The 144,179-nt window shown below is 36.8% G+C and overlaps 1 protein-coding gene and 1 long non-coding RNA gene across 3 annotated transcripts; both read left to right on the forward strand.

Moving 5' to 3' along the window:
- The first annotated feature begins 16,717 nt into the window (after nt 1-16,717).
- Nucleotides 16,718-95,053, forward strand: LOC149828770 (ninja-family protein 4-like). Of its 2 annotated transcripts, XM_090017717.1 has the most exons (4): nt 16,718-16,931; nt 83,878-85,112; nt 94,330-94,428; nt 94,728-95,053. In XM_090017717.1, exons 2-4 carry the CDS (start codon nt 83,960-83,962, stop codon nt 94,739-94,741), a joined length of 1,266 nt encoding a protein of 421 aa, XP_089873843.1. In that variant the 5' UTR covers nt 16,718-16,931; nt 83,878-83,959; the 3' UTR covers nt 94,742-95,053. The 2 variants fall into 2 exon arrangements, with proteins under 2 accessions (XP_089873843.1, XP_089873842.1); XM_090017716.1 differs by having other exon boundaries at nt 94,330-95,053.
- Nucleotides 95,054-109,925: 14,872 nt separating this feature from the next.
- On the forward strand, nt 109,926-110,650 carry LOC149828771 (uncharacterized). Its single transcript, XR_016434324.1, has 2 exons — nt 109,926-110,025; nt 110,325-110,650. It is a non-coding gene; the product is annotated as an uncharacterized LOC149828771 (long non-coding RNA).
- Nucleotides 110,651-144,179: the final 33,529 nt, after the last annotated feature.

Raw genomic sequence — 144,179 nt, forward strand, 5'->3', positions numbered from 1 at the left:
CTATGAGCTCAAACAAGCTTGAAATGATTGATATTCTAACTGTTCTGAACTGACCAACGAGCTTGGTTGACTCCGACTGACTGGGGTCTGGGATGACCTAGGGGTAAAATAGTAATTTTCCTAATGAAAATGGGTAAAGTGGTGATTTTTTTAAACTGACTCAGGGTTTGACTCCTACACTGACCTAACAGGGTTGGCACTGCACGAGGAGGGTTGTTTCAGAATGGATGAGGAAAATTTGGGGTGTTTACAGACGGAAAATACCTCATGTAGAAACGAGGCTCAGGCTTGACCCTTAACCTGATCGGGAAATGAAATACCTCTTCAGAATGAGGCTCAGGTTTAACCTCTTAACCTGATCGAGAATTAAAATAATGGAATCTTCGACTGAAGAATCCATGATGAGACCTTCTGACTTCCGCACAATGAATCCAATAGGAGTTTTGCAAAAAAAATGAAAATGGGAGTCCCTAAAGCTTGAAAATGGGTTTGATTTTGGGCGCCTCATTGCTGAGACTAAATAACTTTTGAAATTGATGACCTTTTGCGAAAAAATGATTGGTGGCTTAACCTCGAGTCAAAATTGGACTGTCTATGGTGGGACAGTGGGGACACAGGGAAGTGTGCGAATCTGAAATACTGGACGCTCAGATTATACCAAAGAAGGGAAGGAGTATTGAAAACTCCCATTATCAAGTCCTAATAAGGGATCACAAATGGTGCTAGGATGTGTCAAAGCGGACAACAAGCTCTCACTTCATGCTAGGATAGCAAGAAAATATTGTCAAAATGTTGAAAATTATTGTTGATTTCAAAATAATTAAAAATGATGCACATTGGCGCAAAAATATTCCCTTTTTTCACCTGAAGTATTACCTCTGATTGGGCTTAACTCCGTAGAATCAAGATTCAAATTCAAATTGCTTGCAATTGACTTTCTTTCAAGGAGGCTATCAGTTTCCTTGATATGAACGGAAAAGAAAGAATTCTCATTGTGAAAGCCATTGGTGAAAGGATATTGATAAAAGAATTTCACAAAATTAAAGAAGATTCTTGGCAGATTTGGCAGTTTGATATCTTGGGATTTTTTTCTTATGATGATCTTTTTGTACTCTTTATTTTTTTTTGACAGAATTGTAGCTCTTTTGGGTTTTTGGGAAATACATCATCCTTCATTTTGGAGATGTTCTGACTTTTCTCTCTCTTTTTATTTTGTGAAGGGTACGTCACAAACTCTTTCAACTTGAAGATGTTCTGATCCTTCTTTATTTCAGGAATTATACAGATGATATTGTCTCTTTGGTTGGGAAATATCTTGATGATAGCAAAAATTAAATATCTTTTAGGGTTTGTCGGGAGATTCATCGCATCCGCCTTCAACTTGGTGGTGATTTGAACTTTCTCTTGAAGGATCCATCACAAACTCCTTCATCTTGAAGATGATTCAAATTTTCTTTGGCCCCGGGGGTCTAACTCATCCACTTGCCTTCAACTTGACGATGATTGAGAGATCTCTTTTGCAAATATTTAATTGTAGTTTAAATGATTGAGGAGATATAGAAATTGAGTGAATTTTTTTGTATCACCCAGGATATTTCGATTATCTTATTTGCACAAGAATGATCTTTAAAAATGTGCCATTGATTGCGATCAATATCGATCACTTATGGCTTTGCAACAACATTGAATTTTCTTTGTGGCCATATCGAGGATTTATTCTTCATTCTTTTGTTTGGCCAATAGAAAGATTTCGAATTTTGAATCCTTCTTCGTGAAAGCTTTGCTCTTTCAGAAGTAATGCTTAAGGTAGTCTAACATAATTCTTTTGTGTAATAAAGGTTTTGAAATCAACAAGTATTTGACGACAAATTGATAAAATGTTCTTGAAATTCTGTGTGAAAGCGAGCATTTGGAGTTTGACTTAACGTATTCATGGCAAAAATTCTCTTCTTCTTTCCCCAAAGGAGAAGATTCAGAAATGGAAAATAGAAAATACTCCTCTCTTCCCTGAAGAGGAGGTGTTTGCAAAACGAACTTTCGAAGAGAAATTAAGCTTTCGTCAAAACTTCCTAACATTAGGCTTCTCTTATGAAAAGGGGGCCGGTAATGGTGCGCTCGATGAATTGGTCATGAAGGAGCAAGTCCATCATACTTTCCCTAAAAAGCGGGTCCTTCATGATAAAATTGCCTAGTATAGAAATTGGGGGCCACAAGGAAAGCGAGCCTTCGTCAAAGCTCTCCCTAAAATAAGGGTTCCTTGTATGAAATTGGAAATTTGTTTTGCAAATGGTTCACAAAGACACGAGTCCTTTCAAACTCTCCCTGATAAGGGACTAAGTGAACAAAGGATATCATGCAAAAAGAACGAGCTCCATCGAACTCTCCCTGTAAAAAGGGTCTCTCGCAAGAGAAAATGATTGAAACTGATATTGGGTGACCAGAAGGTCAAAATTGGAAGTTGAAAAATTGAAATTTGAAATTAAAAATTGAAAATTAGAAAGTGAATGACCCAAAGATCAAAATTGGAAATTGATTGACCCAAAGATCGAAATTGGAAATTGATTGACCCAAAGATCGAAATTGGAAATTGATTGACCCGAAAGTCGAAATTGGAAATTGGAAATTGGAAATTGGAAATTGAATGACTCGAAGGTCGAAATTGGAAATTGATTGACCCGAAGGTCAAAATTGGAAATTGATTGACCCAAAGATTGAAATTGAAATTGGAAATTGAAATTGGAAATTGAAAATTGGAAATTGAATGACTCGAAGGTCAAAATTGGAAATTGATTGACCCAAAGGTCGAAATTGGAAATTGAAAATTGAAAATTGAAAATTGGAAATTGGAAATTGAAAATTGAAAATTGGAAATTGGAAATTGGAAATTGGAAATTGGAAATTGGAAATTGGAAATTGGAAATTGGAAATTGGAAATTGGAAATTGGAAATTGGAAATTGGATGACCCGAAGGTCGAAATTGGTAGAGCTTGAATTTTGATGAATAATCAACACGAAGACTGAACCCAAGAGGTCGACCGACACGACCAACCAGTGAGACACTAACACGAGTGCTAAATTTTGAAAGAATGCCAGTATCAGTATTGGGTTTTGAAAATGTATCAATATAAGCATTGGATTTTGAAAATGTATTAGCACGAACACTGGATTTTGGAATTGAACCAGTGTAAAAATTAGATTTTGAAAATCGACATTATTTTTTAATCAAGACCTGAATTTTTGGAAAGAGACCAGCTCTCTAAAAATATTTGGGAATTATGATAAGAATGATTGTCGGGGTCTCAGGATTATCCCTTATCTTGAATGAGTAATGAATTTGATGCAAATGGATGCAAATGCAAATGAATGCAGGTGTATGCAAATATGAATGCAAAATGATGTAAATGAGTGCACATGCGTGCAAAATGAGAGATTTGTTTATCCTACTTGCATATAAGATATTTGTAGATAAAAATGAAATTTCAAAATGCCCCAGTGTAATTGGGAAAGGAGAATTTGACCATTATTGAAGAAAATTTTAGAAATTACAAAGAATAAGATAGAAGTATAGAATTTTTTCAAATGTCGAGCATTGATGGGATCTGGCAGTTCCACTCCGTTGGCATTGATGAGCCGATATGAATTGCGGGGTAATGTCTCTTTGACAACATAGGGACCTTCCCAATTTGGTGACCACTTGCCACCTGTGCGGTGCTTGAGATAGGCAGTTGATCTGAGCACTAGATCGTTGACTCAGAATTTTCTTTCAATGACAGATTTTGCATATTCTCTGGCTATTCTTTGACGATATGATTAAGCATGTTTCGCTTCTTTGAGCCTTTTCTCATCAAGTAAATCAAGTTATACCAGTCATTGCTGCTGATATTGATTAAGAGGCAGCTCCAAAAGTGATGCGAATTTCAGGGCGGGCTTCTGAACATGCAGAGGCAGTACTACTTCAGTTCTGTAGACAAGTTCTGACGGAGTAGCATTAGTTAGAGTTCGAATGGTGGTTCTATATGCCCACAATGCATCATGATTTTTTTCATGCCAATCACGACCTGTTTTCAAAGCTCGCTCTAGGAGCGGAGAAACGATGATGAATTCTAAACTTTGAGCAAAATGCCCTCATTCTTTCATTCTTGAAATGGTTGTCATTGTTCGAAACGATGTCGTGTGGTATGCTGAAACGACAAAGGATACTCTTGTGGATGAATAAGACCACATGTCGACCTTCTGTCGTGCGTAGAGTGACAACTTTCACCCATTTGGTGAAGTATTCTATTGCGGCAAGAAAATATTTGTGGTCATTTAAAGCAAAAAGAGTGATGGGGCCCACAACATCAAAGGCCCACATAGAAAATGGCCATGGAGAGACGACAAATTGTATATATGTCTTTGGTGCATGAATAGAAGGTGCATGCATCTTGCGTTGAACGCACTTCTTCACAAAACGGTAACAATCTTGCTGCATAGTCTTCCAATAATATATTGCTTGGATGATTTGCTTGACAAGAGTTTGGTAGCCAACGTGACCACCGCAAATGCCTTCGTGTACCTCTCACACAACTTCTTTGGCTTCTTTTTCGTTCAAACATCTGGAATACTCAAAACTGAATCAACGATGATAGAGGACATCGACAAGAAAAAAATATCGAGCGGACATGTGTTGAATCGCTCACTGCTCTTTCTTTAAGAGTTCTAGAAAAAAATCGCCAATTTTAATGAAATTCTTGATGTTTTGGTACCAGGGATTCTTTTTTTGCTTAGCCTAGTTTATCTGCTCTACTAAGATGAAGGCAGGTTGATCAAGTCTGCCGATTTCAAAGGAACGACAAGATTCACTACTCTTGAAAGACATGATGGAACTCAGATTGGCTAAACTATCAACTACTTGATTGAAATCTCTCTTGAAGTTGAAATTCTTCGAAATTGTTGGTAAGAGCTGAGACGATCTTTTGATAGGGAAGTAATTTCTGGTCTTTCACTTGCCATTCGGCTAGGACTTGATTGACGACGAGCAAAGAGTCACCATAGGCATGCACTCTCTTGACATTGAAGTCTTGTAGAATTTTCAGACCTTATATCAAAGCTTCATACTCGACCATATTGTGAGTGCACTGAAAATCCAGTTTGAGAAAAAAGGAGATCATCTCTTTCTCAGGTGTGATTAGCAAAATTCTGATTCCTATGCCTGTCATATTTTTGGAACCGTAGAAGAATAAATTCCAAACTAGACATTGCTGAATATTACAGATCCGCTCATCGAGAAAATCATCATCGGCTTTAACCTTATCTGCTAAAGGAAAGTCTGCTAATTGGTCTGCAATTGCTTGGCCTTTGATAGATTGTTGAGAGACATACTCCAAATCATACTAAATCAATAGGACTTGTCATTTGACAATCCGTCTACTGAGAAAAGGTTGCTCTAGGATATATTTGAGAGGGTTTAGCTTTGATAAAATCTTGACTTCAAATGCCAACAAATAATGTCGTAACTTCTAACACATTCATACCAGAGCTAGACATGTCTTCTCTATCTGAGAATACTTCTTCTCATAATCAATGAAGGTCTTACTCATATAGTAAATGACATGTTCTATCAAGCTGCCTTCTTCATATTGTGCCAAGAATCTGTCGCAAGCAACTTGGTTAACTGAGATATATAGCAAAAGGGGTTTCCCCAATTCTGGTTGTTTTAAGACAGAAGGATTGAGCAGATACTTCTTGATACGCTCAAATGATTGCTGGCACTCTGGTGCCCATTCAAACTTTACTTCTTTTCTGAGCAAATGATTAAAAGGCTCGTATCTCATGGCCAAATTGGATATGAATCACCAGATTGATTGCATGTGTCGCTGAAGGCTACACAATTCTTTGAGATTTTTTGGGGGCGGCATGTCAATGATGGCCTTTGCCTTAGCGGGATCCACTTCTATCCCCTTTTTGCTGACCAGAAAGCCTAGCACCTTGCTTTATTTGACTCCGAAGACACACTTCTGAGGGTTGAGTCTTAACTTATAGAGAATGAGCCACTTAAAAACTTGATCGAGAGCTTCCTTGGATTTCACCAGAATATCATCAACATATGCATCCATGATTTTGCGCATCTGATCATGGAAAATGATGGCCATAGCGCGCTGATAAGTTGCTTCAACATTCTTGAGCCCAAATGGCATGACAGTATAACAGAAAGTGCCCCAAAGAGTAGTGAAAGATGTCTTGGACTGATCACGAGCGACCAACTTGATTTGATTGTATCCAAAATATCCATCTATAAAAAAAACATAGCGTGACCCGTCGTGCTATCAATCAAAAGATCAATATTGGGAAGTGAGTAATCATCTTTGGTAGTCGCTTTGTTGAGATCTTTGAAGTTGATGCAGATTCAAACTTTGCCATTCTTTTTTGAAACAACGACAATATTTGCTAGCCAAACTGGATAATCAATGGTTCGAATGAACCCTGCTTTGAGTAAGTCTTCAAGTCCTTCCTTAACTTGTTGTTCCACTTGAGGATCTATCTTTCTTAATTTCTACTTAACTGGCCTGACATCCAATTTCAGAACAAGATGATGCTTAATCAATTTGGTATCCAGACCCGGCATGTCTTCATAAGTCCATGCAAACACTTCTTCATGCTGTTTAAGAAAATTGGTGAGCCTTTCTTTCTCTTTCGGGCTCAAATTGCTGCCGATCTTGAGAATTTTGGGATTATCCTCCAATCCAATATTGATGTCCACAGTCGGATCTTGAACTAAGGATGATGGCTCATCTTGTTTTTGAATTGATGCAAACTGAGGTAATTCTTGAAGAGTTGAATTAAACTTTGTGGATTCTTCTGACTGCTTTGTAGCCTGACTGCATTCTGCTCTTCCTTTGACCTGATGAATCACTGTTGGCTTCCAAAAGGGATTTAGATTAAGAACGAGCTTCTTGATAGATTGGGAAGACATTCTGAAAATTGGAGAATAAATTGTATTCAGGGAAATCACCCAACATAAAACAAATTGCTTTTGCTGAGAAAATAATTAGAAAAATAAAAGAGTAAATTAATGACAAAATTGCAAAGATTTGATAACAAGAAGTAAGAAGATAGATGGCATCTAGATAGATGAAGAAAACTTGCAACTTTATTAAAAAACTGAATTGATCAAATGACAATGATTAAAATAAAATAGGATATCATCTCAGCGCGAAAACAAAAAGAATAGAAATGAAAAGACAACAGATGCCCTAAGTGTGCTCCTTTGACAAAAACGGTGCTCTTCTGTGATCTTTTGCCAGTAAAACCCAATCATGCTCTACGAGAATGATGCTCAAAGATTACTGGCTCCAAATGACCATCTTCTTTCTTGCCCAAGCCTCTGAAGGGCTGATAATCATGTTTCAGCAATAGATCAAATCCCTTTTTGGCCTTCATGAATTGCAGAAACAGGGGATGATCTTTGAATATGCTGTAATCCAGTTGACCACCAATCTTGAAGAACTGTGGACCCTGCCACTGAACCCTGGCCACGATATGCTCTGACAATTTTGTCATTTGCAGTATTTCTAGATTTGCTCTAAGGCTGACTTCATAAATTTCCCTAATGCTGGGGATTTTTGTAGTAAAAAAAGGTCTAGGGATCATGGGGTGTGCAAGTCTTTCTTCAGAATCTTCTCTCAGAATTATTGTAATCATACCACTCTTAGACCATTTGATGCACTGATGCAGAGTGGATGGCACTACGTTCGCATTATGGATCCATGTGCGGCCTAGCAACAGATTGTATGAAGGTGACACATTGACCACGTGAAAAAGGACTGAATGGATTGAATAATTGATAAAGATTGCCAGGAAGATCTTTCCTTTTGCGGTATGCCCGTGATTATCGAACCCGTAGAAGATAATCGGGTTCAGGATGTACTCTTCTTCTTTGATGCCCAAAACTTTAGTTGTTATTTCAGGACATATATTGAGGTTGCTACCTCCATCAACTAACACATGGGGGACAGTCATTCCCCTGGTTCGGATGACAATGTACAAAGCATTGTTGTGAAAAGCGTGAGGCTTCGGGAGATCCTCATCTGAAAAAGTGATCCGAGCATTTGTCATGGCCTGGTTGACAATCTGAGTCATATCTTCGAGAGTAGTACTCGACTTCACTTTGATTTTCCGTAGTAGGTCATCCAACACCTGGTGATGTTTGGCGGAACCCTAGGCTAGATCCAGAATCGAGACATTGGATAAGGCGGTTATCGGTTTTTGTGCAAATGTCTCACTTTTCTCTAGGGCGGGCTTGATGAAGTGCTTCAGAAATCCGGGAATTTCTTTGGTAGCCTCAGAGGATGCCTTAGCAGGTTTGACAGATACCTTCATCTTGCTGAAGGCTGAAATAAGGTCCATCTTTTGAGCATTGAACTGAGCTTGCTGTAGCACAAGGACCCGATGTTAAACTTGCATATCTCTGCTAGAGCATGGTTTGATGTGGTTCTGCGACTGAAATGGTCGTTTAGAAATAACTGCCACAGAATGATAAAGAAATGGTTGTTTCAGAATTTCCAGATTTCCATCTTCAGCACCCTCTATCAAAAGATTTGTGTCAATAAAGTCTTGGACAATGTTCTTGAGAACAAAGCAGTTCTCAGTGTTATGCCCCAACATTCTGTGGAATTTGCAGAATTGATCTTTGAATTTTCCCATGAGCACAGGGGGATTGGCCAATCTAGACAATTTGACCATCTCCTTGGTCAACATGTACTCGAGCACAGTCTCGAGTGATTGGTCCAGCAGAGTGAACTTTCTGTCGTAGCTCCACCGTTCACATTTCACTTTCTCACAGGATTTCGGTCCCTGCTCTAGTTGAAGTGACTTACTGTATTGAGGAACCGACTTGCTTTTCTGATCATTCTTGTGGGGATTTGAATCCCCTGCACCATAGCAGAAGTCTATGTTCTGCCCCTTGGGGTGATTCCAATTGCTATTTCTGACAGAGTGGGTGAAATGAGCCTTCTTCTTCTGCTTATTCTGACTGTTGTTCTTAGTAAATGTGAAGCCTTCATAGACTTCATTCTTCATACTCAACTCGAGCCATTTGGCTCGCTCTGTTAACTCGATGAATGTTCTTGACGGTGCAATAGAAATGAGGCCTCTCAGAGGCTGTGAAAAATTGCTCAAGATCAAAGACAAAGTGTGCCCCTCTAATATGGGATCTCTCATCTTATTACAAGCCGACCTCCATCAGTGAATGAAATCTCTGCTCTTCTCATTTTCTTTTTGCTTAAGGCCGCAGAGGTGACTGAGAGTCGGAAGTGCCTCAGCATTAAACATAAATCTCTTGATGAAAAGATTCACCACTTTGTCGAACTCTTTCAGTTCGATGGGATTAACATGCTCTCAATACCACTTAGTTGTGGTTCCCTCCAGTCTATGAGGGAAACAAAGGAAAAGAGCCTGATTGTCTCACTTGAATTTGACATATTTAGCGAAGAACATGGCGAGATGTGCCTTGGGGTCGCCAGAACCATCGAATTTAATGAACTTCCTGGAGAGATTTTCATCCCCATCCAGACCATCATAAAAGTCTTTGCTTGTGAAGACTTTCTTGCCCTTGTTGCGGGCCTGCAGATCTTTCATCATCTTAACCACATCCCTGAGTTGTGGTTGATCATAATCATTCACAGATTGTTCCTTGAATTTATGGGCTGACCTCTGCCCCTAAGTTGTCTTGCGGACTATCTGCTGAGTCTCATACTCTTTATCAATATCATCCATGAACTCTAATTCATTAGATGTATCCTTATGCTGGATACGCTTCTTGGGTATCTTCACAAGCTTTCTGACTGTGCGGCTCTTAGCCGTTTCCTTGGTTTCCTCTGAACTGGCCCTTGTTTGCTCACTTATCATTTTCTTCATCATTTTTTTGAATAGGGCATACATCTGAGGATCGATGTCGTTCTTGTCCTGCTGACCCTGACTCCTGACTGATCGGGGGGAGTCCATCTCTTCTTCTGATGCGATTAAGTACACTATACCCTCGATTGATGTGGTTTTCTTTCCTGACCTCGTCTGAATCATTAATTTATCACGAACGCTCTCTGTAGGGTAAAACTGAGGGTTAGGTTCTGAGAATGATTTTGAATAGGAAGAAAATATTTGCTGGAAATTTGGCAGACAGTTGGAAAAGATATCTCATTACTAGGGATTGAGTCATCGTTGGAGTTACGACAATTGTGTTGCTATTCTCTGCAAAAAGAACTAACAACTGAAAATATGCCTTGTTACCTAGGTGAGGTCGTCAAACTATAAAAAAAAATGGAAGGAATTTTATTGAAGAAAACATGATTTAATAATAAAATTGGCAGAGAGAAGAGGGACAAACATTTTTTTCACCACTCCTGATAATCATTAGACACACAAGGACCCGGAAAAAGAGTCAGAGTAACAAAGGAATCCCAGTCATATCTGGCAGAATGGTATGCTCTGGACCACTGTGATGATGTGAGATCGAACTCTAGCATGATCTCTGAAAGTAGATAAGCTTCTACGCGCTTCTACCTCTGAGAAAACTGTCTGACACAACACTCTGGATGATAGTAAGTGCAGAAGAATGGGCCAAGTAGTTTGAATCGCTTGCCATACGCATAAATATATCTGAGAGGTGTTTCCTGACGATCAAAGTAGTCCCACACGACTTCTTCCTTCTGAAAGTTGTCGATCAAGAATCTATAACGTGCAACTGAAAGAAGCTTCTCACCATTGTATTTGAATGAACTGGCTCTGGTCGGCACATGTCGGAGGAACCAAGACTGAAAGGCATAAATGCACCCTTCGACTAGAATTGATTCTTCGAGTGTGAAGCGAGTCAACCCTCGGAACAAAAAAGCGAGTGCAACATGGCTATAGAGAGACGGCTGGTTTGTCGACTTCCCCACCTTTGTAGGAGCTGAACTATTCTAACATCCACATAATTATGTCCGTCCGGGAAGAAAGCATGTCCTACAGTGCACAGAACCATCACACGTTAAATTCTCTCTTGAGCTGTTCTGAATAACGAGCTGACTTCTGTGAATGCCTCATACTGCTGGTAGTTCTTAAGCAAATCTACATATTCATTTACATCTGCTTCAATCAGTGACCAAGATTTTCGTCTCGTTATATGAGCTAAAGCATCTTTGGGGTCCAGACCATTGACATTGATAAAAAACTGTTGCTCTAATGGATCTCCAGGTTGACCGGCTGGCTCGGGCAATCCCATAATCTTTGAGAACTCATCCATCAACATGGTCATCTCTCCCCACGGGAACCAGAAAGTACATGTGCGCAGGTTCTACCGCTTTGTAAGAGCATGGATCAAATTGCTGTTGACTGTCAACTTTCCCACTGCGGATGTCAGTTTCAATCCACAATCACTCAAATGGTCCAGAAACATACGAGAGAAATTATTATGCCATAAATAATACCACCGGGGAATGAAGGATCCGGTGTTGAGAACTCGATGCTTGGGAAGACTTTGTTGCACCTCGTAGGAGATGTGGCCCTCAAGAAAAACATAATCGAGCTGACTGAATGCTATCAGACTAGAAAACAGGAAAAATTGGAATAAGACTTGTAAAAATACAGAAATTTTGAAAAATTGCAGGCAGGAAAAAAATGAAGCTGGGAATCTAAGATCCAGAAGAACGAGAGGATGAAAAATCACCTGGAGTTTTGAAGAAAAAGTAGATAATTTGAGAAAATCGTCTAGGCTTTTTGAGAAAATGATATATTTCATAAAAGATGGAAAATGAGATATTTTGAGAAATTGTCCAATATTTTTGAAAAATTGGGAAAATATGGGAAAATAAAAAAGAAAATAATTATAATACATTCAATCATGTCCTATATAAATAATTATACACATACAACATTCTCTAAGAAGCTGACTCTACATGCATCAACTTTGGAAGAGTTGTAGGTCCCTAATCCTGACTCTAGGCTTAGATCAATTGTGTTCAATCATGCTATGCTGATATACTTGAATCAAAACCCGGAGTACATGGCATAAAAGATTCATCTTCGGTTTTAGGCTTGTTTTTTCCCAACATCCTTGAGCGCCTGTCGATATACGTTGGACTATGGCCCTTGATACGTGGCAGGGGGTGTTAGCCCAAATAAGTGGCCCAGTTGTGAGGCTTTGTCCCGAACTATGGTTTTAGAAGAAAGCCCAACAACGTGAAGACCGAGTAGACATAGGTGGGGTGGTTTTTGAAAAATGATCACATGCAGACAAACAGAGGGCACTAAATCCTTAAGATATAGATTTCTGAAAATTTTGAAGAAGCAAACATTGTTTTTATACAAATCCTAGATTGAGGAGTGTTGCATTAGACCTGTGTCTATGTGAGCATAAAATTTTTTTCCTCAATATGGTTCTACCAAACCATGCCTAGTCTACATGCAATCCATGTCAGCTAGGTTCAAGTCTAGGCTCCTAGGTTCACGTGATATCAGAAAGTAAAAGCTGACATTCCATAGAATATGATTTTGATAATTAAGCTAAGTCAAAGCACAGAGTTGATTAGACGAAGACAAGTTCTATCACGGTCGCCAAGCCTATTATCATCACAAATTTTTTCCCTCCCTCTGCGAGAGAGAGAAATGGTTCTGCGAGTCAAACTCAACCAAACTTTTGAAAATGGTTTTGAAAATTACTCGCCTCCATTTTGAAAATTTATGGGAAAATTCTGTGAAATGGGATCTGCCTATCAGTGCAAGGTTCAACCATTCCTGACGCCTTTACCACAGGTAATTGAATGAAGGATCAAATGTGTGCTTTGACTAAGTTTAATTATCTAAATCATGCTCTATTTTTCTAGAATGCACAGAGAATCAGGCTTGTGTTATGAGATTTTGAAAAATGCATATTTTGATAAATATGATGTTTGCTTGGAAAACACTTAAAAATACTTGGGAAAAGTGACAATTCTGGAAAAATCAGGAATTTCATTGAAAAATGACTTTTGGATGGAAAATGGATTCTCAGAAAAACTTGGACTTTGAGAAAATCAATTTTGAGACTTGGATTCTTGAGGAAATCGATGTCTAAAATAGATTTGAGAATTGTGAGAAAAATCAATTTCATAAGTAATTCAGGGACTTTGGAAAATTTGATTTTGGGATTTGGAAATGAAATTAAGAATGTGGAAACCTTGGGAAATCATGATTTGAACTTGGAAAATACTTTGAAATGCCATTTGAAAACTCAAAGTTTTTGAGAAAATCAAATCCTGAGAAAGACTTAGAAAGTTCTAAGAAAATCAATTTCTCTGAAATGGAATTGGGAAATGAGTTTGAAAATGATGCAAATTGAATGAATGAATAAGAATGTGAAAGATAATTCTTTGAGGAATTGGGAAAATCCATTTAAATTTTTGAGAAATGCAGTATATTTTTGAAGTTAGCCTAAGAGTGTAGGCTGAATATGGCTAATACGACGATCACAAATCTGAGTTTCATTCGTATTCTGACTATGGTCATAAATATGAATTCCACCGAGTTTGTGAACTTCCTAAGAGCTTGTGCACGTGTCATTCATGTCAACCATAGTGGATTTGGGAAAATGTGCATGAATGATACATCAAGTATTGAAATTTGCAGAAATTAAACTATATGCAATGTGGTCCTATTCTAAGCAGAAAATCTAAATCTTATTCCAAATATTACAATTTTGATATTACATTGAATTAAATAAAATAAATAAATAAAAGTCTTCTTGAATATTTCTGCAAAACTAGAAAACATGTTAGCACAAAAATGTAGGTTTATCGAGATTTATCCAAAAATATTAGAAATTATCGGATATTATTCAAATATAAACCCAATTCATACCTCCCTGATATAAACATAAATGATAAAATTGGATTGGAAATACAAAAATGATATTTAGAAATTCGAAATTAAGGTCAAAATGATCAAAATGCCCCTAATAACAAGACTATGGCCTTGAAATCAGGGTTTTTTTCAGAAAGATATTTTTTAAAAATGGGATTTTGAAACCCAAATAAAAATAAATCAAACATAATATGATATGACATGATTGAAGATGAGCAAATCAAAGTTTGGAATTTCAAAATTGAGGTCAAATGACCAAAATGCCCCTGATAGCAAGACTATGGCCTTGAAATCAAAGTTTTCTGAAATAAATTTTGTAAAAATGCAAACTTTGAAATTTAAATGAATGAAAATGATATGAAAATCAACTATAACATGATATTAAATGATGATATGCATATTAAAACCCTAAAAATGCAAAAATATCACAAAATATTGAATTTCGCCTGAGTTTCACCTTTAATTTTAAAAATTAACTAACACAAAAGGCAAATGAGTTTGGAATTCACTCAAATTTGGCATGAACACCTAGATTAACCCTAAAAATAGAATAGAATAGAATCCAAAAATATATTTTTTTGATATTTTTTTAATATGAAAATTAATCTTAAACCTTAAAAATCAAGATTTTTGCCTAAAACCCTAGATTTGTCGTAATGAAAACTAAATTTCGGATATTAACCTACCATAGAAATTCCTCAAATTTTATGGGGTGACATAGGACAGTTAGACAAAGTTTTTTGCTTTTTACAGATTTTGGTTTTGAATCTGGATTAGAGATTTTGAAAACATGAATGTTGGATCTTGATAATGAGATGCAATGACATGCAATGCCATGCAATGCAATGAAATGTCATGCAATAACATACAATGATGCGAGATGATACGAAATGACATGCAAAAGGCAAACCTTGGCTAAGGGATTTGAAGTCCTAGACGTTTGGCAGAAGCAAGGATTGGTGATTGAAATTGAGCTCGACAGGAGATTGAAATCCAAAACATTCAAATTTGAAGTAGAATTTAGGCTCTGAATGACCCTGGCTTAGATATCAACCAACTAGCTCCCTGAAGGGTTTAGAGAATGAGTCCGAGTGGTAGGAGGTAGGTGTTTGTGAATGGGGGTGAAAATTTGGGATGTTTACACTCATGCTTCATAAACAAGCGAAAAACTTTCTTTTGAAAAACTTCTCTTATAGGCAAAACTTTCTTTTCCAATACAAATTATTCTTTATGCCAAACGTGCCCTTAATAAGAGAAAGGCGTGGAGCTGCCCTCTTAATGAAAGGGACAACCACTACGTGACACTAACGTTGTTGAGGGTATTGAGATAACGAGGACACCTTCACAATCTTCTCCCTTTTGTCCCGTGTGGAAGGTAGGGCAGTTCGCTTGAGTTGCTCAACCGCCCCTACTTTGCCCGATGCTCATGACGTGCTACGAAACCTCCACCATGTCGGGGGGACCAAGCAGGGCATAACTAGCGGCATACGAGCCGACTCGACGGCAGCAGCTTCGTGCCACACTGGAGTGATCCAATATGCGGTTCCGCACGTTCCACCACTTCGTTCATTTCCAATGATGAAACCAGTCTGAGCGAAAACCTATGAGTTACTGAAACGACGACAAGAGGTGCACTCGAAGGGTAAACTTGGTTAACTTCTACCAAGGAGGCATGATGGGGAGCGAAGCTTCCTTCGAAAGCTTTTCAAATCACATAAGACAGATCCGGTAACATTAGAGTTGATAAAGTGAGTTCCGCATCATACGGCTCCGTCCCGATCTTCTGTCGTCGGCCCTTTAGACCATTATCTATGCATGTATTTTCCGCCTTGACTCTCGAATCTTTTGCTTCTCGGGTGGTGTCGAACAATGCAGCTTGCGTTGTAGAAGATGCCCGCCCTACGGGCCCAGCCTGCTTCCCGCCCGCAAGAACCGCTCACTAGCTAACCCATCATCAAGAATGAGGGCAGATCAAGTGCAGTCGCATTTCACACCAAAAGTGCGCTGCTACATTTGACCACCCTCTATCCTACTATCGATTGGGCCCATAGCTGACAAACTGTACCAAAAGTGTGCCCGATCGCCCTCTATCTCCCTGTCGGGCCCACAGACCCGATCTGACTGTCCTCCAACGCACTATTGGGTCCCACAGCTGACAGGCTGTACCCAGAGAGATGGAGGGAGTGAGGTGCAGCAGGACACACTTATGTGGTATGCAATGTGATTGCACCTCTTCGTGTCCTTCGTTACCACGTATGCAATGTGATTGCACCTCTTCGTGTCCTTCGTTACCACGTATTTTTGTCCTTTCACATTTTAGGGTGATATCAATGTATTAGGGTGGGCTCCACTGTTTGGCGTGGTCATTTCAAAGCGTTTAATGTTTTGTGTTTTGGCATATATCAAGTTAAACGCAAAACCTTGATCGAGGCAAAAAAATATCACGGTGAAGGTGCATCCGCACGCAAATACTACTGCAGTGCTACGACCACAACAAGTAGGCCGTGCATGGGCCGGGTCCGGACTCTGCCAGCCCACTCCCACTTACCAAACAGGATCCCAATTGAGCTCGGCACCGCCAACCGCTTGAGTGTCATCAACCAGCCAAGTACAAGCCAACGTGGCCAAGCTTAGTCCCCCCTGGAGCTAGAGCTCAAGACCCTTTTGGTCCAAACTGGGTCCTTTGGATCCAAAAACTCAGGCCCGACCCCAAACCTAGCCCACGTGCGACCCGCGGAGTCCACAAGCTCGTCCCACTATTTATAGAGGTGTGCACGAGCGTCACATGCTAAAAACAAAAAAGAAAAAAAAATCAAAAGAAAATTTAATAAAATATTTGCTTTTTGGGGAGCTCGAAATTCACACCATCCACGTTTCGATCGACCCAGGATCGAAACCCCTCATCTCTTTCTTCTTCTTATTCTCTGCGTGAGCTCTTGTAGGGCAAAACCAGAAATCTGTGATCCTCTCTCTATAGAATTGGGGCAACGGGGAGTGCGATCTGAGGGATTTGATATGTGATCAAATGGAAGAAGATGGAGACTGAGATGAGATTGTGAAGGGATTCGTTGCGATATCGGGTTTTTTTCCCTCTCTTTTTTCATCCAGTTTCTTGCCTCTTTATGTACTCTCTTGCTATAAAAATTCGTTCTTTTTCGTGATTTTTTGTCATTGATTTTTTGTGAGATGCAAGGGAGGATAAATTAGTGGTGGTTTTTGTGCATTTATGTGTGGATTTCTGTTGTCTTTTTTTTTTTTAAATCCCCTTACGCATTCGTGTTAATCTCTCTAACAATTGGAAATTCGGTGGACGGACGAGATGGTAGTTGAGTTTGAGGGTTGTAAGTTTAGGTTTTCGAATCGGATTTTCTACTCGAATCTTACTCTGGTACGATCTTTATTAGTTGATTTTTTGTTTATGTTTTGCAAAATTTTGTGGGGAAGTTCCAGAAAGGTTTGTGGTTTATGTTTTCTGGCGAAGTTTATGTTTGAATTTCTCTGCCCGTTTTTTGAAAAAGCTCTTGCTATTCCTCATCTCCTTAATGTTTGGGTATTTAATATGTTTGATGAAAAAAAATCACGTGTTTGTGTGGTTGGTTTGTATGATTAGATGGTGGTAGACGATTTTTACATGCTTTCGTGTTTGGTATGTCAACTGATAAATTTTTTGAATGATATGTATTTCTTTGCTGGTTTTAGTAGTAGTGATTTTACTGATAGCAGGATTGCTTAGAAACTATGATGGGGGATGGAGAGACGGTAATTCTCATGTGCCAGTTAGCGATGAACTACAATCTAACCCTCAGACACGGGAAGGTGGGGCTGCCGGTGGATGTTGAGTAGTTGATGGCTGAACCAATTTTTAGAGGATGTTGAGTGCTTGATGGCTGAACCATTTTTTAGAGAAACTTTTGATATAGGGAAAAAACAGTTTGGAGGATCTTTATTGTGAATTTACATCTTAGCAAGCTTGGCAATCAATGCGTCTAACATGAAAGAAATGCAGCCCGTGGCAAATAAATGTTAAGGATTATTCATTCTCATTGCGCGCTTCACTCTGTTCATGAAATGTAAGGATATGGTAGAATCCTTTCCCAAATAAAGGAACTGAGGAAGTTTCTTAGAGACATCATGACTGTGGAATATGAGGTCCGATAAGTACTGAACAGTTCTGTCTCCTGATTGGTCGTAATGATTAAAAATTGAGCCAAAATTGTTGATGACTCATCAAATTTTGGAGTAATTCAAGCATCTGAAGATCATATTCTTATTGATATTTGCAATTTTGGTATGAGAACTTGATGCTGTTGTTGTCATGTGGTGGATGTTGGTCTCTTAGGATGGAGAAGTTAAAATGAATGTATCGAAGTAGGTTAACTGTTGATTTCTCTGATCATATGTTTGTTCAGTAAAAAACGAAAATATAACAACAAATGACATGGTATTAAATGACAGTATCCTCTTATTACTCAGGCAATAGCTTTGATTGATGGTTGCACTTGGATAGTGAATATATTGGCAGGAGGGATTTCAACTCGTTTGTTTTTAGAGGAAACACTGGAGACATCACTCCTGAATCTATTGAGAAGATAAAAAGAAATTACAAACAATCATCCCTGCTGGGAGCCAATCCAGAGGTTTCTCTTTTCAGTACAATGGCTCATGACTACATAACAAGAGAAAAACATGGCACATGGCCAATGAGGGTCCTCTACAATGAGCCCTTCTAACATCAAAATAAGACGTGAAAAGACTAAGATGCTGCTGCTTCCTATGCCCTTCAAGAGCCGCTGAGAGAGATGAACACCATCTCTTGTTGCTGACCGAGACAATGATGCTGGTACCCTGATGACAACCGTCCATGAAGACCTGCATACACTCCGATTCCGGGATTCCAGCATTCCTAAGCTTCTTGAATCCACCAATAAGTAGCATCTTTTGGGAAGAATAGACAGCATAAGTGACCAGAAAGAATGACCCATAAACATAAGAAGCAACACCGAGGACAATGCATCTCGAATCAGCCTGAAGAGGGGGTTGGCCAATAGGTCCACCTGCTGCAAATATTTTCACCATTGGCATGCAGCCGAAAAACACTCAGCACAAGCATGCTACACAGATCAAACGATCTGGTCCTTCAAATACACTTTGTCCTCATGAAGTATGCTATTTTGAATGGACCATAGTTTCCACAAAAAACATGAAAAATCAGACCCCAGCACTTCTGAACCCAAACCTGCTCAACCTTGATTGATGCTCACCATAGAAGCTCTGCAATAATGTTGGAGTGTGGAATACGCCACTTACCAAACTTGCCACAAATAAAATGCCACACGGCTTGTGAGACATGACAAGAAAAAAAGGTGATGGTGATCTTCCTCCGCCTTACAACACAAGAAGCAATGATAAGGAAAAATCAACCCAAACCGCTTCAGCCTATCCTAGGTACCTATTATAACAAGCCAAATTTACCACCCAGCAAGCTCTAGACAACACTCCCTTGCGCCACACAAGACTATACCAATATTGATGAACACCATCCTTCCGAACTGAATTCCAAATAGTCCTACGGGAGACCTCATCTCCATTCAAGCGTCCATTCCACAATATAGTTTCTCGGCCATCCAAAAGCAAAACTAAACACACATTGTTCCAAACATTATTAAGAGAAGTGAAAGGAGGACCAGATGTCTAGAACATACATAACCCTTCTTTTAGCGTCAAAGATTTATATCTACGGAGCTTTGATCTCTCATCAAAATCAAGATAGGAGATAAGAGGTGCACCGGCCCAAGGATCTGTCCAAAATCTAATGCTAGATCCCCCCTACTATATATATATATATTAGTATATATATTTTTATGTAAACTAAAATACCCATTAGGGGTATTTTGGTCATTTCACTATAATAGGCATCAGCCCATTAGGGGCTGACCACCTTTTTACCTTTTTTTATTTTTCCTTTTATTTATTTGTTGTACTCTTTTTTGCAACGACGGGGCAGCTCCAACTAGCTGTTGGAGTTGCTCCCTTTGTGGCCTCTTGTATTATAAATAGGCCCTTAAGGCCTTTGTATTCTTATCTCTTAAGAGAGTTTTTTTTCTATGTAATAACAAGAATATTTTGACCCTTGTGAGGGTGGTGTGGCTTATTCAATCAAGTGTTTTTCTTAATTGAAATGTGTTCTTCCAAGTTTATAAGTGACGTATCTTTGGATTTAATCCATTTCATTACATGGTATCAGAGCTTTGGTGCTCTTGAAGTATTATTCAGATAATATTAAGAGGAGCTCTTGAAGTATTATTCGGATAAATATCAAGAGCTGGATCGTGAGCTTGGTGAAGCATCGGATTGTGGATCGTTGCATCGGGAAGCACACTATCAAAGAGCCTCTCAAACAAATCTTGAATTATCTTCCATTCTCTCTCTCTCTTCTCCTTATTGTAAAGACACAGAGAATGAAAGAGAAGTAATCGTCTCCATTCCCGTGCGATTCAATGATACGAACTATGTAATGTGGGCATCCATAGTGAAGCACAAAATATGGGAAAGGGGTCTATGGGGTTTGGTTGATGATACCGAAAGAGAGCTTAAACTCATTCTTACCAAAATTGAGAATGAAAAGGAAGTTGCTCTTCAAGGAGAAGATATTGTTGAGAAATTCGGTTTTGATGTCACATAATATGATACACTGTCTTATTTGATTTTGTATGATATGATAACATGTTCTCTTGAAATAATGTTATATTATGACTGAATATGTTTTGCCTTACATCTAACGAGTATTTGATGCAAGGATATCTCACCCAATAAGGATGGAGACTTCCTGTTCAAGTACAACTATGGTGCAATCATACTCCTTGAAGAAAAAGCTTGATGAGCCATGCTTTCCTAAAGTTCAAATGAAGATATCGGCTACCTCAAAATGAAGATTTTTTCTTCTTTAGAGTCATATGTAACAGAACCTTCAGGAACTTGCATATTGCATATTACATACTCATTCATACATACTATATCACAAAAGTATACGATAGTTTCAAAAAGGTTCTTTTTTTTGAAAACCAACAAGTGTACCTTCTTACAACCTTTTATGAAAAAGATATTTTGTCATATAATAATTGTACCTTCTTACAACCTTTTATGAAAAAGACCTTTTGTCATTATACCTTACACTATATACAAGACAACATAAAATCGGCTACATAAGAAAAACAAATAAAATATGTTTTTGAAAAGACTTAAGATATCTTCTTTAAAATATTTCTTAATACAAGAAGAAGACAAAAACATAAATCGGCTACACAAAAGAAAAACAAATAAAATATGTTTTTAAAGGACTCTAGTTACTTTTTCTCATAACTATAGAATGTCGACTTACTTGAAGTCATCATTCTCTTTACAAAGCATTAAATACCTTCTGTAACAAATCCCTTCTAAATATCCTTCCCAAAGAATGTCGACCTTCTTTTTGGATCCTCATTCTCTCTGGAGACTTTAAAATACACTACATAAAGAACATACTTGACATGACTATGTACAGATAAATATCTCAAAGCACTCATAGTACTTACACTCATTTAAAGTAAAGAAGTACTAATGTACCTCATCATTAATTAGAATAAAAACAAAACTACAACCCAACGTTCAAATGTACTATTGTAAGAAATAGACTTTCTTACATAAAATATGTATTACCTAAAACACTACAACGACTAGTGTACCCTCTATCTTACTCTTCTAGAAAAAGGCATTCTCGATCTTCTCTAAAAGATATTTTTGAAAAGACATAACATTTCATATTTCAAAAAGTTACAATTCCAAAATGTAACGACTACTTTTTATGAGCTATATAAACACACACACATAAACTATTCAAAGAAGAGGAATGAAATAGACGTGTGAGCTTACAAAGAGAAAAATATTCTATTCGTGATTTGAAAAAGAGAGCCTTGAAAAAGAAAGAGAAAAAGAAAAAGAAAAAGAAAGAAAAGAGAAAAAGTCAAGTCCAGCTCTTTGACAAAGAGTATCCTCTGAGTGACAAAACAGAACATTCTTAGAATCCTTCATTCGTGCATTCATATCATTCTGAAGGTTCTATAGGAAGTATTGTAACTCTGTTATTCACTGTATTCCTTCTTTGTTTAAAGAAGTAGACCTCTGTGAAAGAGGGTGTTGCCCTTCTCTGTTGAGAGAAGAAGACCTCTTGGGAAGAGGGTGTGCCCCTTCTCTGTTGAGAGAAGAAGACCTCTTGGGAAGAGGGTGTTGTACTATTTATCCGGTAACTCGGATGTTATAGTGGAATCTCAAGTGGTTTGCTTGGGGACTGGATGTAGGTCTGGATATTGACCGAACCAGTATAACTTCTGTGTTTTATGTGTTGTGCCTTATTGCTTAATTATTTTATTTTATCGATCATAATCATATTTCACTATTCACCCCCCCTCTAGTGGAATTTCATTTGGTATCAGAGCAGGTTTGCTGGTTTCGACGTAACAAGTCTCCCAGCACAAATGGCATCTACCTCTTATGCTCGTGATATTGAAGGTCAACACGCATCTCGTCCTCCCTTCTTCAATGGCTCCAACTATGGATATTGGAAGTGCAGAATGGCTATCTTTCTCAAATCCATAGACTTTGCTGTATGGAAAATTGTTGAGCATCCATACACATCTCCATCCGCAGACTATAACTTATGGTCTGATGAAGAAAAGAAAATGGCAAACTTAAATGCAAAGGCTATGAATGCCTTATATTGTGCCATTGATCAAAATGAATTCAACAGAATATCTATATGTGAATCTGCATATGACATTTGGCATTCTTTGGAGGTGATTCATGAAGGAACCAACAAAGTTAAAGAAGCCAAAATATCATCTCTTGTTAGAAAATATGAGTTGTTCAAAATGAACAAAGATGAACTCATCACAGAGATGTTTACCAGATTCACCAACATCACCAACGATCTCAAATCTCTGGGTGTAACATATTCCCAGACTGAAAAGGTGAAGAAAATCTTGAGATCTCTCACAACTGATTGGGAGAGAAAGACCACTGCTATTGAAGAAGCTCAAGATTTATCTAAGCTTACATTGGACGACTTAATAGGCAATCTTATGGCCTATGAAGTCCACATGAAAGAAAGAAGGGAAGAAGAGCAACCAGTAAAGAAAACTCTAGCTTTCCCAGCCCTATCTGAGAATGAAGACTCAGATAAAGAATCAGAAATTGCGCTGCTTACCAGAAAATTCCAGCGCTTCATGAGAAGGAACCGACTTCCAAATAGGCACAAGGAAAGAAAAGATCTTAAAGAAGATCCCATGTGCTTTCAGTGTAATAAGCCAGGGCACTTAAAACGTGACTGTCCCCTTCTCAAAAGAAAGTCCAAGACTGAGGAACCAAAGAAGATGTTCTTCAAGAAAAAGGCTCTGCATGCTCAATGGGATGATTCAGAACCATCCACTAGTGAAGAGTCAAGTGATGATGAAGCCGAAACTGCAAATATGTGCTTCATGGCAAACGAAAGTTCGGTAAGTGAAATCTCTGATTTTTCCTTTGAAGAACTTCTAGATGCTTTTCAAGAACTATTTGAAGAATCTAGAAAATTGAGTTTCAAAAATAAAGCTTTAAAATCTGAAAATTTAGAGCTTTCTCAAAAGAATGAAAAGCTCAGCAGTGAAAATTCTGAGTTGAAAAAGAAAAATCTTTTGCTTATATCTGAAATTTCTTCTACTAGCTCCAAAACTAAAGATATGCAAGTAGAAATTTCAGAGCTAAAAAGTAAAACTGAGAACCTCATGAAAACGGTTTTCAAGTTTACTAAAGGTAAAGAGAACTTGGATAAACTCTTAACCTCTCAGAAGGTCTCCTTTTACAAGAATGGGATTGGCTATTCTCATTTCAAAAAACCTTCTTGTATAAATCAAAAGACCACATTTGTGAAAAGTTCATCTGAACCAAATAAGGAGTATTATATTGATAATCTTTTTAACTCCTCTAAAGAGATAGACAAACCCAAATCCAAATGGATATGGGTTCCAAAGTCTAACAAAAAAGGACCCGATTGGGTACCAAAAAGAAGATTTACTTAATGTTTTGCAGGCTCCAAAGAAGAACAGATGGATACTAGATAGTGGATGTTCAAAGCACATGACAGGACATCCAGACCTTTTTGCTGTTCTTCATCATAAAGAAGGAGGAACCGTCACCTTTGGAGATAACAACAAAGGTTTGATAATTGGTATTGGAAATATTGGTAACATAGACAAACCTCTTATCAAAGATGTTCTCCTTGTTAAAGGCTTAAAACATAACCTACTAAGTATCAGTCAAATGTGTGACACAGGTTATAATGTTAGCTTTAATCATGATGCATGCCTCATAGCTGACACAAATGAAAACATCATCTTAAAAGGTATAAGAAAGAATAATATATACGAACTATACCTAGAAAACATCACAGAACATTGTCTTATAGCTAATAATGACACTCAACATCTATGGCACATGAGAATGGGCCATGTCAATTCAAAATACATGTCCAAACTAGCTAAAAATAAATTAGTACGTGGGTTACCCAACATATCTTTTAAAAAGGATTATTTTTGTGATGCATGTCAATTAGGAAAATTGTCAAAATCTCCTTTCAAATAAAAAAATGTCATCTCAAGTAAAAGACCTTTAGAGCTTCTCCACCTGGACCTTTTTGGTCCTTCTAGGGTAGCTAGCCTTAATCATAATAGATATGTTTTTGTCATTGTAGATGATTACTCAAGATTTACTTGGGTAATATTTTTGAAAAACAAAAGTGACACGTTTTGTAAGTTTGAAATCTTATGTAAAAAATTACAAAATGAAAAATCATGTTCTATTGTTAAAATCCGTAGTGACCATGGAGGAGAATTTGAAAATGAACTCTTTGAAATTTTTTTTAACTTGCATGGTATTTCTCATAACTTTGCCTTCCCTAGAGCTGCACCTCAAAATGGTGTAGTAGAAAGAAAGAATAGAACCCTTCAGGAATCTGCCAGGACTATGCTCCAACAAAATAATCTTGTAAAATCTTTTTGGGCAGAAGCTGTTAATACTGCATGCTATATAACAAATAGAGTTCTCATTAGACCCTTATTAAATAAAACTCCCTATGAACTATTCTATGACAGAACTCCAAGAATAGACTACTTCAAAGTCTTTGGATGTAAATGCTTTATCCTAAACACAAAAGATAGCCTGGATAAGTTTGATGCTAAATCTGTTGAAGGCATATTCTTAGGATATTCAAGTCATAGTAAAGCATACAGAGTTTTCAATAAGTGTCATAATACTATTGAAGAATCTATGCATGTTAGTTTTTGTGAATCTATTGATCAATCTGTTCATATACAAACTAATGATGATGTTGAAAGTACAGATTTATTTTTAGATAACACAGCTAAGTCTAATGAAGATGATCACCAAAGAACCTTTGTCGATATCAAAGATCATCCTCAAAAGCAGATTTTGGGAGAACTAACAAAGGGGGTTCAAACTAGAGCTCAGCTAGAACGGATTGCAAACATGGCATTCATTTCTCAACTTGAACCAAAGAAGATTGATGAAGCCATCATTGATGAGTTCTGGATGCTAGCCATGACTGAAGAACTGAATCAATTCCAAAGAAATGACGTTTGGGATCTTGTGCCGAGACCAAAGGATCATCCAATCATTGGGACAAGATGGATCTTCAGAAACAAGCTAGACGAAACAGGTAATGTTATAAGAAACAAGGCCAGACTAGTAGCTCAAGGATACAACCAGGAGGAAGGTATTGACTTTGATGAAACATTTGCTCCTGTTGCTAGACTTGAATCTATTAGAATGCTCTTAGCATATGCAAGCTATATGGATTTCAAATTATTTCAAATGGATGTTAAAAGTGCTTTCTTAAATGGTTTTATAAATGAAGAAGTCTATGTAAAACAACCTCCAGGATTTGAAAATGAACAATACCCAGATCATGTTTTTAAACTCAAACGTGCTTTGTATGGTTTGAAACAAGCACCTCGTGCTTGGTACGAAAGACTTAAAACTTTTTTATTAAAAACTGGTTTTTCTGTTGGCAAAGCAGATTCTACACTATTTGTCAAAGTAGTGGATAATCATACCCTAATTGTTCAAATCTATGTCGACGACATCATCTTTGAATCTTCTAACAGCACTCTCTGTGAAGATTTTTCTAAGTCCATGCAGAAGGAATTCGAAATGAGTATGATGGGAGAACTCACCTACTTTCTTGGACTGCATATTAAGCAAACCAAGGATGGAGTTTTCATCAACCAATCTAAGTATGCTCATGAACTTCTGAAGAGGTTCAACATGAACTCAACTGCTTCAAAATCCACTCCTATGAGCACTACTACTGTGTTGGACAAAGATGAAGATGGTAAGACTGTTGATACAAAGGTATACCGAGGTATGATAGGATCACTTCTTTATTTAACTGCTAGCCGTCCAGATATAATGTTTAGTGTTTGCTTGTGTGCTAGATTCCAGTCAAACCCAAAAGAATCACATCTTAAAGCTGTAAAAAGAATAATGAGATATTTAAAAGACACAGTTGATTTTGGATTATTCTATTCAAAATCCTCTACATTTGATCTAATCTCATACAGTGATGCTGACTTTGCTGGAAGTAAATCTGACAGAAAAAGCACAAGTGGAACATGTCACATGCTAGGGCACTCACTGGTATCATGGTTCAGTAAGAAACAGAATTGTGTATCATTATCAACTACTGAAGCCGAATACATTGCTGCTAGCCTAGCTTGTACTCAAGTTATCTGGATGAAACAAACATTAAAAGATTTTGATTTAAATTTTGAAAACACAACTATTTTTTGTGATAATACAAGTGCTATAAACCTATCTAAGAATCCTATTTTACACTCACGAACTAAGCACATTCAAATAAGACACCACTTCTTAAGAGAACAAGTCTTAAACAACATAATTAAACTAGAATTCATACCCACTAATCAACAGTTAGCAGACATATTCACTAAACCATTAAGACATGAAGACTTCACACGAATTAGAAGAGAACTAGGAATATGTAAACTAAGTGACTTATAAATTAATCACACTTAATATAATACTTCTTATAAGTTTTGTTAAAATCTTATTTTAAAAGTCTTTTTCTTCTTATCGATTTTTGTTAGTCAAACTAGGTTTCCATATTCACGTATACTCTAAACTCTTATAAGACACATTCTTTATGTCTTTCAACTTGTCATCTTTCAAGTACACATCCATAATGATTCCTTGTCCTATCTCCTTTCACTCATATCCATAAGAACTAATTATATTCAAAGCTATCATGACATTGTTCACATCACTCATCTCATATCTCCTTTATTATTTGTTGTCCTTTTGTGAAAACTTCTCTTACGATAAGTTGATTCACCTTCAACATGATAACATATTATTTTATGAGAAATCTTACTTTTCAATTTTTAGTCAAAATCGAATGATTTTTTTTTGTGGTTCTTTTTACCTTCTTCTTCTAAAGATCTAGTTGCTATGTTTTTTTTTTTCGTATAAATGTTACTATATCATTTGTTATATCCTATAGTATGTACACTCTATTTTTATCATGTCTTCTTTTCCTCTTATCAACACTTCACTAAGACATTAATGCCCTTCATGAAAAATTCAAATGATTATCCTCTCGTACCACCTTTTAAGTTATTATATTTCACATAAATTTTTACTATATCATCTATTATATCATAGCCTAAGAACAATCTATTATCATCTCTTCATGGTTTACATCTTTTACGAAAAAGTACTGTAAAATTCTCTTTTCAAAAACTTGTACGTTTTGTATCACCATTTTATCTCTCTCTCTACATTATACGAAGTTCCTTTTCATCCGTGACCATGACTCTCTCATATATTTTATATCTCTCTCCAATCGAGATTCATTAAAACCTTGTCCTTCACTCCACCTTTTGTCATACAATTTCTATCCAACTTCAAGTGATTGGTGTCCTTTATGACCACTCTCATTTCTTTTACATATCCGTATCACCCTCCTTTATATCTATTCACACTCCTTTCACGTATATCAAAATATACACTTCTTAAATAAGAAATCATTGCATTTCCTCATACTCTCATGTTTGTCCTATTCCAAACTCCCTCTTCACGATTTTGGAAAGCTTTCACATAAAGTAAATTCTTGAAAAAGTTGTTTGTTCTTATTAGGCCATTATTCACTCTCTATTCCTCATGATCTTCACGAAACACTTTAAAAACTCTTGAATCATTCTTTCTCTTACGTTTAATATGACACTCCATACTCAATTCATGACTCTTCTCACTATCCAACAGGATTGCCCATAGTAAATTTGTTACATATATATAGAAAAATTATTTCGAAACTATGTCCTTCTTAATATCTATGCTAATATAATACACTTTCTTCCAAAATTGATTTGATTTGTCATTCACGAGTCTCTTATTTTACAACTCACGCATTTCCTCATTTCATATCAACAATTATTTTCTTCCTTCTATTTAATCAATTGGTTCATCTCTTACCATTCCATTCGATCTTTTCTATCCTTATACAAATTTTCTCTCGATTCTTGCTCCTTTCTCTCCTAGTCCTTTATTTTCAAGATACTCGAAAATGACTTCCTCTTCTACCAATGTGATCACCTCCGCCGATCTAAGGTATCCTGATTTGTTTCACACCTACACCTCACTCTGCTCTCGCCCCATTCATGAAGGAAAATTGATCAACTTTGACGACTTCATGTTCTTCGACTTAGACACCTATCTCCCCGAACTCAAACCTCTCATAGGATCTTCATCCCCAGCCGCCTATTATCCTGAACTAGTTCGACTGTTTTATACCAACTTCTCTTCTGATCATGAACAAACCTCAATCACCAGCAAAGTCCGAGGACAGCTGATGATTTTCAATGCTTCCGACCTAGGTAGAATTCTAAATCTACCTTCCACCGGTACCGACCTTAACGCCATAGTACCAATCGACCGATCGGTACTTCGAAAAATACTTCTTTGCACCAACTGCTACCAACTTCCGTGGCACATGAGGAATCTCCAACCTCAAGCTCAGCTACTTGCCCAGATTCTTCTCCACAACCTCTATCCCAAGCATCCCCGCCAGGGATTAGTTCCTCGAAAAATCTCTCTTCTTATCTACGCAATCCTTTCTTCTCTTTCGATAAATTGGTCATCCATTATTTTCGACCTTTTTATTCGTTATCAGAAATTTGAGCCTCTTCTTTTTGGGTGTTTTATAACTCCCATTCTCAAACACTTCCAAGTACCACTTCACAACGAAGTCATCCTCCGACCCTCTCACGTCCTCGATGCTACCACCTTCAATCTAAGGTCCCTGCACATGCCCGGCTCTGATGAAGCAGATCCACTGTCCTCCTTCAATTACTTTTCTGCTATGATGGATATCGAGCAAACTCAAGATCGAATCCTTCGTAATCAAGCCCTGTTGCAGCAGACTCGCAAGCGGAATCGTGCCAACCGGACAACTTCACCTTCTCCACCTTCGAGCTAGACGCATTTTTTTTAGTCTGTAATAACTTTTTTACTCTGATCCCTCCTTTTTGTCCCTGACAAAGGGGGAGAAAACCTGCCTCCATTATTGGAAAAACATTATTTCACATTTTTATCATATTATTATTTCTATGCATAATGTCTTTTGGACAGGGGGAGCATATTTTGTCATCATCAAAAAGGGGGAGAATGTTGAGAAATTCGGTTTTGATGTCACATAATATGATACACTGTCTTATTTGATTTTGTATGATATGATAACATGTTCTCTTGAAATAATGTTATATTATGACTGAATATGTTTTGCCTTACATCTAACGAGTATTTGATGCAAGGATATCTCACCCAATAAGGATGGAGACTTCCTGTTCAAGTACAACTATGGTGCAATCATACTCCTTGAAGAAAAAGCTTGATGAGCCATGCTTTCCTAAAGTTCAAATGAAGATATCGGCTACCTCAAAATGAAGATTTTTTCTTCTTTAGAGTCATATGTAACAGAACCTTCAGGAACTTGCATATTGCATATTACATACTCATTCATACATACTATATCACAAAAGTATACGATAGTTTCAAAAAGGTTCTTTTTTTTGAAAACCAACAAGTGTACCTTCTTACAACCTTTTATGAAAAAGATATTTTGTCATATAATAATTGTACCTTCTTACAACCTTTTATGAAAAAGATATTTTGTCATATAATAATTGTACCTTCTTACAACCTTTTATGAAAAAGACCTTTTGTCATTATACCTTACACTATATACAAGACAACATAAAATCGGCTACATAAGAAAAACAAATAAAATATGTTTTTGAAAAGACTTAAGATATCTTCTTTAAAATATTTCTTAATACAAGAAGAAGACAAAAACATAAATCGGCTACACAAAAGAAAAACAAATAAAATATGTTTTTAAAGGACTCTAGTTACTTTTTCTCATAACTATAGAATGTCGACTTACTTGAAGTCATCATTCTCTTTACAAAGCATTAAATACCTTCTGTAACAAATCCCTTCTAAATATCCTTCCCAAAGAATGTCGACCTTCTTTTTGGATCCTCATTCTCTCTGGAGACTTTAAAATACACTACATAAAGAACATACTTGACATGACTATGTACAGATAAATATCTCAAAGCACTCATAGTACTTACACTCATTTAAAGTAAAGAAGTACTAATGTACCTCATCATTAATTAGAATAAAAACAAAACTACAACCCAACGTTCAAATGTACTATTGTAAGAAATAGACTTTCTTACATAAAATATGTATTACCTAAAACACTACAACGACTAGTGTACCCTCTATCTTACTCTTCTAGAAAAAGGCATTCTCGATCTTCTCTAAAAGATATTTTTGAAAAGACATAACATTTCATATTTCAAAAAGTTACAATTCCAAAATGTAACGACTACTTTTTATGAGCTATATAAACACACACACATAAACTATTCAAAGAAGAGGAATGAAATAGACGTGTGAGCTTACAAAGAGAAAAATATTCTATTCGTGATTTGAAAAAGAGAGCCTTGAAAAAGAAAGAGAAAAAGAAAAAGAAAAAGAAAGAAAAGAGAAAAAGTCAAGTCCAGCTCTTTGACAAAGAGTATCCTCTGAGTGACAAAACAGAACATTCTTAGAATCCTTCATTCGTGCATTCATATCATTCTGAAGGTTCTATAGGAAGTATTGTAACTCTGTTATTCACTGTATTCCTTCTTTGTTTAAAGAAGTAGACCTCTGTGAAAGAGGGTGTTGCCCTTCTCTGTTGAGAGAAGAAGACCTCTTGAGAAGAGGGTGTGCCCCTTCTCTGTTGAGAGAAGAAGACCTCTTGGGAAGAGGGTGTTGTACTATTTATCCGGTAACTCGGATGTTATAGTGGAATCTCAAGTGGTTTGCTTGGGGACTGGATGTAGGTCTGGATATTGACCGAACCAGTATAACTTCTGTGTTTTATGTGTTGTGCCTTATTGCTTAATTATTTTATTTTATCGATCATAATCATATTTCACTATTCACCCCCCCTCTAGTGGAATTTCATTTGGTATCAGAGCAGGTTTGCTGGTTTCGACGTAACAAGTCTCCCAGCACAAATGGCATCTACCTCTTATGCTCGTGATATTGAAGGTCAACACGCATCTCGTCCTCCCTTCTTCAATGGCTCCAACTATGGATATTGGAAGTGCAGAATGGCTATCTTTCTCAAATCCATAGACTTTGCTGTATGGAAAATTGTTGAGCATCCATACACATCTCCATCCGCAGACTATAACTTATGGTCTGATGAAGAAAAGAAAATGGCAAACTTAAATGCAAAGGCTATGAATGCCTTATATTGTGCCATTGATCAAAATGAATTCAACAGAATATCTATATGTGAATCTGCATATGACATTTGGCATTCTTTGGAGGTGATTCATGAAGGAACCAACAAAGTTAAAGAAGCCAAAATATCATCTCTTGTTAGAAAATATGAGTTGTTCAAAATGAACAAAGATGAACTCATCACAGAGATGTTTACCAGATTCACCAACATCACCAACGATCTCAAATCTCTGGGTGTAACATATTCCCAGACTGAAAAGGTGAAGAAAATCTTGAGATCTCTCACAACTGATTGGGAGAGAAAGACCACTGCTATTGAAGAAGCTCAAGATTTATCTAAGCTTACATTGGACGACTTAATAGGCAATCTTATGGCCTATGAAGTCCACATGAAAGAAAGAAGGGAAGAAGAGCAACCAGTAAAGAAAACTCTAGCTTTCCCAGCCCTATCTGAGAATGAAGACTCAGATAAAGAATCAGAAATTGCGCTGCTTACCAGAAAATTCCAGCGCTTCATGAGAAGGAACCGACTTCCAAATAGGCACAAGGAAAGAAAAGATCTTAAAGAAGATCCCATGTGCTTTCAGTGTAATAAGCCAGGGCACTTAAAACGTGACTGTCCCCTTCTCAAAAGAAAGTCCAAGACTGAGGAACCAAAGAAGAGGTTCTTCAAGAAAAAGGCTCTGCATGCTCAATGGGATGATTCAGAACCATCCACTAGTGAAGAGTCAAGTGATGATGAAGCCGAAACTGCAAATATGTGCTTCATGGCAAACGAAAGTTCGGTAAGTGAAATCTCTGATTTTTCCTTTGAAGAACTTCTAGATGCTTTTCAAGAACTATTTGAAGAATCTAGAAAATTGAGTTTCAAAAATAAAGCTTTAAAATCTGAAAATTTAGAGCTTTCTCAAAAGAATGAAAAGCTCAGCAGTGAAAATTCTGAGTTGAAAAAGAAAAATCTTTTGCTTATATCTGAAATTTCTTCTACTAGCTCCAAAACTAAAGATATGCAAGTAGAAATTTCAGAGCTAAAAAGTAAAACTGAGAACCTCATGAAAACGGTTTTCAAGTTTACTAAAGGTAAAGAGAACTTGGATAAACTCTTAACCTCTCAGAAGGTCTCCTTTTACAAGAATGGGATTGGCTATTCTCATTTCAAAAAACCTTCTTGTATAAATCAAAAGACCACATTTGTGAAAAGTTCATCTGAACCAAATAAGGAGTATTATATTGATAATCTTTTTAACTCCTCTAAAGAGATAGACAAACCCAAATCCAAATGGATATGGGTTCCAAAGTCTAACAAAAAAGGACCCGATTGGGTACCAAAAAGAAGATTTACTTAATGTTTTGCAGGCTCCAAAGAAGAACAGATGGATACTAGATAGTGGATGTTCAAAGCACATGACAGGACATCCAGACCTTTTTGCTGTTCTTCATCATAAAGAAGGAGGAACCGTCACCTTTGGAGATAACAACAAAGGTTTGATAATTGGTATTGGAAATATTGGTAACATAGACAAACCTCTTATCAAAGATGTTCTCCTTGTTAAAGGCTTAAAACATAACCTACTAAGTATCAGTCAAATGTGTGACACAGGTTATAATGTTAGCTTTAATCATGATGCATGCCTCATAGCTGACACAAATGAAAACATCATCTTAAAAGGTATAAGAAAGAATAATATATACGAACTATACCTAGAAAACATCACAGAACATTGTCTTATAGCTAATAATGACACTCAACATCTATGGCACATGAGAATGGGCCATGTCAATTCAAAATACATGTCCAAACTAGCTAAAAATAAATTAGTACGTGGGTTACCCAACATATCTTTTAAAAAGGATTATTTTTGTGATGCATGTCAATTAGGAAAATTGTCAAAATCTCCTTTCAAATAAAAAAATGTCATCTCAAGTAAAAGACCTTTAGAGCTTCTCCACCTGGACCTTTTTGGTCCTTCTAGGGTAGCTAGCCTTAATCATAATAGATATGTTTTTGTCATTGTAGATGATTACTCAAGATTTACTTGGGTAATATTTTTGAAAAACAAAAGTGACACGTTTTGTAAGTTTGAAATCTTATGTAAAAAATTACAAAATGAAAAATCATGTTCTATTGTTAAAATCCGTAGTGACCATGGAGGAGAATTTGAAAATGAACTCTTTGAAATTTTTTTTAACTTGCATGGTATTTCTCATAACTTTGCCTTCCCTAGAGCTGCACCTCAAAATGGTGTAGTAGAAAGAAAGAATAGAACCCTTCAGGAATCTGCCAGGACTATGCTCCAACAAAATAATCTTGTAAAATCTTTTTGGGCAGAAGCTGTTAATACTGCATGCTATATAACAAATAGAGTTCTCATTAGACCCTTATTAAATAAAACTCCCTATGAACTATTCTATGACAGAACTCCAAGAATAGACTACTTCAAAGTCTTTGGATGTAAATGCTTTATCCTAAACACAAAAGATAGCCTGGATAAGTTTGATGCTAAATCTGTTGAAGGCATATTCTTAGGATATTCAAGTCATAGTAAAGCATACAGAGTTTTCAATAAGTGTCATAATACTATTGAAGAATCTATGCATGTTAGTTTTTGTGAATCTATTGATCAATCTGTTCATATACAAACTAATGATGATGTTGAAAGTACAGATTTATTTTTAGATAACACAGCTAAGTCTAATGAAGATGATCACCAAAGAACCTTTGTCGATATCAAAGATCATCCTCAAAAGCAGATTTTGGGAGAACTAACAAAGGGGGTTCAAACTAGAGCTCAGCTAGAACGGATTGCAAACATGGCATTCATTTCTCAACTTGAACCAAAGAAGATTGATGAAGCCATCATTGATGAGTTCTGGATGCTAGCCATGACTGAAGAACTGAATCAATTCCAAAGAAATGACGTTTGGGATCTTGTGCCGAGACCAAAGGATCATCCAATCATTGGGACAAGATGGATCTTCAGAAACAAGCTAGACGAAACAGGTAATGTTATAAGAAACAAGGCCAGACTAGTAGCTCAAGGATACAACCAGGAGGAAGGTATTGACTTTGATGAAACATTTGCTCCTGTTGCTAGACTTGAATCTATTAGAATGCTCTTAGCATATGCAAGCTATATGGATTTCAAATTATTTCAAATGGATGTTAAAAGTGCTTTCTTAAATGGTTTTATAAATGAAGAAGTCTATGTAAAACAACCTCCAGGATTTGAAAATGAACAATACCCAGATCATGTTTTTAAACTCAAACGTGCTTTGTATGGTTTGAAACAAGCACCTCGTGCTTGGTACGAAAGACTTAAAACCTTTTTATTAAAAACTGGTTTTTCTGTTGGCAAAGCAGATTCTACACTATTTGTCAAAGTAGTGGATAATCATACCCTAATTGTTCAAATCTATGTCGACGACATCATCTTTGGATCTTCTAACAGCACTCTCTGTGAAGATTTTTCTAAGTCCATGCAGAAGGAATTCGAAATGAGTATGATGGGAGAACTCACCTACTTTCTTGGACTGCATATTAAGCAAACCAAGGATGGAGTTTTCATCAACCAATCTAAGTATGCTCATGAACTTCTGAAGAGGTTCAACATGAACTCAACTGCTTCAAAATCCACTCCTATGAGCACTACTACTGTGTTGGACAAAGATGAAGATGGTAAGACTGTTGATACAAAGGTATACCGAGGTATGATAGGATCACTTCTTTATTTAACTGCTAGCCGTCCAGATATAATGTTTAGTGTTTGCTTGTGTGCTAGATTCCAGTCAAACCCAAAAGAATCACATCTTAAAGCTGTAAAAAGAATAATGAGATATTTAAAAGACACAGTTGATTTTGGATTATTCTATTCAAAATCCTCTACATTTGATCTAATCTCATACAGTGATGCTGACTTTGCTGGAAGTAAATCTGACAGAAAAAGCACAAGTGGAACATGTCACATGCTAGGGCACTCACTGGTATCATGGTTCAGTAAGAAACAGAATTGTGTATCATTATCAACTACTGAAGCCGAATACATTGCTGCTAGCCTAGCTTGTACTCAAGTTATCTGGATGAAACAAACATTAAAAGATTTTGATTTAAATTTTGAAAACACAACTATTTTTTGTGATAATACAAGTGCTATAAACCTATCTAAGAATCCTATTTTACACTCACGAACTAAGCACATTCAAATAAGACACCACTTCTTAAGAGAACAAGTCTTAAACAACATAATTAAACTAGAATTCATACCCACTAATCAACAGTTAGCAGACATATTCACTAAACCATTAAGACATGAAGACTTCACACGAATTAGAAGAGAACTAGGAATATGTAAACTAAGTGACTTATAAATTAATCACACTTAATATAATACTTCTTATAAGTTTTGTTAAAATCTTATTTTAAAAGTCTTTTTCTTCTTATCGATTTTTGTTAGTCAAACTAGGTTTCCATATTCACGTATACTCTAAACTCTTATAAGACACATTCTTTATGTCTTTCAACTTGTCATCTTTCAAGTACACATCCATAATGATTCCTTGTCCTATCTCCTTTCACTCATATCCATAAGAACTAATTATATTCAAAGCTATCATGACATTGTTCACATCACTCATCTCATATCTCCTTTATTATTTGTTGTCCTTTTGTGAAAACTTCTCTTACGATAAGTTGATTCACCTTCAACATGATAACATATTATTTTATGAGAAATCTTACTTTTCAATTTTTAGTCAAAATCGAATGATTTTTTTTTGTGGTTCTTTTTACCTTCTTCTTCTAAAGATCTAGTTGCTATGTTTTTTTTTTTCGTATAAATGTTACTATATCATTTGTTATATCCTATAGTATGTACACTCTATTTTTATCATGTCTTCTTTTCCTCTTATCAACACTTCACTAAGACATTAATGCCCTTCATGAAAAATTCAAATGATTATCCTCTCGTACCACCTTTTAAGTTATTATATTTCACATAAATTTTTACTATATCATCTATTATATCATAGCCTAAGAACAATCTATTATCATCTCTTCATGATTTACATCTTTTACGAAAAAGTACTGTAAAATTCTCTTTTCAAAAACTTGTACGTTTTGTATCACCATTTTATCTCTCTCTCTACATTATACGAAGTTCCTTTTCATCCGTGACCATGACTCTCTCATATATTTTATATCTCTCTCCAATCGAGATTCATTAAAACCTTGTCCTTCACTCCACCTTTTGTCATACAATTTCTATCCAACTTCAAGTGATTGGTGTCCTTTATGACCACTCTCATTTCTTTTACATATCCGTATCACCCTCCTTTATATCTATTCACACTCCTTTCACGTATATCAAAATATACACTTCTTAAATAAGAAATCATTGCATTTCCTCATACGCTCATGTTTGTCCTATTCCAAACTCCCTCTTCACGATTTTGGAAAGCTTTCACATAAAGTAAATTCTTGAAAAAGTTGTTTGTTCTTATTAGGCCATTATTCACTCTCTATTCCTCATGATCTTCACGAAACACTTTAAAAACTCTTGAATCATTCTTTCTCTTACGTTTAATATGACACTCCATACTCAATTCATGACTCTTCTCACTATCCAACAGGATTGCCCATAGTAAATTTGTTACATATATATAGAAAAATTATTTCGAAACTATGTCCTTCTTAATATCTATGCTAATATAATACACTTTCTTCCAAAATTGATTTGATTTGTCATTCACGAGTCTCTTATTTTACAACTCACGCATTTCCTCATTTCATATCAACAATTATTTTCTTCCTTCTATTTAATCAATTGGTTCATCTCTTACCATTCCATTCGATCTTTTCTATCCTTATACAAATTTTCTCTCGATTCTTGCTCCTTTCTCTCCTAGTCCTTTATTTTCAAGATACTCGAAAATGACTTCCTCTTCTACCAATGTGATCACCTCCGCCGATCTAAGGTATCCTGATTTGTTTCACACCTACACCTCACTCTGCTCTCGCCCCATTCATGAAGGAAAATTGATCAACTTTGACGACTTCATGTTCTTCGACTTAGACACCTATCTCCCCGAACTCAAACCTCTCATAGGATCTTCATCCCCAGCCGCCTATTATCCTGAACTAGTTCGACTGTTTTATACCAACTTCTCTTCTGATCATGAACAAACCTCAATCACCAGCAAAGTCCGAGGACAGCTGATGATTTTCAATGCTTCCGACCTAGGTAGAATTCTAAATCTACCTTCCACCGGTACCGACCTTAACGCCATAGTACCAATCGACCGATCGGTACTTCGAAAAATACTTCTTTGCACCAACTGCTACCAACTTCCGTGGCACATGAGGAATCTCCAACCTCAAGCTCAGCTACTTGCCCAGATTCTTCTCCACAACCTCTATCCCAAGCATCCCCGCCAGGGATTAGTTCCTCGAAAAATCTCTCTTCTTATCTACGCAATCCTTTCTTCTCTTTCGATAAATTGGTCATCCATTATTTTCGACCTTTTTATTCGTTATCAGAAATTTGAGCCTCTTCTTTTTGGGTGTTTTATAACTCCCATTCTCAAACACTTCCAAGTACCACTTCACAACGAAGTCATCCTCCGACCCTCTCACGTCCTCGATGCTACCACCTTCAATCTAAGGTCCCTGCACATGCCCGGCTCTGATGAAGCAGATCCACTGTCCTCCTTCAATTACTTTTCTGCTATGATGGATATCGAGCAAACTCAAGATCGAATCCTTCGTAATCAAGCCCTGTTGCAGCAGACTCGCAAGCGGAATCGTGCCAACCGGACAACTTCACCTTCTCCACCTTCGAGCTAGACGCATTTTTTTTAGTCTGTAATAACTTTTTTACTCTGATCCCTCCTTTTTGTCCCTGACAAAGGGGGAGAAAACCTGCCTCCATTATTGGAAAAACATTATTTCACATTTTTATCATATTATTATTTCTATGCATAATGTCTTTTGGACAGGGGGAGCATATTTTGTCATCATCAAAAAGGGGGAGAATGTTGAGAAATTCGGTTTTGATGTCACATAATATGATACACTGTCTTATTTGATTTTGTATGATATGATAACATGTTCTCTTGAAATAATGTTATATTATGACTGAATATGTTTTGCCTTACATCTAACGAGTATTTGATGCAAGGATATCTCACCCAATAAGGATGGAGACTTCCTGTTCAAGTACAACTATGGTGCAATCATACTCCTTGAAGAAAAAGCTTGATGAGCCATGCTTTCCTAAAGTTCAAATGAAGATATCGGCTACCTCAAAATGAAGATTTTTTCTTCTTTAGAGTCATATGTAACAGAACCTTCAGGAACTTGCATATTGCATATTACATACTCATTCATACATACTATATCACAAAAGTATACGATAGTTTCAAAAAGGTTCTTTTTTTTGAAAACCAACAAGTGTACCTTCTTACAACCTTTTATGAAAAAGATATTTTGCATATAATAATTGTACCTTCTTACAACCTTTTATGAAAAAGATATTTTGTCATATAATAATTGTACCTTCTTACAACCTTTTATGAAAAAGACCTTTTGTCATTATACCTTACACTATATACAAGACAACATAAAATCGGCTACATAAGAAAAACAAATAAAATATGTTTTTGAAAAGACTTAAGATATCTTCTTTAAAATATTTCTTAATACAAGAAGAAGACAAAAACATAAATCGGCTACACAAAAGAAAAACAAATAAAATATGTTTTTAAAGGACTCTAGTTACTTTTTCTCATAACTATAGAATGTCGACTTACTTGAAGTCATCATTCTCTTTACAAAGCATTAAATACCTTCTGTAACAAATCCCTTCTAAATATCCTTCCCAAAGAATGTCGACCTTCTTTTTGGATCCTCATTCTCTCTGGAGACTTTAAAATACACTACATAAAGAACATACTTGACATGACTATGTACAGATAAATATCTCAAAGCACTCATAGTACTTACACTCATTTAAAGTAAAGAAGTACTAATGTACCTCATCATTAATTAGAATAAAAACAAAACTACAACCCAACGTTCAAATGTACTATTGTAAGAAATAGACTTTCTTACATAAAATATGTATTACCTAAAACACTACAACGACTAGTGTACCCTCTATCTTACTCTTCTAGAAAAAGGCATTCTCGATCTTCTCTAAAAGATATTTTTGAAAAGACATAACATTTCATATTTCAAAAAGTTACAATTCCAAAATGTAACGACTACTTTTTATGAGCTATATAAACACACACACATAAACTATTCAAAGAAGAGGAATGAAATAGACGTGTGAGCTTACAAAGAGAAAAATATTCTATTCGTGATTTGAAAAAGAGAGCCTTGAAAAAGAAAGAGAAAAAGAAAAAGAAAAAGAAAGAAAAGAGAAAAAGTCAAGTCCAGCTCTTTGACAAAGAGTATCCTCTGAGTGACAAAACAGAACATTCTTAGAATCCTTCATTCGTGCATTCATATCATTCTGAAGGTTCTATAGGAAGTATTGTAACTCTGTTATTCACTGTATTCCTTCTTTGTTTAAAGAAGTAGACCTCTGTGAAAGAGGGTGTTGCCCTTCTCTGTTGAGAGAAGAAGACCTCTTGGGAAGAGGGTGTGCCCCTTCTCTGTTGAGAGAAGAAGACCTCTTGGGAAGAGGGTGTTGTACTATTTATCCGGTAACTCGGATGTTATAGTGGAATCTCAAGTGGTTTGCTTGGGGACTGGATGTAGGTCTGGATATTGACCGAACCAGTATAACTTCTGTGTTTTATGTGTTGTGCCTTATTGCTTAATTATTTTATTTTATCGATCATAATCATATTTCACTATTCACCCCCCCTCTAGTGGAATTTCATTTGGTATCAGAGCAGGTTTGCTGGTTTCGACGTAACAAGTCTCCCAGCACAAATGGCATCTACCTCTTATGCTCGTGATATTGAAGGTCAACACGCATCTCGTCCTCCCTTCTTCAATGGCTCCAACTATGGATATTGGAAGTGCAGAATGGCTATCTTTCTCAAATCCATAGACTTTGTTGTATGGAAAATTGTTGAGCATCCATACACATCTCCATCCGCAGACTATAACTTATGGTCTGATGAAGAAAAGAAAATGGCAAACTTAAATGCAAAGGCTATGAATGCCTTATATTGTGCCATTGATCAAAATGAATTCAACAGAATATCTATATGTGAATCTGCATATGACATTTGGCATTCTTTGGAGGTGATTCATGAAGGAACCAACAAAGTTAAAGAAGCCAAAATATCATCTCTTGTTAGAAAATATGAGTTGTTCAAAATGAACAAAGATGAACTCATCACAGAGATGTTTACCAGATTCACCAACATCACCAACGATCTCAAATCTCTGGGTGTAACATATTCCCAGACTGAAAAGGTGAAGAAAATCTTGAGATTTCTCACAACTGATTGGGAGAGAAAGACCACTGCTATTGAAGAAGCTCAAGATTTATCTAAGCTTACATTGGACGACTTAATAGGCAATCTTATGGCCTATGAAGTCCACATGAAAGAAAGAAGGGAAGAAGAGCAACCAGTAAAGAAAACTCTAGCTTTCCCAGCCCTATCTGAGAATGAAGACTCAGATAAAGAATCAGAAATTGCGCTGCTTACCAGAAAATTCCAGCGCTTCATGAGAAGGAACCGACTTCCAAATAGGCACAAGGAAAGAAAAGATCTTAAAGAAGATCCCATGTGCTTTCAGTGTAATAAGCCAGGGCACTTAAAACGTGACTGTCCCCTTCTCAAAAGAAAGTCCAAGACTGAGGAACCAAAGAAGAGGTTCTTCAAGAAAAAGGCTCTGCATGCTCAATGGGATGATTCAGAACCATCCACTAGTGAAGAGTCAAGTGATGATGAAGCCGAAACTGCAAATATGTGCTTCATGGCAAACGAAAGTTCGGTAAGTGAAATCTCTGATTTTTCCTTTGAAGAACTTCTAGATGCTTTTCAAGAACTATTTGAAGAATCTAGAAAATTGAGTTTCAAAAATAAAGCTTTAAAATCTGAAAATTTAGAGCTTTCTCAAAAGAATGAAAAGCTCAGCAGTGAAAATTCTGAGTTGAAAAAGAAAAATCTTTTGCTTATATCTGAAATTTCTTCTACTAGCTCCAAAACTAAAGATATGCAAGTAGAAATTTCAGAGCTAAAAAGTAAAACTGAGAACCTCATGAAAACGGTTTTCAAGTTTACTAAAGGTAAAGAGAACTTGGATAAACTCTTAACCTCTCAGAAGGTCTCCTTTTACAAGAATGGGATTGGCTATTCTCATTTCAAAAAACCTTCTTGTATAAATCAAAAGACCACATTTGTGAAAAGTTCATCTGAACCAAATAAGGAGTATTATATTGATAATCTTTTTAACTCCTCTAAAGAGATAGACAAACCCAAATCCAAATGGATATGGGTTCCAAAGTCTAACAAAAAAGGACCCGATTGGGTACCAAAAAGAAGATTTACTTAATGTTTTGCAGGCTCCAAAGAAGAACAGATGGATACTAGATAGTGGATGTTCAAAGCACATGACAGGACATCCAGACCTTTTTGCTGTTCTTCATCATAAAGAAGGAGGAACCGTCACCTTTGGAGATAACAACAAAGGTTTGATAATTGGTATTGGAAATATTGGTAACATAGACAAACCTCTTATCAAAGATGTTCTCCTTGTTAAAGGCTTAAAACATAACCTACTAAGTATCAGTCAAATGTGTGACACAGGTTATAATGTTAGCTTTAATCATGATGCATGCCTCATAGCTGACACAAATGAAAACATCATCTTAAAAGGTATAAGAAAGAATAATATATACGAACTATACCTAGAAAACATCACAGAACATTGTCTTATAGCTAATAATGACACTCAACATCTATGGCACATGAGAATGGGCCATGTCAATTCAAAATACATGTCCAAACTAGCTAAAAATAAATTAGTACGTGGGTTACCCAACATATCTTTTAAAAAGGATTATTTTTGTGATGCATGTCAATTAGGAAAATTGTCAAAATCTCCTTTCAAATAAAAAAATGTCATCTCAAGTAAAAGACCTTTAGAGCTTCTCCACCTGGACCTTTTTGGTCCTTCTAGGGTAGCTAGCCTTAATCATAATAGATATGTTTTTGTCATTGTAGATGATTACTCAAGATTTACTTGGGTAATATTTTTGAAAAACAAAAGTGACACGTTTTGTAAGTTTGAAATCTTATGTAAAAAATTACAAAATGAAAAATCATGTTCTATTGTTAAAATCCGTAGTGACCATGGAGGAGAATTTGAAAATGAACTCTTTGAATTTTTTTTTAACTTGCATGGTATTTCTCATAACTTTGCCTTCCCTAGAGCTGCACCTCAAAATGGTGTAGTAGAAAGAAAGAATAGAACCCTTCAGGAATCTGCCAGGACTATGCTCCAACAAAATAATCTTGTAAAATCTTTTTGGGCAGAAGCTGTTAATACTGCATGCTATATAACAAATAGAGTTCTCATTAGACCCTTATTAAATAAAACTCCCTATGAACTATTCTATGACAGAACTCCAAGAATAGACTACTTCAAAGTCTTTGGATGTAAATGCTTTATCCTAAACACAAAAGATAGCCTGGATAAGTTTGATGCTAAATCTGTTGAAGGCATATTCTTAGGATATTCAAGTCATAGTAAAGCATACAGAGTTTTCAATAAGTGTCATAATACTATTGAAGAATCTATGCATGTTAGTTTTTGTGAATCTATTGATCAATCTGTTCATATACAAACTAATGATGATGTTGAAAGTACAGATTTATTTTTAGATAACACAGCTAAGTCTAATGAAGATGATCACCAAAGAACCTTTGTCGATATCAAAGATCATCCTCAAAAGCAGATTTTGGGAGAACTAACAAAGGGGGTTCAAACTAGAGCTCAGCTAGAACGGATTGCAAACATGGCATTCATTTCTCAACTTGAACCAAAGAAGATTGATGAAGCCATCATTGATGAGTTCTGGATGCTAGCCATGACTGAAGAACTGAATCAATTCCAAAGAAATGACGTTTGGGATCTTGTGCCGAGACCAAAGGATCATCCAATCATTGGGACAAGATGGATCTTCAGAAACAAGCTAGACGAAACAGGTAATGTTATAAGAAACAAGGCCAGACTAGTAGCTCAAGGATACAACCAGGAGGAAGGTATTGACTTTGATGAAACATTTGCTCCTGTTGCTAGACTTGAATCTATTAGAATGCTCTTAGCATATGCAAGCTATATGGATTTCAAATTATTTCAAATGGATGTTAAAAGTGCTTTCTTAAATGGTTTTATAAATGAAGAAGTCTATGTAAAACAACCTCCAGGATTTGAAAATGAACAATACCCAGATCATGTTTTTAAACTCAAACGTGCTTTGTATGGTTTGAAACAAGCACCTCGTGCTTGGTACGAAAGACTTAAAACCTTTTTATTAAAAACTGGTTTTTCTGTTGGCAAAGCAGATTCTACACTATTTGTCAAAGTAGTGGATAATCATACCCTAATTGTTCAAATCTATGTCGACGACATCATCTTTGGATCTTCTAACAGCACTCTCTGTGAAGATTTTTCTAAGTCCATGCAGAAGGAATTCGAAATGAGTATGATGGGAGAACTCACCTACTTTCTTGGACTGCATATTAAGCAAACCAAGGATGGAGTTTTCATCAACCAATCTAAGTATGCTCATGAACTTCTGAAGAGGTTCAACATGAACTCAACTGCTTCAAAATCCACTCCTATGAGCACTACTACTGTGTTGGACAAAGATGAAGATGGTAAGACTGTTGATACAAAGGTATACCGAGGTATGATAGGATCACTTCTTTATTTAACTGCTAGCCGTCCAGATATAATGTTTAGTGTTTGCTTGTGTGCTAGATTCCAGTCAAACCCAAAAGAATCACATCTTAAAGCTGTAAAAAGAATAATGAGATATTTAAAAGACACAGTTGATTTTGGATTATTCTATTCAAAATCCTCTACATTTGATCTAATCTCATACAGTGATGCTGACTTTGCTGGAAGTAAATCTGACAGAAAAAGCACAAGTGGAACATGTCACATGCTAGGGCACTCACTGGTATCATGGTTCAGTAAGAAACAGAATTGTGTATCATTATCAACTACTGAAGCCGAATACATTGCTGCTAGCCTAGCTTGTACTCAAGTTATCTGGATGAAACAAACATTAAAAGATTTTGATTTAAATTTTGAAAACACAACTATTTTTTGTGATAATACAAGTGCTATAAACCTATCTAAGAATCCTATTTTACACTCACGAACTAAGCACATTCAAATAAGACACCACTTCTTAAGAGAACAAGTCTTAAACAACATAATTAAACTAGAATTCATACCCACTAATCAACAGTTAGCAGACATATTCACTAAACCATTAAGACATGAAGATTTCACACGAATTAGAAGAGAACTAGGAATATGTAAACTAAGTGACTTATAAATTAATCACACTTAATATAATACTTCTTATAAGTTTTGTTAAAATCTTATTTTAAAAGTCTTTTTCTTCTTATCGATTTTTGTTAGTCAAACTAGGTTTCCATATTCACGTATACTCTAAACTCTTATAAGACACATTCTTTATGTCTTTCAACTTGTCATCTTTCAAGTACACATCCATAATGATTCCTTGTCCTATCTCCTTTCACTCATATCCATAAGAACTAATTATATTCAAAGCTATCATGACATTGTTCACATCACTCATCTCATATCTCCTTTATTATTTGTTGTCCTTTTGTGAAAACTTCTCTTACGATAAGTTGATTCACCTTCAACATGATAACATATTATTTTATGAGAAATCTTACTTTTCAATTTTTAGTCAAAATCGAATGATTTTTTTTTGTGGTTCTTTTTACCTTCTTCTTCTAAAGATCTAGTTGCTATGTTTTTTTTTTTCGTATAAATGTTACTATATCATTTGTTATATCCTATAGTATGTACACTCTATTTTTATCATGTCTTCTTTTCCTCTTATCAACACTTCACTAAGACATTAATGCCCTTCATGAAAAATTCAAATGATTATCCTCTCGTACCACCTTTTAAGTTATTATATTTCACATAAATTTTTACTATATCATCTATTATATCATAGCCTAAGAACAATCTATTATCATCTCTTCATGGTTTACATCTTTTACGAAAAAGTACTGTAAAATTCTCTTTTCAAAAACTTGTACGTTTTGTATCACCATTTTATCTCTCTCTCTACATTATACGAAGTTCCTTTTCATCCGTGACCATGACTCTCTCATATATTTTATATCTCTCTCCAATCGAGATTCATTAAAACCTTGTCCTTCACTCCACCTTTTGTCATACAATTTCTATCCAACTTCAAGTGATTGGTGTCCTTTATGACCACTCTCATTTCTTTTACATATCCGTATCACCCTCCTTTATATCTATTCACACTCCTTTCACGTATATCAAAATATACACTTCTTAAATAAGAAATCATTGCATTTCCTCATACTCTCATGTTTGTCCTATTCCAAACTCCCTCTTCACGATTTTGGAAAGCTTTCACATAAAGTAAATTCTTGAAAAAGTTGTTTGTTCTTATTAGGCCATTATTCACTCTCTATTCCTCATGATCTTCACGAAACACTTTAAAAACTCTTGAATCATTCTTTCTCTTACGTTTAATATGACACTCCATACTCAATTCATGACTCTTCTCACTATCCAACAGGATTGCCCATAGTAAATTTGTTACATATATATAGAAAAATTATTTCGAAACTATGTCCTTCTTAATATCTATGCTAATATAATACACTTTCTTCCAAAATTGATTTGATTTGTCATTCACGAGTCTCTTATTTTACAACTCACGCATTTCCTCATTTCATATCAACAATTATTTTCTTCCTTCTATTTAATCAATTGGTTCATCTCTTACCATTCCATTCGATCTTTTCTATCCTTATACAAATTTTCTCTCGATTCTTGCTCCTTTCTCTCCTAGTCCTTTATTTTCAAGATACTCGAAAATGACTTCCTCTTCTACCAATGTGATCACCTCCGCCGATCTAAGGTATCCTGATTTGTTTCACACCTACACCTCACTCTGCTCTCGCCCCATTCATGAAGGAAAATTGATCAACTTTGACGACTTCATGTTCTTCGACTTAGACACCTATCTCCCCGAACTCAAACCTCTCATAGGATCTTCATCCCCAGCCGCCTATTATCCTGAACTAGTTCGACTGTTTTATACCAACTTCTCTTCTGATCATGAACAAACCTCAATCACCAGCAAAGTCCGAGGACAACTGATGATTTTCAATGCTTCCGACCTAGGTAGAATTCTAAATCTACCTTCCACCGGTACCGACCTTAACGCCATAGTACCAATCGACCGATCGGTACTTCGAAAAATACTTCTTTGCACCAACTGCTACCAACTTCCGTGGCACATGAGGAATCTCCAACCTCAAGCTCAGCTACTTGCCCAGATTCTTCTCCACAACCTCTATCCCAAGCATCCCCGCCAGGGATTAGTTCCTCGAAAAATCTCTCTTCTTATCTACGCAATCCTTTCTTCTCTTTCGATAAATTGGTCATCCATTATTTTCGACCTTTTTATTCGTTATCAGAAATTTGAGCCTCTTCTTTTTGGGTGTTTTATAACTCCCATTCTCAAACACTTCCAAGTACCACTTCACAACGAAGTCATCCTCCGACCCTCTCACGTCCTCGATGCTACCACCTTCAATCTAAGGTCCCTGCACATGCCCGGCTCTGATGAAGCAGATCCACTGTCCTCCTTCAATTACTTTTCTGCTATGATGGATATCGAGCAAACTCAAGATCGAATCCTTCGTAATCAAGCCCTGTTGCAGCAGACTCGCAAGCGGAATCGTGCCAACCGGACAACTTCACCTTCTCCACCTTCGAGCTAGACGCATTTTTTTTAGTCTGTAATAACTTTTTTACTCTGATCCCTCCTTTTTGTCCCTGACAAAGGGGGAGAAAACCTGCCTCCATTATTGGAAAAACATTATTTCACATTTTTATCATATTATTATTTCTATGCATAATGTCTTTTGGACGGGGGGAGCATATTTTGTCATCATCAAAAAGGGGGAGAATGTTGAGAAATTCGGTTTTGATGTCACATAATATGATACACTGTCTTATTTGATTTTGTATGATATGATAACATGTTCTCTTGAAATAATGTTATATTATGACTGAATATGTTTTGCCTTACATCTAACGAGTATTTGATGCAAGGATATCTCACCCAATAAGGATGGAGACTTCCTGTTCAAGTACAACTATGGTGCAATCATACTCCTTGAAGAAAAAGCTTGATGAGCCATGCTTTCCTAAAGTTCAAATGAAGATATCGGCTACCTCAAAATGAAGATTTTTTCTTCTTTAGAGTCATATGTAACAGAACCTTCAGGAACTTGCATATTGCATATTACATACTCATTCATACATACTATATCACAAAAGTATACGATAGTTTCAAAAAGGTTCTTTTTTTTGAAAACCAACAAGTGTACCTTCTTACAACCTTTTATGAAAAAGATATTTTGTCATATAATAATTGTACCTTCTTACAACCTTTTATGAAAAAGATATTTTGTCATATAATAATTGTACCTTCTTACAACCTTTTATGAAAAAGACCTTTTGTCATTATACCTTACACTATATACAAGACAACATAAAATCGGCTACATAAGAAAAACAAATAAAATATGTTTTTGAAAAGACTTAAGATATCTTCTTTAAAATATTTCTTAATACAAGAAGAAGACAAAAACATAAATCGGCTACACAAAAGAAAAACAAATAAAATATGTTTTTAAAGGACTCTAGTTACTTTTTCTCATAACTATAGAATGTCGACTTACTTGAAGTCATCATTCTCTTTACAAAGCATTAAATACCTTCTGTAACAAATCCCTTCTAAATATCCTTCCCAAAGAATGTCGACCTTCTTTTTGGATCCTCATTCTCTCTGGAGACTTTAAAATACACTACATAAAGAACATACTTGACATGACTATGTACAGATAAATATCTCAAAGCACTCATAGTACTTACACTCATTTAAAGTAAAGAAGTACTAATGTACCTCATCATTAATTAGAATAAAAACAAAACTACAACCCAACGTTCAAATGTACTATTGTAAGAAATAGACTTTCTTACATAAAATATGTATTACCTAAAACACTACAACGACTAGTGTACCCTCTATCTTACTCTTCTAGAAAAAAGGCATTCTCGATCTTCTCTAAAAGATATTTTTGAAAAGACATAACATTTCATATTTCAAAAAGTTACAATTCCAAAATGTAACGACTACTTTTTATGAGCTATATAAACACACACACATAAACTATTCAAAGAAGAGGAATGAAATAGACGTGTGAGCTTACAAAGAGAAAAATATTCTATTCGTGATTTGAAAAAGAGAGCCTTGAAAAAGAAAGAGAAAAAGAAAAAAAAAAAGAAAGAAAAGAGAAAAAGTCAAGTCCAGCTCTTTGACAAAGAGTATCCTCTGAGTGACAAAACAGAACATTCTTAGAATCCTTCATTCGTGCATTCATATCATTCTGAAGGTTCTATAGGAAGTATTGTAACTCTGTTATTCACTGTATTCCTTCTTTGTTTAAAGAAGTAGACCTCTGTGAAAGAGGGTGTTGCCCTTCTCTGTTGAGAGAAGAAGACCTCTTGGGAAGAGGGTGTGCCCCTTCTCTGTTGAGAGAAGAAGACCTCTTGGGAAGAGGGTGTTGTACTATTTATCCGGTAACTCGGATGTTATAGTGGAATCTCAAGTGGTTTGCTTGGGGACTGGATGTAGGTCTGGATATTGACCGAACCAGTATAACTTCTGTGTTTTATGTGTTGTGCCTTATTGCTTAATTATTTTATTTTATCGATCATAATCATATTTCACTATTCACCCCCCCTCTAGTGGAATTTCAGATATGTCTAAAGTCGTCTCCGATTATGAAAAGAAATGGAAAGAGTGGATGATGGGCCATTCCAAGATAATTGGATGACTCATTAATAGTGTGGATATCCACAAATGCTCTAGCTTAACAAAATTTGACTTCGCTAGTGATGCATGAAAATATCTTAAAGATATGTATAGTCTTAAAGATATTGCTCACATATGCAATATATAAAACAAAGTAAAAACTATGACCCAATGAGAGATGAGCATTAGGCTATATTACAATTCACTCTCTCTTTTGGGATGAATTGACTCTTCTATAGCCAAAATAGCATTGTCCTTAAGATGTAGAACTCCGTGAAAAATAAATTAGAATAGAGCATTTCTACCAATTCGTTAACTGGCTTAGACTCGAATTTGAAGGGACCAAGATGACTCTCCTTCATAGAGGAGGTGTACCAACCATAGTCAAAACCATGGTTGTCAGTTGAGGAAGCGAGAGCGGGAAGCGATGCGAGAAGCGAGGTACTTTCAAAATTTCAGGTTGCGGGAAGCGTGGGACGACTTAGGAGCGAATCAAGAATTGTCTCGGAAGCGACCTAGGAAGCGAGGGGAAGCGAAAAAAGAGAAAAATAAAAATAAAAATAAAAATAAAAATAAAAATAAAAATAAAAATAAAAATAAAAATAAAAATAAAAATAAAAATAAAAATAAAAATAAAAATAAAAATAAAAACAAAAATAAAAATTGAAAAAATCGGGGAAGCGAGGGAGAAGCGCGGGGGAAGCAAGGGGAAAGCGCGATGAGAAGCGCACTTCCTAAAAAAGAAAACACGTTTTCCATTAAAGGGAAGTGCGTTTCCCATTAAAGGAAGCACACTTCCCATAAAAGGAAAGCACACTTCCCCAAAAAATGGCACTTGCGCATTTTGAGAGAGCGATGTTTTGTGCTTTCAAAACGCGCTTCTGGGAAATGCGCTTCCCCACTTACCTAGGCGTTTCCGGTAACTCTGGTCAAAACTCTTGAAGAGCTAACTATGAAAGAAAATAGGTTGGAGAAACGATCCGCCTCAAAGGATGAAGAACCCGTGCTTGCTATGTCAAAGCCCAATAATCACACTAGGAGTTATAAACCTCCTCAACAAACAACAACAACAACTACACCTTCATCCTAAAACAATTGGGGTCGGTGATATGAACAAAAAAAGAAAATCATTCTGGGTCTTCCACATGAATCCTTCTCCTCCAATCATTTCTATCCAATGCCATGTCCTCGGTAAGGTTCAAAGCATTCATATCCTTTCCTATCATCTCCATCCAAGTCTTCTTAGGCCTACCCCAACCTCTTTTAACTAATATATTTTCCCATTTCTCCATCCTTCTAACTGGAGCATCATTAGGCCTTCGCCGAATATGTCCAAACCACCGTAAACGATTCTCTCTCATCTTATTTTCAATGGGTGCAACGCCTACCTTCTTACGTATCTCCTCGTTCTGAATCTTATCTTTTATTGAATTTTCACACATCCATTTAAGCATACACATCTCAGCTACACTCATTTTTTGAATATGATGTCTCTTGGCAGCCCAACATTCCGTACCATATAGTAAAGCGAGCCTAATTGTCATCCTATAAAACTTTCCCTTCATTTGCAATGGCATTCTACGATCGCAGAACACTCTAGTTGCAGTTTTCCATTTCATCCACCCAACCTTTATCCTATGATTTACATCTTCATCAATTTCTCCATACTTTTGAATGATAGATCCCAAATATTTGAAACAGTCATCCACCGATATTTCTTGCTCATCAAGCTTCACTACACTCCCATCACTACTTCGTTGCTTACTAAACCGACATTCCATATATTTTGTCTTACTCTTACTCAACTTAAAACCTCTTGCTTCCAATGTTTGTCTCCATAATTCTAACTTAGCATTAACCCCCGCTCTAGACTCATCAATCAAAACAATATCATCAACAAACAACATACACCACGGCATATTTTCATGAATTGATCTCGTAAGCTCATCCATCACTATAGCAAATAGGAAAGGGCTTAATGAGGTCATTGATGTAACCCAACCATTATAGGAAAATTGGTTGTCACCCCTCCACAAGTGCAGACATTGGTTACTACTCCTCACTTTGTGAAAAATGAGAATGAAGGAAATTCCAATAATTCTAAAAAGTCAAAGTGATAAAAGAAGTGATTATGAATACATAAAGGGTGGCAAAATCATATGCTACCATTGTTATGAACCAGAACACATCAAGCTATTTTGTCCCAAAAGAAGAAAAGAAGATCATAGAGATGATAAAAGGGTTGCTTCGGTGAAAACATCTTTTGGAAAACGTGATGTAGACGACTTCAAATGCATTGACTCACTATCTTTGGCGCAACTAATGGAGGCACTACAACCAATATTAAAAACTCAAGCTTCTTCCTTCTCAGGAGCGACCGTATCCACAAGTGGTGACCCTGGTATGACTTCTTGGATCCTTGACTCCATTGTCTCTTTTCATATGACTTCAAATGAATCCGTATTATCCAAATATCATACTAACCCAAATAGCTCTTATGTTTCAACCGCTGACGGAACATCTTTAAAAATCAAAAGTTTTGGGGTTTTTAAAAAACAACCAACCTTTCACGTACTAAATATTAGAGTAGTACCAAAATTGAATTTAAATCTTTTATCTATTTATCAAATTACGGATCATGAATGTAAAGTCTTGTTTTCATCTAATGATTGTTTAATACAGGATCTCCAGTCCCGAAAGCCGATTGGGTAAGGCCATAGAAGGAGAGATCTTTATGTTATGAACAATCTTGAGTTATCAAAACATACTTTTTTATAATTTTGTGGAAAAAAAGATATAGAAAATTGGCACAAAAGACTAGGACATCCTAGCGTCTCCAAATTATACTTCTTACAAATTATAAAGAAAGAGATTTTGTTTGTTAAAATTGCATTTTTGGTAAAATGAAGTCTTTACCCAAAGGGTCAAGACATTTTATATCTAAAAATCCATTTGAGTTAGTACATTCGGATGTGTGGGGACTGACTGCGGTTGTATCCAAAGGAGACGTATCTTATTATGTTGTGTTTGTGGATGATTATAGCAGACACTATTGGATATTTTTTCTTAAACAAAAATCTGAAGTATTTGATTGTTTTAAAAAATTTCATTGCTATACAAAGACTCAATTTAAAACTAATATTCAAATATTTAGAACTGATTCCGGGGAAGAATGTCCAAAGAGTTCAAAAATTACCTTGATCTACATGAGATTATTTATAAAAAATCTTGTCCATACACTCCGCTAGAATACTTCTTATATCAAGAAATGTTCAAAAAATTTTTTGGGCCGAAGCCGCCCTTACGACACTCTATTTGCCTTAAAATAACATTGGAAATGTCTCTCTTATTGAAAAATTGCTTAAAACATTCCTCGATTATAAAAGGTTAAGAGTTTTTGGGTGTAAATGTTTTGTCCTTACCAATAAGAATGACAAACTATCTCCAAAAGCAATTCCTTGTGTTTTTTAAGCTATGCCAAAAATAAAAAAGGGATATAGATGTTTTGACATTGAAAGAAACAAATTATATGTTTCAAGAAATGTTACTTTTCTTGAAAACGAAAATGGGTTTCGTAAAGAAAAATCCAAGCGAAGTGTGATTATTCATTTCTTTTTGACCTTGTCAATGAACATGAAAGATGTGAAAACATTCATGATGTGCATGAGAGTGACAATGAAGACACTCATGATGCAAATGGTAACGTGAATGAGGATCTTAATAATATAGACCTATCTCATAGTGACATACAATCTTATCCCCGATGTACAAAATACCATCCACCATGTGTTTTAGAAAGATACTCCCAAAATCAATATGTAGATTCTTCTAGTATTAGAAAATCTATAAGGATTTCAAAAGCTCTTAGTAGATTTGTATCCTATGATTCTTTTGAACCAAGGTATAGATCATGTCTAATGGCTATACACACATACATAGAACCAACATCTTACCATGAGGCTAAAATTCATCAAGAATGAATTAAGGCAATGAATGATGAATTAGAAGCCTTAGAAAAAGCAAAAACTTGGGAAATCTAAACATTACCTAAATGAAGAAAAACTATAGGATGTAGATGGGTATACAAGATAAAAACGAAATGGGATGGGACATTAGAAAGATATAAAGCTAGGCTAGTAGCTAAATGATACAGTCAAGAATATGAGATAGATTATGACGAAACATTTGCTCTAGTCGCTCGAATGGCCACTGTTAGAACCCTTATTTCTATAACATCAATTAAAACACAACAACAACAACAACTACGCCTTCATCCCAAAACAATTGGGGTCAGCGATATGAACCAAAAAAGAAAATCATTCTGGGTCTTCCACATGAATCCTTCTCCTCCAATCATTTCTATCCAATGCCATGTCCTCGGTGAGGTTCAAAGCATTCATATCCTTTCCTATCATCTCCATCCATGTCTTCCTAGGCCTACCCCAACCTCTTTTAACTAATATATTTTTCCATTTCTTTATCCTTCTAACTGGAGCATCATTAGGCCTTCGCCGAATATGTCCAAACCACCTTAAACGATTCTCTCTCATTTTATTTTCAATGGGTGCAACACCTACCTTCTTACGTATCTCCTCGTTCCATATCTTATCTTTTATTGTATTTTCACACATCCATCTAAGCATACGCATCTCAGCTATACTCATTTTTTGAATATGATGTCTCTTGGGAGCCCAACATTTCGTACCATATAGTAAAGCGGGCCTAATAGTCGTCCTATAAAACTTTTCCTTCAACCGCAATGGCATTCTACGATCACACAACACTCCAGTTGCACTTTTCCATTTCATCCACCCAACCTTTATCCTATGATTTACATCTCCATCAATTTCTCCATACTTTTGAATGATATATCCCAAATATTTGAAACAATCATCCACCGGTATTTCTTGCTCACCAAGCTTCACTACACTCCCATCACTATTTTGTTGCTTACTAAACCGACATTCCATATATTCTGTCTTACTCTTACTCAACTTAAAACCTCTTGCTTCTAATGTTTGTCTCCATAATTCTAACTTAGCATTAACCCCAGCTGTAGACTCATCAATCAAAACAATATCATCAGCAAACAACATACACCACGACACATTTTCTTGAATTGATCTCGTAAGCTCATCCATCACTATAGCAAATAGGAAAAGGCTTAAAGCAGATCCTTGATGTAACCCAACCGTTATAGGAAAATTGGTTGTCACCCCTCCACAAGTGCGGACATTGGTTACTATTCCTTCATACATATCTTTAATTATACTAATGTACTTAAGGGAAACACCTTTCTTCATCATTGTCTACCAGAGAACGTTCCTAGGTACTCTATCGTATGCCTTTTCCAAATCAATAAAAACCATATACAAATCTTTGTTCCTCTCTCTATTTCTCTCAATAAGTTGTCTAAGAAGATGTATAGCTTCCATAGTTGATTTTCCAAGCATAAAACCAAATTGATTCTTCGATATCATGACAACCTTCCTCAACCTAGACTCAATCACCCTCTCTCAAAGTTTCATAGTATGACTCATGAGTTTTATACCACGATAGTTTGTGCAATCTTGTATATCACCCTTATTCTTATATAGAGGCATCAAAGTACTCTTCCTCCACTCATTAGGCATCTTATTTGTCCTCCAAATCTTGTTAAAAAGATTTGTCAACCATTCTAAACCTTTCTCTCCCAAGCATTTCCAAGCCTCGATAGGTATACCATCTGGGCCAACTGCCCTTCTTGATTTCATTTTCTTCAAAGCCTCTGCAATTTCTTTCTTTTGAATCTTGCGCATGAAGTCACGATTCATCTCATGAAAAGGAATGGAGAAGTCTCCAAGATCCTGAGCATGACTTCCATTAAAAAGCTTATCAAGATAATCTTTCCATCTCTCCTTAATCTTCTCATCTTTGACTAAAACCCTTTGCGTTTCATCTTTGATACATCTAACCATACCCAAATCCCTTGATTTACTATCTCTCATCTTTGCTATAAATATCCTTCTCGCCCTCTTTGGTATCCAACTTGTCATAAACCTCCTTATATACCTTATCCCTCACGTTTCGAACTATTTTTTTAGCTTTCTTCTTTGCTATCATATACTTCTTCAAATTCTCATTATCACGACTCTTAGATTTCTATAACACTCTCTTTTAACCTTAATAACTAATTTAACATCCTCGTTCCACCATGATGTATCCTTATCTAGCAGTGCACCGCCTTTAGACTCACCCAATACCTCCTTAGCCACCTTTCTCATGCCACCCGCTATCTTATTCCACATTGATTCTGAATCCTCCTCGAGACACCAATCAACTTCCTTAACTACCTACTCTACAAGTATTCCTTGTTAAGCTCCTTTCAGTGCCCACCACTTAATTCTAGGATCTATCCTATGTCTATCCTTTTTGCGGTATTGTCTAATTCTAAGATTTAAAATTAAGACTATGTTGTGTAGTTACACTTTCTCTCGGTATAACCTTACAATCGATGCAACAACCCCTATCTCTCTTTCTAAGTAGGAAAAAATCTATCTGACTCGTATTAACCCCACTTTTAAATGTTACTAGGTGAGACTCCCTCTTCCTAAACCAAGTGTTTGCTAAGATCATATCATAGGACAAACCAAAATCTAAAATCCTTTCTCCACTTTTGTTTCTTTCTTCTATACCATAGCCTTCGTGGATACTCTCAAATCCATCCCTACTAATGCCTACATGTCCATTAAGGTTACCGCCTATGAAAAGCTTTTCTCCATAAGATATCCCTTGTACTACTCTATCTAAATCTTCCCAAAATTGACGCTTAATGGAATCATCTAAACCTACTTGAGGTGCATACACACTAATAATATTAATAATATATGTACCTAATACTAATTTAATAAGTAAAATCCTATCACCTTTCCTACGGACCTCAACTACATTATCTATAAACTCACGACTCATAACAATTCCTACTCCATTCCTATTCCTATTTATTCCTGTATACCAAACCTTATATCCTCAAGGTTCTATCACTTTTGCTTTCTCACCTATCCATTTGGTCTCTTGTAGACATAAAATATCAATCTTTCTCCTACACATAACATCTACGAACTCTACCAACTTACCAGTTAAAGACCCTATGTTCCAAGTGGCTAACCTAATTTTATGGTCTTGGACTAACTTCTTTACCCTCACCCGTCCAACAAAGTAAGGAAACCCTTGCCTATTTGACACCACACCCGGGCGCCGGTGTGACGCGTCGCTTCTGGGCGATGACCTAACAACCCTTGCCCATTTATCACTGTCTCCGAGCCTATAGAGTACAACGCGTCGCTCAGTAGAGAACGCCCTAACGAAATTCTCATATTGGTTCATATTCATAGGGTATGACTAAGTTTTTATGCTGACTGTCACTGGCCTACCGCAACCCTCCTTTTTTTGGGCTTGGGACCGACAGTGTATAACTAAACAGGTCACCGACGGTGTATAACTAAACAGTTATAACATCAATTAAAAAATGACCAATATTTCAAATGGATGTAAAAAATGCTTTTTTGAATGGTAACCTCAATGAGGAAGTTTACATGGATCCTCCACCAGGTTTAAGTTTAGCACATGAAAAAATCCTTCGGTTACGAAAAGCTTTATATGGTTTAAAACAAGCTCCAAAAGCTTGGTATGATAGGTTCAATATTGTGATGACACAACTTCATTTTAAATCTTGTTATACTGACATTGCATTGTTTGTTAAGTCTTTTAATGCAGGAATGATAATATTACTGCTTTTCGTAGATCGGTCAACGTTGACTGAGTCCAAAAATGTCCATTTTTAGGGCAAAAAACAAAAAAAATTGAACTTTTTATATATTTAAAAAAAAAAAAAATATATATATATATAGCATGAGTCTCAAACATAAGCCCCCAAAAAAATTTATTCTTAAATATTATCATTTAATTCTCTCTCTCAATCTTACAAGCTAATAAATTCTCATCCATGAGTACCAACACTTTTCATCCACCCAGTTCTCTCTCTTATAAAAGCTAATAAATTCTCATCCACGAGTAACAACACTTTCTCATCCACCGAGATCTCTCTCTCTTTTTCAAATCTAGCTTTGAAAAATTAAAAGCTTTTAATCCTTTTAATTAATGTTATAAATTTTAGCAAAACTGCAAAAGATGTTTAATGCATTTACCAAAACATGCTTTTAGTTAATGCTTTTAATTAATACCTTGATGATGTTTTATTCCCAGGGTAGCTAAGACTCGGCTGAGTCAATGATAAACTCAGCCGAGTTTGGTTCTAACCCAGTTATACTACTATTTTAACTCGGTTAGTTCAGGATCTAAGACAACTCAGAAGAGTCATGAGCTGACTCCCTGTGTCCAAAATTATATATATATATATATATATATATATATATATATATATATATATATATATATATATATATATATATATATATATATATATATATATATATATATATATATATATATATATAGCCGAGTCCCCGTGTCCAAAATTTTTAAAATTGTGCCGCACCCGTGTCACACCCGCACCCATGTGACATAGATCACAAGAAGTGACAAGCAAGGAGTTAATCATATCAAAGATGTGCTTAAAGACAACTTTGACATGATAGATCTTGGTTTTTTACGATATTTTCTTGGAATAGAAGTGACTTACTCACTTCGTAGTTATTTTTTATCGGAGACTAAGTATGCAACAAAGATCATAGAACGATCAAGACTCTCAGATGAAAAATGAGGTAATACTTCAGAGGTCATAAATGCAAAAATGAAAAAAGATGATGGAGAACGTCTGAAGGATCCAATTTCATATAGACAAATGATTGAAACTTCGTCTTATCTCTCCATTACTCGTCCTGATATGTCTCATGCTATTCATTCTGTTAGTCAATTTTAACATGCTTCCACTACAGTACATATGAGTGCTGTAATGAGAATTATTAGATATATTAAAAATTCTATCAATTATGAATTATTTCTATCATCCTATTTCTCGTTAGAAGTTATTGCATATTCTGATTCTGATTGGGGGGATGTGAATCATAGATGCTCAACCATTGGTTCCTGTGTTTTTGTAAGTGATTCTATAATTTCATGGCGATGCAAGAAGCAACATAAGGTATCCTTCTCTTCCACTGAAGCTGAGTATCCTGTCATTGCAACAATTACGTCTGAGTTAGTATGGTTGAAACAATTACTAGAGGATTTGAGAATTCACATTACAGAACCCTCAAAATTATATTATGACAACAAAAGCGTTGTATACATTGCAAGCAATCATACATTTCATGAGAGAACAAAGCATATTAAAATGGATTGCCACTACATTCATTAAGAATTCCTGAGGAAGACCATCACATTGCCTTACGTTCCATATGAGTATCAACTAGCAAACTTCTTCACTAAAGCACTTCCGTCATCTAGATTTCACTTCCTACTTGGCAAACTCTCGATTGTTACACCATAAGATTGAGGGGGGGTGTTAATATCTATATCTATATCTATATATATATGTATTATTATATGTATTTTTATGTACACCAAAATACCTATCAAGGGTATTTCAATCATTTCACTGAAATAGGCGTCGGCCCATTAGGGGCTGACCACCTTTTTACCTTTTTTATTTTTTCTTTTATTTATTTGTTGTACTCTTTTTTGCAATGATGGGGCAGCTCCAACTAGCTATTGGAGTTGCTCCCTGTTCAACAGCTAGTTTGGGTTGCTCCCTTTGTGGCCTCTTGTATTATAAATAGGCCCTTAAGGCATTTGTATTCTTATCTCTTAAGAGAGTTTTTTTCCTATGCAATAACAAGAATATTTTGACCCTTACGAGGGTGGTGTGGCTTATTCAATCAAGTGTTTTTCTTGATTAAAATATGTTCTTGCAAGTCCATAAGTGATGTCTCTTTGGATTTAATCCATTTTATTGCACTATGTAGTCAAAGGTGTCAACTAGGTACCTAGTGGGGCTAGTGATACAAGAGCGGAGCAGAAGATCCAGGTCCAAAAAAAGGGTCCAACTGTATCAATTTTGGTTATTTGGATTTCTTGTATATATTTAATTTGGATCTTAATTAGGATCTTGTTTTAGATTTTGTTTCATATCAGATCTATCTTAGATACATATTGAGATTAGAGTTTCTAGGGTTTTCCTCTTTTCATTATAAATATGCATTGTAGAAAGGGGACAGGGGGAGATGAAATGAATTATGAGTGTTTTTGTAATTTTTTAATTTTTGTCAATTTTTTGCTTTTCGTAGTTTCCTAGTCTCGTAGCCGCGCTATTGTACTGATTTGTGTGGGGTTCAGGAGCTATCCTCTTGACCACTGTATCAATTTGGTATCAAAGCTTAGGTTGTTCTTGTCAGAAATCATCAAAATCTGTTCACAAACAAAAAAACTCAAAGAGGAGAGAGGTAGGGCTGTAACTGATCACACGTTCCCATAATGAATAGTGATGGAGGCATGATCTGATTCTATTTAATATAAAGTAATAACCCTAATACATGATTTACAAGAATACCCTTATATATCACATGTATTTACAAAGGTGTCCAATATTACACACTGGAAAGGTTACACAATAGGTTGGATCCAGATCCAGACCCATATATGAAATATCGTACTCTAATAGCCCTCCTCAAGTTGTGCATGGTTTTGGACCATGGACAACTTGTTCTTCAAGAACCAAAATCTGCACTTTGTGAACCCTTTAGTAAACAAATCGGCCACCTGATCTTCTGTTCGAACATAATGGGGCTCAATCTCTTTTTCCTCAATCTCCTGCCTAATGAAATGTTGGTCAATCTCAATGTGCTTGGTCTTGCTGTGATGGATAAGATTAAGAGATATCTGAATAGTACTCTGGTTACTACAAAGGAGACGACAACTAGTAATCGACTCCCGTAACTCCATCAACAAATGTCTAATCCATGTGACCTCTGCTGTAGCAGCAGCCATCGACCTGTATTCTGTACTAGACCTAGCCACTGCCTTATGCTTTTTGCTACTCCAGGAAATAATATTAGCACCAAGAAAAACATTATAACATGAAACCGACTTTCTATCATCTGGATCTCCGACCCAGTTTGCATCTTAGTAAACAATGATGTCATGAGCAGTCTTTATGGGTCTTCTTTTGGTGTACAAAAGTCCATCTCCAAGAGTACTCTTTAAGTATCTTAGTATCCTTTTTACGACATCCATGTGTCCAGCCCTTGGCTCATGCATAAATTGATAAACTTGATTGACTGAATATGTGATATCCAACCTGGTAAAAGTGAGGTATTAAAGCATCCCTATTAGACTTCGGTATTTGGTGGGATCATGATACAATTCACCATCTTGTGTGCTCGATTTCTGATTAAGCGCACTAGGAGTAGCGAGGGGTTTGCAATCCTTCATTCCAACCTTCTCTAATAGATCAAGGGTGTATTTGTGCTGAGTCAAAGCGAGCTTATCTCCTTGTCTATCAACCTTTACTCCAAGAAAAATCGAAGGTCTCCAAGATCCTTCATCTTGAATCTCTGACTCAAAAGATCTTTAGTCTCTTGAACATGGCTCTCACTATTTCCTGTAATAATTATATCATCAACATATATCAGTAAGAAAGTAGTAAGCCCCATATCTCGAAGGATAAAAAGAGAATGATCCAATTGTGATAGTTGGAAGCCATGTCTTTGAATCTCTAGGGAAAAACTTTCAAACCAAGATCGAGATGCTTGCTTCAGACCATGGAGTGCTCTCTTTAATTTGCAGACATACTTCTTAGGATCCCTTTCTGTATACTCTGGTGGTTGTTCCATGTATACCTCTTCCTTCAAGTTTTCATGGAGAAAAGCATTCTTCACATCTAACTGGCTTATTCTCCAACCATAATCTATAGCCAATGAGATGACAATACGAATCGTGCCCATTTTCACAACTGGACTAAAAGTTTCATCATAATCCTGTCCAAACTTCTATGTGAATCCCTTTGCTACAAGGCAGGCTTTGTAGTGCTCAACACTCCCATCTGGTTTATATTTGATCTTGTAGACCCATCGCGACCCAACAACATTCTTATCTGGAGGTCGAGGAATAACGGTCCATGTTTGGCATTGGTACAAAGCCTTCATCTCTTCATTCATGGCATGGATCCATTTTTTGGAATTAATAGCTTGATGAAAATGCTCAGGCTTACTCTCCTTCTCAATACACGACAAGAATAACTGAAAATCTATAGTGAAATTCTCATAACTAACCCACCTTTCAATAGGATGTTGAACTCTTTTTGATCGTCTGACAGGAGGTGCCACTGTAGCTAGGGGTAGCAAAATCTGACACGACCCGCCAACCCACTTCTTAGCCGGGTTCGAGTTTGGCTTAAACGGGTTCGTGTCATAAACGGGTCGACCCACCTAACCCGTTTATTAAACGGGTTGGGTTCATGTTAAGGGTATGCCAACCCGCCAACCCGGCTGACCCGTTTAATAAACGGGTTAGGCGGGCGGGTCAACTCGTTTACCCAAACCCAACCCGCCCGCCAACCCGTTTACTCGAACCCGACCCGCCAACCCGTTTACTCGAACCCGACCCGCCAACCCGGTAACCCGCCAACCCGCCAACCCATTTACCCAACCCGACCCGTTTATTAAACGGGTTAACCGTGTCATGTCGGGTTACTCGTTTAATAAATGGTTCAGGTTTGTGTTTGCCACAGCTGACCCGTTTAATAAACGGGTCGGGTTCGTGTTGAGGTATGCTAACCCGCCAACCTGACCCGATTGCCACCCCCAACTAGCAGAAACAAGAGAATTTGTGTCATCGAGTGAAGGGGAGTGAGGAACTTCTTGTTCATTATCATCGGCAGGTGAAGAGAAGTTCCTCTCTCTTCTCGTATAAACTTGTCCAGCAAACTTATTTATTTCTAGAGGCTCTAGGCTCTCTATTGCAAGTTCCTGCACTCCTCTATTTTCTTCTTGAGATGACATCCCTTGAACATAGGTGGAAGAGCAACTATTGTTTATCTCAGAAAATAGCCCTGCATTGAGCCATGGATCATAGAAAGGCATATTCATATTAGTCTAGGCAGAAACAACCTTTTCATCTCCAAAATCATTTTCATCAAAAACTACATTTCTAGAGATCTTGATTTGCCTGCTGACATGATCATAACACCTGTATCCTTTATGATGATCTGCGTACCCAACAAATCTGCATTTTGACGCTTTAGCTTGAAACTTATTACGCATAGAAGAGTCAATATGAATATAGCATATACAACCAAAGGCCCTCAGTTCATCATAATTAAGGTGCTTTCCAAACAAAACAAAATAAGGTGATTTATTGTCCAAAATGTTCATCGGCAGATGGTTGATAATGTGGACGGCAGATTGAAATGCCTCTGTCCATAGCCTCATTGAAAGATTACTTCCGTGCATCATGCTCATAGCACTTTCAATGATATGACGATGTTTTCGTTCTGCAACTCCATTCTGCTGAGGCGTATGCAGGCAATATACTCTACGATTAATTCCACTATCTTGAAGCTAATTAACAAAGTCCCGAGAAGAATATTCTCCTCCACCATCACATTGGAAATGTAGGATATTACAAGAGAAATGAGTTTTAATGAAAACATGGAAGCGATGGAAAATGGAAAAGACTTTAGATTTATTTTTCATGAAGTATATCCAAGTAAAATGAGAGAAATTATTGATGAAAATAACATAATACCTACTGCCAGAATTAGAAGATTCAGGGGCTGGCCTCCACAAATCAGAACAAACAATTTCAAAAGGCCTTGAAGCTCTTTTATTTATTGAATGAAAAGGAAGTACATGACTTTTACACAGTTGACAACTCAAACATATTTTATTATCTGACCTAGAGTTCAGGCTAGACTCAGGAATAAGACCATCAGACACAAGTCTTTTGATGAAGACTTGACTGCAATGACCAAGACGTGAATGCCAAGTATTAGGCTTATTACATTTATTTAAAGACTCCAAACTAAACACACAAACACTTTATGATGAAACAGACTGAGGAGACAACTTCAAGGCAGGCCGAATACAAGTAGAAGGATCTTTTTGTAAAACATACATGTTTCCGTGCCGTTCCCTTCTAGCGAACGTCTTCTTCGTTTGTAGATCCTTGACATAAACAAAGGACAAAGTAAATTCAATAGAGGAATTGGTATGATCAACAAGCTTGGAGACTGAAACAATATTTTTCTTAATATTTGGGGCATGGTGGACATTTGAAAGATGAAGAAAAGAATTAGACAAAGGGACAAAAACATTTCCAATATTTGCAATGGAATGGTGTGATCCATCTCCAGTGACAATGCTATTTTTTCCAAAATAGGGAGTTAAGGTAGAAAACTTATCAACATTACCTGTGACATGAGTAGCTGCCCCTGAGTCAATGTACCACACCCCTTTCTCATCTCGCTTTAAATCAAGTTCAGACAACGTGGCCAATAGAAGCTCCTTCACATCTCCCCCACGTTTCGACAAATTCTCCTTTCGTCTTGATGAACTCTCTCCCTTTTAAAACTTCCCTTTATTCTGTGAATTGTGCCAATAGTTGGTTTTGATGTGCCCTCGCTTATTACATAAGTAACATTGTAGGTACATTTTTTGTATTGAAGTTTGATGCAACATTTGGGGTAGGCAACAATCCACGCCCACCTTGAATACCTCGCCCACGTCCTCTGCCACCACCAAAATTGCCATCTCCATGTCCCTGACCAAAAGAGACTCCACTAGCAATAACTTGCCCACCAGTCTCATGTGACATGCCCTTCAAAGTCATCTCATATTGGAGCAACTTAGTCTGCAAATCCTCAAAGGACGGTAAGTCTGGTAGACACAACAGTGAAGTTGAAAGCACATGAAATTCTCGCCCCAATCCAGTCTGCATAACTTTGTCTTTATCTGCCACCTCGTATCCCATAATTGCTAGTTGATCACTAATGCTCTTGACCAGGTTCAAGTACTCCATTATAGACATGGAGCCTTTGGTAAGAAGTTGAAATTCGCGCTGAAGAAATGAAATCCGAGCCTCTGATATCTGAGAATAGGTCTTCACCAACTTGTCCCATAGTTCTTTTGGTGAACATTCATATGGAATTCTCACCAACACCTCTTGATCTCACCAACACCTCTTGAGAGAGAGTAAAGGTGATAAAGGCGACTGCAGCTTGATCACGTTTCATCCAAGCCTCATATTTAGGATTTGGTATTTGCGGTATAGAGGCAGCCCCATTCTCATCCTTAGTTTCTTATATGACAGATTCTGGAGGAGCTGAAATTGATCCATTCAGGTATCCAGAAAGACCTTGACTCTTAATGAATGGAAGAATTTGTTTTTTCCAAGTCAAGAAATTTGAATTGGTAAGTTTTTCAGAAATGAGTTGACCAAGAAAATTAGATGAAAGAACTGATTGGGAAGAGGAATCCATGACTAGATAGAAAACCAATATCTGCGTGTGCAATTATTATTATTATTATTATTTTTTTAAGAAGACCGCGAGTCTGGTCCGAACACTGCACACAACAAACAATAATATGACAGAAGTGTGTAGACAAATCTACAAGTCTGCACACACAGATGAGACAAGAACTTATCCAGGTAGTGACACTGATTAAGAAAGAATGAGAAGAATGCTAATAAGACGTTACTTAAGAAAAATACATTGGTACACTAGATCTAAATGTATCAAGGTTATGTAAGAAAGAAAATCAATGTGAGAAAGAAATATCAATGAGACGTTAGATCTAAAGTGTGAGACGTTAGATCTGAAAATATTGTGAGACGTGATATCTGAAAATATCAGACGTCATATAAGAAAGAAATTCTGATCAGACGTTATATCTGAATATATCAGACGTCTAATTAAGAAAACAACCTTTCTTTTTCTTGAAAACTACCCAGATCTGTGCCAGATCTATTACAGAGATAAAGAAGAGAAAGAGACGCAAAAGTGAAACAACCTTAAGAAAAGAATGAAAGAAAGAATAGAGGAGAAATTTTCAAATAAGAAAAAAGAAGAATCAGAAGAAGACTTAGAAAAGATGGAAATGACCTCTCGAGACACACCTTCTGGAGAAGATCTCAGCCTTAGGGTCAGATCTGCTCTGATATCATGTCAGAAATCATCAAAATCTGTTCACAAACAAGAAAACTCAGAGGAGAGAGATAGGGCTGTAACTGATCACGTATTCTCTTAATGAATAGTGAGGGAGGTGTGATCTGATTCTATTCAATATAAAGTAATAACCCTAATACATGATTTACAAGAATACCCTTATATATCATATGTATTTACAAAGGTGTCCAATATTACACACTGGACAGGTTACACAATGGGTTGGATCCAGATCCAGACCCATATATGAAATATCGTACTCTAATAGTTCTCCTCGATCATCGTTATTGCGAAGTTCAAGGGAAGATCCTGTTGGAGAAAAGGGACAGTTCGCCTTGATTCGTTCGATCGGACGATTTGACAGAACAATACCATCATACTCGGTATTCATCAAGTATGCAATTCAGGCACTCACAAGATCCTCAACTACATCGATATGTTGCAGCTTCAGACGATCGTTGCATCCATCAGATCCGAGAGCTGTAACCACCTCTATTGATCCTTTCTGTTTCAAGAAGTATAAACAACGTGTTATCTACTCATCCTCTAGTCAAAACAGAGTTGGAGATCATTTACAAGCCTTCGGTCCATTAGAGCCAAACTCTGGGCTTGGCCACGATGTCGCCAGTAACTCCTCATCGGTGCTGGCAAACCAAGGTCACCCTCGACCACCATAAACCGCAACAGCCATAAAATGCAATAGGAGTAGGCAGGGGTCTTAATCCCACTGCCAGATTCCCGTGTTCATGGGTAGCAGAACTTGCTGCCGACATTCTCATCACCGGGGACTGGACTGGAGGCCACCCGTCGGCCGAAAAAACCTGGCGTGGTGCTTCTAGCTTATACGAGTTTCAACATCAAGCACCGACCGCCGACATAATCGGTGGCATCGAGCATTCATCACGGACCAACCGCCAGACGACCCAACCGCTTCCCCAAGGTACCACTGCTGCTAGCAACTTGCCGACCGTCGTGGTGGGTTGGGGCATGCCCTGGCCGCCGAAAAACCAGGTGGGAACAGTCGGTGGTTGAGGCTGAACCACCATCGGTTTCCCATATCATCTTGAGGGTGGCGCGATTGCCAAGCCCCCAGCCATCGACTGTTCGCCGGTGGGACACCACCTGCCGACCAATGATAGCTGATGGGAGGGTCGGCCTCCTGTTGCGGACCCCCTCAGAGCCCTCACAGGTCCAGTGGGAGAGCACACCGATCTCCCCTATTTCTTTGAGGGTGACACACTGGTCCAACCACCCGTTGAGGGGACACCACACGCAGAGTAGTGATGTCTGGCGGGGAGGTCGGCAGCCCGTTGCAGTGCCCCCTGGGCGTTTGCTGGTCCGGAGGTGGGAGATGCCCACCCCAACCCTAACACAGGTGGGGAGATCCCACCCGATGACTTGGGTGGGAGGTTCCCACCCTCCGAACCAGGTGAAAGAACCAGCTCAAACCAGTTCTTTCCCTAGCAGTATGTTGGGTCCGATTTTGGGGCTCCAGACCCGGTTCAAATGGATCTAGGCCCAGTTCTAGCCCATTTTGAATCCAATGAGGCCAGGTTTGGTCTGATTTTTCGTTCAGAGCAGGCCCAAACCCAATTTTTTCATCCCAATAATGTGGAACCGACCCATACTTGGCTTAATCAGGCCCGAACAGAGCTCCAACTTGGTTTTTGGATCGGGTCAAAACCGTACCCAATCAAGTCTTGGACCTGGATCGAGTCAAGACTGTTGGAAACAGGGTTACCGGAAGCGCCTAGCTAAAAGGGGAAGCGCGCTTCCCCGAAGCGCGCTTCGGAAGCGCGGAACGTCGCGCTTCCGAAGCGTGGGGGGAAGCGTCCCCCTTTTTTGGGAAGCGCGCTTCCCTTTAATGGGGGACGCGTTTCCCTTTAATGGGGGACGCGCTTCCCTTTAATGGGAAGCACGCTTCCCATCACGCTTCCCCCTCGCTTCCCCCACGCTTCCCCCTCGCTTCCCCCTCGCTTCCCCTGTTTTTTTTAAATTTTTTGTATTTTTTATTTTTTATTTTTATTTTTTTCGCTTCCCCCTCGCTTCCGAGACGCTTCCTAGGTCGCTTCCGAGACGCTTCCTAGGTCGCTTCCGAGACACTTCCCGAATCGCTCCTAAGTGGTCCCACGCTTCCCCGCTTCCTAAAATTTTGAAAGTGCCTCGCTTCCCGCTCCTGCTTCCCGTATCGCTTCCCGCTTCCTCAACTGGCAACCATGGTTGGAAATCACGCACCTTCGGTTTGTTCTTCATCCACTGCAGAAGAGAGAAATATTTGCAAGAAGAAGAGGCGGCAATGATTATAGCAACTCTTAATGATCGAGCGTGCCCTATCTTTAGTATTATATATGATACAACGTGGATCAGGTCTGTCAACCCAGACCCATATATCAATATACAGCAGACCCGTATATTACAATCTCAATACCCTCTCTCAAGTTGTGCATGTTTTTGCAACATGAACAACTTGTTCTTCAAGAACCAAAAACGGATACTGGTAAGACCCTTAGTGAACAAAGCTGCCACTTGATCAGCCGTAGGAACCTAAGCAGGTTCAACTTCTCTATCTTCAATCTTTTGCCGAATGAAGTGTTGATCAATCTCTATATGTTTTGTGCGACTATGGTGAATAGGATTAAAGGCAATCTGTATGGCACCTTGATTATCGCACAAGAGAGTGGTGGGTAGCATAGATTCGCCAAGTTCAGTCAATAGATATCTCAGCTATGTAGCCTCTGCTGTAGCAGCCGCCATAGACCGATACTCAACTTCAGTTTTAGATCGTGCAACTGCACGTTGTTTCTTTCTACTCCACGCTATCAAGTTCTCATCAAGAAAAGCACAATATCCAGAAATCGACTGCCTGTCATCTGGATCTCCAGCCCAATCTGCATCTGTGTATACGTCTAGTGTATGTTTCTCTCCTTTAGTCTTGGACTGATGATAAACTAGACCATCTTCAAGAGTTCCTTTTAGATATCGAAGGATTCTCTTGACATTGTTTATATGCTCTATTCAGGGGTCATGCATGAATTGTGAAACTTGATTCATTGCATACACAATGTCTGGTCTAGTGAAGGTGAGATATTGAAGCATACCCATAAGACTCCGATATTGCTTGGAATCTTCATATGCGTCTCCATCCCGAGATCCGAGTTTATGATTAAGGACACTAGGAGTGGATAGAGGTTTACAGTCCTTCATGCCTGCCTTGTCCAACAAATCCAAAGTATATTTGTGTTGGGATAATGAAAGTGTGCCATCTTGTCGGTCCACTTCAACCCCTAAAAAATAACGCAAAACCCCCAAGTCTTTCATCTTAAATTGTCGACTCAATAAGATCTTGGTAGCTTCTATGTGTTCATTAGAGTTCCCAGTAATAATGATATCGTCCACATATATAAGAATCAAAGTGCGTACGTGACAATCTCAGAAAATAAAAAGTGAATGGTCAAGATGAGATCGAACGAACCCATGTTTCTGAACTTCAATAGAGAAACTATCAAACCATGAGCGGGAGGCTTGCTTTAGTCCATAGATGGCTCTTCGTAGCTTGCAAACATGTGTGTTGGGGCTATGTTCTGTATAACCAGAGGGCTGCTCCATATACACCTCTTCTTTGAGATTGCCATGTAAAAATGCATTTTTGATGTCAAGTTGACTTAGAGTCCATCCATACTGAACTGATAAGGACAAAACTAATCGAATAGTTCCCATCTTGATCACAAGACTAAATGTTTCATTATAATCTTGCCCGTATTCTTGAGTGAATCCTTTCGCTACTAGCCTCACCTTATAGCATTCAATGGATCCATCAGGTTTATACTTGATTTTATAGACCCACTTAGCGCCTACCACATTCTTGTCTGAGATCAAACGAACCCATGTTTCTGAACTTCAATAGAGAAACTATCAAACCATGAGTGAGAGGCCTGTTTTAGTCCATAGATGGCTCTTCGTAGCTTGGAAACATGTGTGTTGGGGCTATGTTCTGTATAACCAGAGGGTTGCTCCATATACACCTTTTCTTTGAGATTGTCATGTAAAAATGCATTTTTGACGTCAAGTTGACTTAAAGCCCATCCATACTGAACTGATAAGGACAATACTAATCGAATAGTTCCCATCTTGATCACAAGACTAAATGTTTCTTTATAATTTTGCCCGTATTCTTGAGTGAATCATTTCGCTACTAGCCTCGCCTTATAGCGTTCAATGGATCCATCGGGTTTATACTTGATTTTATAGACCCACTTAGCGCCTACCACAGCCTAGGAACAATCTCCCAAGTTCCACACTCATGTAAGGCTTGCATTTCCTTATTCATGGCATCAACCCATTTGATTAACATAGATGCTTGGGAGAAACTGATGGGTTCATCATGCTTTTCAATCTGGGAGATGAACAACTGCAAGTTTGTAGAGAAATTGTCATAACTTACCCATCTTTCAATAGGATGACGAATCCTCAGGTCTCCTAGGCTGAACAATAGGTTGCCGAACATTGTCTTTGTTTCGCCGCACATAAGTAATCCATTGAAACTTGGTAACATCTGTAACGACAAGGATGGAAATTCCTTGTGTGTTTGCTGGCCTTTCCTTTCCTGGGTGGGCATTTGTACTACTCCGTTCTGCGGATAGGGTGTGACATGAGGGTGCAACATGCATTCCCATGTGATCAAGCACCTCAACAACGAGCCATGGTTGATAACTTTCAGCATCTTTACTGTGTCTCTCTGCATTTACTGAATCATCATTATGTGCCTCGTCAAACACAACATTTCGTGAGACTCTGACACGATTTGTAGTAGGGTCATAGCAGCAATATCCTTTGTACTGATCCGCATATCCAACAAACTTGCACTTGCATGCTTTGTTTTGAAATTTATCACGTTGAGAACTGTCAATATCAACATAGCAGATGCAGCCAAGCACTCACAACTCATTATAGTCAGAGTGAACCCCAAAGAGTGCGAAATAAGGAGATTGATCTGATAGTAATTTCATTGGTAGTCGATTTATGACATAGACAGCTGAATGAAAAGCTTCAAGTTTAGAGGAGTGTGAGTGTCATGTAACATACTCAGTGCACTCTCTACAATGTGCCTATGTTTTTTTTACGCCACACCATTTTGTTGTGGTGTGTATGGGCAAGATATTCGACGACCTATTCCATTATCTTGGAGAAATTCAATAAATTCTTTTGATAAATACTCTCCTCCACCATCACAATGAAAATATTGAATTTTAGTTGAAAATTGATTACAAACTAAAGCATAGAATGAGCAAAAAAGTTTAAAAACCTTAGATTTATGTTTCATAAAATAAATCCAGGTGTATCGGGAGTAACTATCAATGAAAATAACATAATAACGACTGCCCAATAAAGAGGGTTGTGGGGCAGGTCCTCAGACGTCAGAATAGACAATTTCAAAAGGCACAAAAGCTCTTCAATTTATTGGATGAAATGAAAGAACATGACTCTTACACAATTGACAACTGGAACAAAGAGGAAAATCAGTCTCAACATTTAAACTAGACTGCAACAGAAGTCCACTAGACACAAGCTTCTTAGTAAATGAATGATTACAATGACCAAGACGACGATGCCAAATCTCTGGCTTATTACATTGAGATAAACTAAAACAATCTTTGAACGACACTGAACGAATTGGCTGTGAATTTATTGATGTATGACAAACTTGAAGGAACTCCTTGAAGACATACATGTTTCTTTGTCGTTTTTCTTCAACGAGCGTCTTCTTCGTGAGAAGATCCTTGACACATACAAAAGGAGTAAATTCGACAGAAGAATTAGTATCATCAATAAGTTTAGAAACATAAACAATGTTATTAACAATACTCGGAGAATGGTAAACATCAGCTAAAGATAATGAGGAATTAGGAAGAGGAAGAGAAATATTTCCGACATGAGAGATAGGATGGAGAGCACCATCTCCAGTTTTAATGCTAAATTTACCACGATAAGGAACGAGTTTCGAAATCTTACCAATATCACCTGTCACATGTGCAGCGGCTCCGAAGTCTATGTATCACGTCCCTTGTGAAAAAGGTGAATAGTGTTTCGGGTCTGGATCCTGTACCAGACCCGAAACACTCATGTATAAGCCCAGACCCGAGTTCATTCATGCATAAGCCTGTATTTTTATTTGTATCCGGGTTCGGATATTACACTGGACCCGACCCGACCCACAATATACACTTAAGTGTATTAATACAACCATTAGGTCACGATTTCTGTATGAAGAAATCGTGACAGTCGTAATCGATTTTTTGGGTTCTCTTTCTCTCTCTCTCTCTCTTCTCAATATAGGTACAAATGAAAAACTTTCATGGTATCAGAGCGTAGATCCCCTAAAGGCTGAAAAGGAATTTTGGCAGAGTCGACGATCTAAAAATCCATGGTTCTTCGTTCCTTTCTTACTCCCCTTCCTTGCCTATTTCCCCCCTCTTTTCTGAAGTCCTCTGCGTTCTCACACCTCGCGTGGGACTACTTCTATCCATCTGTGATTCACGTGAAATCCATTCACGAGAACCTAAATCGTGAAAAAGGGGGGCTACAGGATTCCAAGTGTATAGATTCACGTGAAAGGGATTCCAGGTGAACCGATTCACGTGAACCCATTCACGAGAATCACTGTTATCCATTGTTTCATCATCTTTTGCTTTTTGCCCTATCTTTGAAAATCTATATCTACATATTCGAATGCTACAGTTTTCTGTTTTCCCATGATTTCTCATTGCTCTGCTGTGCAATCTATCATTTGATTACTCATTTCTACATTTGTCAAAAAGGGAGAGGTATATTTAACGTGTGAATGTGTTTTTCACACGTCGTTGAATATCAGTTTTCACAAGTTGAACATCAGTTCCTGCATCCTCCGATTCTAACAATTTACGACCATCTGTTAAAAAAAAAAGGGGTTAAAATTTTTCGTGGATACTCCTGTTGATTCTTATTCTCAATGGATCCTTATCATACTCAATCAAACCTTTCTTTAAGTTTTCTCAACCAGCTTGTTTCTGAAAAGTTAAACACTTCAAATTTCTTGATTTGGAAGAGACAAATTATTCCTTTCATAAGGAGTCAAGGCCTCTTAGGTCACCTGGATGAAACCACTTCAGTCCCACCAGAATTTGTCCCGAGAGAAGAAAAAGATGATAAAGGGGCGAGTTCAATCGTATATGTCAAAAATGTTGAATTTCTCAATTGGGAAAGGAAAGATCAATCAATTGTTGCATACATCACATCAACTTTGTCTCAAGAGATTCTCGTTGCCATTCCTGACAACTGTACAGCGCTATAACTCTAGGAACGACTGGTTCAAACGTATTTGCAAGTTTCTCAAGCAAGGGTTGTTTTTCTAAAAAGGGAATTTCAGTTGCTAAGAAAAGATTCTATGACCATCATGGAATATTTGAACAAGATAAAGATCATCACAGACCAACTTGCACTTATAGGGTGTGCCGTTAGTGATAATTGAAAAGAAGACGTCATTTTCGTCATTATGTATATGTCTGACCCGATCCATTTATATAATGGATCGGGTCCAGACCCAGTTCGTGTATAATGTAAATTAACACTCTATTAAGGGGTATTTTCGTACCCTAGTTTTACACTTATTATATTAATAGAATGAGAGGGCAGTCACAAATGACTGAACCCCTTTCCTCTGGAATCTCTCTCTCTCTCTCTCTCTCTCTCCCCTCTCTCTGTTGATAACAGGCCTGTGCTGAAGAACAAGGACTTCTTTCTTTCATGGTATCAGAGCAACGTGACATCTGGGAGTGAAGGGCTGCCAGCGTGAATTTGCGTGGATCTATCAGTGTGAATCTGGACCCAACGTGAATCTGCGTGGATCTATTAGCGTGAGTCTACCAGCGTGAATCTGGACCCAGCGTGAATCTGCGTGGATCTATCATCGTGAGTCCATCAGCGTGAATCTGGAAAGGTAAAATATAGGTTCCCTCCATCAGCGTGAATCTGGAAACGTAAAATATAGGTTCCCTCCATCAGCGTGAATCTGGAAACGTAAAATACAAGTTCTCTTTTTGTGAAAAACTCGATTCTCTTTCTTTCTGTGATTCTGTGAACAACTTGATCCTTTCTTTCTTGATCTATGATTCTGTGAGAAACTCGACTTGGTTAGAAACGTGAATCTGCTTTTCATTTCAGATCACTGTGATTCTTTTTCTGTTAATCACTGTTGCTCTCTCACTTGTCATCTATTTTTCCCTTATCTGAAAATATTTCTGTTTTCGTTGGTTCTGAAAAGAACTGCCTGTCGAGTATCACCTGTTAATCACTATTGCTCTCTTGGTTCTGGTTTTGTTGGTTCTGTCAGCCGAGTATTCTGACTGGTCGAGTGCTCTGTCATCATCTACATATATTAGCCGAGCAGTGTTCTGTTAGCCGTGCCCTCTGTTTCTGTTTTTCATACCTAAGTGTCAGTTCAAACATATTCATCAAATGGATTTTACTCACGGGCAATCATGTCTGTCCTCAAGTTTTCTCGGTCAACTAGTATCTGAAAAACTGAATAACTGCAACTTCTTAACCTGGAAAAGACAGATCATCCCGTTTATAAAGAGTCAGGACCTCTCTGGTCATTTGTTCGGCAAAGGAACTATGGGATACGTTAGTTCAAACATATTCACAAATTTCTGAGGCAAGAATTATGTTTCTTAAGCGAGAGTTTCAAATGCTGAAGAAAGATTCCATGTCTATTATGGAATACCTGAATAAAATGAAAGGCATCACAGATCAGCTGGCCGTTGTTGGGTGTCTTGTCAGTGAAAAAGATAAAGTACAACAAACCTTGAGTGGATTGGGGCCAGACTATCATGTTATGACGACAACCTTACTATGTTTACCAGAACTTCCAAAGTTTGAAGATCTTCGTGCGAAATTATTGCAATATGAGATGACTCTGAAAGGATCTTTTGAAGACGCTCATGGGAATTCAGGAACACTAAATGTGCTGGCTATGGGAATGAGTTATGGTCGAGGACGAGGAAGTTCTTTTTGAGGAAAAGGAGGCCAAGGGAGAAATAACTATGGAGGTCGTGGCATACTTCCAACACCCAATATCCAGGGACAAAGACCCATTCCCACCTGCTTCCTATGCAACAAGAAAGGGCACATTAAAGCAAATTGTTGGTTCAATCCTCAAAACAAAGGGAAAGCTCCACAAGCAAAGGCCAAGAAGGATGGAGAAGTAAAAGAGTTGATGTTGGCAGCCTTGGCAGGATTGAATATGAAACAAAATGACAAAGGAATTTGGTATGTCGACTCTGGAGCAACTACTCATGTTACGGGTGATGTAGGTAAACTCTTGACTCTTACTCCTTATGTTGGAAAGAATAGCATAGTCACAGGAGATGGATCCCCTCATGCAATCTCACATACTGGAAATGCCATTATACACATGTCAAAGTCCTCTCTTAAACTTCCAAGTGTCATCCATGCGCCTAATATTCAAAAGAACATTGTTTCTGTCTCAAAACTTGTTGATGATGCTAATGCTTCAATTGAATTTACTCCCTCTTCTGTTTATGTCAAGGATCTTCGCACGAGGAAGACATTCGCTGAAGAAAGACGATGGGGCAACATGTATATCTTTCAAGAAGATCCTTCCTCCATTCATTCCAACCATTCATCCTTGAAGCCTCACCAACGTCAAGTTTTTGATTCTGATTTTATATTTACTGTTTCTGAAAGTAATAAGCCAAGACTTTGGCATAGTCGTCTTGGCCATTGTGGTCGCCATTTCATTGAAAAACTTGTCTTGAATAATCTTATTCCTAAGTCCAGTCTGAGTTCAGAAGTCATTGATACAAAATGTTCTAGTTGTCATTTATGTAAGAGTCATGCTTTACCTTTTGCTTCCATTAATAAAAGAGCTTCAAGGCCATTTGAGGTCATTTGTTCAGATGTCTGGGGTCCTGCCCCAATTACTTCTTTTTTCTGGCAGCAGTCAGAAGGAGCCACATGAGGATTCAACCAATGAGACTCAAACAGAGGAAACTGTTACATATGACTTGGAGCCAACAAGGTATAAGGGTATTGTGTACACCCGGCGAGAGAAAGAGCCCTCATTCATTCCTTGTACGAATACGGATCCATCTGGATCACCCGCTTTGCAACAAATGGATATCAGAAGATCCTTACGAATTCGACATCCGCTTGACAGGTGGGTAAGTTATAAAAATTTTTCATTGGATTTTCAGTTATTCTTGACATCCATAAGTAAAGAGGATGAGCCTCTCATGTTCTATCAAGCTGCGAGCTCTAGAAGATGGGTAGAAGCAATGAATGAAGAAATGGAGGCCTTACATGAATGTGGGACATGGGAGATTGTACCTAGACCACTGTACATAAATGTTGTTGGGTCATGATGACCAAGGTTTGGGACAAGTTCAAACATGGGAAGAGATGCAAAGTTTGATACAAATCAGGTTCGTTCCTAAAACTATTCCCCAGACCCAAGTAGTTGAAATCGATTTAGAATCCAATCTAGATAGATATCCATTAGTGCCTACCCGAAATAAGCCATCATTTGAATCCATTCAAGAATCTATCTTAGAACCCACCCAGTGCACTCTTAAAGACCCCTATCCAATTAAAGAGGATCTGGACATAAATTCATATCCTGAATCCAAATCTCTTATATTGGATCCTCCTAAACCTGTTTTGAGCTTAAATCCAAGTCTATTGGATCCAATCTCAAGTAGACCTCTCCAAGATTTACCCATATCCAAACCTATTTTATGGGATACATTAAAACCCATAAGAGATCCCATACAACCAACCCTATAGGGGCTATACCCACTTGACCCAATCTAGAGTGACCTTCCGCTTACCCTACCCGTACCCAAAGATATTCAAGACCTAAAACCTAATGCCCATACCCAAGGTTGTCTTGTATTCCTATTCCACAACCCAAACCCATTTAAGACCTTGAACTTGCTCAAATCGGATCAGTATAAGCTTCCAGCACCGCTATGGATGAGGATCCTAAAGAGTGGGTCCATATTTTGTCTCAGTCATCTGCTTTAGATCTGTTTGACTGATTTCACTTCAGAGGCATCTCATGTGACTTTGGATGGTTTGAAAATAAAGCTCCTGGTTTTAGTGTGCATTTCTTAGATGATCTTGTTTGGTTTGTTCAGTTTTTTTGCATCACCAAGACCTGGTTCCATATTGTGGGTCCATAACTCATAAGGTGGAATGAAATTGGAAAAAGCGCAAGTGAGATCTAGACTTGAGGGCAAGTCTTCTCTAACCCAGGGAGAATGATGCAGGAGCAAAGCAGAAGACTTGGGTCCAAAAAAGGGTCCAACTAGATCCATTTTGGTTATTTGGATTTCTTATATTTATTTAATTTGGGAATAATCTAGAGATAAAAGTGAACAACTTGTGATACTCATGATCTTTCCAGAATAATGGTATTTAATGATTTCAATGTTTTTGGGAATCACACTAGATGTGATATTGGAGCCAAGGACATGAACATGTGAATATATGCTTGTATAGGTTGTTTGTTTATCACTTGTGAAGCTCCTGCTATAGTAGGAGCCAAAATGAAGATTGATGGTGGTATTTCTCTCTCCGATCCCACCCCCTATAGACAGCTTGTGGGATCTTTGATGTATCTGAGTATTACTAGACCAGATATCTCTCATGCAGTTCATACTGCAAGTCAGTTCCAACATGCACCAACATCAGTTCACATGAGTGCCATCTTGCGGATTGTGAGATACATAAAAGGCACACTAAACAAGGGAGTATTCTTATCCTCTTCTTCTGAATTAAAATTAATTGCTTATACTGACTCTGACTGGGGAGGTGACCCAAATAACCGTCACTCTACCACTAGTTTTTGTGTGTTTTTACAGTAACCATTCGTGCAACCGGGGCAAAGGTTTCATCGTAATCAATACCATATTCTTGACTATACCCTTTGGCAACAAGACAACTTTATATCTCTCAAGAGACTCATCACTTTTGGTTTTAACTTTGAAAACCCACTTACATCCTATAATTTCCTTTCCTTTGGGCAAATCTTGGAATTCCCAAGTTTTGGCTTTCCTAAGGGCTCTAAGTTCATTATCCATTGTCTCTCTCCACTCTATCATTTTATTGGCTTCAAAATTTTTAGGTTCTATATAAGAATGAATAGCACTAAGGCATGCTCGATATTTAGGTGAGAAGGATTCATAGAAAATAAATCTAGAGGGATTTTTTCTAATTCTCTCAGTTCTACGAGAGTTATTTAAAAAGGAAGACTCATTAGATTCACTATATTTTTTAATTGCACTTTTAAAGTTATTTTTATCTCCATGTATATAAGTAATAGGCTCACTAGATGTTCTTTCCTCTATGGGAGGATCAGTAGGTTGATAGAAAGGATGGTTGTCTTCATAACATAAACATGAAGTTTTTTCAATTTTAAAACATTTCATATGATGGTTTTAAATCAATTCAATGGAAGTTTAAAAATTTTTAGACTCGACTCCGGGTCGATTATCTTTCAAATGAATTCAAAAGTTATCTTGAAAGCCATGGTATTCTCCATAAAAAATCTTGTCCAAAAACCCCACAATAAAATGGGTTGGCTGAGCGAAAGCATAGGCATATCATTGAAACAACTAGAACCTTGCTCATTTCGCAGAATATTCCAAAAAGACTCTGGGCTGAGGCGACCCTTACATCGGTCTATCTCATAAATAGACTCCCATAAAAAAATTTGAACAAAATTTCCCCATTTGAACGATTGTATAAGAAAAAACCTGATTATAGCAGGTTAAGGGTTTTTCGATGTAAATATTTTTTCCTTACTGATAAAAATGATAAACTCTCCCCAAAGGCCATTCCTTGTGCCTTTCTTGGTTATTCCGAAACTCAAAAGGGTTTTCGATGTTATGATATTAAAAATGCTAAACTATATGTTTCCAGAAATGTAAGTTTTTTGGAAAATCTTAGTGGTTTTGAAAGTCTTGAATCTAATGACGAGAATGTAGACTATTCTTTTCTATTTGATCTTTTAACTGAAGGAGATGATGTTAGTAACGATGAGTCAAATTAGAATGACTCAAGTGATAATGAAATCAGGGAAACCGATCCTGTGTCCTCTCCATTTCATCAACATGTCGATGAGGAACCTCCTAGAGATCCCATCACCTATACTCATAGAGATAGAAACACCTTCAGAAGTGCTCTTGAAAAATATGATGATACTAGTAGAACTGCTCCTCAAAGTGAGGAAAACCTTCGTAGGACCGAAAGACATAAAAAAACTCCTTCTAGGTTGATCTCATATGAATCTTTTTCACCTAAACATAGAGCCTTTCTAAGCGCCATTCATTCTTACATAGAACCTAGAAACTTCAAGAAAGCACGAAAATGTCCCGAATGGATAGCCGCAATGGATAATGAACTCGAAGCTCTGAGAAGCGCTAAGACATGAGAAATTCAAGACCTTCCTAAAGGTAAGAAAGCAATAGGGTGTAGATGGGTATTTAAGGTTAAGACTAAGAGTGATGGGTCCCTCGAGAGATATAAGGCCCGTCTGGTTGCAAAGGGGTATAGTCAAGAATATGAGATTGATTATGAAGAGACCTTTGCCCTGGTGGCTCGAATGGTCACTGTTCGATGTCTTATAACTGTTGCCTCAATCAACAAGTGAAACATCTATCAAATGGATGTTAAGAATGCATTTCTAAACGGAAATCTAAATGAAGAAGTGTATATGGATGCTTCTCCTGGAATGAAGACTCCTAAAGGAAAGGTGCTTCACCTTCGAAAAACACTTTATGGTTTGAAACAAGTGGTATGATAGGTTCAATCAGAGTTACTAGTCGAGGAAGTGGGAGCGGGAAGCGATATGGGAAGCGAGAGCGGGAAGCGAGGTACTTTAAAAAATTTAGGAAGCAGGGAAGCGTGGGACCACTTTGAAGAAAATTATGAACCGTCTCGGAAGCGAACCGGAAGCGAACCAGAAGTGAGGAGGAAGTGGAAAAATGAAAAAATGGGGAAGCGAGGGGGAAGCATGGGGAAGCGCGCTTTCTATAAATGGGAAGCGTGCTTCCCAAAAAAGGGGACGCTTCCCCATGCATTTCGAAAGCGCGATGTTTCGCGCTTTCGAAGTGCGTATCGGGGAAGCACGCTTTCCCTTACTCTTAGGCGCTTCCGGTAACTCTGGGTTCAATTCCGTAATGATAGAAAATGGTTTTTCATCCTGTTTTATTGATACTGCTTTGTTTGTTAGAAAATCCAATGTAGAAATTGTCATCTTAATATTGTATGTGGATGATATGCTCATAACTGGTAGTGACTCTAAAGGGGTTAAGAGCATAAAATCAATTTTAAAGGATAAGTTTGAAATGTTTGATCTGGGTTTTCTGACTTATTTTTTGGGTATTGAAGTTGCATACTCTCATAGAGAGTATTTCTTATCTCAAACTAAACTTGCTTCTGAGATCATTGACAGGTCAGGTATTACAGATGAAAAGGTTTGTGAAACTCCTGCTATAGTAGGAGCTAAAATGAAGATTGATGATGGTGTTCCCCTTTCGGACCCCACTCCATACAGACAACTTGTCGGATCATTGATGTATTTGAGTATCACCAGACCCGATATCTCTCATGCAGTCCATATTGCAAGCCAATTTCAGCATACACCAACATCAGTCCACATGAGTGTCATCTTGCGAGTCGTAAGATACATAAAGGGTACTCTAAATAATGGAGTTTTTCTGTCATCTTCTTTTGATTTAAAATTAATTGCTTATATTAACTCTGATTGAGGAGGTGATCCAAATAACCGTCACTCTACCATTGGTTTTTGTGTGTTCTTAGGAGACTCACTGATTTCGTGGAGATGTAAAAAGCAACAAAAAGTTTCTCTATCCTCGACTGAAGCTAAATATCGTGTCATGACGACTACTACCATGAAAATTGTATGGATTCATCAGTTGCTAGAAGACATGAGGATCATAATAGAAGGGCCCACTAAGCTGTGTTGTGACAACAAAACTGCAATTTATATTGCGAAAAATCACACTTTTCATGAGCGGATTAAGCACATCGAAATGGACTGTCACTATGTTTGTGAGGCTTATCTCAAAGGAGTCATTGACCTTCCATATGTCATGTCAGAATATCAGTTGGCAAATTTCTTCACTAAAGCTTTGTGTGCTCCATGCTTCAACTTCCTTTTTAGCAAACTCTCGGTCATCCTGTCCTAAGTTTGAGGGGGGGTGTTAAATTATGTAATCAACCATGCAATCTAATATATATATTTGATATATATAAGGTAATACATATACATATATGTTAATATATGTATATGTATCTACTTATTATATATATATATCAAATATATATATTTTCGTATTGTTTAGCCGTAGGGGTAGTTTAGTCTTTGTATACACATTCTTTTTGAAATATGTTTTGTAATTATTGTTTTTCTTTTTCTTTTTAATTTATTCTTTTATTTCTTTTTGTAAAAGGTAGGATGTACCTTGGAGGGGCTCACTATCTAGTCGTTGGGCCCCTTCCAACGGTCACATTTGTGACCGTTGGAGGGGCTCCAACGACTAGAAGTGGAGCCCCTCCAAGGCCTCCACCTCCTCTATTTAAAGGGGCTCTCCCCTTGTGTATTCTTAAGGCTTTGGGATTATTGCCCAAGCTTATTTTCTTAATGCTTATGATTCTTGTGTATGCATTTATGCATTTGTGAGTTTGTATTATGCTTTTGTGCACAAGTATCTCAAGAGTTCTTGTTGTGCTTATGTGCACATATTTATTTCAAAGAATATTGTAATCTTGATCCTCGTATCTTGTTGGAGATACTTTTACAATAGCGGCACCGAAGATGGATCCTTTGAATAAGGGTTGAAGAGCTTCCACGATTTGACTTAAGGACAATGCCCCATTATTGGAAGTAGATGGATTCTTTTCTCTTTGTGGTTGAAATGTAGTAGACATAGCTACCTTTGTCTTCCACTTAAGACAAACCGGCTTAATGTGTCCCGGTTCTTTGCAAAAGTGACAAATGATTTTTCCATACTCCCTTACGTGATTCCATCTTTTACTTTGTCCTCTTTCTTCTCTTTGATTTTGATCTTTGTTGAAATGAGGAGGCTTATATGACTTTAAATTGCTTCCGGGTCTTGAGACGACATAAGCACCTTCATTTTCATTTTTGTTTGAAGGTATGGCAAGAATACTTGGGTTTAATTTGCTCATTCCCAAACGAGTCTCCTCTCCACTTAATTTGATAAGAACTTCTTCGAGAGGAGGAGAAGTAAAAGAGGATAGGAGATAAGACCTTATTTGTTCAAATTCGGGCCTAAGCCCATTCAAAAAGTTAAAGAATCGGTCTTCTTCTAATTGTTTGTGGCGAAGTTCAATGGCTTCTCCACTCCACTTAGGTTCGAGTATAGCAAGCTCATCCCAAATGAAAGTCAATTCAGCGAATACTCTCTAATGGTTATTTCGCCTTGTTGGAGAGTCAAATCTCTCTTTTGAATATAATACTTGTGAGATAAATCTCGAGGTATACATCCTCTCAAGATATTCCTACACTTTAGATGTTTTTTTGAATTTTAAAATATTTGCATTGATCCTTGTCTCAACCGAAGAAAAGATCCAAGATAGGATTTTGTAGTTTTTCATCTCCACTCTTCATGTTTTTTGCTATATTCCTCAAGAGCTTTTGTTCTTTCTTCTCGATCAAGAATTTTTATTTTCCCCTTTTCAACCATCGTAATCTTTGGCTCCGGTTCTAGTATTAAACCTTGGATATGACCTCAAAGTCCCTTACCTTTGATGTGTGCTTCCATATTTCCGGCTCAAACATGATAGTTTGACTCATTGAGCTTAAAGCCAAGAGAAAAGTGAGAATATTTTTTCGCCATGGAGAAGTTTATGAGAGAAAAAAAAATTTAAATAATAAAGGCTCTTACCACAAAGGGTCTTCTAAGCTCACTTGAGGAGATGTATTGCACTTAGAAGTGAATTGCAAGAGCTCTCTGCGCCAAGAAGGAAAGATTGAGTGTGCATGCTTTTCGAGGCAACCACCGAAGTATGACAAAACACGAGCTATTCTTATATCGACCTTGCTCTGATACCATGTAAAAATGTCTTTAAAGAGATAATTGTTCACAAAGGCACTAGGTCTTCAATATGCAATGTGTGCACAAAGGCACAAAATGAGAACTTGAAACAAGTGTGCACAAGGGCACAACACATAAATGAGAACACAAATGCTCAAAGGCATACAAAATAAAAGAAATCTTTATTGAGATGAATAGTAGCTTTTGCTAAAAAGCTTAAACAATATAAAGGGGGTTCACCCCTATATATCATACATAAGGAGCAAAGGAAGGGCTCCAAAGTAGACGTTGGAGCCCTTCCAACGGTTAGAAATCTAATCGTTGGAGGGGGTCCCAACGTGTATTTGTGGGGCCCCTCAAAAATGAAAAAGAAAGAAATAAAAAAGAAAAAAGAAAAAAGAAAAAAGAAAAAAGAAAATTACAAACATATTAAAAAAGATGAATATGCGCAAAAGGAAGAGGAAAGACAAAATTACCCTTATCGGGTATTACAAAATGAATACACTTCTTTTATATATATATATATATATACACACATATTTTAACAAGAACTTTCAGACGTGCACATACGCTTACTGAACACTTGGTCTAAAGCGTATCTTTGGGTAAATGTTGGTTGCTATTTCCATTTTGTTTGCAGTGTTTTTTTCTTTTTTCTTTTTAATGTTAGAAACCAAATTTATGTTAAATTTGGAATTTTTAACAGTTGAAGGCAGCAGTTGCATTTGTTATAGCACTGAAAACAGCAGTGTAAGAGAAATATCATTCGAGATATTTCCAATTGTTAAATGGAAGATGATAGTGGGATCGAGCTAAGTTTGGGTCTATCCTTTGGTGGATCTGCTGGAAAAGTCAAGAGTAAAGAAAGTTGCTTGGACCTCAATGCAGAAGGTGGTAAAAGCAAATTGATAGATGCAGATTTCGACTTTTCAGGACATTCAGTGAAACATTTTATTGAAATTCATGATGATAAGCATGGCAATGATATATCACAGGGAACTGATCCAGGATCATGTCAGCAGGAGAACTTTTGGACAGATCTTGGGAAATGCTCTGCCCCAGTCTCAGATACTTCTATAGATGCACATGGAGGTGCTTCACAGTTCATGGGATTTAGAGAATCATGGCTTACTGCTAGCACTAACGTGAAGGTTTTGAACAGGCTGGAAGGAAAAGGTGAAGAGAAGTTGGATCAACATGGCTTCAACGGAGACTTATGGCTGGGGACAGCTGGCAAACGTAAGATGCCATTTGACGAGCTGGAAATTCGAAAGAAACATGAAAAAGAAACCAAATTTGTTGATGCACATGGTCAGAGTGCTGTTGGTGCTTCTTTAGTGAAAAATTTTACTGTTTCTGTGGCAGCAGAAGACATCTCTGCAGCAGAAAATGAGGATTCTGAGGGTGAGGGTTCCACCTCAAGGACTGGCACATCGCTAGGAAGGAGTGGTGTAAAAAAAATTATCAGCATTGGCTCTGATGCTTCAAACCAAAAGGATAAACAAGAATTCCTTGATTCAAGTACAGTAGGCAGCCAAGGCACTGTTCTAAAGCAGACCCTTGCTACAGGGAGTGAATCTAAAATCGGAAATCTTGCATATGGAATTCCATTTTCTCTACAACCTCTCACTGCTGTAACTGTTCCTTATTCATTACCTGGCATGGATCCTAGTTCATCAGTAAATGCTTCTCCATCTGGTTTCCCATGTATGCAATTAACGCCACCTACTACAAACAGTGAAGGTGCCAATGTTCAGCCAATTGCTTCTGGTAACTTTCAGCTTGCTTTTGGTTACTCCGCTGTCCAGCTTCCAGCACTGGACCCAGCTTCTTTGGGAGGGTTTTCTCATTGTCCGCAGTTTTCTGCATTTGGCAACAAGTGCACAGGAGAGGGGGTTGCTAGTGCAGAACATGTTGAAGATGAACCAAGGGCATCATCAGGTTCGCCTCCTTGCTCTGTTTCTCTTATTGTTTGAGATAGCTTGCATGCTATTCCTCCCTGGATTGTGAAGTACTAGTCTTCCAAAACTATTGACACCAATGGTTCATTTATGAATTTTTTGCCATAGTAGGAAATGAGTGATTCAAGAAGCTTTTGGCATCTGCATGTGAATTCGCCAGTGACTAGAGTACTGTGAAAACCTTTACTCTCTGAAGAGAGCTTACCAAGTGTTAAAAGTTTCTGGCTTTTCTTTTACAGCCTCCTAGTCACTTGGGAGCTTGGATCGCAGGCTGAGAAAGACCACTGCAGAACTTTTCATCCTAAATAATGCTTGATACATCATCAAACATCTTATTTCTTGTTGCTTTTATAGTTCTCAAAAGATTGTAGCCAACTCCACAAATGCTCCTTAAATATTTATGTAGCTGCTTCTGTTTGCAGAATGCATATAAATCTGCCTAAATCGTTACAGAATGCATACTTGCTTTCTGCTTCTGTTGTTGCTTCATGATTTTTTTTTTTTATATTTACACGGAGAAACTGCCCCCAGGATCAGAAACCTAGCCGCACTGGCTCTACCTGCCGCAATTACGCTCACTGTCCTGGCAGCGTAAAACTCCGTGGGCTTACCCCCTTGCCCCAGGGAGTCGCCACGCTTTGGCTTGTGCAAGGGATAACACTCATGGGATTTGAACCTAGACTGCCTGCCTAGCGGCCTAGGCCCCATCCCACTATGCCAAACCCCTTTGGGGCTTCATGAATTTTATTTTGATTCTTATATATTTTTTCTTATGTTTGTATAGGATGGAATCAGGTTTTAAAACCCGTGACTTGGAACACGACTCATTCTTTATTGACTCGTGACTCGGCAGGTCAACTCAGTGACTCGGACCGGGTTTTGTTAACTTTTGATTTTAAAAGAAAAACAATATATAATTTGTCTGAAACCATGTTTTTGAGTAAACATAGTCTCCAAATGTCTGTAAGAATATAAAAACAACTGCAAAGAGCTATAGAGGTTTGCTTGAATAATTGAATTTGATATCTATACAAGCACTTTGACTAATTCATGACTTGAATTAGAGGATTTAGTCACCATGAGTTCAGTCTGCTACTACCTAAGGTTCCTAAAATGGCCAATCATATATGCTAGCTTGTTTTAAAACTTTTAATTCCCTCTCTAACAAATCCATAAATGTAAAACAGGGATATATGTGCATATTGAAAGTTTACAGAATGCCCAATATCAACATAAATAAGCAATTTTCTCTCATGTATAAAACTATGCAGGAAATATATTAATGGCACAACTATAAAAAGACTACTAATATTTGAATATGTACAATGCTTGTTCACATAACAAATGGATGATGAAACCCAAATGTGACTTCCCATAGGCACAATTGACCCGCCATATATAGTGAGAATCATTTCTTTAAAATATTTTGCTAGAATAAGTTGATAACATAGGGTGAACAGTAGTTCGAACAACATGGCAATTTTATTCTATGGATTTAAATGCTTTTTTATCTTTAAATGCTTTTTATTTTCTTTTTTATACAAAATCTGGGGGTAACCCTTGTTAAAATATATGTACTTATATATTTCAAAACTGTAATTTGAAACTCAAAAAACAAATTTCAAACATCCCAAAACTCGCCCGAGTCAGGCCGAGTCAAGCCCGAGTCAAGCCCGAGTCAAGCCCGAGTTTTGGCAAACCGAGTTTGCCTTGCCGGGTTGACTCGCTGGAGGGGTGAGCCGAGCCGAGTCAACGAGTTGACTCGGCGAGTTTTAAAACACTGGGATGGATTTGTTCCTGCTCTTGTTAAAGTTAATTATCGGTAACTCAGTATATGTGATTCAGGTATCAATCTTGTCTTAGTGCATGATGACAAACATTAGAGTTCCATTGTTATTTTCCAAGGGGTCTAAACCAGAGTTACCCGAAGCTTCTTAGGTAGGTGGGAAGCTCGCTTCCCGGAAACTCGCTTTGGAAGCGCGATACTCTTCGCTTCCGAAACTTCATGGGAAGCTTGATTCCCCCACGCTTCTTCTATGCTTCTCATACACATGGTCTATGCATACTATATACTTTTCTCACGTTTCTTTTCCTCTTTTTCATGTATTTTCTCTCACACTTTCACTCACTTTCCATGTACTTTCTTTAAATTGGTAACCATCATTGTTAGATTTTAACAAAAATTTAACTCTTTTACAGAAATGATCAATTTTATTTTAGTTTTTATTTGTTTCTTGTTTGATTTCATTGCTTCATTTTTTATTCATATTTCGCTTTTAAATTGAAACTTCGCTTCTCGCTTCGTATAAATTTTAAAATGCCTCGCTTCTCGCTTCCGCTTTCCGTATCTTTTTCCGCTTCCGCTTCCTAGTTTGGCAACCTTGGTCTAAACCTCCCATTTCTCATTGGGTTAAATTAGTTGTTAGGTCCTTGCGGTTATTCTAGTCCGCTTGTATCTAATTTTAATTATTGATATTTGTCCTGGAGAGTAGTGATTTAGTACAAACATTTTCATCTAGTGTTGGAATTGTATTTTCATAATCTTAATTTTGGTGTCATAACATCGAAAATCAAACCAATATGGCTAGTCTTGTCATGCAATCTTCGCTTGCATGTGTTTTTTGTTCTATTGGAAGCAGAACCATGTCTGCGTCCTCTGGGCAGACATAGTGGCAGATTTGCAAAAAAAGAGAGAATAATAAACAAAAGATTATGGCAACTTTCCATCCTAGTGGCTTATTTTGTACTTGTGATATTTCCAACCTTTAAACAGGTGAGAAATCATCCCTATGTTTAACATATACATCTTTCCAATAGCGTTCTCATTTTCATGGCTTAATAAGAAGGCCATCATAGACTTTCAAGTCATCTTCATAGTAGCTATGGGACATCCTTAGCATCATAATGGTTAATCAGATACATATCTATTTTCAATACTGGTCACATCCCTTTTTCCTAATCCCTTTTCACCTGGAACAAAAAGAATGGACTTGTTGCAAGCCTTTAGAAGCAACTTAAAAGAATGTGGCTGGCACCTTAACCAGCATTATAGTTTGTGCCATATGTAACATGGACACTTCTAACAGGGCAGTGCACGTGTCTCACCTGCACCGATGCAGATGCAACACTTGGATGTGGCTTCTTTTGTGTCAGTGAAGTCAACCGCATTGAGGTCCATTTCTGTCTGAAAGTGGTTTGTTAACCTAACCAACTCCAGTTTTATCTATATTGCACACACACACATACAGGGTTAATATTTGGTGCTATTGAAGGCACAAAACTATTGAGCATAAATCGCCGTCTCTTCATATTTCTTGATTTTTTTTGGTTAATCAAAACTTATGGAGGTGATCTACAAGGTTTGTTTAGTAGAAAATGAGTTTTTGAATAATGTGATTGTGACATGTAAGCAAAGTTTTTACGGGCATAAGAATGAGCGGCAATGCACTAAAAATTTCACGACTCAAAAAAATCATTATTTTTAGATCGAATTAACATGATCCAATGTTTAATCCTTAGCAAGCAAACATTGCTGAACTCATCAATGTAGTCAAATTGAGTTGATAAAGCTTGAACCCATGATTTCCAGCTCAATAGTTCCATGCCTTCAATAGCACCAAATATTAACCCATATATATGTATATATTTATGTATATATATTAGGGTCACCTAGGGATGCATACGAGCCGGGTTCGAGCCGAGCTTGGGCGGGCTCGGCCTAGCTCGAGAAGAAAACTGGAGCTCGAGCAAAGCTCGACTCGGCTCGATCTGAACACATTTATAAAAAAAATGTAAAGTTTTTTTTTAAATGTGTCAAAAACACTTTTTGAAACAAACATAAGAGTGGGATTTGAACCCAGGCCACTTTCGAAAGAGTCCAAAAACTAATCCACTAAGGTAACACCTGTTTTAGTATCATGTAAAGAAAAATGATATACATATATAAAATCTAATTTCTTTATATAACTATGTGAACCGAGCTTAATCGGGTTTATTGAGCCTAACCGAGTTGGACTATCTGTTCAAGCTCGGCTCGTTTTTGTGTACCGAGCCTAAACCTTTGTTCAAGCTCGACTCATTTATTTTTTGAACGAGCTCGAGCCATGATAAGCTAGCTCGGCTCGTTGTGCATCCCTAGTGTCACTGATATCACTGATGTTTCAGAAATATCACTATAATATCATGATATTTTTGGGAAAAACTCACTTTTTAATATTTTAGTTTAAACTACGTTTTCTATTTTTTTGTTTTTTTTATATTTACAAATTTTTAAACCTTATTTCTTTATATTTTTGCAAGAAACGTTATGCAAGACCATTATTTTCTTATCTTTTTTCTTATTATTTATATTCTCTTCAATATTTTCCAACTTTTTTGGAATTTTCTCTGAGAAATACCCTAGGTGAAAAAATACCTTGAACGATACAGGGGACTATGATATATATATATATATATATATAGTCACTACAATGTGAGAACTAATGTGCGGACCACGATTTTCATGGATTTTTTGGTCTTCTCTAGAATCTAATTGTACGAATGTGATCTACATACTTGGTTTTATAAGGACCTGCTCTTGAATCATCTGTTTTTTTATGCATAAATGAGATTTTTTAAGGCTTTAAAATCAATAACTCATAATCTTCATAAATATTCAAGCATTTAAAAATCACATTTTTTCATCTAAAATACATGATCCAATGGTTGATTTCTAGCAAACTCACCATGCCAAGCACATCCACATGGTTGGATTTGCAAAAAAAGTGTTGAAAATGCCCATATTTCTAGTTCTCATATTCTAGTGACTCTCTCTCTCTATGTATATAATAATAATAATAATAATAATAATAATAATATGGGAACACCTACTCCCACGTACTATAAATCATAGTTGTAGGTTGCATCTTCTCAATAAGACTTTATAGATGTACTCAACGTAGTTTATTTGATAGGAATCATGCTTTAAGGATCAAAATTGTATACAATATTCTAGGCGTAGTGATTCTAAATGTCTATGTGCACTTAAAAGATATGCTGATAGTGAAAACCAGATGAAAATACAAACTAGAAGGTCATATAGAGTCTCAAAACTCTCTAGAAATTTGTGTCTTATGACTCTTTTTCACCTAAATACCAAGCCTACATTGTATTAATACATTCTTATATAGAACCCTTGACCTATGCTCGCAAAAGAACACTCTGAATGGGTAGAAGCCATGGGGGTAGAGTTAAAAGCTTTAGAAAGAGCCAATAGTCATTTTCCAAGAAAATAAACTTATAGGATATAGATGAGCGTATAAGGTAAAAACCAAGAGTGATAAAACTCTTAAAAGATACAAAACCATATTAGTTGCCAAGGGTTATTCTCAAGAATATGATATAGATTATGAAGAAACTTTTGTCTCAGTTGTTAGGATGACCACATTTAGGACCTTAGTAGCCCTATTCTTTGTGAGAAGATGACTCATGTATGACATGGACATTAAGAATACATTTTTTAATGAAAATTTGGTTAAAGAAGTTTATATGGAAGCACCACCTGATATAACTATTCCTAAAGGAAAAACTCTTTGTTTGGATAAAGACTGTTATGGTCTTAAATAAGTACCAAAGACTTGGTGTGGTATATTTAGTCAAGTTATGCATGATATTGAATTTTAATCTTATCTGACTGACACAACTTTATTGGTTAAGATTTCTAATGCAGGTATTATTATTCTTCTCTTCTATGTGGACGACATGATCATCACCGAAGGAGACATAAGGGGAGTTGAACACATTAAAAAACTTTTTAAGAATTGACTTAGGTTTTTTAAAATATTTTCTTGGAAATGAAGTAGCTTATTCTTCTAGAGGTTATCTATTGACTCAATCTAAATTTACTGTAGATATTATTGACAGGTCTGGAATCTCAAATGATAAGAAAACTGACACTCCCGAGGTTGTCAATGTTAAGATTGATGATGGAGAGACACTTAAAAATTCAACGTCGTACAACTTATCGAGACACTTTCTTATATTTCAATTACAAGATCTGATATAGCGCATGCAGTTCACACAACCAGCCAATTTCAGCATGCTCCCACTTCTATTAATATGGGAGCAATTTTGCGTATTATTTGATATATTAAAAGAAAGAAATTTGATAAGCTATTTAATGAAAGTCATGCTCAGGATCTTGGAGACTTTTCCATTCCTTTTCATGAGATGAATCGTGACTTCATGCGCAAGATTCAAAAGAAAGAAATTGCAGAGGCTTTGAAGAAAATGAAATCAAGAAGGGCAGTTGGCCCAGATGGTATACCTATCGAGGCTTGAAAATGCTTGGGAGAGAAAGGTTTAGAATGGTTAACAAATCTTTTTAACAAGATTTGACGGACAAATAAGATGCCTAATGAGTGGAGGAAGAGTACTTTGGTGCCTCTATATAAAAATAAGGGTGATATACAAGATTGCACAAACTATCGTGGTATAAAACTCATGAGTCATACTATAAAACTTTGGGAGAGGGTGATTGAGTCTAGGTTGAGGAAGGTTGTCATGATATCGGAGAATCAATTTGGTTTTATGCCTGGAAGATCTACTATGGAAGCTATACATCTTCTTAGACAACTTATTGAGAGAAATAGAGAGAGGAACAAAGATTTGCATATGGTTTTTATTGATTTGGAGAAGGCATACGATAGAGTACCTAGGGACGTTCTCTGGTGGACAATGATGAAGAAAGGTGTTTCTCTCAAGTACATTAGTATAATTAAAGATATGTATGAAGGAGTAGTAACCAATGTCCGCACTTGTGGAGGGGTGACAACCAATTTTCCTATAACGGTTGGGTTACATCAAGGATCTGCTTTAAGCCCTTTCCTATTTGCTATAGTGATGGATGAGCTTACGAGATCAATTCAAGAAAATGTACCGTGGTGTATGTTGTTTGCTGATGATATTGTTTTGATTGATGAGTCTAGAGTTGGGGTTAATGCTAAGTTAGAATTATGGAGACAGACATTGGATGCAAGAGGTTTTAAGTTGAGTAGGAGTAAGACAGAATACATGGAATGTCGATTTAGTAAGCAACAAAATAGAGATGGGAGTGTAGTGAAGCTTGGTGAGCAAGAAATATCGGTGGATGATTCTTTCAAATATTTGGGATCTATCATTCAAAAGTTTGGAGAGATTGATGGAGATGTAAATCATAGGATAAAGGTTGGGTGGATGAAATGGAAGAGTGCAACTGGAGTGTTGTGCGATCGTAGAATGCCATTGCGATTGAAGGGAAAGTTTTATAGGACGACTATTAGGCCCGCTTTACTATATGGTACGGAATGTTGGGCTGCCAAGAGACATCATATTCAAAAAATGAGTGTAGCTGAGATGCGTATGTTGAGATGGATGTGTGGAAATACAATAAAAGATAAGATTCGGAACGAGGAGATACGTAAGAAGGTAGGCGTTGCACCCATTGAAAATAAGATGAGAGAGAATCGTTTACGGTGGTTTGGACATATTCGACGTAGGCCTAATGATGCTCCAGTTAGAAGGATGGAGAAATGGGAAAATATATTAGTTAAAAGAGGTCGGGGTAGGCCTAGGAAGACATGGATGGAGGTGATAGGAAAGGATATGAATGCTTTGAACCTCACCGAGGACATGGCATTGGATAGAAATGAATGGAGGAGAAGGATTCATGTGGAAGACCCAGAATGATTTTCTTTGTTGGTTCATATCGCCGACCCCAATTGTTTTGGGATGAAGGCGTAGTTGTAGTTATTGTATTTGATATATTAAAACTTTAATTTATCAAAGCCTTTTTCGTATCTACTTCTTCATCATTAGATTTAACTGCTTATGCTGATGGTGACTGAGGAGGTGATTCCAACAACTGACACTCAACCACGGGTTTTTGTGTTGTTTTAGGTGAATCGTTGATCTCATAGCGGTGTAAGTAGAAGTAAAAGGTTTCTCTCTCTTTGACTAAAGCAGAATACCGAGCCAAAACTATAACCACTATGAAGGCTAAAACTACAACCACTATGAAGGTGATCTAGTTAAGGAGATTGCTGGTTGATATGGGAGTTCAAATTAAATGGGCATCACGACTGTATTGTGACAACAAAAGTTTCAACTAAATTGCGAGCAACCGGACCTTTCACGAGCGTACTAAACATATGGAGATGGATTGCCACTATGTACGAGAGGAGTATCTACATAGTACTATCGATCTTTCCTATATTACCTCATAATACCAGTTGGTGAATTTCTTCACCAAACCTCTCATTGTTTTTAGATTTCACTTTCTCCTAGACAAACTTTCGGTTATTCAACCGTAAGTTTGAGGGAGAGTGTTAAATTGTATATATATATATATATATTGTAACTAGGTTACTTTCTTTCTTTTTAGTTCTATTTGAACTAGTCCATACAAAGTTGACTAGTCCAAAAGAGATGTTGGAGCAGGTCTAGAGCCGTTGGACCAGTCCCAATGTCTCTATGGAGCTCCCATGATGTGCATAAATAGGGATGAAACCCCTCATAACCCAATGTTTCTTGCATGTGTTAAACATTAATAAAATTATTATTTTTATATTTTGTAAGCCTTTCTTGTGTACCCCTTTGTGGGTTTTGTGAGTGAGTTTGTTTGTCGCTCTTTGTGTGTCCATTTTTGTGATTTGGTGGACCTTGTGACTATTGAAGTGTCCACTTTGGTGATTTGGTGGACTTTGGTGGATAATCTCATTTCCTTTCACTCCATCTTAGTTCTTTCATGCTTTTTGTTTACTTTTCCCAGTGTTCATCTGGCTTTAACTCTCTTTATGGTTTATCCCACACTAACTAAATCTGCTCCCATTGGATTTTGGTTGAGCTGCTTAAATTGAATAGTTCAATTGATGTGAGAGAATATTATTGTCACATGGACTATTACATTGGATTGAACCAAATTCTCATTTTTAGAATAAACAATCTTTAAGGTTCTGCTTCGCTATGAAGTAGTGTAACGTAATATCTGTAAGCAAAGTCATTGTGGGCTCATTTGTTGTGCAGAGTTGATAATCTTATGTGGGTTATTGTTGGATTTTTCTTCTTGAAATGACAAGTGCTTTGTTTTGTTTCCTTTTGGTGGTTATTTCTTTGCTTCACTATTGTAATCTTAATGAAAAACAAAGCATCAGCTGGCATTTCATTGTACTTTTCCCCTGCAGGTGGCTTGCTTCATGGCTCATCTGAAGTTTCTAGTTACGAAGGGAAAGCACCAGATCTTGCCAAGAATTCAGGCAAGCGTCCACTGCCAGAAATAGTGGGTATGTCTTCCTCTTTTCTGAATGAGGGCATCATTAAAGGTGATAAGCCTAGGGAACCTGCTGAACCTCCACTTTTGGAAGGTTTTCTTCATGAAATGCCTGGTATTAGGCCAGGTATTGCTGCTGCCATTAATTTTGGGGGTAATGGTTCATACCCAGATCTTCCATGGGTTTCAACAGCTGGTTCCAGTCCGAATGGGAAGACCATTTCAGGGGTTGCTTACAAGTATGACAAGAAACAGATTAGAATAGTTTGTGCATGCCATGGCATTCATATGTCTCCTGATGAGTTTGTGCAGCATGCAACTGCTGACACGCCAAACCAAGAAGGCAACATTGGATTGTCCTCAGTTCCTACCGGCAATCCAGCAGCATCAACCAAAAGCTGATTCCTCTCTTTGTTAGTGCTGTTGTTGGATTATGTAGGTATCTATATCTGTGGCCTTATGCTTTGATGCTGAAATTCTAAAATTTTGCATTTTATTGCGTCCTTTTTTTGCTACTATTCTTGTCCATTATTATTGCTGACCATTTCTTTAGCTGCAAGCTTCTTATTATTAATGACATATTGCATTGTAATATCCTTTTCATTATGATATATGTGGAAATAGCGTTTTTAGTCGAATATTAATTTGAACTAGGTTTCTTTCCTCCATATCATTTTTACCAGGGTCATGTTGAGGATGTATTTATAGTGAGAGCTGGAAAAAAAAAAAAAGCTTTTTGCCTGTAGATACAATGTACGCGGATGTGGATATTTCCAAGTGTATATGCTTGCAAACACTTTGATCTGCAAATGAGGCTTATAGATCTAAAAGAAGTAGATGAGTGGAACACAACTGGTATCTGTACATGAACTGAAATGATCCAACTCTTGCAGAAAATCCTTCATAGCTGTTAAACTGTTTTTCGGGTCTTAAGGGTGGTCTTATGAGCAAAGGTGCATGTTTCTTTTCGGCCCGTTTGTTGTACTCATGATCGGAGAAAGCGGATGGCCTATTTTGGTACAGGGGGCATTTGCTACCATGTGCAAAACGACTTCTCACATGGTAGGCCTCAGGAAACAATGCATTTCTTATGAAAGTGCCTTCGTACCTCTGTCGTGTGGAAGCATTTTTTATTTTTCCACCCGCCCATTCAATTTTTCGAAATGTGTGCCCTTTCACTGCCGGTCCCAAGCCCGGATAAAGGAGGAGGGTTGCGGTAGGCCTGTGACAGCCAGCATAAAAACTTTGTCATATCCTATGAAAATGAACCAATATGAGAATTTCGTTGGGGCGTTCCCTACTGAGCGACGCGCTGTACTCTCTAGGCCCGGAGGCAGTGATAAATGTGCAAGGGTTGCTAGGTCGTCGCCCAGAAGCGACGCGTCACACCGGCGCCCGGGTGTGGTGTCAAATAGGCAAGGGTTCCCTCACTTTGTTGGACGGGTGGGGGTAAAGAAGTTAGTCCAAGACCATAAAATTAGGTTAGCCACTTGGAACATAGGGTCTTTAAATGGTAAGTTGGTAGAGTTAGTAGATGTTATGTGTAGGAGAAAGATTGATATTTTATGTCTTCAAGAGACCAAATGGGTAGGTGAGAAAGCTAAAGTGATAGAACCTTGGGGATATAAGATTTGGTATACATGAATAAATAGGAATAGGAATGGAGTAGGGATTGTTATGAGTCGTCAGTTTATAGATAATGTAGTTGAGGTCCGTAGGAAGGGTGATAGAATTTTACTTATTAAATTAGTATTAGGTACGGATATTATTAATATTATTAGTGTTTATGCACCTCAAGTAGGTTTAGATGATTCCATTAAGCATCAATTTTGGGAAGATTTAGATGGAGTAGTACAAGAGACATCTTATGGAGAAAAGCTTTTCATCGGCGGTGACCTTAATGGACATGTAGGCATTAGTAGGGATGGATTTGAGAATATTCATGGAGGCTATGGTATAGGAGAAAGAAATGAAAGTGGAGAAAGGATTTTAGATTTTTGTTTGTCCTATGATATGATCTTAGCAAACACCTGGTTTAGGAAGAGGGAGTCTCACCTAGTAACATTTAAAAGTGGGGTTAATACGAGTCAGATAGATTTTTTCCTACTTAGAAAGAGAGATAGGGGTTGTTGCATCGATTGTAAGGTTATACCAGGAGAAAGTGTAGCTACACAACATAGAGTCTTAATTTTAGATCTTAGAATTAGACAATGCCGCAAAAGGGATAGACATAGGATAGATCCTAGAATTAAGTGGTGGGCACTGAAAGGAGCTAAACAAGGAATGTTTGTAGAGCAGGTAGTTAAGGAAGTTGATTGGTGTCTCGAGGAGGATTCAGAATCAATGTGGAATAAGATAGCGGGTGGTATGAGAAAAGTAGCTAAGGAGGTATTGGGTGAGTCTAAAGGCGGTGCACCACTAGGTAAGGATACATCATGGTGGAATGAGGATGTCAAATTAGCTATTAAGGTTAAAAGAGAGTGTTATAGAAATCTAAGTAAGAGTCGTGATAATGAGAATTTGGAGAAGTATATGATAGCAAAGAAGGAAGCTAAAAAAGTTGTTCGAAACGCGAGGGCTAAGGTATATAAGGAGGTTTATGACAAGTTGGATACCAAAGAAGGCGAGAAGGATATTTATAGGCTTGCAAAGATGAGAGATAGGAAATTGAAGGATTTGGGTATGGTTAGATGTATCAAAGATGAAACGCAAAGGGTTTTAGTCAAAGATGAGGAGATTAAGGAGAGATGGAAAGATTATTTTGATAAGCTATTTAATGATAGTCATGCTCAAGATCTTGGAGACTTCTCCATTCCTTTTCATGAGATAAATCGTGACTTCATGCGCAAGATTCAAAAGAAAGAAATTGCAGAGGCTTTGAAGAAAATGAAATCAAGAAGGGCAGTTGGCGCAGATGGTATACCTATCGAGGCTTGGAAATGCTTGGGAGAGAAAGGTTTAGAATGGTTGACAAATCTTTTTAACTTGATTTGGCGAACAAATAAGATGCCTAATGAGTGGAGGAAGAGTACTTTGGTGCCTTTATATAAGAATAAGGGTGATATACAAGATTGCACAAACTATCGTGGTATAAAACTCATGAGTCATACTATGAAACTTTGGGAGAGGGTGATTGAGTCTAGGTTGAGGAAGGTTGTCATGATATCGGAGAATCAATTTGGTTTTATGCCTGGAAGATCAACTATGGAAGCTATACATCTTCTTAAACAACTTATTGAAAGATATAGAGAGAGGAACACAGATTTGCATATGGTTGTTATTGATTTAGAGAAGGCATACGATAGAGTACCTAGGGACGTTCTCTGGTGGACAATGATGAAGAAAGGTGTTTCTCTCAAGTACATTAGTATAATTAAAGATATGTATGAAGGAGTAGTAACCAATGTCCGCACTTGTGGAGGGGTGTCAACCAATTTTCCGATAACGGTTGGGTTACATCAAGGATCTGCTTTAAGCCCTTTCCTATTTGCGATAGTGATGGATGAGCTTACGAGATCAATTCAAGAAAATGTACCGTGGTGTATGTTGTTTGCTGATGATATTGTTTTGATTGATGAGTCTAGAGCTGGGGTTAATGCTAAGTTAGAATTATGGAGACAGACATTGGAAGCTAGAGTTTTTAAGTTGAGTAAGAGTAAGACTGAATATATGGAATGTCGGTTTAGTAAGCAACGAAGTAGTGATGTGAGTGTAGTGAAGCTTGGTGAGCAAGATATACCGGTGAATGATTATTTCAAATATTTGGGATCCATCATTCAAAAGTATGGAGAAATTGATGGAGATGTAAATCATAGGATAAAGGTTGGGTGGATGAAATGGAAAAGTGCTACTGGAGTGCTGTGCGATCGTAGAATGCCATTGCGGTTGAAGGGAAAGTTTTATAGGACGACTATTAGACCCGCTTTACTATATGGTACGGAATGTTGGGCTGCCAAGAGACATCATATTCAAAAAATGAGTGTAGCTGAGATGCGGATGCTTAGATGGATGTGTGGAAATACAATAAAAGATAAGATTCGGAACGAAGAGATACGTAAGAAGGTAGGTGTTGCACCCATTGAAAATAAGATGCGAGAGAATCGTTTACGGTGGTTTGGACATATTCGGCGAAGGCCTAATGATGCTCCAGTTAGAAGGTTGGAGAAATGGGAAAATATATTAGTTAAAAGAGGTCGGGGTAGGCCTAGGAAGACTTGGATGGAGATGATAGGAAAGGATATGAATGCTTTGAACCTCACCGAGGACATGGCGTTGGATAGAAATGATTGGAGGAAAAGGATTCATGTGGAAGACCCAAAATGAATTTCTTTTTTGGTTCATATCGCTGACCCCAATTGTTTTGGGATGAAGGCGTAGTTGTTGTTGTTGTTGTTGTTGTTGTGCCCTTTCATATGAATGCGCTTCCCCCTCTCTTGAAACAAATGGGCCGTTTGGAAATTTTTTGAAGACAATTTTATTCAATGTTTTTTTACCAACCTAAATGTATATGGGATAAGCAAAATAGAAAATCTTTTCTTGGAAAGGACATGACAATTTGTTGGAGAGAAAAGTGCGACCACAAGTGGCTGGACATTTTCTCTGAAAAGAGCATGTTTTTTCAGACAATTTTTTAGAAGTTTTCCCATGTTTGCTAGGTTTTTCTTTTTTGTTTTGTTTTGAGAAAAATTAAATATTATTCAGATTTGGTGATGAGAAATCACCATAGAGAGATCAATATGGAGTTTACACTAGAAAGCAACAAACCAACACAATTAATAGCCAGCCCAATCGAGAAGGGCTGATAAAAGAAATATCCTCCCCAGGCCACTTCATTGTTGCAAAACTGCGGAATGCTCAAAGTGTTCAGTAGAAGTAGGTCAGACCTGTTACTACTGAATACTCGATTATTGCGCTCAATCCAAATGTTCCACCATGCTGAAAATAGCCAGCAGCAGCAGATGAACCTCCGTTTCTCCCCCCTTGGCAATGATGGACCACTCATCTATAGGAATTTGATCACTTGCACTTCCAGGATACAGATATTGAGCTCGGCACGGAAGGCTGTGTAATGGGCAAAGAGGTGTGCGATAGATTCATTTGTCGCTGCGAGCATATAGCAGTAGCTTGCTAATTGAATACCTTTTGACCGTAGGTGAGACTGGGTGTTAACTTGGATACGAGCCACACGAAAGCCCTGGCTCTCAGAGACGTGTCAAAGTCCCAGATGGTACGCCGTGAAAATGGGCAGGGGCCAGCAGGGCTAAAAGCCTGCACGAAGGAGGCAACCATGAAGGTACCGTTACTATATACACCCAAAAAGAGTCCGGGAATGAAGTTCCGGATCTTTTTGGGAGCTGGTTTTGGCAGCGGCGACAGGGGATTCGCAGAATCCCCATCATTGGGAGGGAGGACGGCTACCATGGCGGAGTTGGGAGGGGGGCGGCACATTAAAAAAATGACGTGTTTCAAAAATATCCTAGCGAGGATGTTGCCAAATCAGTCGATTTCGGCACCTCTCTCGCTGCCCTTTCCAACTACGGCTCCCAAACAGAGCCTAAATGACGGCCTTGGATGATCAACAGTAGGAGAGACAGTTCCTGCTGTTGGGAACTATTAACTAGTCTTGTGAGACGGATGGCCCATCCGTTATCTTCATTTCAGCTTTCGTGAACAGAACAGTGTTTATATTTTGCTTCAATAAAACAAAACACATTCTAAGCCGCCATAGAAGTTGATCCCCTCCAAACATTCAAAAGAAAGATCGTGAGAAAAATTTGCATTTCTTTTGGTTTTTTTCCATAATCATCTACAACTTACGGGTGATGGGCAAAAACATCCGTGCCTTACTGCATTTGATAAAAAAGTCCCTAGCTTTTCATTAACCACCCCAAAACACCCTTCAGGTCAACTCCTCTAAGTTGACCTAAGGGAATCCTCAAGGACTATTTTGGGAAAAGTGAAGTGAAGAGGCAGGGGTAGATTTGTGTATCAATCATAAGATAGAGACGATTACAAAAAGACCTGTTTCATTGGTTAGCCATTTTTGGCTGAGAATTAGAATCCAACACACAAAAACAGATCTTATCCCCCGTCATACGATGTCATAGGGTCTATGTTGATGTTAGCTGTCCAACTGATGCTTCTAGACAGCTTAATGGAGTCCACATCCAGGTGAAGATGTAAACTAATCCTAGTCATTGGTTGGATGGCTAGAATTGAATGTAGAATGAATCCCCTCATGCGTCAGATGAGATTCTGTCCGGGAAACACACTTATTTGCATTCAGCTATGAAATTATGATACGGCATTCAGGCCAAGTATGCATGCATACGTTTAATGCTTCTTTTGGGGTTGGGGGGAGATCCTTAAGTACTAAAAATAAGGAACCCTAGATTGCGAGAGAGAGAGAGTCATGTGATTTTTAAGGATTATTAATAAATAAATAAATTAACTTTATCTTCATGTTAGAAATGTGTTTCTATTTTTTAATTTTCATTTAGTTGTGTTTTACATACTCAATTACTCATTTCTGAATAACAAGGGGTAAAATTAGTATTTTCAAAACTATTTCAGATATTTAACGATCAATTATATTACTTTTAATAAAAAACATGTTTTAGGAGGTTTGTAAAAGATTGGTATGATATCATTGAATTTTGGAATTTACTAGATGAATTTAGCCGGTTAAAAATCTTAATTTTTAACCAATGAGCATTTTGGTCATTTTAATAAAAAGTACCATTTAAAATATTTAATCTATCATTAGAACTATTTATTTTAGTGAATTATGACTCATCAATGTGTTATCAAAGTGTTTTGAACCTAACTAGATGTATTTTGATAGTTTCGAAAAAGGGCATTTTGGTCTTTAATAATTAAAAAATATTTTAATTGAATAAATTATGATTTTTGAAAGTACCAAAACTATAAACTATTTGGTATTAGTATAACTATTTGGCATTAGGGAGTAAAAGTTTATTTTGAATATATATATATATATATGGATTTTAAAATAGACCCAAATGGATCGACCTGAACATAAAATTATGGGTTTTAAACAACTAAACAAATATTACATTTAATTCTAAACAGAATTTTTAAACAAATATTGTTTAAATATAAACTTTATATGTTGTATTAATTTTGAGTTTTTAGTTTAGGAATCAATTTTTTTTGTTTTTTTTGGGGCTATTTGGATCCAAAATGGATCCAAATAGGAGCTGTTTGGATTAGCACACAAAAGGAGAAAGGGAAAAGACTGGGTCTTACATACGGCACACAACTTCTCCCTCTTTGTTTTCCCTCTTTATTTGCAACCCCAACCGAAAAACCCCCTTTGCTCTAGCCGACACCCTTCTCTCTCTGTGTGTGTGTGTGTGTGTGTGTGAGAGCTATTGCCGCTCACCTCCCTATTCTGGCAGTGGAACCCTCGCCGTTGCAACTTGAATAAATTTTTGGTTCATAAGACATGGGAACAAGGAGTTATAAAATTTTAAGGTAGCCAAATTATTCAGGTCAAGACATAGGAAAACAAGTTAGGGTTCAGGCATGCAAGGTTGTAAAAATTTGTTCTCTATACTGGAGACTCAGTTAGCTCTGAAATTTGGAGGGTAGACTACGGACAAACACTCTAAAGTACCTTAGGTCCAAAAATCATGATTAGACTCTTCACAGTTTGGGCTAGGGTTTTTTTTGAAGTCTGATGGTCTTATGGGATTGCAAAAATTCGGTAAACTTAACTGGGTTGCCATGAGTTCAAACTAGGTTGGGTGATGAGGAAAGGAGATTCAGACCTACTCATATAATAGGGACCAAGTGAGAAACATCTCAAGAAGGTTGAACTCACTGAATGAGGTCAACTTTACCAGAGGAGGTTGGGGACAACTGGATCACACTAGCACTACAAGCTTGGCAACATGTAGACTTGGCTGAAACTTGGGCAACACCCAAAGACCCAATCAAAGCTTCACATGACCTATAAGAAGTCAAGTAACCAGAGAAAAAAAGAGAGTAGAGGGTGAAATTTAGAAAGAGATAGAGAGAGAGAGAGAAACGTGAAATGGAGAGAAATATGGAGAACTATCAAATTTTCATTCATACTGGAAAAGAGAAATACATGGTCTTTATATAGGCATAGGAGGACCTCATTAATCCATTTCACAAGTTTCATAAAATATTAAAATTCTCCTAATCTTGGTTAAGCCTACTTGGACTCCAAGTTGACTAGGCTATTTTAAAAATCCTGACATCTAGAAATAGCCAACTCCTTATTACCACTTTTCCATTCTTAGTACCTTCATAACCATCCTTCAAAAGGGTTTCACGCCCCCCTCTAACTTACATAAAAATAGGAGGATTCCCCATACATGGGCCCCACCAAGCCCAGCTGCACTAGCCGATTGGGTCCTTGGAACCAGGTCTACCTGATCCGTAACATTCCCTCCTCCTTGAGTTTTGCCTAATTTACTAAGCAAGAATCTAAGATAATGCTTTTGGAGGTTATAATCAAACCCCTAAGTTGGTGCTTCTTCATCACTGGTTACAACAAAAAGAATATTCAATTTTGCTTTCTTTATTCATTGAGATAAGGCATCAGTAACACGATTTTTTAGACCCTTCTTGCATTGGAGTTCAAAATTGTAACCCATAATTTTGGTGACCCATTTTTTTTGAAGCGGGGTCGAGACACATTGTTCCATGAGATACTTAAGGCTCTTATGGTCGGTACATACCACAAAGTGCCTCACAAGTAAATATGGTCTCCATTTCTCAAGCACCAATATGATGGCAAACCTTTTCTTCTCATACGTTGACAAGGTCTTGGCACAGTTGGTGAGACTTTTACTTATGAAAGCCAATGGATGACCTTGCATCAAGACTGCACCAATTTTGATGTCATACGCATCGGTCTCCACAATGAACTCCTTGAAAAATTCTGATAAGGCTAGCACGAGAACCTTGCACAAGACTCACTTGAGATTTTTTAAAGCGAGTTTAGACCCTTATAACAATGCAATTGCATTCTTTTTTAATATTGATATTAAGGGGACAATAATAATGACATAGTTTCTTACAAACCTTTGATAATACCCAATAAATCCAAGGAATCTTCTTAAGGCTTTGATGGATGCAAGCTTAGACCAAGAGAACATGACTTCGATCTTCTCGAAATCTGTGCTTACACCTTGTTAATCGATAATATGGTCAAGGTAGGATATTCTAGGGTCTAGGGGTATGGAGCCATGAGCTCAACCCGTATGTCATCCCTAAGTCCTCCTACGAATGCGCCTATCAAGGCAATTTCAGACCAATCTTCACACATGGTATATGTCTTTGAATTATGCTTGATATTCTTGAATGAACCTCTTTTGTTTGATATATTTCAATTTTACATTATTATTCACGTAAGTTAAGGTTCCAAACCTCCTTAGAAGTTCTCTTTCAGACTTGAACCAGGTAGGCATCCCATGGCGTTGCTCATACCATTGGTACCACCTTAAAGCCTCACTATCGAGGTGAACTATAGCAAATCCTAATTGTTTTTATAGATCACAATTTATCTTACAAAATACTATTTGGTCTTATACATCCAGTTTTGTGGGTTTTTTTGTGAAAGTGGAAAAAAGGATTTCTTGATTTTTTTTGGTTAATCAAAACTTATGGAGGTGATCTACAAGGTTTGTTTAGTAGAAAATGAGTTTTTGAATAATGTGATTGTGACATGTAAGCAAAGTTTTTACGAGCATAAGAATGAGCGGCAATGCACTAAAAATTTCACGACTCAAAAAAATCATTATTTTTAGATCGAATTAACATGATCCAATGTTTAATCCTTAGCAAGCAAACATTGCTGAACTCATCAATGTAGTCAAATTGAGTTGATAAAGCTTGAACCCATGATTTCCAGCTCAATAGTTCCATGCCTTCAATAGCACCAAATATTAACCCATATATATGTATATATTTATGTATATATATTAGGGTCACCTAGGGATGCATACGAGCCGGGTTCGAGCCGAGCTTGGGCGGGCTCGGCCTAGCTCGAGAAGAAAACTGGAGCTCGAGCAAAGCTCGACTCGGCTCGATCTGAACACATTTATAAAAAAAATGTAAAGTTTTTTTTTAAATGTGTCAAAAACACTTTTTGAAACAAACATAAGAGTGGGATTTGAACCCAGGCCACTTTCGAAAGAGTCCAAAAACTAATCCACTAAGGTAACACCTGTTTTAGTATCATGTAAAGAAAAATGATATACATATATAAAATCTAATTTCTTTATATAACTATGTGAACCGAGCTTAATCGGGTTTATTGAGCCTAACCGAGTTGGACTATCTGTTCAAGCTCGGCTCGTTTTTGTGTACCGAGCCTAAACCTTTGTTCAAGCTCGACTCATTTATTTTTTGAACGAGCTCGAGCCATGCTAAGCTAGCTCGGCTCGTTGTGCATCCCTAGTGTCACTGATATCACTGATGTTTCAGAAATATCACTATAATATCATGATATTTTTGGGAAAAACTCACTTTTTAATATTTTAGTTTAAACTACGTTTTCTATTTTTTTGTTTTTTTTATATTTACAAATTTTTAAACCTTATTTCTTTATATTTTTGCAAGAAACGTTATGCAAGACCATTATTTTCTTATCTTTTTTCTTATTATTTATATTCTCTTCAATATTTTCCAACTTTTTTGGAATTTTCTCTGAGAAATACCCTAGGTGAAAAAATACCTTGAACGATACAGGGGACTATGATATATATATATATATATATAGTCACTACAATGTGAGAACTAATGTGCGGACCACGATTTTCATGGATTTTTTGGTCTTCTCTAGAATCTAATTGTACGAATGTGATCTACATACTTGGTTTTATAAGGACCTGCTCTTGAATCATCTGTTTTTTTATGCATAAATGAGATTTTTTAAGGCTTTAAAATCAATAACTCATAATCTTCATAAATATTCAAGCATTTAAAAATCACATTTTTTCATCTAAAATACATGATCCAATGGTTGATTTCTAGCAAACTCACCATGCCAAGCACATCCACATGGTTGGATTTGCAAAAAAAGTGTTGAAAATGCCCATATTTCTAGTTCTCATATTCTAGTGACTCTCTCTCTCTATGTATATAATAATAATAATAATAATAATAATAATAATATGGGAACACCTACTCCCACGTACTATAAATCATAGTTGTAGGTTGCATCTTCTCAATAAGACTTTATAGATGTACTCAACGTAGTTTATTTGATAGGAATCATGCTTTAAGGATCAAAATTGTATACAATATTCTAGGCGTAGTGATTCTAAATGTCTATGTGCACTTAAAAGATATGCTGATAGTGAAAACCAGATGAAAATACAAACTAGAAGGTCATATAGAGTCTCAAAACTCTCTAGAAATTTGTGTCTTATGACTCTTTTTCACCTAAATACCAAGCCTACATTGTATTAATACATTCTTATATAGAACCCTTGACCTATGCTCGCAAAAGAACACTCTGAATGGGTAGAAGCCATGGGGGTAGAGTTAAAAGCTTTAGAAAGAGCCAATAGTCATTTTCCAAGAAAATAAACTTATAGGATATAGATGAGCGTATAAGGTAAAAACCAAGAGTGATAAAACTCTTAAAAGATACAAAACCATATTAGTTGCCAAGGGTTATTCTCAAGAATATGATATAGATTATGAAGAAACTTTTGTCTCAGTTGTTAGGATGACCACATTTAGGACCTTAGTAGCCCTATTCTTTGTGAGAAGATGACTCATGTATGACATGGACATTAAGAATACATTTTTTAATGAAAATTTGGTTAAAGAAGTTTATATGGAAGCACCACCTGATATAACTATTCCTAAAGGAAAAACTCTTTGTTTGGATAAAGACTGTTATGGTCTTAAATAAGTACCAAAGACTTGGTGTGGTATATTTAGTCAAGTTATGCATGATATTGAATTTTAATCTTATCTGACTGACACAACTTTATTGGTTAAGATTTCTAATGCAGGTATTATTATTCTTCTCTTCTATGTGGACGACATGATCATCACCGAAGGAGACATAAGGGGAGTTGAACACATTAAAAAACTTTTTAAGAATTGACTTAGGTTTTTTAAAATATTTTCTTGGAAATGAAGTAGCTTATTCTTCTAGAGGTTATCTATTGACTCAATCTAAATTTACTGTAGATATTATTGACAGGTCTGGAATCTCAAATGATAAGAAAACTGACACTCCCGAGGTTGTCAATGTTAAGATTGATGATGGAGAGACACTTAAAAATTCAACGTCGTACAACTTATCGAGACACTTTCTTATATTTCAATTACAAGATCTGATATAGCGCATGCAGTTCACACAACCAGCCAATTTCAGCATGCTCCCACTTCTATTAATATGGGAGCAATTTTGCGTATTATTTGATATATTAAAAGAAAGAAATTTGATAAGCTATTTAATGAAAGTCATGCTCAGGATCTTGGAGACTTTTCCATTCCTTTTCATGAGATGAATCGTGACTTCATGCGCAAGATTCAAAAGAAAGAAATTGCAGAGGCTTTGAAGAAAATGAAATCAAGAAGGGCAGTTGGCCCAGATGGTATACCTATCGAGGCTTGAAAATGCTTGGGAGAGAAAGGTTTAGAATGGTTAACAAATCTTTTTAACAAGATTTGACGGACAAATAAGATGCCTAATGAGTGGAGGAAGAGTACTTTGGTGCCTCTATATAAAAATAAGGGTGATATACAAGATTGCACAAACTATCGTGGTATAAAACTCATGAGTCATACTATAAAACTTTGGGAGAGGGTGATTGAGTCTAGGTTGAGGAAGGTTGTCATGATATCGGAGAATCAATTTGGTTTTATGCCTGGAAGATCTACTATGGAAGCTATACATCTTCTTAGACAACTTATTGAGAGAAATAGAGAGAGGAACAAAGATTTGCATATGGTTTTTATTGATTTGGAGAAGGCATACGATAGAGTACCTAGGGACGTTCTCTGGTGGACAATGATGAAGAAAGGTGTTTCTCTCAAGTACATTAGTATAATTAAAGATATGTATGAAGGAGTAGTAACCAATGTCCGCACTTGTGGAGGGGTGACAACCAATTTTCCTATAACGGTTGGGTTACATCAAGGATCTGCTTTAAGCCCTTTCCTATTTGCTATAGTGATGGATGAGCTTACGAGATCAATTCAAGAAAATGTACCGTGGTGTATGTTGTTTGCTGATGATATTGTTTTGATTGATGAGTCTAGAGTTGGGGTTAATGCTAAGTTAGAATTATGGAGACAGACATTGGATGCAAGAGGTTTTAAGTTGAGTAGGAGTAAGACAGAATACATGGAATGTCGATTTAGTAAGCAACAAAATAGAGATGGGAGTGTAGTGAAGCTTGGTGAGCAAGAAATATCGGTGGATGATTCTTTCAAATATTTGGGATCTATCATTCAAAAGTTTGGAGAGATTGATGGAGATGTAAATCATAGGATAAAGGTTGGGTGGATGAAATGGAAGAGTGCAACTGGAGTGTTGTGCGATCGTAGAATGCCATTGCGATTGAAGGGAAAGTTTTATAGGACGACTATTAGGCCCGCTTTACTATATGGTACGGAATGTTGGGCTGCCAAGAGACATCATATTCAAAAAATGAGTGTAGCTGAGATGCGTATGTTGAGATGGATGTGTGGAAATACAATAAAAGATAAGATTCGGAACGAGGAGATACGTAAGAAGGTAGGCGTTGCACCCATTGAAAATAAGATGAGAGAGAATCGTTTACGGTGGTTTGGACATATTCGACGTAGGCCTAATGATGCTCCAGTTAGAAGGATGGAGAAATGGGAAAATATATTAGTTAAAAGAGGTCGGGGTAGGCCTAGGAAGACATGGATGGAGGTGATAGGAAAGGATATGAATGCTTTGAACCTCACCGAGGACATGGCATTGGATAGAAATGAATGGAGGAGAAGGATTCATGTGGAAGACCCAGAATGATTTTCTTTGTTGGTTCATATCGCCGACCCCAATTGTTTTGGGATGAAGGCGTAGTTGTAGTTATTGTATTTGATATATTAAAACTTTAATTTATCAAAGCCTTTTTCGTATCTACTTCTTCATCATTAGATTTAACTGCTTATGCTGATGGTGACTGAGGAGGTGATTCCAACAACTGACACTCAACCACGGGTTTTTGTGTTGTTTTAGGTGAATCGTTGATCTCATAGCGGTGTAAGTAGAAGTAAAAGGTTTCTCTCTCTTTGACTAAAGCAGAATACCGAGCCAAAACTATAACCACTATGAAGGCTAAAACTACAACCACTATGAAGGTGATCTAGTTAAGGAGATTGCTGGTTGATATGGGAGTTCAAATTAAATGGGCATCACGACTGTATTGTGACAACAAAAGTTTCAACTAAATTGCGAGCAACCAGACCTTTCACGAGCGTACTAAACATATGGAGATGGATTGCCACTATGTACGAGAGGAGTATCTACATAGTACTATCGATCTTTCCTATATTACCTCATAATACCAGTTGGTGAATTTCTTCACCAAACCTCTCATTGTTTTTAGATTTCACTTTCTCCTAGACAAACTTTCGGTTATTCAACCGTAAGTTTGAGGGAGAGTGTTAAATTGTATATATATATATATATTGTAACTAGGTTACTTTCTTTCTTTTTAGTTCTATTTGAACTAGTCCATACAAAGTTGACTAGTCCAAAAGAGATGTTGGAGCAGGTCTAGAGCCGTTGGACCAGTCCCAATGTCTCTATGGAGCTCCCATGATGTGCATAAATAGGGATGAAACCCCTCATAACCCAATGTTTCTTGCATGTGTTAAACATTAATAAAATTATTATTTTTATATTTTGTAAGCCTTTCTTGTGTACCCCTTTGTGGGTTTTGTGAGTGAGTTTGTTTGTCGCTCTTTGTGTGTCCATTTTTGTGATTTGGTGGACCTTGTGACTATTGAAGTGTCCACTTTGGTGATTTGGTGGACTTTGGTGGATAATCTCATTTCCTTTCACTCCATCTTAGTTCTTTCATGCTTTTTGTTTACTTTTCCCAGTGTTCATCTGGCTTTAACTCTCTTTATGGTTTATCCCACACTAACTAAATCTGCTCCCATTGGATTTTGGTTGAGCTGCTTAAATTGAATAGTTCAATTGATGTGAGAGAATATTATTGTCACATGGACTATTACATTGGATTGAACCAAATTCTCATTTTTAGAATAAACAATCTTTAAGGTTCTGCTTCGCTATGAAGTAGTGTAACGTAATATCTGTAAGAAAAGTCATTGTGGGCTCATTTGTTGTGCAGAGTTGATAATCTTATGTGGGTTATTGTTGGAGTTTTCTTCTTGAAATGACAAGTGCTTTGTTTTGTTTCCTTTTGGTGGTTATTTCTTTGCTTCACTATTGTAATCTTAATGAAAAACAAAGCATCAGCTGGCATTTCATTGTACTTTTCCCCTGCAGGTGGCTTGCTTCATGGCTCATCTGAAGTTTCTAGTTACGAAGGGAAAGCACCAGATCTTGCCAAGAATTCAGGCAAGCGTCCACTGCCAGAAATAGTGGGTATGTCTTCCTCTTTTCTGAATGAGGGCATCATTAAGGGTGATAAGCCTAGGGAACCTGCTGAACCTCCACTTTTGGAAGGTTTTCTTCATGAAATGCCTGGTATTAGGCCAGGTATTGCTGCTGCCATTAATTTTGGGGGTAATGGTTCATACCCAGATCTTCCATGGGTTTCAACAGCTGGTTCCAGTCCGAATGGGAAGACCATTTCAGGGGTTGCTTACAAGTATGACAAGAAACAGATTAGAATAGTTTGTGCATGCCATGGCATTCATATGTCTCCTGATGAGTTTGTGCAGCATGCAACTGCTGACACGCCAAACCAAGAAGGCAACATTGGATTGTCCTCAGTTCCTACCGGCAATCCAGCAGCATCAACCAAAAGCTGATTCCTCTCTTTGTTAGTGCTGTTGTTGGATTATGTAGGTATCTATATCTGTGGCCTTATGCTTTGATGCTGAAATTCTAAAATTTTGCATTTTATTGCGTCCTTTTTTTGCTACTATTCTTGTCCATTATTATTGCTGACCATTTCTTTAGCTGCAAGCTTCTTATTATTAATGACATATTGCATTGTAATATCCTTTTCATTATGATATATGTGGAAATAGCGTTTTTAGTCGAATATTAATTTGAACTAGGTTTCTTTCCTCCATATCATTTTTACCAGGGTCATGTTGAGGATGTATTTATAGTGAGAGCTGGAAAAAAAAAAAAAGCTTTTTGCCTGTAGATACAATGTACGCGGATGTGGATATTTCCAAGTGTATATGCTTGCAAACACTTTGATCTGCAAATGAGGCTTATAGATCTAAAAGAAGTAGATGAGTGGAACACAACTGGTATCTGTACATGAACTGAAATGATCCAACTCTTGCAGAAAATCCTTCATAGCTGTTAAACTGTTTTTCGGGTCTTAAGGGTGGTCTTATGAGCAAAGGTGCATGTTTCTTTTCGGCCCGTTTGTTGTACTCATGATCGGAGAAAGCTGATGGCCTATTTTGGTACAGGGGGCATTTGCTACCATGTGCAAAACGACTTCTCACATGGTAGGCCTCAGGAAACAATGCATTTCTTATGAAAGTGCCTTCGTACCTCTGTCGTGTGGAAGCATTTTTTATTTTTCCACCCGCCCATTCAATTTTTCGAAATGTGTGCCCTTTCACTGCCGGTCCCAAGCCCGGATAAAGGAGGAGGGTTGCGGTAGGCCTGTGACAGCCAGCATAAAAACTTTGTCATATCCTATGAAAATGAACCAATATGAGAATTTCGTTGGGGCGTTCCCTACTGAGCGACGCGCTGTACTCTCTAGGCCCGGAGGCAGTGATAAATGTGCAAGGGTTGCTAGGTCGTCGCCCAGAAGCGACGCGTCACACCGGCGCCCGGGTGTGGTGTCAAATAGGCAAGGGTTCCCTCACTTTGTTGGACGGGTGGGGGTAAAGAAGTTAGTCCAAGACCATAAAATTAGGTTAGCCACTTGGAACATAGGGTCTTTAAATGGTAAGTTGGTAGAGTTAGTAGATGTTATGTGTAGGAGAAAGATTGATATTTTATGTCTTCAAGAGACCAAATGGGTAGGTGAGAAAGCTAAAGTGATAGAACCTTGGGGATATAAGATTTGGTATACAGGAATAAATAGGAATAGGAATGGAGTAGGGATTGTTATGAGTCGTCAGTTTATAGATAATGTAGTTGAGGTCCGTAGGAAGGGTGATAGAATTTTACTTATTAAATTAGTATTAGGTACGGATATTATTAATATTATTAGTGTTTATGCACCTCAAGTAGGTTTAGATGATTCCATTAAGCATCAATTTTGGGAAGATTTAGATGGAGTAGTACAAGAGACATCTTATGGAGAAAAGCTTTTCATCGGCGGTGACCTTAATGGACATGTAGGCATTAGTAGGGATGGATTTGAGAATATTCATGGAGGCTATGGTATAGGAGAAAGAAATGAAAGTGGAGAAAGGATTTTAGATTTTTGTTTGTCCTATGATATGATCTTAGCAAACACCTGGTTTAGGAAGAGGGAGTCTCACCTAGTAACATTTAAAAGTGGGGTTAATACGAGTCAGATAGATTTTTTCCTACTTAGAAAGAGAGATAGGGGTTGTTGCATCGATTGTAAGGTTATACCAGGAGAAAGTGTAGCTACACAACATAGAGTCTTAATTTTAGATCTTAGAATTAGACAATGCCGCAAAAGGGATAGACATAGGATAGATCCTAGAATTAAGTGGTGGGCACTGAAAGGAGCTAAACAAGGAATGTTTGTAGAGCAGGTAGTTAAGGAAGTTGATTGGTGTCTCGAGGAGGATTCAGAATCAATGTGGAATAAGATAGCGGGTGGTATGAGAAAAGTAGCTAAGGAGGTATTGGGTGAGTCTAAAGGCGGTGCACCACTAGGTAAGGATACATCATGGTGGAATGAGGATGTCAAATTAGCTATTAAGGTTAAAAGAGAGTGTTATAGAAATCTAAGTAAGAGTCGTGATAATGAGAATTTGGAGAAGTATATGATAGCAAAGAAGGAAGCTAAAAAAGTTGTTCGAAACGCGAGGGCTAAGGTATATAAGGAGGTTTATGACAAGTTGGATACCAAAGAAGGCGAGAAGGATATTTATAGGCTTGCAAAGATGAGAGATAGGAAATTGAAGGATTTGGGTATGGTTAGATGTATCAAAGATGAAACGCAAAGGGTTTTAGTCAAAGATGAGGAGATTAAGGAGAGATGGAAAGATTATTTTGATAAGCTATTTAATGATAGTCATGCTCAAGATCTTGGAGACTTCTCCATTCCTTTTCATGAGATAAATCGTGACTTCATGCGCAAGATTCAAAAGAAAGAAATTGCAGAGGCTTTGAAGAAAATGAAATCAAGAAGGGCAGTTGGCGCAGATGGTATACCTATCGAGGCTTGGAAATGCTTGGGAGAGAAAGGTTTAGAATGGTTGACAAATCTTTTTAACTTGATTTGGCGAACAAATAAGATGCCTAATGAGTGGAGGAAGAGTACTTTGGTGCCTTTATATAAGAATAAGGGTGATATACAAGATTGCACAAACTATCGTGGTATAAAACTCATGAGTCATACTATGAAACTTTGGGAGAGGGTGATTGAGTCTAGGTTGAGGAAGGTTGTCATGATATCGGAGAATCAATTTGGTTTTATGCCTGGAAGATCAACTATGGAAGCTATACATCTTCTTAAACAACTTATTGAAAGATATAGAGAGAGGAACACAGATTTGCATATGGTTGTTATTGATTTAGAGAAGGCATACGATAGAGTACCTAGGGACGTTCTCTGGTGGACAATGATGAAGAAAGGTGTTTCTCTCAAGTACATTAGTATAATTAAAGATATGTATGAAGGAGTAGTAACCAATGTCCGCACTTGTGGAGGGGTGTCAACCAATTTTCCGATAACGGTTGGGTTACATCAAGGATCTGCTTTAAGCCCTTTCCTATTTGCGATAGTGATGGATGAGCTTACGAGATCAATTCAAGAAAATGTACCGTGGTGTATGTTGTTTGCTGATGATATTGTTTTGATTGATGAGTCTAGAGCTGGGGTTAATGCTAAGTTAGAATTATGGAGACAGACATTGGAAGCTAGAGGTTTTAAGTTGAGTAAGAGTAAGACTGAATATATGGAATGTCGGTTTAGTAAGCAACGAAGTAGTGATGTGAGTGTAGTGAAGCTTGGTGAGCAAGATATACCGGTGAATGATTATTTCAAATATTTGGGATCCATCATTCAAAAGTATGGAGAAATTGATGGAGATGTAAATCATAGGATAAAGGTTGGGTGGATGAAATGGAAAAGTGCTACTGGAGTGCTGTGCGATCGTAGAATGCCATTGCGGTTGAAGGGAAAGTTTTATAGGACGACTATTAGACCCGCTTTACTATATGGTACGGAATGTTGGGCTGCCAAGAGACATCATATTCAAAAAATGAGTGTAGCTGAGATGCGGATGCTTAGATGGATGTGTGGAAATACAATAAAAGATAAGATTCGGAACGAAGAGATACGTAAGAAGGTAGGTGTTGCACCCATTGAAAATAAGATGCGAGAGAATCGTTTACGGTGGTTTGGACATATTCGGCGAAGGCCTAATGATGCTCCAGTTAGAAGGTTGGAGAAATGAGAAAATATATTAGTTAAAAGAGGTCGGGGTAGGCCTAGGAAGACTTGGATGAAGATGATAGGAAAGGATATGAATGCTTTGAACCTCATCGAGGACATGGCGTTGGATAGAAATGATTGGAGGAAAAGGATTCATGTGGAAGACCCAAAATGAATTTCTTTTTTGGTTCATATCGCTGACCCCAATTGTTTTGGGATGAAGGCGTAGTTGTTGTTGTTGTTGTTGTTGTTGTGCCCTTTCATATGAATGCGCTTCCCCCTCTCTTGAAACAAATGGGCCGTTTGGAAATTTTTTGAAGACAATTTTATTCAATGTTTTTTTACCAACCTAAATGTATATGGGATAAGCAAAATAGAAAATCTTTTCTTGGAAAGGACATGACAATTTGTTGGAGAGAAAAGTGCGACCACAAGTGGCTGGACATTTTCTCTGAAAAGAGCATGTTTTTTCAGACAATTTTTTAGAAGTTTTCCCATGTTTGCTAGGTTTTTCTTTTTTGTTTTGTTTTGAGAAAAATTAAATATTATTCAGATTTGGTGATGAGAAATCACCATAGAGAGATCAATATGGAGTTTACACTAGAAAGCAACAAACCAACACAATTAATAGCCAGCCCAATCGAGAAGGGCTGATAAAAGAAATATCCTCCCCAGGCCACTTCATTGTTGCAAAACTGCGGAATGCTCAAAGTGTTCAGTAGAAGTAGGTCAGACCTGTTACTACTGAATACTCGATTATTGCGCTCAATCCAAATGTTCCACCATGCTGAAAATAGCCAGCAGCAGCAGATGAACCTCCGTTTCTCCCCCCTTGGCAATGATGGACCACTCATCTATAGGAATTTGATCACTTGCACTTCCAGGATACAGATATTGAGCTCGGCACGGAAGGCTGTGTAATGGGCAAAGAGGTGTGCGATAGATTCATTTGTCGCTGCGAGCATATAGCAGTAGCTTGCTAATTGAATACCTTTTGACCGTAGGTGAGACTGGGTGTTAACTTGGATACGAGCCACACGAAAGCCCTGGCTCTCAGAGACGTGTCAAAGTCCCAGATGGTACGCCGTGAAAATGGGCAGGGGCCAGCAGGGCTAAAAGCCTGCACGAAGGAGGCAACCATGAAGGTACCGTTACTATATACACCCAAAAAGAGTCCGGGAATGAAGTTCCGGATCTTTTTGGGAGCTGGTTTTGGCAGCGGCGACAGGGGATTCGCAGAATCCCCATCATTGGGAGGGAGGACGGCTACCATGGCGGAGTTGGGAGGGGGGCGGCACATTAAAAAAATGACGTGTTTCAAAAATATCCTAGCGAGGATGTTGCCAAATCAGTCGATTTCGGCACCTCTCTCGCTGCCCTTTCCAACTACGGCTCCCAAACAGAGCCTAAATGACGGCCTTGGATGATCAACAGTAGGAGAGACAGTTCCTGCTGTTGGGAACTATTAACTAGTCTTGTGAGACGGATGGCCCATCCGTTATCTTCATTTCAGCTTTCGTGAACAGAACAGTGTTTATATTTTGCTTCAATAAAACAAAACACATTCTAAGCCGCCATAGAAGTTGATCCCCTCCAAACATTCAAAAGAAAGATCGTGAGAAAAATTTGCATTTCTTTTGGTTTTTTTCCATAATCATCTACAACTTACGGGTGATGGGCAAAAACATCCGTGCCTTACTGCATTTGATAAAAAAGTCCCTAGCTTTTCATTAACCACCCCAAAACACCCTTCAGGTCAACTCCTCTAAGTTGACCTAAGGGAATCCTCAAGGACTATTTTGGGAAAAGTGAAGTGAAGAGGCAGGGGTAGATTTGTGTATCAATCATAAGATAGAGACGATTACAAAAAGACCTGTTTCATTGGTTAGCCATTTTTGGCTGAGAATTAGAATCCAACACACAAAAACAGATCTTATCCCCCGTCATACGATGTCATAGGGTCTATGTTGATGTTAGCTGTCCAACTGATGCTTCTAGACAGCTTAATGGAGTCCACATCCAGGTGAAGATGTAAACTAATCCTAGTCATTGGTTGGATGGCTAGAATTGAATGTAGAATGAATCCCCTCATGCGTCAGATGAGATTCTGTCCGGGAAACACACTTATTTGCATTCAGCTATGAAATTATGATACGGCATTCAGGCCAAGTATGCATGCATACGTTTAATGCTTCTTTTGGGGTTGGGGGGAGATCCTTAAGTACTAAAAATAAGGAACCCTAGATTGCGAGAGAGAGAGAGAGTCATGTGATTTTTAAGGATTATTAATAAATAAATAAATTAACTTTATCTTCATGTTAGAAATGTGTTTCTATTTTTTAATTTTCATTTAGTTGTGTTTTACATACTCAATTACTCATTTCTGAATAACAAGGGGTAAAATTAGTATTTTCAAAACTATTTCAGATATTTAACGATCAATTATATTACTTTTAATAAAAAACATGTTTTAGGAGGTTTGTAAAAGATTGGTATGATATCATTGAATTTTGGAATTTACTAGATGAATTTAGCCGGTTAAAAATCTTAATTTTTAACCAATGAGCATTTTGGTCATTTTAATAAAAAGTACCATTTAAAATATTTAATCTATCATTAGAACTATTTATTTTAGTGAATTATGACTCATCAATGTGTTATCAAAGTGTTTTGAACCTAACTAGATGTATTTTGATAGTTTCGAAAAAGGGCATTTTGGTCTTTAATAATTAAAAAATATTTTAATTGAATAAATTATGATTTTTGAAAGTACCAAAACTATAAACTATTTGGTATTAGTATAACTATTTGGCATTAGGGAGTAAAAGTTTATTTTGAATATATATATATATATGGATTTTAAAATAGACCCAAATGGATCGACCTGAACATAAAATTATGGGTTTTAAACAACTAAACAAATATTACATTTAATTCTAAACAGAATTTTTAAACAAATATTGTTTAAATATAAACTTTATATGTTGTATTAATTTTGAGTTTTTAGTTTAGGAATCAATTTTTTTTGTTTTTTTTGGGGCTATTTGGATCCAAAATGGATCCAAATAGGAGCTGTTTGGATTAGCACACAAAAGGAGAAAGGGAAAAGACTGGGTCTTACATACGGCACACAACTTCTCCCTCTTTGTTTTCCCTCTTTATTTGCAACCCCAACCGAAAAACCCCCTTTGCTCTAGCCGACACCCTTCTCTCTCTGTGTGTGTGTGTGTGTGTGTGTGAGAGCTATTGCCGCTCACCTCCCTATTCTGGCAGTGGAACCCTCGCCGTTGCAACTTGAATAAATTTTTGGTTCATAAGACATGGGAACAAGGAGTTATAAAATTTTAAGGTAGCCAAATTATTCAGGTCAAGACATAGGAAAACAAGTTAGGGTTCAGGCATGCAAGGTTGTAAAAATTTGTTCTCTATACTGGAGACTCAGTTAGCTCTGAAATTTGGAGGGTAGACTAAGGACAAACACTCTAAAGTACCTTAGGTCCAAAAATCATGATTAGACTCTTCACAGTTTGGGCTAGGGTTTTTTTTGAAGTCTGATGGTCTTATGGGATTGCAAAAATTCGGTAAACTTAACTGGGTTGCCATGAGTTCAAACTAGGTTGGGTGATGAGGAAAGGAGATTCAGACCTACTCATATAATAGGGACCAAGTGAGAAACATCTCAAGAAGGTTGAACTCACTGAATGAGGTCAACTTTACCAGAGGAGGTTGGGGACAACTGGATCACACTAGCACTACAAGCTTGGCAACATGTAGACTTGGCTGAAACTTGGGCAACACCCAAAGACCCAATCAAAGCTTCACATGACCTATAAGAAGTCAAGTAACCAGAGAAAAAAAGAGAGTAGAGGGTGAAATTTAGAAAGAGATAGAGAGAGAGAGAGAAACGTGAAATGGAGAGAAATATGGAGAACTATCAAATTTTCATTCATACTGGAAAAGAGAAATACATGGTCTTTATATAGGCATAGGAGGACCTCATTAATCCATTTCACAAGTTTCATAAAATATTAAAATTCTCCTAATCTTGGTTAAGCCTACTTGGACTCCAAGTTGACTAGGCTATTTTAAAAATCCTGACATCTAGAAATAGCCAACTCCTTATTACCACTTTTCCATTCTTAGTACCTTCATAACCATCCTTCAAAAGGGTTTCACGCCCCCCTCTAACTTACATAAAAATAGGAGGATTCCCCATACATGGGCCCCACCAAGCCCAGCTGCACTAGCCGATTGGGTCCTTGGAACCAGGTCTACCTGATCCGTAACATTCCCTCCTCCTTGAGTTTTGCCTAATTTACTAAGCAAGAATCTAAGATAATGCTTTTGGAGGTTATAATCAAACCCCTAAGTTGGTGCTTCTTCATCACTGGTTACAACAAAAAGAATATTCAATTTTGCTTTCTTTATTCATTGAGATAAGGCATCAGTAACACGATTTTTTAGACCCTTCTTGCATTGGAGTTCAAAATTGTAACCCATAATTTTGGTGACCCATTTTTTTTGAAGCGGGGTCGAGACACATTGTTCCATGAGATACTTAAGGCTCTTATGGTCGGTACATACCACAAAGTGCCTCACAAGTAAATATGGTCTCCATTTCTCAAGCACCAATATGATGGCAAACCTTTTCTTCTCATACGTTGACAAGGTCTTGGCACAGTTGGTGAGACTTTTACTTATGAAAGCCAATGGATGACCTTGCATCAAGACTGCACCAATTTTGATGTCATACGCATCGGTCTCCACAATGAACTCCTTGAAAAATTCTGATAAGGCTAGCACGAGAACCTTGCACAAGACTCACTTGAGATTTTTGAAAGCGAGTTTAGACCCTTATAACAATGCAATTGCATTCTTTTTTAATATTGATATTAAGGGGACAATAATAATGACATAGTTTCTTACAAACCTTTGATAATACCCAATAAATCCAAGGAATCTTCTTAAGGCTTTGATGGATGCAAGCTTAGACCAAGAGAACATGACTTCGATCTTCTCGAAATCTGTGCTTACACCTTGTTAATCGATAATATGGTCAAGGTAGGATATTCTAGGGTCTAGGGGTATGGAGCCATGAGCTCAACCCGTATGTCATCCCTAAGTCCTCCTACGAATGCGCCTATCAAGGCAATTTCAGACCAATCTTCACACATGGTATATGTCTTTGAATTATGCTTGATATTCTTGAATGAACCTCTTTTGTTTGATATATTTCAATTTTACATTATTATTCACGTAAGTTAAGGTTCCAAACCTCCTTAGAAGTTCTCTTTCAGACTTGAACCAGGTAGGCATCCCATGGCGTTGCTCATACCATTGGTACCACCTTAAAGCCTCACTATCGAGGTGAACTATAGCAAATCCTAATTGTTTTTATAGATCACAATTTATCTTACAAAATACTATTTGGTCTTATACATCCAGTTTTGTGGGTTTTTTTGTGAAAGTGGAAAAAAGGATTTTACAGGTCACGAAAGTGAAACACCAAAATTTTGCATTCTCGGGCCCGTTCCTTGCTCTCTTGAGTGCAGTGCTAGAATAGATTCTTGTGCATCCTTATTTTGTCAATCAACATGCTCCTCGCAAAACCTCCACTACGGTTAGCAGATAGAAATTGTTGTTGAGTGGCTTGAAAGCATTCTTGGAGTTGCTGTAATAAGTTTGTTATTTGTTGGAGGTTAGCCTCAAGTCTAGTCATACAATTTTCAACACCACCAAACTTGGTATTGATCTCTTCGGCGGATTTATTAATGAATTCAGGATTCATCTCTGGTGGTTGGTCCTAGTTTTTCTTATGTGGCATGGAGGTTCACTCTGATACCAGTTGATGTGAGCATGGGTTGAGGGTTCAAACACAAGAAAGGAAAAAATTAAAATTGGTCAACTCAGTTAGATAGGGTCGTTGAGTTCAAATAAGGTCTGGGAGAAAATTCAATTCTCCCTAATGGTGCAACAAAAAATTCTAGAATTTTATGAGTTAGTTGTAGACACCCTAAGGTAGGTGTAGTCTAAATTTTAGGTTCGGAGGACATGGAAAAGAGAGTTACAGATTTTTAAAGTAACCAAATTATTCGAGTCAAGACACAGACAAACAAGTTAGGGTTTAGGCAGACCAGGTTGTAACAATTGGTTCTTTGTACTGGAGACTCAATTAACTCTAAAATTTTGAGGGTTGACTAAGCACACTGTAAAGTACCTTAGGTAAAAAATCAAGATCAGAATTTACACAGTTGGGGCTAAGGAATTTTTTAAAGTCTGATAGGTTTTATAGGGATTACAGGATTTAGATAAACTTAATTGGGTTGCCATAGGTTCAAACTAGGTTGGGTGATAAGAGAAGGAGATTTAGACCTACTCAGACCATTGGTACCAAGTGAGAAATGTCCCAAGAAGGTTGAACATGCTGGATGAGGTCAACTTTACTAGGGAGGCTGGGGACAGCTGGATCACACCAACACTATGAGCTTGACGATACATAGACTTGACTGGTCCTTGAGAAACACCTAAAGACCCAATCAAAGCTTCACACGACCTATAGGAGGTCAAGTAACCAGAGAGGGAGAGAGAGAGAGTTATCAAAATTTCATTCATGCTAGAAAAGAGAAATACATGGCCTTTATATAGGCATAGGAGGCCCTCATTAATCCATTTCAAAAGTTCTATAAAATATTAAAGTTTTCTTATTTTTGGTTAAGCCGCCTTGGACTCCAGGTTGACTGGGCTATTTTTGAAATCTTGACCTTCAGAAATAGCCTAACTCCTTATCACCACTTTCTTATTTTTAATTCCTTCAAGAGGGTTTCATGCCCCTCTAGCCTAGCTAAAAATAGGGGATGCCTGTGGGTGGGGCCCCACCAAGCCCAACTGTCCTAGCCAACTAGGGTCCTTGGATCTAGGTCTACCCGATCCATAACAACTTATACTATATTCTTTCTTGGAGTCATGCTTGTTCATTTGTAATTTCAATTATCATAGGGAATCTCTCATTTCTTCCATTTTTAAATCCCATTCTATTTCTTAAGATGGTTTTGCTTTTTCTTAAATTTTCTCTGGATTTTCCTCCTTCTTGGCCCTTGGCCCTTGATGGACCTCTCTTTTGGGAATGTATTTTTTCTCTGATGAATCTTACCTCGAGTATAAACTTTCTATATCTAACTACCTGCTTTCCCTTGGACTTTTCTTTTTCTGTGTCTTTTTAAATCCTGTTGGACTTTCTTAGGAATTTTCTCAACATTGTCCTTAATTCTAAGAGATTCTAAGACATGAGACTTATCTTTCTTGGGGATTCAATAAATTTCTTCTTTGGATGAAGATTCCTCATACTTTCTTGCCTTTAAACTCTTTTATCTCTTATCCCTAATGCAACTTTTCTGATAACCTTTTTTCTAAAGACTTTGATTCTTAAGGACATATTCCCATATGATGAAGATTCCTTCTCACGTACTATGATTATGTTTTCCTTTCTTTTAAGTATGAACATATCCTTCTAGAAATATACTCTTCTTCATCATTGTTAGAATCATAGGTCTTCTTGGCTTCCCTTATTTTCCTTTCCAATTTTGTTCCTTTTTTAAAGACCTCCTATTTTTCAAATGACTACCTTTCCATAAAACATATTCAATCTCCTTACCATCAAAATCATAGATTTTCTTGGTCTCTTTTACTTTTATTCTCCTTTTCTTATAACTTTTAAGAGATTTGATTTTCTTAAAAACTTTGATTTCTTTCAGGATACCTTCATCATCATCCTCACGTTAATCATCTTCACTCAAATTTCCTGATGCTTTGTAAATTTTTGTAAGACTGTTCAACTTATTTTCCTTGTAGGATTTTACTTTCCCATGATCCATAACCCCTTTCTCACTAATTTTTTCTCATATGAATCATTTTGCTTTTTTCTACTTTCTTGCTTTTTAGTTTTTTTTCTTTTTGGTCATCCTGAACTTTCTTTTTCTTTGGTAGTTCATCCTTCTCAATTTCCTGGGAATCCTTGTTTTACCTCACATCCTTCTCTTCTCAGATCTTCCACTTCCCATGGTCTTGATTATTTATCTTTCCAAATTTCAAAATTGTTACATTTTTATCATAGAATTTCAAAATTCTGGGATTTTATCCCAGAGTCCTGATCGAATCAGCACTCTATCCAAAGTTTATTTTCTCATTTTATTTTCATTGGTTTTCAAAAGTTCTTTTTTAAAATATCTTCATTTGCTTTTTAGAAAACCAAAATTTCTTAGAGTTCTAGTCGAATTAGGACTCTTCCTTAGAGTCCTAGTCAGATCAGAACTCTGAACCAGACTTCAATTTTATCTTATTTTCACCTATTTTTCAAAATCCTTTCATCTGTTTTCTCAGAAAATCCAAAATTCTGAGAGTTCTAGTTCAATTAGAACTCTGTCCCTAGAGTCCCAGTTGGACCAGAACTCTATTTTGATTTCAATACTTGTTGCTATTTTCATTATTTTTATAAGTTCTTTCATCCGTTTTTCAGAAAGTACAAAAAAGATCTAGAGTTTCAGTCCGATCAGAACTCTATCCCAGAGTCCTAATCCAGTTAGGAGTCTATTCTGAAGTTTGTTTCCATTTTTATCTTTTCCATTTGTTTTTTAAAAATTAGGTCATCTTACAGAGTCCCGGTTGATTCAAGACTCTATTTTAGAGTTTTGCTTGAGTTAGGACTCTAACCCTGACTGCATTTTCTGACTTATTTTACCAGTTCTGATAAAATCTTTCAAAAAAAAAACTCCTTCATTTGGCTTTTAAAATCTAAAACGTCAGAGTCCTAGTTGGTTCAGGACTCTGGTCCAGAGTTCCAGTTCGTTTAGAACTCTGTTTTCAAAACCTTTGAATTTCACTTGTTGATTTTAACCCCTTTTCAAAGCCATTTTCAGTCTTTATTTAAAATTTTTCAAAACTTCGATGTGGGGCCCACTCAGTTGGCGCCATATCTGGAGCAGTTCTGACCCAGTCAAAACTCTATGCCATTTCAAAACTTTCAATTTCAAGTTTACTTTGAATATCTTTTGAGAAAATCTCTTATTTTCAAGTTTTAAAATCATTTTTTGAAAAACCAAATGGAGCCCACTCGAGGTGGTGCCACATTTGATAAAGTCAGGGTTAGACTAAGGTTAGTCAGTGTCCTAGTCAGATTAGGGGTTTAGAAGAGTCTAAATCGATTTTGAAAAATCCATTTTTATTTTGGTTTTAAACTAGTAGTTTTAAAAGTTTTAAATTAAAAGCTTTAAAAACCCAATGTGGGCCCACACTAGGTGGCGCCACATTTGGGGTGTTTTAGGTCAATTAGAGGTCTAAATTAGATGTTAATTAGGTTAGTTAGGGCTAGGGTCATATTAGTAATCCTCCATAGAAATCACCCCTCCCTTTAGGAAACCTTTTCTTTTAGGACTCTTTAATTAGAAAACCTAGAAAAACTTCTATAAATAGAGACCCATAGGGGCATTGACCCCTATTCCTTCTCCTTCTCAAATCTTGGAGGTTCTCTCTCCTCTCCAGCACTTCCTCCTTCCTCCATTGCAGCTACAACCTCAAGGTGAGTTTCCTAACACTATTTCATTATTTTTTATTAGTCTTTTATTATTTTCAATGGATTTCACCATGGAAACCTTCTTGTTCATGGATTTCAACCATGATTTTCAATCAAGAACACCAAAACCGATCCAAGAAGATGATCTAATCTTGTTTAGTGCTATTTTTCGAGATTCCAATCTATGAGAATTGTTTATATTGCTGTTTTTCATATTCTTAACCAATGAAATATGCGATTTACCCGTTAAATGAGCTAAATCTGTGGAAAAATCAATTGTAGCCATGGATTCCCTGTATTTTTTTTTTATTTTCTTGTTATAATGATGTTAGTTTTAAATGTTCTAGCATTAAATTGAATTTCGTTATGCTGTTTATGTGTTTTTTTTGTTATTTTCCATGTTTAAATCATAGTTTTTAGTATTTTCTTAGATTTTCATGTGTTTTGATTCTAGGGCTGTAGAAAGCATGATGTTTCACGTTTAAATATTTCATAAAAAATTCTGTTTTTTTTATATTTAGTCCACGGATATATCAGTGAGTCACTAAAAAAATCAGAGGTTTTGGGATTCGAAAACCTTGTTAGAAAAATACAAAATCGGATCATGATTTCTTTTACTTAAAATCACTATTGATATTTAAATATAACTTGTAGTTGCATTATTTCTGTCATCCGAGGTTCGATTTGCAAGCTATAAATTGCAGTAGCTTCATGTTGATGCCTTTTTTTGTAATTTTATTGTATTTTTATATTACTATCTATTATTTTTCCCCTGTCAGAGAGTCAGATCAATGTTTTAGAACTCGTTATGTTTTATTAAAACCCTAATCTAACTTGCCTTGATCGTATCTCCCTAACCAAAGATCTGATCAATGAACTATAAAAAAGGAAGTTCCTTATCTGCATCTTTGCTATTCACTGCTGAAATCTTAGAATTTTATAATGTGTTTTGCTATTTTTCTCTGTATTTAAATCTGGAAGTATCTGTTTTGATAAACTTTATATTCGTTATAATTGATCCAATATTGCTGGAATGATATCTCCCTAACCGAAGATGGTTTTTCTGATCTGTAAAAACGAGAATCTCTGTTTTCTATCTATTATGTCTTTATAAAATTTTATGAATTTCCATGGTGAATTGACCCCTGATTCGGGTCTAACACTGAAATAGGTACATGCGTGCGGGTAAAAATAGCATATTTTAAGGTTTTGTGTAATTTTCATATTTAAAATAGATTTTTATGATTCCAATCTAATTTTAGAGTTATAAGAAGTGCATATGTCAATTTTTACTGATTTTGGATATCATTTGATGTTTGGATGAGTTAAATTGCAAAACAGGGTGCCCACAGAATCCCAAAACACTAACAAAATCACGATTTTCATGATATTTTAGATTTTTTTTATAGAAGTTCATGTTTTTAGGGTTTATGTATGTTTTTAATCATGTTAGGGTATTTTACATCCGATTTTATGTTTATTTGATTTCATTCAAACCCCAAATCCAAAGTTTTTACCAAAATATTTTATGAAAACCCTGATTTCAAGGCCATAGTCTTGCTATCAGGAGCATTTTGGTCATTTGACCTCATTTTTGAAATTCTTAACTTAGATTTTATTATTTTCAATCATATCATATCATCTTGTGTTTGATTTATTTTCATTTGAATTTTAAAATCTCATTTTACAAGATATTTTTTTGAAAAACCGTGATTTCAAGGCCATAGTCTTGCTATCAGGGGCATTTTGGTCATTTGGACCCCAATTTCGAATTTTCAAATCTCATCTTCATATTTTCAACATAGTTTCATCATTTATGTTTATATAAGAGAGGTATGAATTGGGTTTATATCTGGATAATATCCGATAATTGCCAATATTTTTGGATAAATCCAGATAAACCTACATTTCTGTGTTAATATGTTTTGTAGTTTTGCAGGAACATTCAAGAAGAAGACTTTTATTTATTTTCCTTTATTCAATTCAATGTAATATCAAAGTTGTAATATTTGGAATAAGATTTACATTCTTTGGTTAGAATAGGACTGCATTGCATATAGTTTAAAACTTTGATATATAACTGCTATGTTTGCAATTCATGCATATTTTTTTTAATTCCACCATGGTCTACATGAATGGCACGTGCACAAGCTCTTAGGGAGTTGACAAACTCAGTGGAATTCGTATTTATGGTCATAGTTAGAATATGAATGAGACCCAAATTTGTGATCTTCGTATTAGCCACATTCAGCCTACACTCTTAGGCTAACTTCAAAAATGCTCTGCATCTCTTAAAAATACAAAAAAAAATCTCAATTCTTCAAAACAATGTCTTTCAAATCCATATCCATTCATTCAATTTGCAAATTCATTTCTCAATTCCATTTCAGAGAAATTGATTTTCTCAAAAATTTCCTAAGTCTTTCTCAGGATTTGATTTTCTCAAAAACTCTAAGTTTTCAATGATATTTCAAGTATCTGCCAAACTCAATTCACAATTTTCCAAGTTTCCATAACTTCTCAAAGTTCAAATTTAGAGAAATCAAGTTTTCTAAAGTTACTTGAAATTCCTCAGAAATCAATTTTCCTAAACACTTGGATTCCTCATAAATTGATTTTCATTTTCCTCAGAAATATTCTCTCACAAAGCTCACAATTTTCAAAGTGTCATCTTTTCCAAGAATTTTCCAAGTATTCCAAATCTCTGAAGCAAACATCATGTTTTCAAATCTGCATTTTCTGAAATTTATAGCACATGTCAGATTCTTTGTACATTTAGGAAATAGATACTCAGTTTAGATAAGTTGAGCAAAGCAAAACATTGGATTGATCCTTGGTTCAATTACCCTTGGTAAAGGTGTCAGAAACGGTTGAACCTCTTACCGACAGACGAATCCCATTCTATGGAATTTTTCTGTATTTTAAAATGGAGGCGAGTTATTTTCAAAAACTTTTTCAAAGGTCAGTTTGACTTGAAAAAGTAAAATTTTGCAATGATAACATCATACCAAACCACCATTCAGACTCTAACCAATGCTACTCCTTCAGAGCTCATTTATGGGACTGAGGTGGTGCTACCATATTCAAAAGGCTGCTTTCAAATTTGCATCGCTCATAGAGCTCCCGCTCGATCTGTATCAACAACAGAGGTTGATACAACTTGATCTACTAGACGAGAGAAGACTCAAGGCAACACAACATGCTCAAGCTTATCGTCAAAGGATAGCTCGACATTATGCCAAGTCCGTCATTGAGAGAAAATTTTGAGTTAATGATCTGGTACTCAAATCGACGACTCATCTCAAGCATTGACCGCATGGCAAATGGTCGCCCAATTGGGAAGGTCCTTATGTAGTTAAGGAAGCGTTACCCCGTAATTCATATCGTCTGATCAATGCAGATGGGGTGGAATTGTCATATCCTATCAATGCTCTGCATCTAAAGAAATTTTATACTTGAAGTGCTCATTCTAGCCTTTGTATTCTTCAAAGAGCCTTTTTCAATAACAATAATCTTCTGTCATTCTAATATTCTTCTCCATAATACTGGGGCATTTCATTTATCTTTTCTTCAAAACTTCTATGTGAAGGCAGGATCAAACAAACTTTTTTCCTCAATTTTTTATTAATCTTTTGTCAATCTTTATCAGTTTTATCAATTTCTATCCATCTTTATCAATTTTTTATTATTTTTTCATTAATTTTATCAATTTTTGTCAATCTTTATCATTCCCCCTTCAGGTTAAGGGATAAATCTGAACCTCGTCCCTCAAGGTATTCTCCCTTCATGTTAAGTGATAAACCTGAACCTCGTCCCTCGAGGTCTTTCTTTCTTTAGGTTAAGGGATGAACCTGAATCATTTTTGATTTCCTTAAAATTCTCATTAATCTTCATCAATTTTTCATCAATTTTATCCATTTGTCAATTTTCCTCAATTTCTATCATTTCCTATCAATCTTTCATCCATTTTTATCCCTTTTCATCAATTCTCCTCAATTTTAATCATTCCCCTTCATGATAAGGGATAATTTTGAGACCATCATAAATAATCCTGATCCTAAGCAATCTTGGATTAAGAATTTTTGAGCAAATTCCTAATCTTTTGAAAATTCACAATCTTCAGGTTCAATACTTTTGTCTATCCCTCTAAAATCCAACTCCCAGGTTGGATTTATCTGCCCTTTAGTCCAACGCTCGTGTTTGGACTAATTCTTTTTCTTTCAAAGTTTCAAGTTCCGATTCAGACTTCCTTTTAGTCCAATGCTCGTATTTGGACTAATTCTTTTTCTTTTAAAGTTTCGAGTTCCGATTCAGCCTTCTTTTAGTCCAACACTCGAGTTTGGACTAATTCCTTTTCTTTTTGAAATTCTGAGTCCTGGCTCAACCTTGCTTTTATCCCAACACTTGAGTTAGACTAATTCTTTTTCTTTGAAGCTCCGAATTCCGACTCGGCCTTTCAAGTTCAACCTTCAGGTTGACTCTCTTCAAATCATTTTTCATTCCCTCTCAAGTTAAGGGATAAACCTGAACCTCGTCTTTCGAGGTATTTTCTTTCCCTCTCAGGTTAAGGGATGAACCTGAACCTCATCATTCGAGGTATTTTCATTCCCTCTTAGGTTAAGGGATAAACTTGAACTTCATCTTTTAAGGTATTTTCATTCCCTCTCAGGTTAAGGGATAAACCTGAACCTCATCCTTCGAGGTATTTTCTTTTTCCTCTCAGGTTAAGGGATAAACCTCAACCTTGTCCTTTGAGGTATTTTCATTTCCCTCTCAGGTTAAGGGATAAACCTGAACCTCATCCTTTAAGGTATTTTCATTCCCTCTCAGGTTAAGGGTTAAACCTGAACCTTGTTCTTATGAGGTATTTCTTCTAGTCCCATTATGGTTTTTCCCCATCAAGGAATCCATGCTTTGTATATCCATTCAGGAAAGGATTGTACTTGAACCTCGTCTCACGAGGCATTTTTCAAAACTGTCCCATCAGGGTCTTTATGTATTCCTTCCCTATTCAGGTAAGGGTAGAACCTGAAATTCGTCTTGAAATATCTTCGTCCCATCCAGGTTAAGAGCTAAACCTGAGTCTTTTTCAAAAAGCTTATTTTGTCTCAGCCATGAGACCTCTTCTGATCAAAACTCCTACTTTTCACCATTTTGGGATCTTTATCCAAAAGTCCCATCACGATTTCCTTATTTCCTGTTGTCCAATTATCTCATTTTCGAGTTTTTCATCATTCCCCAAAGCCATTCAGGATAAGGTGCTAAACCTGAGAATAATGTTTTCAAAATAATTCTTCCACACCCAATTCAGTTTTTTTGACTGGGGCATTTTTCAAAATTTAAAGCATTTTCTTTTCCACTAAGCTCGACTTTCAACCGACTTAGCAGCAAAGAGGGGCATCTGTGAACACCCAAAAATTTTAAAAAATTGCAAAATTTCCCTTTTTTGCCCTTGGCCCCATCCTCTGAATAAATTGGGTCAATTTTTATCAAAAATTCTATTTATTTCTCGGATTCACTGGAATCCGATTTTAAATTCCATATCCGACCCAATCTTGAACCCAAATCGGATATCCAGATCCAATTCTGAGCCCAGATCTTCCACTTTTCAAAAAATAAAAAAAAATCAACTATGTATTTTCTCAGATATTTTATCTGAATCCAATCTCAATTCAGGATCCAAAATCAGTATTCTTTCAAAACTCTGGATCCAAATCCATTTTCTGAAAATTTCTGAAGTTTAATCCCTGTATTTTCAGAAAACCTTCTTTTATGAAAAACTTCAAGTTTTTAAAACAAATATTTTATAAAATATTTCAAAAACCCATCCCTTGTTTTCTCCCATAGTTTTAGAAGGTTTCTTTCAAAACACAAAGAAAAGAACAAAAAAATACAAAAAGAAAAAAAGAAAAAAAAGAAATTTCGAAAAGGTGGCTTAACCCTCTTTTGTTGCAAATATTTCGTAGTTAAAACCCTTTTTGAGAAAAGTTTTGTAAAGAAACACCATTTTGAAATTTTACAAAACCCAAGGGACCCAATTGGTGAAACTCCCTAATGGTCTCTCGTTATAAAAGAGACCGCAAGGGAGTCTCGAAAGGCATCCATGAGCGCCATCCCTCTACCATCCAATCCATTCTCATCTACCCTCATCCACCATTTGGGCATCCTTCCCCAGTTTTCTTCATTCCCTCTTCTTCTTCTTCTTCTTCTTTTCTTTGGTTCTCCCCAATTGACAGAAGGATTATCACCCTGCAGCATCATATCGAAGCAGCACTCCTTCCTTCCCAATCGAAACCCGGCCACGGTAAGTACTTCTCTCTGCTATTTTTGTTTTTCCCTTGATTTTTCCTGTTCTTGCACCCATTAGAGAACCCATGTAGCATCAATTTTTGCATATAGCAAATATCGATCTACATAAATGTGCAATATCAAAAGGAACAACCATGTTCCAACATTTTTTTCTGTTTTGCGATTTATTCTTGTTTTGTTTATGCTAACAGATTCAATAATCCTATATAGTTTATCTGAATCCCAATCTGATTTCCTCTTGATTCTCGACTTTATGTCTATATCTTGATTTCCCTTCTAAATTTAGATTTCCTGTTTGCATAGTGCTTTCTCCTTTCGATGTCAAATTTCTTGTTTTCATGTGATTTTTCATCTGATCGTCTGCTTGTATCCGATCTCTTGCTTGGATGGCAACCGATCATCTTCTTGATTGTATTTTAATCATGTTGTTTACTACCATCGCTTCGTCCCATTTATCCTTGTCCATTGTCTTAATTCAACATCGATGTTCTTATTTATTTTCTTCATCGCATCGTCCATTAGATCAAATCTGGTTCATTTGCATTTTGATTGTAACCCACCATTAGCATCTGCATTTTGTTGATATCCCCTACATCCATAACGTTGAACCTATAAAGCATTAAGCATAAGCTTTCGTCTATGCCCTCTATTTCCTCATTAGCATATAGCGTTGGCACATTTTAGACTTGATTCCCCAATTGTTTTGGATATTTCACTTATTTTTAGCATCTGATCTCCATTCAATGTTATTTCAGCACTTCTTTCATCTTCCGACTCCTTTTGTTTTTGTTGGGTTTCATATATTGCTTTTCTTTTTGCATCCATCAGATGTCATCTATCTTTTAGTTCGTAGGATAAGGAATCAATTGATTTCAAATAGAAGTCCCTCCCAGTATGACATCATTTATAATATCAGCGGCAGTGGTGAGATTATGCATAACAGTTTGAGCCTATCTGCAAGAAATTTTGACCCAGACATATCTGCATAATTCATGATTGTTTTATCCTTCTCAAGCAAATGAATCCCCCCTCACCTATGTCCAGTCATATTAAGCTAATTAATGGCTCTGATGATCAAAGAATGTGTGATAATGAAAATCTATGTACTAGACTTGCAACACGGAAACATAGATGCATCCCCTGTGTCTTCATCATGTTAATCCTCCCGGCACCCTCACTCGTGTCCCCAGATTCAGGTATGTGTTCGTTGTGCATCCCTACTTTCATTGTAACAAATGCTATATAGCCTTGCATTTCAATTTTTGGACCAAGAATTGGATTAAGCAAACATGGTCATGCTTCTTATCTTTTGAGGAGTTGATGGAATAGAATGAGCATAAGTATTTCACTTATGGGTATTATAGAACGTCCAAACTGCATCTGGTATGCTTTCGACCTGAGACACAATGAAGATGTTAAAAACAAATAAAATTGTGTTTAGTGATCTGTTAAATGCTTATGTTTATCTAAGGCACTTCACCTTGATGCGCAGTATGAGACATTTATACAATGAATAATTATGTGAAAGAAATGTGAGATGCTGTTGACAATTGAGTTTTTCTGCCTGTGTCATTACTCTTGAGTGTTAATTTTCCATTTTTATATTAGGCTTGTTGGAGGTTCATCACCTATATTTATTAAAAGGAAATTGGAAATAATCCAAACTTTAAATCAGTTTGGTAGGAGGCTTATTTTTTTTGGAGAGAGATATCCACTAGTTTGGAGCAATAAAGTGCTAATTTGACATCGACAAGAGAAATAAAAAAAATGGATTCTGCAATTCATCGGACTTGTATCAGCAACCTTCAATGTATTGCTGTTGTGGTAGCCAAGAGATATTTGTTCTATATATTGTATAACTTTATCATTATGTTCTCCATTTCAATTGTTGTTCTTGTTCTTTTATGAACGAGATGGGTTTTTGTGTTTTCCTACACCTGGTTTTTGTCTTTTGATATTCTGTAGGGAAATATGGCTGAAGGATCTTCCCCATTCAACATAATTGTCTGGTTTGATTTGTGCAAGTGCCTCACATTTTTTTTTACTCCATTTTGAATGAAATGTGAAACTAGATTTGCTAAAACTTAAATATATGATCTTGTTACTGTTATGTAACTTTATACAATTAATGTGAATGAAATTGCCCTTAGTAAAAAGATGGACACACACAACGTGCAACTGGATTATATCTATTTTTCTTTTTAGTTTCAAGGTTGTGTATTCTAGTTTTATTTGTACAATGGACTGATGGAGTGTGTCAAGAACTGATGTTGTGAACCTTAGCAGTCAGTAAATTACTAGTTGTTTAATTGGTCCTTTCGTCTTAACATTTTTCCTAGTTTACTACACATTGATTTTACATCACCTGCAGTACCACATCACCAGCCACCCCCTGCCACTAAACACTGCATCTTCAGTACATCTCCCACTTACTGTACACAGATCCATCATCCCCGTAGCTTCACTTACCATAACACCATTTCCATTTACCTTCCTGCACTTCCTTCACCAATGCCTACAGCCCCTTTTCTGCCACTGCTACAACATGCCTATTCATTCCCCCAACATCTCCACCTCATTCAACATATTGCCACCATACCTGTACACCTTGTACAGTATCTCCACCAAACTCCCAACCATCTGCTACTTCTGTGGCTGCACCTCTATAGCCTCTACCTACAACATTCACCTTCATCCACACACTATTCACCATTTCCAACTTTACTCACCACCCCGGCTACATCTTCACTGTCAACACTCTCTTCAACACAACCCTCACTTGCACATCCATACACCACTGCATTTTCCACATTACAGCAAACCCTTCACTCACAACTACGTCACAACAGCAATGTTGTGTCCATTTGCTTGTTGTGTAGCACCCTTTACCCTGTTGCATTACCCACCTGTACACTACCTACACCTGCTGGAGTCTCCTTCAGAGCACCTCTTGCAGCATCCTTTATCAACCATCTTAACTGTTACACCATACCAACCTCCAGCTGCCACCTTCCACTTCTTAACCTCACCATCTCACAACACTTTTCCATTTCACACACCCTTCTACACAATGTTGCACTTATCACCCACTACACCACCTTGCAACACTCATAGCAGTGTATGATCCACCTGTTGCCATTCACAACACTCCAATATACAACAACACTTACCTTTTCCACCCAACAACGACTTGCTACTTACCCACATGTCCTAACACCTTATCCACATGCTTTCTACACCCCTACATCCAGCATTCTTACATTGTATATACCCATACATGCATTCTTCTTTCAGCATAAGATAGGTGTTTCATCTTTGCTTTTTTGCATATAGATATATGTCCTTCATTACAGTGTAATAGTGCTTCATTTCCACACCTTGTATATCTGTAGATGCATTCTTTCATCAACCTGATGCATTGAAATTTCATTAGCTTAAAGCATAGGCATGAGCATTCCATCATTTACATCTTAAAATTCAATATGATATTTCTTTCTATATTGTGATAAACTTAGTTTTTGCAGGGGATATGTGAAAAATGCTACTTTCCTTCTTAGATCAAGGATTTTAATTTCAATTTCAAGTTCAAGATTGTAATAGCTAGATATTAATGAGAATCTTACTTTTCAGCATAGAATAGAATGTATGAGCATATAAATTCTCATAATTGCCTGTTTCATCTCATTTTTACTTTTATTTCAAAAATCTACAACGGTGAAACACAAATGACATGCACACCTTTCTAATAAGATGTAAATAATTCTAAGTAAATGATTCACATTTATGGCCATAGTCAAAATGTGAACAATACTTAGAATTTTTATCTTTTATGGAATAATACTTGGTCTTCACTTGGGTCTCTTTTGAAAATCATCATATTTTTCTAAAATTTTCTTCCTTTATTAGAATTGATGTGTGAATTAACTTAAAATATATTCATGGCTATAGTCAGGATATATTAAAGGTTAATTCTATTTTAAATCCTATAAAGGCACCAAATTTATTTTATTCTTTATTAGAGTTCAAATATAGATTATATTATAATACATCTGTGACCATAGTCATGAATATATTATAATATTAATCTTATTTCAATTCTTCTAAAGAATAAAATATGCTTTTAAATTCTAATTTTCAAATCTTTTTTCAAAGCATTCATCATTTAGGATAGAATTGCATTTCAAATCATTTTTCAAATTCCAAGTGAATTCTGAGATAACTTTTTCAAATATATTTTTCAACTTTTATTGAACAAATTCAAATTCTCAATTCTATCTTATTTTAAAATTTCAAATTCCTTCCTGATTTTAAATTCAAAATCCTATTTTCAATCCAATTTCAACCTTAATTTCGAAGTCTAAATTCAAATTTAAATTTCCAAGTTCAAAATTCAATTTCAAAATTAATTCAATATTCCAATTTCAAAGTTCAATTCAACTTTGAAATTCCCTTCTAATTTCAAATTTCAAGTTTGAATTCAAGTTTTATTCTTCATTTCCATTTCAAACTCCAAAACCTCCAAGTTCTATCTAAGTTCTGAGTTTGATTCTCAAATTCAATTCACTTTGAAATTCAAAATCAAGTTTTGAAATTGACTCTGAGACTCAAAATCGATTTTCTCTAATTCAGTCCTAATGTCAAAACTTATTTCAAAATCACTTGGAAAAATCCCAAAATTTCTAAAATACTTCCTTAAAAGCATACATTTTTGCATTTTCATTGCACAAGCATGATTCAAAGTGCATTTTAGAATTTTAGAATAATTACTTAGACAAAATTTAGGCAAAGCAAAAGGCATTTATTCGATCCTTGGTTCAATTACCCCAAGTAAAGGCGCTAGAAACGGCTGAACCTCGTATCGATGAGCGAATCCCGTCTCTCCATCTTTTCCTGCATTTTTTCAAAAGTGAAGCTGAGTAATTTCAAAATCTTTTTCAAATAAAGGTCAAGTGAAACCTTGCAAAAGAGTTTCTTTTCTATCTCTTCTTTCTTTTCTTTTTCCCTTTTAAAAAGGGAAAAAGGGTTAGAAAGGAAAAAGAGAAGGAAAGAAAAAGGGAAAATTTTGCAACGATCACAGTCATCCAATTTCCAATTTCGACCTTCTGGTCACCCAATATCAATCTCAATCATTTTCTCTTTCAAGGGACCCTTGTACAGGTAGAGTTCTAGGGAGCTTGTTCTTTTCGCATACTAGCGTCTTTGTTCACTTAGCCCCTTTTCAGGAAAAGTTTGAAGGGAGTCGTGTCTTTGTGAACCGTTTGCAAAACAATCTTCCAATTTCACACAAGGAACTTTTTACAGGGAGAGTCTCGACGGAGGCTCGCTTTCCTTGTGGCCCCCCAATTTCTTTACTAGGCCATTTCGTCATGGAGAACCCTCTTTTCAGGGAGAGTGTGATGAACTCATTCCTTCATGATCAATTTATCGACCTCACTATTATCGACCCCCTTTCCATAAGAGACGTCTAATGTTAAGAAGTTTTGATGAAAGTTTAATTTCTCTTTGAAAGTTCTTTTGTAAACACCTCCTTTTAGGGGAAGAGAGAAGTAATTTTCCATTTCCCAATCAGGTAAGGGCTAAACCTGAATCTTCTCCTTTAGGGAAAGGAGAGAAGAATTTTTGTCATGGATGCGTTAAGTCAGACTTCAAATGCTCGCTTTCACCAAGGATTTCAAGAATATTTTTCCAATTTGTCGTCAAATACCTATTGATTTCAAAATCTTTATTGCACAAATCTTTACCTCAGATTACCTTCAACATTCTTTTCAAAAGAGCAAAGCTTTTGCGAAGAGGGATTCAAAATTCAAAATCTTTCTCTTGGCCAACGAAAAGGATGAAGAATAGATCCTCGATATGGCCAACAAAGAAAATTCAATATTGTTGCAAAGCTATAAGTGATTGATATTGATCGCAGTCAATGGCACATTTTAAAGGCCATTCTTGTGGTAAAAAGGCAGTGAAAATATTTTGGAAGATAAAGAAAAAATCACTCAATCTCAATATCTCTTCAATAAATATCAAAGCTGCAATTACATATCTGTAAAAAAGATCTCTCAAATATCGTCAAGTTGAAGACGGTGGATGAGTCAGATCCTCAGGGGCAAAGAAAATTCGGAACATCTCTAAGTTGAAGGAGTATGTGATGTATCCTTCCAAGGAAAGTTCAAATCATTGTCAAGTTGAAGACTGATGCGATGAACTTCCCACCAATCCCTAAAAGATATTTGATCAATGCTATCCTTAAAAGAGATTTTCAAAGAGACAATATTATCAATATAATCCTTGGGACCAAGAAAGACTCAGATCATCTCCAAGTTGAAGGAGTTTGTGACGTACCCTTCCCAAAAAAGAAAAGAAAAATCAGAGCATCTCCAAGTTGAAGGTTGATGCAATGAAATTATCGCCAAATCCCAAGAGAGCTCAAATTCTGTCTTAAAAAGAGTGCAAAAAGATCATCATGAAAAAAATTCAGGATATCAAACTGCCAAATCTGCCAAGAATCTTCTTTGATTTTGTGAAATTCTTTTATCAATATCATTTCACCAATTGCTTTCACAATGTTAATCTTTACTTTTCTGTTCATATCAAGGAAATTGATAGTTTTCTTGAAAGAAAGCCAATTGCAAGCAATTTGAATTTGAATCTTGATTCTACGAAGTTAAGCCCAATTGGAGGTAATACTTTAGGTAGAAAAGAGAAAATATTTTCATACCAATGTGCATCATTTTCAACTATTTTGGACCAACAACAAATTTTCAACATTTTGACCATATTTTCTAGCTATTCTGGCGTGAAGAGAGAGATTGATGTTCACTTTGACACATTCTGGCATCATTTGTCATCCCTTATTAGGACTTGATAACAGGAGTTTTTAATATTCCTTCCCTTCTTGTTATAATCTGAGCGCCTGGGCTCTCAAATTTGCACACTTCCCTGTGTTCCCCACTGTCCCGACATAGATAGTTCCATTTCAGTTCGAGGTTGAGCCACCAATCATTTTCTCGCAAAAGGTCATCAATTTTAAAAGTTATTCAACCCAAAATCAATACCTTTTCAAGCTTTAGGGACCCCCATTTTCATTCTTTTGCAAAACTCTTAACAGATTTATTGTGCGAAATCCGAAGGTTTCATCATGGTTTCTTCAATAGAAAATTCCATCATTTTCATTTCTCGATCAAGTTAAGGGTTAAACCTGAGCCTCATTCTGATGAGACATTTCATCTCCCTTTCAGGATAAGGGCTAAATCTGAATCATTTTTTGCAAAAGGCCATTTTTCAAAAGCTATTCAGTCTCAGTCATGAGACGCCCAAATCACTCCCTTTTCCAAAGCTTTTAGGAAAAACCATTTTCATTGTCTTCTTTGCGACCCCTCATTTCTACATGAGGTATTCTCTGTCCCATCCAGGTTAAGGGCAAAACCTGAGGTTCACTTCTATGAAGTAAATCATTCTTCGTCATTCTCCATTTCATACCTACCCTTGTCATCAGGGCTAATTTCTTTATACCCAGTCAGATCCTTCTAACTAGGGCATTTTTTTTATTTATTTATATAGCCCAAATTTGGTGTGTTTTTCTTTGCCACTAAGCTCGGCCCTAAACCAGCTTAGTAGCAAAGAGGGGTATCTGTAAACACCCCAAATTTTTCTCATCCATTCTCAGACACACCCCAAATGCAGATGCTAACCCTGGTAGGTCAATGTAGGAGTCCAACCCCAAGTCTGTCTCAATTTAGGTGTCATTTTACCCCTTTTACTAGGAAAATTACCATTTTACCCATAGGTCATCCTAGATCTCTGTCAGTCAGAGTCAACCAAGCCCATTCTTAATCTTAGAACAGTTAGAATGTCAGTCATTTCTAGCTCACCTGAGGAGTAGATCATTTTCATTTCTGATCATTCCTGCCAAAATGGGTTCATTTTCTCAGAAATGAGTTCATTTCTAACTCGAATCCAAGCCAATTGTCTTTGAGTCAGTCATTCCTAGTCAATCCTATTCCTCTGAATCTAGCTTAAGCTCACCAGAAGTTCAAGTGCTCCAGTTTTAGTTCAAATCTATTTCCCAATGTCTAGGAGTCTATTTTAGCCCATTTTAGCTCATTTCAACTGAAATTGAGCTAAGTCTAGTCAGTTGAGCTAGTATTTGAGCTTCAGTTTTAGTTCATCTCAGTATTACTGATCTTTGTTCCAGCTCAAGCCTAGTTCTTGTTCGTAACTCACTTCACTCCAATGACCATTTCTCTGAAAATCTCATCATTTCTTGACAATTCAGTCTAGAAGTTTAGTTGAGTCAGTGTCTCGTTAGTTTATTTGAGTTCTGAAACCCTAGAACTCAGCTTATTCCAGTCCATTTCAGTAATAACCAGTTAAAACCCCAGTTTTTAGTGTTACTCTTGTCTATGTAGAGACCATAAACCATTTTGCCTATTTTTGTCAAAATTATCACTTTTTAAATTGGTACAATTGTTGACCGGGGTCTAATACCTAAAATTCTTCATCCAGGGTTGTATTTTGCATGTCATTTTTCATCATTTTTCATCATTTCATAACATTTTATTACATTTCATTTCATTTTCGAGATCCAGAACTCCAATTTTTGAAAATTCCAATCTAGATTTGAATTTCAAAGCTTTTCGAAATCAATTCCAAACCTTGAGTTTTCAAATTAACATTTTTACCCCTAGAACTCTAAATTTAGAAATATTTTCCCGAGAAAACAATCTGGATTCCTTTCAAACTTTCAAACCGGATCTGCTCAGCAAAGGGGTATAAAATTTCAAACTTTGAATTACAATTCAAAATTGCCAAAAAATATCCAAAAATCTTTCTAAGGAATTTTACAAAATCATTTTACCCCTTTTGTTTTTGTCATTGTTTTAAAAATAATTGGGACCCACTCCAAGCTGGCACCACACTTTGAACTTTCAAAAAAAGAAAAAAGAAATTCTTTTCTTATTCTTTTTATTTTTTATTTTTCTAGCCTAGCTAGGAGAAGTGGGGCCCACCAAGGTGGTCGACCCCCTCTCCTTCTCTTTCTTTCCTTCTCTTTTTCTTCTCCTCTCTTTTTCTTTCCTTTCTTTTCTTTTCCCTCCTCTTTTTCCTTCCTTTCTTCTCTTCTTTTTCCTTCTTTTCTTTCCTTTCTTCTTTCCTTCTTTTTTTTTCCTTCTTCTTTCTTTCCTTTTCTTTCTTTCTTCTCTTTCTTTTCTTCCTTCTCCTTTCTTCCTTCACCTTTGTCGCCAGCCACTCCCTCTCCTTTCTTTCCTTTTTTTTCCTTTTCTTTCTTCTTCCCTTTCTTCCTTCTTTCCTTTTTCATTTCTTCCCTTTCTTTCCTTCTTTCTTATTGCTCCTTTCTCCTTCTAATCCCTAACCAGCACATCATACTGCTGACCCATTTTTGACACTATCTCTCCCTTTCACGCCTCTCTCTATTTTGCTCTCTCCCCCTCTTTCCCTCCTTGAGTTTTCTATTAGCAGGTGTAGTAGACCTTCAATAGGCAGCACCTTGGCTTCAACACCATCTCCAGCTCTGCACCAACACCTCCAACCTTCAACAGCACTCCTCCCTTGGCTCCAGCCACAACATAGCAGCCCACTCCATCGGTGACCACCTGCTGCCTCCATCTTCAACTTCCCTTTGCTGCAACTATTTCCAGACTCCTTCAGCCACAACACCACCTCTATCCTTCCCATCCTTCAACCGATCCAAGCTCCACCTTCGGCCCCTACTTGGTAGCAACTTCCCTTCCCCAACAACATTCATCAAGGCTGCATCCTTCTTTGTTGCAGCAAGGATCCAAGGTGAGACCCCTTTTGCTTAATTAGAACCTCATATTTGTTTTCTTTTTTTTTTTATGTGATTTTCCCTTTGCCGCACCTTGATATGCTATCCCCAAGTTTTATTTTCATGAGGGCGACGTGCAGCCAGTCCTAAATCTGATCCATGATGATACAGGGATCTCTTTCATGGTTTTGAATGGTAGGAAATAGGAAAAACACACATCTTATGTGTGTGGGCTAAGTGAATGATGAGATCCATCCATTCAATGGATTGGATCTCTCATTTTGAGAGCAATATCAAAATGAATCATGCCCTCTGTTGGTTCTAGTTTTATTTTCATGTTTCATGTAGCTTTCATTCTTAAATGTTGCATTTAGGATAGTTTTGTTATTTCATAAATATTTAATATTGCTTTTATTAGTGTTCAACTTAGGTTTTCATTCATGCATAAAGTCCAGTTGTAATTTCATGTAAGTCTTTTCATTTATAAATTCTGGAAATTTTATGATAGTTATGTTTATTCGTCTGTGATCTTCTGCCAAAAATTTGAATCAATTTGGGTTCAGTAACTCTATTTAAAAAATAAAAAACCAAACTAGGTTTTTAACCCTGTGAAAACACTGGATCCCCCTGTAGCAGACTTGTTGATCTTTGATATCCCTCATGGGAGATTCGATTCACAATCTGTAAAATACAAAAGATTCATGGTGAGATCTAGTATTTTACTGAAGTTTTCTAATAAAAGGTGTTATCTTTCAAAAATCGGGTTTCACAGATCATTCTGTAACACCTGTTACAAGTTTGTCAGGGTTTAGATCAACTTAATCAGCTGTGACTTTCCGACCTGTAAGTCGGATGCCCTGACTGTCAACAGAGGAATTCTTTCTCATGCTGTTCTCTATTATTTCCCAGAATTTCAAGATTTTAGAATGCCATATTTTCATTTGTTTTAGATTTTACAAGTTTACTTGTTGATTCCCTATTATTCCAATTTCATCAAATTTAGGAGTCTGTTAATCCAATGTGTCCTCTATAACCACAGGTATAATGGAAAATCTGTAAAAAGAGAATCTGATTCTCTGTTTGTTGACAACATCCTCCTAAAAGTTCAGCATTTTTGGACACCAATTAGTATTTTCCTGTAATTGTTACCAAAACCTATCAGTTTGCCTGCAATCTCAAGGTCGTCGGATTCTGACCAAGATTGCTGGAGCTGTAGCTCTCCGGCCATAGGTCAAATCTCAAGTCTGTAAAAGGCAAAAATCTTCCTCTAGTTGTCCTCTATCACCATACAAAATCTTGGAAATTTTTATGGTAAGATCAATCTACAAATCTGCTGTCATTAGGATAGGTGTAGGCTAAAAGGCAAAATCTAGCCATTTTAGGGTTTTTTATTGAATTTCCATATTGAATAATACTAAAAAAAATAAATTTTGTATTCCATTATGTTCCTATGATTAAAATAGGTGTCCATAACAAATTTTGTTTGATTCTGAGTTTAATTGCCATGTGTGTTTGTTAAACTGTCAGAAGAATGGCGAAATTCAGTGTTTTTGAGATATTTCTGCAATTTTAAAGCTTTAGCATGCATATAATCATATTATATCATCTTATGTTTGATTTTATCTTCATTTGAATTTTAAAACTTGTTATCATTGCAAAATTTTACTTTTGCAAGTCAAACTAACCTTTGAAAAAGATTTTGAAAATAACTCACCTCCGTTTTAAAATGCAGGATAATTCCAAAGAATGGGACTCGCTTGTCGGTACGAGGTTCAACCGTTCCTGGTGCCTTTACCAGGGGTAATAGAACCAAGGATCAAGAGTATGCTTAGCTTTGCTCAACTTGTCTAAATCATGTTCTATTTCCTAAATTCACAAAGAATCAGGCATGTGCTATGAATTTTCTAAAAAATGCAGATTTGAAAACATGATGTTTGCCTCAAGGATTGAAAATGATTGGAAATTCTTGGAAAAGATGTCACTTAGAAAATCGTGAATCATATTGAAAGAGCACTTCTGAAGAAAGTGAAAATCGATTTCTGAAGAATTCAAAGGTTTTGTGAAAATCGATTTATGAGAAAACCCCAATAACTTTGGAAAAACTTGATTTTTCTGAATTGGAACTTGGAAATTGAAATATATAACTTGGAAAATCAGGATTTTGAACTTGGGAAATGCTTGAAATATCATTGAAACTCAATGTTTTTGAGAAAATCAATTTATGAGTAAGACTTGAGAAAATTTTGAGAAAATTGATTTCTCTGAATTGGAATTGGGATTTGCAAATGAATGAAATGAATGAATATAGATTTGAAGGTCTTGATTTTGAGGAGTTGAGAAAAACCTTTTGTATTTTTGAGAAATGCAGTGCATTTTGAAGTTATCCTAATAGTGTAGGTTGAATGGGGCTAATACGAAGATCACAAATCTGGGTCTCATTCGTATTCTGACTATGGCCATAAATAGGAAATCCACCGAGTTTGTCAACTCCCTAAGAGCTAGTTCACGTGCCATTCATCTAGACCATAGTGGATTTGTAAAGAATGTGCATGAATTGGCATACCTAGCAAATATATATCAAAGTTTAAAACTATATGCAATGCAAATCCTAATCTATGCAGGAATTGAAATTCTTATTCCAAATTTAATTACAATTTACATCACTAATTGAATTTAAATACAGGAAAATAAAGTCTTTAATGTTTCTGCAAAACTAGAAAAATAGATTAGTGAAGATATGTTGGTTTTTCTAGGTTTATCTAGCAATATCTGGAAATCGCTAGATTTTGCTAGATATAAGCCTTTTCCATGATTCCCTGATATAAACTTAATAAAATATGAAATAAAATTGAAGCAATATGAAAATGATATTTGAAATTTTGAAATTGGGGTCAAAATGACCAAAATACCTCTGATAGCAAGACTATGGCCTTGAAACCAGTGTTTTCAAAAAGATATTTTGTAAAATGCAAGTTTTAAAATTCAAATGAGGATGAATTAAACCAAAAAGGATAGGGCATGATTAAAAATATGAAAACTAGGGTTTAGAATTTTGAAATTGAGGTCAAATGACCAAAATGCCCCTGATAGCAAGACTATGGCCTTGAAATCAGGGTTTTCTGAAATAAATTTTGGTAAAAACTTTGGGTTTAGGGTTCAAATGAAGTCAAATAAGCACAAAATTAATCATGAAACATTCTAATATGATTCTAAACATGAACAAACCCTAAAAACATGAACTTATACACAAAAATCCAAAAATATCACAAAAATCACAATTTTGGCAGTGTTTCTGGATCCTGTTTTGCAATTTAATCCATTCAAGCATTAAATGGATTCCAAAATTTAAAAATATCGGCACTTGCACTTGTTATAACCCTAAAACTATATTGGAATAATAAAATTGTATTTTTAACATTATTCCAATTTAAAAATTGCATTAAAACCCTAGAATAAGCTATTTTTACCCTTGGTCACAAACTAATTTCAATTTTAGACCCAAATCAGGAGTCAAATCACCATGAATTTTTTTGAAATTTTACAAAGATAAAATAGACAGAAAAACAAAAATTTCCCTTTTTGCAGATTAGAAAAACCATCTCCTATGAGGGAGAAACTCTTCCAGCAATCTGGACTTAAATATAATGAATCTAACATTGGTTAAAACAGATACTTCCGGTTGAAAATACAGAAACAAATAGCAAACTTCATCAAAAATTCTTGAACTTTCAGAAGTGAATAGTAGACATAAAAATAATAAACTTCTGTTTTTACAGATCATGATTCGGATCTACGGTTTGAGATCTATAATCATTAAAAGTCTGATTAGGGTTTTGGTAAACCCTAACGAGTTTTAAATTTAAAATCCGACTCTCTGACAGAGGAAAAAAACTAAACTGAGTAAAAAAAATATTAAAATTTCACATTAAATATTCACATGAACATGAATCCACTGCACTTTACGAATCTTGAATTAGATATCAGATGAGAAAAATAACACAACTACAAGTTGCCTATGAATTTCAATAATGATTCTAAACAATTTAAAATCACAGTTTAATCTTTTATTTTTCTGACAATGTTCTCGATTCCCAAAACATATGATTTTTTACAGTAGTTCACTGACATATCTGTGTATCACATATAAAAAAATTAGAAATTTACAGTGAGTATTTCAATACGAACTAACATGCTCTTTATTGATCTAAGCTTAAAACACACAGAAATTTAATAAAACTTAATAAAACATGCTTTAATCAATGAGAACAATAAAAAAAATACTTAAACAATAAAACTAAATTAATTTCTATGCTGGAATACATGTAATAAATATTAATATGTAAAAAAAATAAATAAAACACAGGGAA

The sequence above is a fragment of the Nuphar pumila genome, chromosome 9, assembly GCF_984573655.1.
Source record: "Nuphar pumila chromosome 9, dmNupPumi1.hap1.1, whole genome shotgun sequence".
NCBI lineage: Eukaryota > Viridiplantae > Streptophyta > Magnoliopsida > Nymphaeales > Nymphaeaceae > Nuphar > Nuphar pumila.

Bases quoted from the DNA above. Each gene is read 5' to 3' on its own strand.
- LOC149828770 (XM_090017716.1), top strand. From the start codon at position 83,960: ATGGAAGATGATAGTGGGATCGAGCTAAGTTTGGGTCTATCCTTTGGT. The intron at 85,113-94,329 runs GTTCGCCTCCTT...TTTCCCCTGCAG, and splicing joins TGAACCAAGGGCATCATCAG to GTGGCTTGCTTCATGGCTCA.